Source organism: Hyperolius riggenbachi, chromosome 6 (genome assembly GCF_040937935.1).
Source record: "Hyperolius riggenbachi isolate aHypRig1 chromosome 6, aHypRig1.pri, whole genome shotgun sequence".
Lineage (NCBI taxonomy): Eukaryota > Metazoa > Chordata > Amphibia > Anura > Hyperoliidae > Hyperolius > Hyperolius riggenbachi.
In genome coordinates, this window is record NC_090651.1 from 164,514,331 (window position 1) to 164,647,028 (window position 132,698).

At 45.3% G+C, this 132,698-nt stretch overlaps 1 protein-coding gene across 2 annotated transcripts; it reads left to right on the plus strand.

Moving 5' to 3' along the window:
- Positions 1–35,952: 35,952 nt before the first annotated feature.
- Positions 35,953–120,922, plus strand: UCK2 (uridine-cytidine kinase 2). 2 transcript variants are annotated; one of them, XM_068242665.1, is made up of 7 exons: positions 35,953–36,121; positions 64,595–64,754; positions 71,523–71,619; positions 89,807–89,949; positions 112,196–112,293; positions 114,232–114,280; positions 119,954–120,921. In XM_068242665.1, the coding sequence occupies exons 1-7, from the start codon at positions 36,026–36,028 to the stop codon at positions 120,094–120,096; spliced, it is 786 nt and encodes a 261-aa protein (XP_068098766.1). In that variant the 5' UTR covers positions 35,953–36,025; the 3' UTR covers positions 120,097–120,921. The 2 variants fall into 2 exon arrangements, with proteins under 2 accessions (XP_068098766.1, XP_068098767.1); XM_068242666.1 differs by lacking the exon at positions 35,953–36,121 and adding an exon at positions 38,043–38,145 and having other exon boundaries at positions 119,954–120,922.
- The last annotated feature ends 11,776 nt before the right edge of the window (positions 120,923–132,698 follow it).

Genomic DNA, 132,698 nt, shown 5'->3' on the forward strand with positions numbered 1-132,698 from the left:
GTTTTGCAGCTTGCTGCTGAGGAATTTACATACGTTTGTCATGCAGATTGCCTAGCCACATCCTTTGTAGGCTTGCTCTATATATACCATGTGATATCACAGACCTTTGCTGGTCATAAGGGTTAGTCCTGTGTAACACTCCTGGAGTGTCAGCCTTGCTCATTGTTTGAAGATTAGCCTAGAGTAATTCCTGGGACTGCACTAGGCAGGTTCCCTAGTGCAGTTAGGATTGCATATCTGTTTTGTTTGTCTGTTGCGATTGTCCTGTCCCTGCGGTGGTCGACAGGAGATTCATTCTGATCTTTGTTCTTGGAGTATAGCTGGAGCAGCGATTGCTACCAGCTATCTCATCTGCCTGTCTAGCTTGGATCGCACTCGCCTTGCGCTAGTGCAGTGGATCCTTCTGTTCTGTCTTCCTGGATCGCACTAGCCTCTTGTGCTAGTGCTGTGGATCCTATCTCTCTCTTATTCCTGTTTTCGTGTATCTGTCTTGTCTGCTACGAACGCTTGCTGGAGGCTCGGTGAGGTAACCGTTAAGCAAGCGCTCGCGTCCTCTGTTTCATGTTTGTCTGTCGGTGGTTAGCTAGGCGTGCTTGTCTCTGTTGTGCTTATCACGCGGAGACTGCACATAAACGCGTGCACTGCTGCGAATGAGTGCGGTGTTCGCGTTTAGTTAGCGTTTGTTATTTTCCTTACCTTCTCATTGTATGATTTGCTGTGCCTTTGCTACTCTCATGCTCTGCCTTGCTGTAGCCTTGTGTCACCTCTGGCAATCGCCTCTCTCACGATTGCGTTCCTACTTCATATCTGCGGTTGTGTATGCACCGTCGCGGGTTGGCGACTAGTTTGGTGCACACACATACAATCTGTCCCTTTGCTCAATCTCATTCGCAATCGCTTCTCAGGCGATTGCGTTCTCACTCAGTTTCCTTTGTTGTGTGTCCGCCGTCGCAGGTTGGCGGCTAGATTGGTGGACATACATACATTCCTCATCTGTGCTTATTCGGTCTTGTGTCGCTGTTAGCAACCGCCATCTCCGGCGATTGCCTTCTCACTTTATCTTCCTGGTTGTGTGTTCATCGTCGCAGGGTGGCGACTAGTTTGGTGAGCACACATACCCTCTGTCGCTTTGATCTCTCTCTTTCAGGGCTATCTTGCCCTGCATTTCTTCCCTTCGTGCAATTCCTGTCTGGCGTGTGTGGCAGGGCAGAGGAGCTGTTCCTCTGCACTCCACAGCTCCACCTGCCGACAGGAATTTGCACCTTTTGCTGGGTTCCCTCAAATTATACGCTTGTGGAGGATTTCCGCAGTGTCAGCGCACGTCTTGTGCGCTGATCACGGAGAGAATTCCACATTCGTTAATGTAGTGGCCCTGCCCGTGCTTGGCAGACCAGGCATCCGTGGTCAGGTGGACCCTTGACCCAACGCTGTGTGCCAGAGATGACACCACTTGCCTCTCAACTGCACGGTACAGTTTGGGTATGGCCTTTTGTGAAAAATAATTGCGGCCTGGTATCTTCCACTGCGGTGTACCAATGGCCACAAACTTACAGAAAGCCTCCGACTCCACCAGCTTGTATGGGAATAGCTGGCGAGCTAATAGTTCCGCCACGCCAGCTGTCAGACGCCGGGCAAGAGGGTGACTGGCAGACATTTGCTTCTTCCCCTCAAATACTTCCTTCACGGACAGCTGGGTACTGCTGTGGGCAGAGGAGAAGGAACCGCTGAAGGGAAGAGGCGGTGTGGAGGAGGGTGGCTGTGAAGGTGCAAGGGAGAAAGTGGATGAAGACGATGCACCTGAAGGAGGAAGAGGAGAAGGAGGGTGGCTTGTCTTTTGAGGGGTGCTGCTTTTCCTCAGGTGTTCTTGCCATAGCTGTTTGTGCCTTCTCTCCAGGTGCCTTCGTAAGGCACTTGTCCCTACGTGAGAGTTGGCCTTTCCACGGCTCAATTTTTGCTGGCAGAGACAACAGATGGCTTTGCTCCGATCTGAGACACACGTGAAAAAATTTCCAAACCGCTGAGCCCCCTTGGGGTGATGGCGCTACGGTGGCATCTTCAGCTGACGTTGAAGGGCATGTTGGCTGGCTGGCCATAGCTGGCGATACATGGCGCCGGACACTGCCCCCAGCTGTTTCTGAGGACGAGCTCCCTCTGCTTCTATCATGGAGTCGTCTCCTCCTACTCCTCTCTGACTCCTCCTCTGAACTGTCCCTCTGGTCATCTCCTCTACCGGGAATATATGTGGTATACGTATAATCGTCATCATAATCCTCCTGTCCAGCTGCGCTTTCCTCAGACACCTCCTCAACTGCACCAACTTCAGGTGGTTCATCATCCCCCCCCCTCCATACTATCGCCACCTAATTTAGACGTATGAGGTGGTGTACCTGCGCCTTCTTGTTGTTGTTGCAGTAGTGGCTGGGAATCAGTGATTTCACCACCACCACCAAATAGCTCCTGCGAAGTGTCAAATGCAGCGGATGTGGTGCTTGTTGTAGCGCTGATGGCTGTGGGAGATGAGGTGTTCTGTGTTAAATACTCTAGCACCTCCTCACGATTTTGGGAAGTGATGGCACGTGCCTTCTTCTGAGCACTGTATTTTGGGCCAGGTCCGCACGGAATCACAGCAACAGCACCTTGCACAGACCTGCCGGTTCCTGGTGGCCTTCCTCTGGGTCTGCCTCTACCTCTTCCTCTACCTGGTTTGTCCATTTTGTCCATCTCGGGGGGATGCTAGGTATATGCAGTGAGGTGGGTTCACTCAACACAACAGGTAGTTAGATGCAGTGAGGTGGCCAGGTGGGTTCACTCAACACAACAGGTAGTTATATGCAGTGAGCTGGGTTCACTCAACACAAAGCTAGGTATATGCAGTGATGAGGTGGGTTAAGTAAACACAACAGGTACTGGGTAGTTAGATGCAGTGAGCTGGGTTCACTGAACAGTAAAGGTACTTAAGATGCAGTGAGGTGGGTTCTCACTCAACACAACAGGTAGTTAGATGCAGTGAGGTGGCCAGGTGGGTTCACTCAACACAACAGGTAGTTAGATGCAGTGAGCTGGGTTCATTGAACAGTAAAGGTACTTAAGATGCAGTGAGGTGGGTTCTCACTCAACACAACAGGTAGTTAGATGCAGTGAGCTGGGTTCACTCAACACAAAGCTAGGTATATGCAGTGATGAGGTGGGTTAGGTAAACACAACAGGTACTGGGTAGTTAGATGCAGTGAGCTGGGTTCACTGAACAGTAAAGGTACTTAAGATGCAGTGAGGTGGGTTCTCACTCAACACAACAGGTAGTTAGATGCAGTGAGCTGGGTTCACTGAACAGTAAAGGTACTTAAGATGCAGTGAGGTGGGTTCTCACTCAACACAACAGGTAGCAAGATGCAGTGAGCTGGGTTCACTAAACAGTAAAGGTACTTAAGATGCAGTGATGTGGGTTCTCACTCAACACAATAGGTACTTAGATGCAGTGAGGTGGCCAGGTGGGTTCACTCAACACAACAGGTAGTTAGATGCAGTGAGCTGGGTTCACTGAACAGTAAAGGTACTTAAGATGCAGTGAGGTGGGTTCTCACTCAACACAACAGGTAGTTAGATGCGGTGAGCTGGGTTCACTGAACAGTAAAGGTACTTAAGATGCAGTGAGGTGGGTTCTCACTCAACACAACAGGTAGTTAGATGCAGTGAGTTGGGTTCACTGAACAGTAAAGGTACTTAAGATGCAGTGAGGTGGGTTCTCACTCAACACAACAGGTAGTAAGATGCAGTGAGCTGGGTTCACTGAACAGTAAAGGTACTTAAGATGCAGTGAGGTGGGTTCTCACTCAACACAACAGGTACTTAGATGCAGTGAGGTGGCCAGGTGGGTTCACTCAACACAACAGGTAGTTAGATGCAGTGAGTTGGGTTCACTGAACAGTAAAGGTACTTAAGATGCAGTGAGGTGGGTTCTCACTCAACACAACAGGTAGTAAGATGCAGTTAGGTGGCCAGGTGGGTTCACTCAACACAACAGGTAGTTAGATGCAGTGAGCTGGGTTCACTGAACATTAAAGGTACTTAAGATGCAGTGAGGTGGGTTCTCACTCAACACAACAGGTAGTTAGATGCAGTGAGGTGGCCAGGTGGGTTCACTCAACACAACAGGTAGTTAGATGCAGTGAGCTGGGTTCACTGAACAGTAAAGGTACTTAAGATGCAGTGAGGTGGGTTCTCACTCAACACAACAGGTAGTTAGATGCAGTGAGGTTGCCAGGTGGGTTCACTCAACACAACAGGTAGTTAGATGCAGTGAGCTGGGTTCACTCAACACAAAGCTAGGTATATGCAGTGATGAGGTGGGTTAAGTAAACACAACAGGTACTGGGGTATATGCAGTACTGGGTAGTACAATGTGCAGCTCCCTGTCACACACACAGGTAGTCACTGAATGTGCTGGGCTTGCTGGCAGTGGCACACACACTATCAATTAGCATGGCTGTGCATGCAACAAAAGTGTCACTTTGACACACAGAAAAAAAAAATATGTACAGGATGAGCTCTGAAAAGAGCTGTTGCTGTTGATGGGTGCTTTTAAAGCAATAATAATCAGTCAGGAGCAAGCAAAGCAGCCTAGAACCTAACTAATCTGTCCCTAGGAGAAAAGTCTGCAGCAGCTGTCCCTTTCCTCTCTCTAGCAGGCACACGAGTGAGTGTAATAGCCGCCGGACCCTGCCTTATATAAGGGGTGTGGGGCTCCAGGGCTTAGTGTAGCCTGAATGGCTACAATGTGCCTGCTGACTGTGATGCAGAGGGTCAAAGTTGACCCTCATAGTGCATTATGGGGCGAATCGAACTTCCGCAAAAGTTTGCCTATTGCAGGCGAACGCGAACCCCCTAAGTTCGCCTGGAACCGTTTGCCGGCGAACCGTTCGCTACATCTCTACTGACTATAGCGTAGCTGCTATAGCGGCATCCAACTCAGGTGCCACGCGGCTCGCACGCGGCTCCAAATCCACCTGCTTTGCTTAATAGGGTAAGCTCCAAATCCATAATGAAACGTTTGAGAACAGTTTGAGGTCACCAGGATCTGTTACATGTTGGCCATCCATCCAACCCCTGTTATAGTTCAGCCATCTCTGCATACTCTGTAACATTTCAGGTGTCCCAGTCTCCTCATGTCAGCACTCACTCTCAGGCCTCATTCCCAGTGGTGCATTGCAGTGTAATGGCCACTTTGTATTGCAGCTTACCACACTGCAATGCATCACCTATGCAACATTTACAGTGCAGCGGTAGCGTTGCGGTACAATGGGTTGCAGTATGGTAAGGCACTGCATGTAGTTCAATACCACTAAAAGCATGCATTAACAGGTACAGTGGAGCATCCTTTTCCTGGACTGTATGCTTTACTGTATGCGAGAACATTTTCATATAATTTTCATTCCACTGCTGTCCTGTTATACAGGGAACATGATGCAACGTCCCATTGGGAATGTGGCCTTACATAACATGCCGGCTGTCACATGATGATTACATGATTGTTCACCATGAGGACTGACTGTCATCTGATATGTGTGTATGACCTTAGGTTTGCTGACCACGAGACTGTACATGATTAGGATTGACTGTCATCTAATACTTGTGTATGACCCCTGGCTACACTGCTACTGCCTATAGAGTATGTCCTAGTGTCTGCAGCTCTGGCGCTTTGAGTCTGCCAGGAGAAAAGCACAATATAAATGTTGTCTTGTCTTGACTACGGGATTGTATCCAATTGTGTTCTGACAGCTGCTACTTGCCTTTATCATAGCTTTGTGGGAACTGGTGGTACCATTGCCTTAAAGGGCTTCAGTTTCAATATTTTGTGCATTAAAGGGACTCCGAGCTCAGAAAAAAAAGGAAAGTTGTACTCACCAGGGGCTTTTTCCAGCCCAGTGCTGGTCGGGAGGTCCCACGCCGGCGTCCTGGCTCCTCTCCTTCTCCCCGCTCCGGAATGGCTGGCAGGCCGCAGCCCGGGCGACACTCTCCCGAGTGTCGGGCTGCTTCTTCCGCATATGACGCGGATTACGTCACACGCCGGCCGCCTCGCGTCATCACGGCGGCCGGCGTGAAAGTACTGCGCATGCACACTTTGTTCGCGCATGCGCAGTACTTTCACGCCGGCCGCCGTGATGACGCGAGGCGGCCGGCGTGTGACCTAATCCGCGTCATATGCGGAAGAAGCAGCCCGACACTCGGGAGAGTGTCGCCCGGGCTGCGGCCTGCCAGCCATTCCGGAGCGGGGAGAAGGAGAGGAGCCAGGACGCCGGCGTGGGACCTCCCGACCAGCACTGGGCTGGAAAAAGCCCCTGGTGAGTACAACTTTCCTTTTTTTTCTGAGCTCGGAGTCCCTTTAAGGTTTGAGTGTAGCCGTAGTCAGGTTGACCATACTTGTCCCCCGTTCAAATGGTGATGCGCCACACAAGGTGAAGATTGCAGAGGGGAAGGTCAAATCCTGTCTAGTAAAGAAGTCCTTTATAGATCATTAAGATCCAGAGGCTTCTCCCTCCCGAGGCAATTCCTTACAGATTATCTTTAACCACTTCCCCACCGAGGGGATTTACCCCTGAAACATCAGAGCAATTTTCACCTTTCAGCGCTCCTTCCATTCATTCAACTATAACTTTATTATTACTTATCACAATGAAATGAACTATATCTTGTTTTTTTCACCACCAATTAGGCTTTCTTTAGGTGGGACATTATGCCAAGAATTATTTTATTCTAAATGTGTTTTAATGGGAAAATAGGAAAAAATGTGGGAAAAAAATCATAATTTTTTAGTTTTCGGTCATTATATTTTTTAAATAATGCATGCTACTGTAATTAAAACGCAATAAATGTATTTGCCCATTTGTTCTGGTTATAAAACTGTTTAAATTATGTCCCTATCACAATGTTTGGCGCCAATATTTTATTTGGAAATAAAGGTGCATTTTTTACAGTTTTGCATCCATCCCTAATTACAAGCCCATAGTTTATAAAGTAACAGTGTTATACCCTCTTGACATAAATATTTAAAAAGTTCAGTCCCTAAGGTAACTATTTATGTTTTTTTTTTATTGTATTTTTTTTTTTTATTACAAAAAAAATTGGGGAGTGTGGGAGGTAATTAGTTAATTTTATTGTGTAAAACTAATGTATTTGTATATGTAAAGTGCTTTAGGGTGTAGTTTTACTATTTGGCCACAAGATGGCCACAGTGAGTCTTTGTTCATGCGACCTGTAAGCGTTCGGAAGGATGCTTACAGGAAGCACTATGAGGCTGGGAAAATCACAATGATCGCGCTGTTTCTCATAGAAGCAGCAGGGGCTTAGATCAACGAACGGGAATGGATTTTCCCGTTCATTGATCTCCGGGCAAGCGGGCAGCGGCGTGCACGAGCGGGGGGAGCGCACGCACGAGCGGCGGGAGCGCGGACAGCGGCGGTAGCGCGGGAGATACAGATTTCTCCGTCCCTTGGTTTTATAAGGATGGAAAAAGGGACGGAGAAATCCGTACCGCGGGGGGTAAAGTGGTTAAAGTGGGAGCTATTCATGTAGAATGTCAGAAATAATTTTGTTGAAAATGTCTTCTACTGCATTAATTCTAGGATTACCATGGTTGAGACGCTATAATCCTTGATTCACTGGGAGTCTGGCCAGCTGGTCACATTATTGCCATAAATATTGATTGAAAACTGTAACGATCCGCTCAGCTGCCTGCGCAGGCAGGCAGCCTTTTGATCATTATTTAGGTCTGCATGCTGCAGGACTCTGGAAAGAAGACCTTCTGTCAGTTTTGCAGCTTGTGCTTGCTGAGGAATTTGCATACGTTGTCATGCAAATTGCCTCGCCACATTTATTGGAGGCGTGTACTATAAGTACTATGTGTGTCCCACAATGCTTCGCTGCTCATAGAGGTTTGTTCCTGCTGGACTCACCTGGAGTGTCAGCCACTGCTATCTTAGTATAGTTAATTCTTGGGGAGTGCTCCTTGCATTCCTAGTTAGTGCAGTCAGTTTGTGTATAATTTGTACTGCCTATTCTGTCCTGTCTTGTCTGTCGCGATTGCGCTGTCGCCAGCGGCGGTTGATAGCGAATCGCTCTGTCTTGTTTGGATCGCACTAGCCTCTAGCGGTAGCGGCTGTGGATCCTTCTGATCTAGTTCCTGGAGTGTAAGCTGGAGCAGCGGTTGCTACCAGCTACCTTATCTGATCTGTCTTGTTTAGATCGCACTAGCCGCTAGCGTTAGCGGCTGTGGATCTTTCTGATCTGTGTCCCTGCTTGGATCACACTTGCTCTGGCGGAAGAGCGGTGGATCCTTTCTGCCTAGTTCCTGTTTCTCGTTTGTCTGTCTTGTCTGATACGGGCGCTTGCTGTAGGCTCGATGAGGTAACCGTTAAGCAAGCGTTCACGTTCTTTGTTTCGTGTTTGTCTGTTGATGGTTAGTTAGGCGTGCTTGTCTCTATTGTGCTTATCACGTGGTGACCGCGCATAACCGCGTGCACTGTTGCGAATGAGTGCGGTGTTCACGGTTAGCTAGCGTTTATTATTTTCCTTATCTTCTCATTGTATGATTTGCTGTGCCTTTGCTATCCTCGTATTCTGTTCTGATCTGCCTTGTGTCACTTCTGGCAATCGCCGTTCTTGGCGGTTGCGTTTCTGTTTCGCACCTGCTGTTGTGTGTGCGCGGTCGCGGGGTGGCGACTAGATTGGTGCACACACATACAACCTGTCCCTTTGCTCGTTCTCATTCGCAATCGCTTCTCTTGCGATTGCGTTCTGCGCTTCGTACAATTCCTGTCTGGCATTTGTGGAGGTACAGCGGATTGGTTCCTCTGCACTCCCCAGCGCCATCTGCCGACAGGAATTTCCCTCTACTGGTGCTTACACCAAAAGCTGGGTTCTAGTATCTTGACACGCTTGTGGAGGACCTCCGCAGTGTCAGCGCACATCTTTGTGCGCTGAACACGGAGATATTCCACAATCGTTACATTATGAGCAGCCCAACTCAAAACCCCAGTGTAGACGGAAATTCCGATTTGTACGATTTTGTCGAGTTTGGGTCCTGTGTCTTTAAGAGCTTTAAAAGGCTTAATTAAGAGACCAAGGCGGAATTTCTTTCTGAATGTGTGAGGTTTTGTCTGAATTCTACTTTTTCAAATTACTGATCCGTCCACGTCTGCTCTCCAATTAGCTTATGTGCTTTTGAAAGATGATCTGTTTGTATGGGCTCATGAAATCTTGCAAGACAATTCTTGGAATGATAATCTATATCAGTTTCTTACATTTACATTCTCCTACTGGTTTGAGTTGCCTTGCTTGCCACCTGCCCTGTATGAGTGTGTAGTTGCTAATGAGTCAGCTGCTCTACCTACTTCATGCAAAACCATTCAGTTTGAAAATGAATGCAGTAACTATTCCCCTGTGTCTAAACAGCAGCCACTTAAAGCAGCAAGGACTAAAAGCAGGAAAAAAAGGAAGACTTCTCAGCTGAAAAATCCGTTGCCCATAGCAACTACAAATAAAAAAATTGTTTCTGTAAAGTCTGAAATTTCTCAGTCTCAGGTTTCATTACCCCAAGAAAGGGCATTTGTGGATCCTTTGATAGGCAGAATTATTTTCTATATTAAAGGAGTAAGAAAGTCATTGCATGTTCCTGACCCCAACCCTTATGAGGGTTTCTTGGAAACCGAGTTGTTTGAACCCCCATTTGCTCCATGGGATATTGGAGCATTCATTGAGGAGTTCGAGATTGATTGGAAGGCGTTTTGCGATTTTTACATCGCAAAAAGCGCAGAGATTCTTTATGCTTGTCTTGATTCGGTGTACGCTTTGATTGACTCTGATGAGTGTGACGAATGTTTTGTGAATCCGGTGACTTATGTGTGGCAGACGATTTTGGATGAATTGCACACACACCAATCAATTGACTTCAATAAAGAGACATCGTTATCGGATTATTGTTCCTGCCTTTCTGGGGTAAAGCATGTGAGTCTAGATATTGTGCGACCTGACATGAATGTGTGCACTACTGTGGTTGATTCTTGTGCGAATCTTGAAAGATTCTCTCCTGATTGCATGAAGTTTGAATCTATGCGATGTAATGCCTGTTTCTCAGATGTTCCTGCAGATTGTGATCAACATGAATGTGCCAGTTTTCTCAAAGATATGTGGGATCCCTTGTCATCTAAGAACAGATCTTTAAGATCTTCCATCTATGATCCTGCTATGGGAAAAATTCCTAAACTATGCAGCATCAAAAGTGAAATTAATATGCCTAATAAAGTTTATTCTGTTGATGTCGCTATTTCTTCTGCAGATGAGTCTCTGTCTCACCCTGTTCACACCTGTAAGGGCCCGTTGCCTGGGGACAATTGCTCCAGTGTTTCGACCCTAGATGCCTTGCAGTCTGCTCCACAGATCGCGGAGATTTGCGCTATGGAAGCGTCAGTTTCACAACCTAAAGTGATCTTGGATTCGCAGGTTTTGCGTTCTGGCTCCTCGGATTTGACATTGTTAGCCGAATCTAAGAGTGAGACAGCGCTTCGGTTTTGCGAATCTGACTCTGAAACATCTTTGCTGGGTCCAGAGAAAGTTTCTCTGAGCCTGCCCTGTACCATGAATAACAATATGATGTCCAATCACACTGACGTTTGTGAGTCCCTTTCTTGTTCTGAGGAAAGTGCTGATTCTGCACCCTGTACTGTGGATGAGTTAAGATGGCCTTGTTTAGAGTCTCCTGCAGTGTCCCTAGAGGCTCGTCTAGGTATTGCCACTATACTCACCTGTTTTTCTGCAGTTTTGGAGTTACAAGCTAGTTTGACTGCCACACAGAATTCTGGGTACAGTGAGAATGAAGTTAGGGAGTCAGTGTGTGTTCCAGTAAATATACCTGTACATTCCCCTCATGATGATGAGATCCAGTCTCAGGTTATGGTGGAACCATTCCTGGGACATCTGCCCTGTCCACAAAATAAAGTTCCAGTTTGGCCCTGTAACATGGATAGTTCAGAATCCTTCCGAGAAAACTTGAAAAATGATGTTCCTGAGGTCTTGTTTGATGTTCTGGAGGTCTCCGAGTTCCTCCCAAAGGGTGCAGAACTTGTAGGAGAAGTCTCCTGCCCCCCAAGTCCTTCTGAGGTGTTACCCTCTTCCGTAGGCATTGCTGCCTTGCTGGCTACCTTTTCAGCTCTGATGGAGCTTCACTCATATGTAGTCAATGATGATATTATTGTCACAGAAATTTCTGAATTTGTATCCGAGTCTTCTTGTGAAAGTCCAGTGCCTGTGACCTCCACTCATGATGATTCTCTGTCCGGTACTGGTTTTGGTCTTGTCGTGCCGGACTCTGAGGTTGGCAGTTCCCCGACATGTACTGAGGTTTCTCCTGTGCTGGTGTACCCCAGTGTGCTCTGTGACCCAGAAAGCCCAAGTGTGCCTCGGTTACCAGCGTACTCAGATGCTTCCTCGGTGGAGACATGCTCTGATTTAGCCTGCCTGCTTGCATGCCCAGAAGTGGTCCCTGAAAGTCTTGATCTTGATGGGTGTCCTCGTAATTCTGAATCCGGAATTGTCATTGGTTCCATGGGGGTTCTTGGTAATTCTCCATGTGAGCCTGGTGATTGTTCTGCCCTCTTGGGATCTCTGTGGAGCTTCAAAAGGTTCTGGGAGATTCCGGGAGAGATTTTGCTTGGTCCCCTGGATAAGATCAACGGTGGCTTTTGTGTTGTAAGGGACACTTCGAACAGGTATTGTGGCAGGTTTGGTATTTTCGGACGCTCCTTGGAAGGTGGTGGGTATTGTCTGGAGGGTGTCGATGGCTTTTTCTCTGGTATCCACAGTCCTGATGGGTGTTACGCTAAGACTGGTAGTACTGATGGGCATGTTTCGGTGGCTTCTGTTTCCAATGAGGTCGGTTTCGGGTGGACTGACTCTGGAATTGGACCTTGTCGGGCTGCCCCGACCTTCATGAGTCTTCAGTTAGAGTTTTTTGGTAACACCAGTTTTGAAAGACGTCTGGAATTCGTCCCTAGAGGGGGGGGGGGGGGGTACTGTAACGATCCGCTCAGCTGCCTGCGGAGGCTGCGCAGGCAGCCTTTTGATCATTATTCAGGTCTGCATGCTGCAGGACTCTGGAAAGAAGACCTTCTGTCAGTTTTGCAGCTTGTGCTTGCTGAGGAATTTGCATACGTTGTCATGCAAATTGCCTCGCCACATTCATTGGAGGCGTGTACTATAAGTACTATGTGTGTCCCACAATGCTTCGCTGCTCATAGAGGTTTGTTCCTGCTGGACTCACCTGGAGTGTCAGCCACTGCTATCTTAGTATAGTTAATTCTTGGGGAGTGCTCCTTGCATTCCTAGTTAGTGCAGTCAATTTGTGTATAATTTGTACTGCCTATTCTGTCCTGTCTTGTCTGTCGCAATTGCGCTGTCGCCAGCGGCGGTTGATAGCGAATCGCTCTGTCTTGTTTGGATCGCACTAGCCTCTAGCAGTAGCGGCTGTGGATCCTTCTGATCTAGTTCCTGGAGTGTAAGCTGGAGCAGCGGTTGCTACCAGCTACCTCATCTGATCTGTCTTGTTTAGATCGCACTAGCCGCTAGCGTTAGCGGCTGTGGATCTTTCTGATCTGTGTCCCTGCTTGGATCACACTTGCTCTGGCGGAAGAGCGGTGGATCCTTTCTGCCTAGTTCCTGTTTCTCGTTTGTCTGTCTTGTCTGATACGGGCGCTTGCTGTAGGCTCGATGAGGTAACCGTTAAGCAAGCGTTCACGTTCTTTGTTTCGTGTTTGTCTGTTGATGGTTAGTTAGGCGTGCTTGTCTCTATTGTGCTTATCACGTGGAGACCGCGCATAACCGCGTGCACTGTTGCGAATGAGTGCGGTGTTCGCGGTTAGCTAGCGTTTATTATTTTCCTTATCTTCTCATTGTATGATTTGCTGTGCCTTTGCTATCCTCGTATTCTGTTCTGATCTGCCTTGTTTCACTTCTGGCAATCGCCGTTCTTGGCGGTTGCGTTTTTGTTTCGCACCTGCTGTTGTGTTTGCGCGGTCGCGGGGTGGCGACTAGATTGGCGCACACACATACAACCTGTCCCTTTGCTCGTTCTCATTCGCAATCGCTTCTCTTGCGATTGCGTTCTGCGCTTCGTACAATTCCTGTCTGGCATTTGTGGAGGTACAGCGGATTGGTTCCTCTGCACTCCCCAGCGCCATCTGCCGACAGGAATTTCCCTCTACTGGTGCTTACACCAAAAGCTGGGTTCTAGTATCTTGACACGCTTGTGGAGGACCTCCGCAGTGTCAGCGCACATCTTTGTGCGCTGAACACGGAGATATTCCACAATCGTTACAAAAACTTTACCTGTGCACAGTGTTGATATGCATATCAAACAATTACCTTCTAATTATCACACATTTAGTAATGCATTCTCTCCTTGGGCTGCTGATGTTCTTCCTCCACATAGATTGTTTGATTGTCCTATAGATCTACTTCCTGAAACCCTGCTCCCCAGAGATCATCTTTACAATCTCTCCATTACAGAAAAGATGGCTATGAGGAATTACATAAGTGAGAATTTAGCTAAAGGTTTCATACCACCCGCTACATCTCCTGCTGGGGCTGTTTTCTTTTTTGTGGAAGAAAAGATGGGAGTCAAAGACCCAGTATTGATTATAGAGGCTTTGTTGTGCTATGATATTTATTGATTTTTCTTGTGTTTATTGTGCCAATGTGAAATGGAATCTGGACCATGTGCAGCTCATGTGTTGCTTCAACAATAGCAAGATGGCTGCTGCTGGGCTAGGAGTAGGTGTGGCTAAGGTTACAATAGACTGCAACAGGTTAGCTGCGGGAGGAGTTAGCTAGGAGATAAGCCAACTCACACACAGGAGAGAGGGGCTTTTTCTGTTCCACACATGGAGGGTGAAAGACATGCTTCTTTGGAGCTCCTGTGCAAGGAGGGAGCATGTGTGAGCTTGGAAAGGAAAAGTCTCTTCCTCTGTGGGTCCATGGTCTGAGCAACATTTTTATGGCCATTGTTGAAAGATAAGTAATTAATTTGTGTTTACTTATTATTGTAAAGATTGTTGATGTGACTCAATACAGTGGCCACCTATCCAGCACCCATGCTCCAAGCTCTAATAAGCACCTGGCCGGTGCATAGGAGGAGCTGACAGGTGAATGTGTCACATTCAGCCTCCTGTGTGGCAAGGGGTGCCTTCAAAAACTGGCATACAAAAGTAAAAAATTGTGTGCGATAAAGTGATCAAAAACGCTATTGAACAGCGGCAAAAAAAAAACAAAAAAAGCCAGTGATATCAAGGACAAGTGTACTCCCTGCTTTATATTCATCTTGTCTATTTTCCTCTGTTGACACTTGCTTTTTATGTTTTCAATAGTATCACAGAAACAGATGGAAGCAGTCAGCAACAGAAACCCTGACACTTCAATAGAAGAACATTGCAATTGAGTCAGTCAAACTTAGGCTTGGTTCAAACAGAGGTCTGAACCAGCTGCCTGCAGTAGCCCCGTGTCTTGTTGTAAATGCTTTTCTGCTAACTTGCAGTTTTTCATCCCAGCAGGGGTACACGGAAGTGTGGCAGTAAGAGACCGGCTAAGAGCCAGAGGACAGCAAAAATCGGGATTAAAATGCAGTGTTTGTACAAGCTACAGCACGTTGGTAAGCAATCGTACCGACGACTGTCCATTTATCTGAATGGACAGCATTTTAATGACGAGCACCACGACCGTGAATGCTAAATCCTAAGGGCTCTTTCAGACATTAAAAGTGCTATTTAGCCACCGATAGCTGGGGTCAAGCCCCCTTTGGTTGCAAAACAATGCAACCGAATTGGAGCATTCATACCACCTCCATGTGACACGCCGTATGGTTACCGCCCAGTAAAAAAAAAAATACATGTAGTGACCAGGGTTGGCTGCACAGAAACAGTCAGCCATTTGTGTAAAACAACAATATCATAATTGAGGCAAATTTGACCAACACGATCCAATTCTGTGTACATTGGCAATCGATGTGCAGTTAAACTTAAAGTGTAATTGAATCAATACAATAATTAAAAGGATTTATACTTTCCTGGGACTTCCTCCAGCCCCCTGTGGTCCATTAGCTCCCTCGCCATCCTCCCAGTCGCCTCGATGTTGTCGCCGCCAGCCTCATAGACTCAGCTGAGTCATGGGCCACTGCACATGCACAGTCTAGGCTCCACACACCCTCCATTTACACTCCTAATAACCAGGAGTGTTCTGCACATAGACAGTTCACAAAGACTGTAACTAAGCTCGAGCAGAACACTCCCAACCACATGAATGCGATTGTGGGTTGCACGTAGCCAGGACTGGGGGTCGCCCTGGGCATTCCTATTTCTGCTGCTGGGGTTACAGGAGTGGATGGGGGGGAGGTCGCCCTGGGCACTCCTATTTCTGCTGCTGGCGCTAGAGGAGTGGGTGGGGGGGATTGCCGCAGGGCATTCCTATTACTGCTGCCAGGGTTTTTTAAACGAGATTTTTTATTGAAAAAATGTCATAAGAACATACATGACATTAACTAAAAAACCCAAGACAATAACTGTACAATCCGGATACACTTATTGCTGAAATATCGACATTTTTGTTAACCCAGTCACAAAAAGAACATCCACTATACCAACATAATCTTGCTTGCTGACATATTTATTCTAAAACAGTGAGAATTAATGAAGCAGAAGAAATGAGAGAAGTTATAACTTCCCCCAAGCATTATACCTGGTGTAGGTCCTGTATAGCAACGGTTATGTCAAGATGAGGAATTGTGGTTTCCAAGGCGTCTACCCACTTATACCATACTTTATCAAACTTCTTGGGCTGGTTGCGTGCTTGGTAAGTTAACTTGTATAATGGTAATGCCATATTGACCAGTTTTATCCAGCCTAACAGGGATGGAAAAGAAGGTAACTTCCATTTTAGCATTAATGCTTTTTTGGCGTAATGTAATAAAATTATTAACAGCAGTAATTGATGTTTAGAGATCGGAATGTCTCCCACCATTCCCAGCACGCACATCCTAAATTCCAGCGTAACTGGAGGTTGTAGAGTGTCTCTGAGAAAGTGGATTACGGATTTCCAGTACTTATTCACTAAAGGACATTCCCAGACACAATGGGCTCAATTCTGGTAGCTCTGTGAGGTAAATATGGTAGGTAAAATACCTCATGAGGTATTTTCCTCATCTTTTATCAATTCTGAAAGATTTTTCTCCATTTCAGAACATGAGGTAAAACATGTGGTAAAACATGAGTTAAATGCATAGAGTGAGGTAAAACATGAGGTATTTCAGTGGTAAGCCTGCAGCAAATAAGTAATAGGCCTCGATTCATAAAAGTGCTGTCGGGAAGGTAACGTCGAGCGGGGAAACACCGCTGTCGGTATTTCCGCCTTCAGGGTGGTAATTCATAAAAATTTTGCTAGTTGTGACAGGCGTGCGGAGATATTCCGCTGTAGGCAGGCGTTAGGCTGTCGGGAGACATGCGGAAACAGGAGAAGCAGGCGGAATCCCTCCGTGCGGTGTTCTCTCTGCAGCTGCTTGGGAGGTCTGTCCCATTCACTGCAATGTATTCCGCACACTTCTCGCCACATCAGAGGTAGCGGTAATACCCGTCCGCATACCACTACCTCTAATCTTTATGAATTGACTACTTGTTACTTTTGCTATGATAATCACCACGCAAGGCGGTGAATGATCACTCTGCTCGCGAATGTCGGCTTTTCATGCGGAAAAAGCCTTTATGAATACAGATTTTGCTGTGTGGTCGGTAAAGTGAGCAGTTTTCAGCATTTCCGAATGCGGGAATGCTTTATGAATCGAGGCCATAGTCTTTAATTGTCTTCCATAAGTTAGGATAGTCTTTGGAAGATGTATTTTTTTTTTTTTGAGAAGGGAAGGTGTATTTGATTATGTAGCAACCTATGAAAAGTAAATTTATAGGCATCCATTACAAAAAAACAAAACAAAAAAAAACCCAGCTCATTTACCTTTAGAGGCTGGGGGGAGGGGGTGGTAGGAGCAGTTTTAGAGGCTGGGGGGAGGGGGGGGGTCGGAGCAGTTTTAGAGTCTGGAAGAGGGGTCAGCACTTTTAGAGACTGGGGATGTGAGTACTTTTACAGGCTGGGGGTCTGGAGGGGGGTTACAGCACTTTTACTTTTAGAGGCTGCTGGGGGGGGGGGGGGCCTCGGAGCACTTTTAACCAGAGGAGGGGGGGGGGGGGAGAATCGGTGTTTGCCGCAGTTTTACTTAATTTTTTTAAAAAAAAATAGAGGCTGTGGGTTGGAGCATTTTTACTTTTTTTTTTCCAATTGGGGAATGGCAATGTTGGGGGGGGGGGGGGGGGGGGGCAGCAGATGAAGGATTGTACAGGGTTTGGAGCACTTTTCTCTTTTTTTAAACAAAATGGAAGCTGGGGGGTATTGTTGGTCAGATCACTTTTACTTATTTCAGCAAAATATGGGGGCCCTGAACACAGAACAAGCTGAAAAGGCTCCATGTTATGTGACAGATATCACAATTCTGTCACAGCACTGCATTTATCATGTGGTAGAGGTAGGTCTAATTATGTGAGGTAAAAGACATGCAAACACGCACCTTATTTTACTTCAGAATTCAAGTGTGAGGTATTTCACTACTAAATACCACACATTTTTAGTAGAAAATTACCGCATGAATTACCTCATGAAATTACATGAGGTAAAACTTTACTTAAAGAGACACTGAAGCGAAAAAAAATATATGATATAATGAATTGGTTGTGTACTATGAATAATTACTAGAGGATTAGCAGCAAAGAAAATATTCTCATATTTTTATTTTCAGGTATATGGTGTTTTTTCTAACATTTCATCATTCTATAATATGTGCAGATTACACAACACTCAGCATTCTAAATGATTCTTTCAGAGCAGTCTGTGAACTAATGACCTCTCCTCTGGCAGAGAAAAATAAAACAGTTGAGATAATAAAAGTCAGAAGACAGCCCTCTCCACGACTTTTGAAAGTCGTAGAGCTTAATGGCTTTTTTGCATAGAGATAACAACTGGAGTTTCTTAACTCTTCCTGTACTGGAAACAATTAGACTGATGTATCTGATCTTAATGTTTTATTTCTTAGCTGTACTACACATACAAATCATATCATCATTTTTTTCCCGCTTCAGTGTCTCTTTAAACTACCAGAATTCAAAAGTTGATTTCCCTCATGAGGTAAACCCAATTCCATGAGGTAATTATTTACTAAACACTACCAGAATTGAGCCCAATGAATAAAATTGGCATTGGGAGCTTTACATTTGAAGCAACAGCCATCATGCAGAGGGGTCATTTTAGCCAGTCTTTGGGGTGAGATATACGCTTGATGAAACCATTTAACATGAATGAGTCTATCATTGGATGCAATTACTACTTTAGGGAAAAATTCTTCAAGTTCAGACCAATCCTTTTGTGATATATCAGGGTCAATTGTTAACCATTTATCTCTAGTTTTTTTGAATTTTGGAAGCGTTAGTGCATTTCATAAGGAAATTATATAGAGTGGATACCTGCTTGGTTCTTTCTTTGTTTAGTAACATTGATTCAAGATTTGAGGGAGCCAGGGAGATTCCGGAGAGACCTAGTTGTGTCTTAATTGCATGTCGAAGCTGGAAGTATCCAAAAAGAGCTTGTCGTGGGAGGTCATATTCACTTTTCAACACATTAAAATCTTTAAAAGTTCCTTCTACAAATAACTGTGAGACATAAGTGATATTGTGTTTGTACCAGAAAGCTAGATCCGGTACAGAGTGTAATTCAGGGAGATTAGGGTTACCTTGTAATGGAGAACTTTGAGATGCATATTGAATGAGTTCACCAAGTAATTTATGAGATCTTTTATATACCTTAATAGAGTTCTGAAGGATGGCTGTTCCCTCGTTCCCGCTGGACACCCCATATCTATAAATTGCCCCACATAGTGATTCATAGGACCCTGCTATGTCTGCTTCTGTTGCTAAACTGGAGTCCGACCAATCTCCACTTAGCCAACTCTGAATAGGGACCAGCTGTGCAGCCAAGTGATATTTAAAAAAGTTAGGGACTGCTAAGCCTCCTTGGGAGGTCGATGACTGTAATGTTGAGAGAGCTATTTGAGGTGATGATCCTGACCAGATAAAGGATACTATTGTAGCATTTGAAAATTGTTTGTGGCATCCATATTGGCGCTATCTGTAGAACATAACAATTTTGGAGTGACTATCATTTTTATGATACATATCCGGCCATATACATTAAGAGGGAGGGAGGCCCATTTTTTAACCACTTCAGCCTTCAGTCGTTTTCACTTTATGCATCCGAGCAATTTTCACCTCCCATTCATTAGCCTATAGCTTTATCACTACTTATTACAATGAACTGATCTATATCTTGTTTTTTCCACCACCAATTAGGCTTTCTTTGGGGGGTACATTTTGCTAAGAGCCACTTTACTGTAAATGCATTTTAACAGGAAGAATAAGAAAAAAACGGAAAAAAATAAATATTTCTTAGTTTTCAGCCATTATAGTTTTAAAATAATACATGCCTCCATAATTAAAACTCATGTATTGTATTTGCCCATATGTCCTGGTTATTACACCGTTAAAATTATGTCCCTATCACAATGTATGGCGACAATATTTTATTTGGAAATAAAGGTGCATTTTTTCCGTTTGCATCTATCACTATTTACAAGTTTAAAATAAAAAAATTTTAGACATATTTCATCTTTACATTGATATTTAAAAAGTTTAGACCCTTAGGTAAATATTCATGTTGGTTTTTTTTTATTGTAATTTTTTTTTGTATTAAACATTTTATTTGGGTATTTTTGGGAGGGTGGGATGTAAGCCATAGTTTTATAATGTAAATGTGTCTTGAGTTTTATTTTTTTTCACTTGTAGTTGTAGGTTTACTTTTTGGCCACAAGATGGCGGCCATGAGTTTGTTTACATGACGTCACTCTAAGTGTAACATACACTTAGAGCGACGTATGAGGGACGTTACAGCCAGAAAAAGCACAGCTTCCGAGAGAAGCTGTCGCTTTTTCAGCGGGGGAGAGCAATCAGTGATCGGGCACCATAGCCCGATTCACTGATTGCCAGGCTAACGAACCGCGGCCGGGAGCGCGCAGACGCGCACATGGCCTCCTGGGCGTAGCTACTACGTCCAGGAGGCCAAAGTAGTTAAAGAGAACCCGAGGTGGGTTTGAAGAATATTATCTGCATACAGAGGCTGGATCTGCCTATACAGCACAGCCTCTGTTGCTATCCCAAACCCCCCTAAGGTCCCCCTGCACTCTGCAATCCCTCATAAATCACAGCCACGCTGCTGACAAACAGCTTGTCAGAGCTGGCTGTGTTTATCTCTATAGTGTCAGTCTGCTGCTCTCCCCGCCTCCTGCAGAACTCCAGTCCCCGCCTGCATCCCTTCCCTCCCTGCTGATTGGAGGGAAGGGACGGGGGCAGGGACCGGAGCTATGCAGGAGGCGGGGGAGCATCTGAGACTGACACTACAGATGTAAACACAGCCTCACAGCACGGCTGTGATTTATGAGGGATTGCAGAGTGCAGGGGGACCTTAGTGGGGTTTGGGATAGCAACAGAGGCTGGGCTGTATAGGCAGATACAGCCTCTGTATGCAGATAACATTCTTGAAACACACCTCGGGTTCTCTTTAAGTTTAGTTTCCACCTGTTCCAGAGCTGGGAGAAGGTTAGTAGTTATAAAGGGCACTGTGGGGCGGGTGATCCAAATTCCCAAATATTTAAATCTTTCCGTCACTTGTAATTGTCATTTTATTGTGATTATTTGTAGGTCAAACACATCTAATGGGAAAAGAACTGATTTGGACCAGTTTATAGAAAGGCCTGAAATTTTGTGAAAATTATCATATGTCACAAGCACAGCTTCAAATGAAGGACCCGGATCTGCCAAGTATATTAGCATATCGTCTGCATAGAGGGATATATGTTCTTCTAGTTTATTAATTTTTAAACCCTGTATATTTGGATTAATACGTATAGCTTGTGCCAAGGGCTTGACTGCCAGTGCAAAGAGAAGTGGCGATAGGGGGCAACCCTGTCGGGTCCCTCTAAAGATGGAGAAAATAGGGGAAATTAAGGAGTTGACTCTTATTTTTGCTGTGGGTTTGTCATAAAGTATCTGAAGCCAACGTTGGAAAGACTGCTGCTAGGGTTAGTGGAGCAGTTGAGGGTTCGCTGTGGGTGGAAGGGGGGGTCACAGTGAGAATTCCTATTCCTGCTGCTCGGGCTGAAAGAGTGGGAGGGGTCGCCGCAGGCATTCCTTTTCCTGCTGCTAGGGTTAGTGGAGCGATTGGGGGGTCGCCGTGGATGGAAGGGGTACACAGTGGGCATTCCTATTCTTGCTGCTGATGTTAGACAAGTGGGGGGGGGGGGTAGCTGTTGACATTGTTGTAACTGCTTCTGCCGGGGCTAGAGGAGGGAAGCACCGCAGGCATTGCTGTAACTGTTGAGGAGACTGGGGGGGGTATTACGCAGGCGGGTGCCGGACAAAATGTACTGTACCGACCATAAGATGCAGGGACTTTTTCTCCCCACTTATTCTCTGAAAAATACGGTAAATAGTTCTATAGTAGTTAAAACCCAGACATTGTATTTGCCTATTTGTCCCGGTTGTCACGACATTGAGATCATGTTCCTTTTGTTTTCGTTGTACCCTATCAATAAATACAAGCATCTATTTGCAAAACTAACAGTAATATACCCTCTCATGGCATACATATTTCAAAAGCTGAGTCTCTAAGGTAACAATTTACGGTATGTATTCTCTTTTAAATTCTGTCACTTTTGGTTCATTTTTTTACAAGCTCTTTAATTTGGTATGGAGTATATGGCAATGACTATATCATTGCTTTTGATTCAGTTTGTCACTAAAAAGAATTCACATGACATAGGCCTCAACCCTACCTATTTTGTGACATGGGTCCAAGCTGGAAGACACACCAAAATTTATTTTACAACTCATTTTGATTTAAACAAGGTCCACAGCAATCCATTACTCTTAAAGAGACACTGAAGCGAACTAATTTTGCCTATTTTACCTTATAATTCGCTTTATGCTCAATGTATTATGCACTTTATCATGTTTTCTCTGATGCCAAGTAATCCGCCATGTCCCTGCCGCTAAACGAGCACTGCAGAGCCCCCAAATCCCTCCGCAAATATCCACGACCAACTTGGTCGTGGATTTTGCTGCGCTGAGGGGCAGAGCTCCCAGCTGTAGCTCTGCCCCTCCTGACGTCAATCACCGCACGGATCGCCGCCTCTCCCCGCCCCTCTCTGTGAAGGAAGAGTGAGAGGGGCGGGGAGAGGCGGCGATCCGCCGCGATTGACGTCAGGAGGGGCAGAGCTGAGCTGAAAGCTCTGCCCCTTCCAGGAAATGCCAGACAGATTGCCCCCCGGGGATCTGGAGGCTCTGCAGCGCTCGTTTAGCGGCGGGGACACGGTGGATTACTTGGCATTAGGGCCCGTTTCCACTATCGCGAATCCGCATGCGTTGCCCGCATGCAGATTCGCACAGCCAATACAAATGGATGGGCCTGTTTCCTCTTGTCAGTTTTTCTGTGCAGGATTTTTCTGCATGGCACAGCCCTCAGAATTCGCCTGCGTGTGGAATGCAGGTGAATCGCACGCAATGTATTTAATAGGGAAATCGCATGCGTTTTCCCCATGCGTTTTTTGCCGCGAATTCACATGCGATTTCGCATAGGTACCCATGTTAATTCACACAGGCAGTGACATGGTTAAAATCGCATCACCCTAACCTATGCGAAATCGCATGAGAAATCGCGGCAAAAAAACGCATGCGGAATTGCACCCGCATGAGATTTGCCTGCGGTGATTCGCCGGCGATTCCGCAACGCAATAGTGGAAACGGGCCCTTAGAGCACTAAAGCGAATTATAAGGTAAAATAGGCAAAATTAGTTCGCTTCAGTGTCTCTTTAAGATGTGCCCATGGCTTTTTTGCAGGTCATTTTTTCACCAATTCTTACAGTTGCCTTTTTAATTTGCATAGCTTTAGAATAAACTGGACATAAAAAAAAGAGCCACAAGTGTCACCATTATAAAAATAGATAGTTAAAGGACAACTGAAGTGAGAGAATATGGAGGCTGCCATATTTATTTCTTTTTAAACAAGTCGAGTTGCTTGGCAGTCCTGCTGATCTATTTGGCTTCAGTAGTGTCTGAATCACACCAGAAAAAGCATGCAGCTAATATTGTAAGATCTGACAATAATGTCAGAAACACCTGATCTGCTGAATGCTTGTTCATGGTCTATGGTAGTGATCTGCAAACCTGACTCTCCGGCTGTTAAGGACCTATAAGCCCCTCAATGCATTTGCCTTTATGAATAATGACTGTGGCTGTCAGACTCCTGCAATGCATTGTGGGACTTGTAGTTCCTCAACAGCTGGAGAGCCAAGTTTGCAGATCACTGGTCTATGTCTAAAAGTATTAGAGGCAGAGGATCAGCAGGACAGCCAGGCACCTGGTATTACTTATAAGGAACTAAATATAGCAGCCTCTATAACTCTCTCACTTCAGTTGTCCTTTAAATAAGGGTAATTCGTAAGGTTCTGACTCTTGTAGTTTTCCTGAAATTTTCCCAAGTTTGACCATAATTTTTAAAATGACTTTTTTTTAAACAATGGATTGAGTCTGTCCCTACCTATTTTTTATGTGACATGGGTCCAAGCCTTGTGAATATATTCGACAAGACCTTGTCGAATATGTTCCAGTGGCCGTACTCACCATCCAGTTACGAGCACAGCTGTGGTGTTTAAGTGTAAGCAGTGGCATACTAACGGGCTGGAGGCAGGAGTGACACCAGAGATCTCCTGCAGCCACCCAAATGCAGAGTTTTGCAAACAGAAGAAAGCCGCGGCGTGCCATTAACTCACCTTCTACACCGTCGGAGTCCAGCGATGTTCAGCCTTCTCTCAGCCCTCAGCTCTCCTCCTAGTGCTGACATGTCTTCCTGCATGCATGTAATCACGTGATGCAGGAAGACAGGGGGAAAGCTGAACGGTGACAGGAGGATGCATCATGGACTCCGGCAGGGGAACAAGTGAGTTAATGGCATGCCGCGGCTTCCTTCCGCTCGCAATATTCTGCAGTTAGTTCGTGTTATTAGGTGGAGGTGGGTTGCAGACAGAGTCTAAAGGTGGCCACACACCATACCATTTTTTTAAATATCTGTTCAATTTAAGAATTGCAATCAATTTTTCTGACTGATTGTAACATTTCAAAAATCTGACCAATGTTCAATTTTTCCCCAATTATGATAAAAATGATTGGAAACTGAGAAAATTGCTTGGGTGTGTATATTAATAAATTGACAATCTAACACACACCATACAATCTTTTGAGAAATTGAAGAAAAATATCTGGCATTCCGGATAGATAAAAATCGAAAAAAACAGGAAATCCGATCAGATTTTTCAGTCGAATGAAAAAAAAGCTTTCGATTTTTTCGGGAGATCCGATTGTTTTTATCGAATTGCTGTAAAATCGGATCATTTTATTGTATCGTGTGTGGCCACCTTAAAGGGATACTGTAGGGGGGTCGGGGGAAAATGAGCTGAACTTACCCGGGGCTTCTAATGGTCCCTGCAGACATCCTGTGTTGGCGCAGCCACTCCCCAATGCTCCGGCCCCGCCTCCGGTTCACTTCTGGAATTTCTGACTTTAAAGTCAGAAAACCACTGCGCCTGCGTTGCCGTGTCCTCGCTCCCGCTGATGTCACCAGGAGTGTACTGTGCAGACACAGACCATACTGGGCCTGCGCTGTGCGCTCTTGATGACATCAGCGGGATCGAGGACACGGCAACGCAGGCGCAGTGGTTTTCTGACTTTAAAGTCAGAAATTCCAGAAGTGAACCGGAGGCGGGGCCGGAGCATCGATGAGCGGCTGCGCGGGCACAGGATGTCTGCGGGGGACCATTAGAAGCCCCTGGTAAGTTCAACTCATTTTCCCCCGACCCCCCTACAGTATCCCTTTAAGGCATAGGTAGGGTGGGGGCGAACACTGTGATTCCAGCGCTGAAGACTTGGGCGCAGCCGGCGCCATCATAGGCCGTAATAACAATAACAATAATATTTATATTATGTATATATATATATATATATATGTAATAGGAATTACAGATATAGCAGCACACAGGGAGCAAACTTCGGCGCCGTCAGAAGACGGAGCTGAAGTTACTTTTAAAACACAATAATTCGGTTTCCAGCAAATTGCCCCCACCTATGCCTTAGACTCTGCTCACCTTCACCTAACGCTATCTGGGGCCCCCACATATGCTGGTCTAACAGTAAATAAGGGCCTATTTCCACTACACGCAGATTGGATGCAGAAAAACTGACTCCAATGAAAGCCTATGGGCCTGTTTCCACTAAACGCGATTTTTCTGATGCCGATTTTCCCATAGGCATTCATTGGAGTCAGTTGTTCTGCATCCAATCGGTGTGTAGTGGAAATAGGCCCTTACCCTATACCTGCACATAACACCTCAACCCATACCTACACCCAGCACCAACCCCCACCACCTATGCCTAATGCTAACCTCCACCACATACACCTAACACTAACCTCCCTGTTACCTATGCCAATCACTATTCCCCCCTTACCTACACCTAACACTAACAACCCCCATACCTATGTGTCACAGGAGCCCTCAGTGGCTGACCGCACTTAGCCTTCTAAACGATGCCAGCGCACAGATCGTGCAAACTCTGGTCGCAGTCAATGCGCAGGAACCGTTAAGAATTAGCCGCAGACAGCTCAGAAGGGAGCCTGTGAGACACGGGTGATTACAACGTCACCCACTGGTTCAGAGTAAACTGCCACCACCGCGGTTACTATGGGACCGTGGGGCCCACTAACTGACTGACTAATCCTGCGAATAAAACGGTTAAACACACGATATTCTGTCTAGCCAACAACAAACAAACAGTAGCGTATCTTCAGAGACCCGGGATCAGTTCTGTGTGTGCTGATAAGCAGGGTAGCGGAAAGTGAATGACTTGGAGAAAGTCGTTTATTCACGCAATATAAATAATTAATATATACAGACAATTATGAAAATCAACAATTATGAAAACAGTAATAGCCAGTATGAAAAATAAAAGAAGGGAGAAAAATACTTAGTTCCTGGAAAGATGTCCTTATTGTGGGAAGAATCATAAAGTCCTTGGTTTCAAAGTCCAGAGTTCAGACCAGGTGGATGCCAGCATATCCTCAAGCTGGCATCTGATGAGTGCAAGATGGTTCAGAGTGGAGGACAAAAGCCCGCCTGCTGGCTCTGTGCTTTTGATGAAGCTGGTTTGGGGGTGTGGCAATGCCGGCCCCCTCTGAACTACCAGCAAATGACAGTTCATTCCCTCTCAGAGATTTTAGAGCTAAACTTATGAATTGCTGTAACTCCTGAACCATACACGTTACATTTAGGGGGGTAACAGCTTCATACTTGGAGGAAAATACAGATTAATATGATACCTGACATGGCTAGTGCATCAGATCAGGGTCCTGAGTAGATTCATACCTGGGTAGTAGGGGCCCCGGGCCCCTCTCGACTGGTATCAAGAGATCCAGCATGACCCTACGGATCCAATGATACCGCTCTCATAACCACCCTATTTATTGTATTCTGTAAATGGGCAAAAGATTATATTGTACATTCATTTCTTCCTGCTAAGGCCGGAGTCAGCCTGACTGGAGTCCAGCTGTGTCTGCTTCTTGTCTATGAAAGGCCCTGTTGGCTCCTTCAATTAACATCTGAATGTGAAATCTGCTTAGACAACTTTGAGTTTACACCTCTGGCTTGATCAGCAGTCACAGGGCCAGTCTTCCTGCCAGCTGCTTGTCACCTTATACCTGATGGATGGGCCATCAGCACAGCTTGAAGCCAGGGACTCTCCAGTGCAGATTAGGCTCAGGCTCATTAGCATATCAAAAGAGCCAACCAGCATTTGGAATGGTGCTCTCTTTGCTAAGAAAAGGACTTTAGCTGTCCCTACACACTCAACCCAGATTGTACCGTTTTGAAGCGCAATCGATGCAGGAATCGAGTGCGATCGTTCTTTTCTTCACGGGCGGTTCCAGGACGCGCCTGCGTCCCCGCAATCGTCCGTGACAGCCCTCCCCCTTGTCCGTGGCTTAGCCACTCATCCGCAAGATGTGTGGCGGCGCCGCTAACCTGGCTGACGGGCCTCGAGTTGCCGGTACGGCGGGAAAACCTATTGGAGCCTGTGGCTCGGTTCCCCTGGACCGGTCGCGGTCTGCTACCCTCAGGGTTGACCCAACATGGACCGTTCTGGACAGGGCGTTTGCGCCACTGCAGTCGGACGTGGTGTCTGCCGGGACTGTGGACAACGGGCAGTGGGTTGGTTAGGTCAACAGCCAGCCCACGCAGGGTTCCCCTGCTGAGTGGCTGTGGACCTAAGGGAACCCCGCGGGAATCCCTGGACCTTCCCAGCTCCTGACAGACGGCACATGCCCTGCAGTAGTTGGCTACATCCCTGTTCATCCGGGGCCAATAAAACTGTTTCCGAATACCGGCGAGTGTCTTGCGGACACCCGAGTGCCCGGTCAGAGGATTACCATGTGCGGATTTCAGCACATGTCCCCTGAACGCACTCGGGATCACAAGCCATTTGGTATTCGCGTGGGATCTACCTGTAGGGGGCTGTACAGACTCACTGTACAGTCTCCCACCTTCCCAGTACACCTTGAAAGCGGCCCCGTCTGCGAGGGGCTCAGCGGCTTGCTGCCTGAGCACCTCCAGGCTTGGGTCACTTTGTAGTGCGGCTGAGAATATGGCGCTGTCAGTTTCAGCCAACTGGCTCATGTCACACGAGGCCAGCGGCTGAAAGGTCTCATCCCTGTGGTCAGAGGAGGGGGAGGAGGCCGGAACCCCCTCCACCTGTCCTGAGCTCGGGTTCTGAGCAGTGCAGCTGCGCGGTACTGCTAGCACCGGTACACTGTCAGAATGGCACAGACGGACATTACTCAGATCATCATTGCATGCAGTAATGATATTGACAGGTATAGACATTTTTTCATTACAGACAGGTTGTACAGTAAACTCAGGTACAGTTACAGCATCATCACAACAGACAGTCTGTACATCAAACTCAGGTGCCTTTGAAGCAGGCACTATTGAACCTGGTACCCTTGAACTGGGCACATTCAACCCACCTCCCCCTGGTGCTCCCCCAAGTGTATAAAGTACCTGGTGGTGGGTGGAGAGTCCGTCTCCTTCCGTGAGCGACAAGGCGGTCGTGGCAGGTTCATAGTAGGACACAAGCTTGCCCAAATCAGTCCCTAGCAACACAGGGACTGGGAGATCCTTCATAACCCCAACAACCCTTTCGTGGACCCCTCCCACTCCCCAATCCAGCTTCACTCTGGCGTGGGCTATGTGGAAAAGGGTGCCCTCTACTCCAGTAAGGGCAAGGGATCGGCTGGAGCTGATGCTCTCCTTTGGCACAAGATGTGAGTGAACTAACGTGATGTCAGCTCCGGTGTCTCGAAATCCGGTGACAACTTTGCCGTTCACTCTAACAAGTTGCTGCTGGTCGGTTCGGTCGCGGATTTCCTTTCCGCGGGCAAACAGGACAAAATCTGATGATCCAGGCTGTGGTTCGCTGGCGGGCTGCCTCTGCTGTGGGTGAGGTACAGGTGATGCAGATGATCCAGGTGCTGGTGGTGTCTGTCTCCGCTCCGGACAGTCGAATTTCATGTGTCCGGGCTGGCGGCAGTAGTGACAGGTGACCTCTCCAGGCGCTGCAGGCCTGGGTGCAGCAGCTGCGCTAGGTGGCCTCTGTGGAGGACGGCTCACAGGGGCAGGAGGGTCTGCCGAGGTATTGGGCTGACCTCCTCTCCAGCTGGATGGGACAGTTCTGCGGGTATCAGCCACCCGGGTAGTTGCAAAAGTCTCAGCAAGGTCTGCAGCGACAGTGGCTGAAGCCGGCCTGCGTTCTAACACAAACTGTCGTACATCAGCAGGGCAAATGTTCAGAAATTGTTCCAGGACTATCAAGTCCTCCAGGACGCCATAAGACCCTTTGGTGAGGCCTAGTGTCCACTGGCGGAGTGTGGTGAGCAAGCTGCTGACCACATCTCGGTACGAATCAGAAGGCTTTTTCTGCCAGGCCCTGAATTTTTTCCGATAGGCTTCTGGCGTCAGCTGGTACTTAGTAATGATAGCGTCTTTTATAGCAGCATAATCATTATCCTTCTCCGCAGGCAATTCTGCGAAGGCATCAAGCGCTTTGTAGTGCGGCAAAGGTGTCAGATGTCTGGCCCACTGGTCTGGGGACAGACGATACTGACGGCATGCTTTTTCAAAAGACCGCAAAAACAAGTCAATGTCTGTGTCTTTTTCAATATTAGCAAATTTAAATTTTGCACTTACGGGTGCTGCAGCTCCTTCAGCAGGGAGGCTGGGCGGTGAACTCCGGCTGGCCTGTTGAACCTTTGCCATGTTGAGCTCATGCTGTCGTCTCTCCCGCACCTCGGCAGATTGGCGCTCCTCTCGTGCTTCCATGTACTGCATGTACTTGTCCAGGTCAGTCTCCATCAGCTTTTGTAATGCCTGCTGCATTACCGGGTCAGCACCCATGGACAGTCCAGTACTGGCCAGTTCCGGGCGAGTAATGTCAGAAACTCTGGGATTGGGGTCCATACTGACAGTCTCTGGCGTAACTGTTGCAACAGGGCCCGCAGGATGCTCAACCTCTGTACGCCTAAGATCTTCAGCCTCTGGTTCCCCTTGATTGTCAGATGGGCTGGTATCCACCTCAGCGGACACTCCCGGCTCCCGCAGTTGCTGGGCATCCCATCTGGACAAGTCTGCTATCAGGTCCCGTTTTGTCTTGCGGAGGATGCCAATGCCCCTCTCTTCGCAAAGATTTTCCAGGTCTGCTAGGCACATGTTCTGGTAGTTCCCGGACATTTCCATGCCAAATAAAATAAAACTTTTGGGGAGGGGTACTGGCTACACAGTCTCTCTGTATATATAAAAAATATATTGCCTTCCAGCTACACCAACGAATTAGTTCGTTTCTCGATAGCGCTAGCGCTATCGCAGATACTTTCAGCACAACACAGATCCAACCGCTGCCTAACACTGTCACAGTAAGCCCTCAGTGGCTGACCGCACTTAGCCTTCTAAACGATGCCAGCGCACAGATCGTGCGAACTCTGGTCGCAGTCAATGCGCAGGAACCGTTAAGAATTAGCCGCAGACAGCTCAGAAGGGAGCCTGTGAGACACGGGTGATTACAACGTCACCCACTGGTTCAGAGTAAACTGCCACCACCGCGGTTACTATGGGACCGTGGGGCCCACTAACTGACTGACTAATCCTGCGAATAAAACGGTTAAACACACGATATTCTGTCTAGCCAACAACAAACAAACAGTAGCGTATCTTCAGAGACCCGGGATCAGTTCTGTGTGTGCTGATAAGCAGGGTAGCGGAAAGTGAATGACTTGGAGAAAGTCGTTTATTCACGCAATATAAATAATTAATATATACAGACAATTATGAAAATCAACAATTATGAAAACAGTAATAGCCAGTATGAAAAATAAAAGAAGGGAGAAAAATACTTAGTTCCTGGAAAGATGTCCTTATTGTGGGAAGAATCATAAAGTCCTTGGTTTCAAAGTCCAGAGTTCAGACCAGGTGGATGCCAGCATATCCTCAAGCTGGCATCTGATGAGTGCAAGATGGTTCAGAGTGGAGGACAAAAGCCCGCCTGCTGGCTCTGTGCTTTTGATGAAGCTGGTTTGGGGGTGTGGCAATGCCGGCCCCCTCTGAACTACCAGCAAATGACAGTTCATTCCCTCTCAGAGATTTTAGAGCTAAACTTATGAATTGCTGTAACTCCTGAACCATACACGTTACATTTAGGGGGGTAACAGCTTCATACTTGGAGGAAAATACAGATTAATATGATACCTGACATGGCTAGTGCATCAGATCAGGGTCCTGAGTAGATTCATACCTGGGTAGTAGGGGCCCCGGGCCCCTCTCGACTGGTATCAAGAGATCCAGCATGACCCTACGGATCCAATGATACCGCTCTCATAACCACCCTATTTATTGTATTCTGTAAATGGGCAAAAGATTATATTGTACATTCATTTCTTCCTGCTAAGGCCGGAGTCAGCCTGACTGGAGTCCAGCTGTGTCTGCTTCTTGTCTATGAAAGGCCCTGTTGGCTCCTTCAATTAACATCTGAATGTGAAATCTGCTTAGACAACTTTGAGTTTACACCTCTGGCTTGATCAGCAGTCACAGGGCCAGTCTTCCTGCCAGCTGCTTGTCACCTTATACCTGATGGATGGGCCATCAGCACAGCTTGAAGCCAGGGACTCTCCAGTGCAGATTAGGCTCAGGCTCATTAGCATATCAAAAGAGCCAACCAGCATTTGGAATGGTGCTCTCTTTGCTAAGAAAAGGACTTTAGCTGTCCCTACACACTCAACCCAGATTGTACCGTTTTGAAGCGCAATCGATGCAGGAATCGAGTGCGATCGTTCTTTTCTTCACGGGCGGTTCCAGGACGCGCCTGCGTCCCCGCAATCGTCCGTGACACTATGCCTAACACTACCCTCCCTCACCTATACCTACTAATGGGACCCTCCCACCCCACCACACCTACCAACGCCTAACCAGAGCAGTGTCGTGTTGCGCTAAGCCCGCCGTACTCAGTGGGGGGGGGGGGGGGGGGGGGGGAGGGTGACACTAGGTGTCAAATGGCCTAGGTACTCCACTGAGCGCAAGTATAGCCTGTGCCCAAAAGCAGTGTTCTGCAGCTGCGGTCCATGCATGCACAGTACAACTGCAGTCATACATGCATGGGAGCGCAGCTGCAAAGAAGAGGGTCTTGGAGAGCAGTGGTGGGTGAAGGAAGATCTGAGAAGCCTCTGGATCATCCAGACACTCACATTTGTTCTAAATATTGTAAATTTTCTGCTGTGATTTCTGTGCGTTTAAAAAGTAGTGCCTGCATAACATTACAAAGCACCTGTGATTACCACCAGTCTATGGTGGTTGAAGCACGCATGAAATCATGGTTTACATGTGCAAAATTGCCTGCGTGAAACTGGGGCCATTTTCAACAATGTAAGTGTGGTCCTAGCCTAAGAATGATCACTGTTGTAAGAACCATCTAAGAGACCATCTGTAAAAACCAGCTGTAAGAACCATAATTCACAAAGAGCAGGCACAAATTGTCTCACATGTTCCCTTGCACCAATCATTGCTGCCTTGGAACTCATCGGGAGCGTACATATATGTGCTTGCATGAGAGTGCATGCACACACCTCAGTGCACAAGCATGAGAGTGTGTGCAAATGCACGAGAACCCGCTGGAGTTTGTGCATGTGAAGGATCACATGTACAGATGCATGATCATAGACAGGGGCGATGACACTACAAGGACTATGACACTATTCACGTCCTTGTGAAAGTGGAGATAGGAAAAGGGGATGGGAGTCTCACATTTAATTGGAGAAAAGGCAGGAGCACACTTGCTTAATTCTTAGTTAGCAAGTTAACTGCTGCACTAGCCATTATAGTCAATGGTCCACTCGGTTTTGCTGCAATTTTCAATCTGGCAGCTTTCCGCTTTTCTCCATGTGATGAGCACATCTGCAATTAGAGTGTCCAAAAAATTGCGTAACGAACGTAAAGAAAGCGATGGAAAATCAGAAATTGTGGGGACAAAGTGTGGCAAGTGTATTCCCTGCCTACGTGGAGAATAAACATTGTTACTGGCTGTCAGGAAAAATACAAAGCATCAGAAACATGGAAACAGTAAATTCGGGCGCCTGAGGCTAGTGGACAAATCGGGCGCCGCCATTCACTTCTATAATAAATATCGTTTAATGGGCGCCCGGTAGGAAAAAAGGGCGCCGGAGAAAACTAACGTTTTAAAAGCGGCGCCCGGAGACTTAATGTTTTATTACTGTTTCTCATGATTACACATTATTTAATGATTTATACATGTTTAAATATTATTTTTAAACGAAAACCAGTACAATATTTTTCCCAAACATTATTTTTAAACGAAAAACATTACTTTTTTTTTTTTTTTTTTTTTTTACATTATTTTTAAACGAAAACAATTACAGGGGGGTCTTAGGTTTAGGCACCAACAGGGGGGTCTTAGGTTTAGGCACCAACAGGGGGTCTTAGGTTTAGGCACCAACAGGGGGGTCTTAGGTTTAGGCACTAACAGGGGGGTCTTAGGTTTAGGCACCAACAGGGGGTCTTAGGTTTAGGCACCAACAGGGGGGTCTTAGGTTTAGGCACCAACAGGGGGGTCTTAGGTTTAGGCACTAACAGGGGGGTCTTAGGTTTAGGCACCAACAGGGGGGTCTTAGGTTTAGGCACTAACAGGGGGGTCTAGGGGTTAGGGGTAGGTACAGGGAGGGTTACTTAGGCACCAACAGGGGGGGTCTTAGGTTTAGGCATCAACAGGGGGGTCTAGGGGTTAGGGGTAGGTACAGGGAGGGTTACTTAGTAATTTTTTTTTTAAACGTTATTATGCGTTTCATTATTTAAACGAAAGATTAACATTTTTACAATTGCCGATTTAATACACATTATTTAATGATTTATAACGTTTAAAAACATTACTTTTAAACGAAATACATTTTTAAACGTAATCCATGTTTATCGTTAAAAACCCGGCGCCCTTTTTTCCCATCGCCCCTTTTTAACGTACGCCAGAAACATACAAAGACGTAATACTCATGTTTGTGCGGATGTACTGACGTACTGACAGCTGCTCAGGATGTGAGTATCACGTCCAGGTGGCTGAACCGGGTGCATTTTAACAGGGGATGGTCTGAAGTACATCCATTTATATTTTTATTTTTACTTTTTTTTAGCATACACAAAAAAAATTAAAATATAACAGGCACCAATTGGCTCAGGGAACACATGTTCCCTTGCACCAATCGTGCTGGCTTTAGAGCCGCCAGGGAACATGCACAGATGCGTGTGCAAGAGGACCCACAGAAGTGCATGCACATGCAGCATCAGCAAATGTACAAGGACGTGATACTCATGTCCGTGCAGCTGTACTGACAGCTGTTCAGGGTGTGAGTATCATGTCCAGGCGGCAGAAGCAGTTAAACATATGTGTAATGTATGCGTAATTAGTCCTAGAGCTGACAACTGTTCCACATGTTTACACTTAAATTAAGATATTATGGCAGAAATACAATGAAAAGACTTGGTAATGTACTAAACTCCAAATAAAAATGATGTATTAAACCAGGTTGCATAATAGCTCAGCTGGACTTCACACTAGTGAAATGACTACATATTCAACTTTATTTTTACTGCAGGGAAGTACTTTATTATGATTATTATCTGTGGAATAGAACATTTTATATTGCATATCAATGAGGCATCGCTGTCTTTGACTCAGTTGCTGGATCACAAGTTTTGTCCTTGTTTACTACAATCATTGCAACTTGTCGAGTATTCACCAATGCATAACAGAAACGCCCCACATGAACAGCAATTTTAGATATGCACTGTCCCAGCCAGCCATCTATCTACCACAATTTGGCCCTAGTCAAAGTTGCTCAGACTTGCGTATGAGTACATCCTCAGGGCTCTACGCCTCTGCTTTGACCAGGTGGCCAGACCTTAACCAAGCAAAGAGAAAGAAACCCAGGAACAAGCACCACTCATAATGTTCAAAATATATACACTGATCTCTTTATTAAACAATGATCAATCACAAATTATTGTGCAACCAAAGGTGGACGACCCTGCTGTCTCTCCACCACCCATGCCGAGCAAGAGCCTGGAAGATGCACAGTATATTATGTGAAAAAAGTCTCAATAAGTAACTGTTCTTATGTTAACTTAGCTGTTATAACTGTTATGCTGCCCAATCTATCCCTGCCCTTTCCAGGTGCCACTGCAACAATATAATCAATTAATCAATCAATCAATCAATCAATCAATCAATCAGTATTTTAATGTTGTTGCTTATTGCAGGGGTCCCCAACCACCGGTCCGTGGCCCCCTGCCGGCCTGTGGGACGCTTTCTCCCCACTCCACGTGGGGCCGCTTCCTTTTACATATTTCCCTGTCCATCCCTTCTCCATGCCTGTCTTTTTCTCTCACAGCTACGCGCCCTGCGTCTGCTGTGAAGAGGCAGGGAGCAGGAGAGCAGCTTCCTGTTCCTGTAGCGGCGACGTATATCGCCATTACCATGGGAACCGCTTTCCTGCTTCTTCACAGCAGCTGCAGGACGCGCTGCTGTGAGAGAAAAAGACCAGCGGACAGGGAACTAAACTCGCTATACTGGGGCAACTATGCTACCTATACTGGGGCAACTAAACTCGCTATACTGGGGTAACTAAACTCCCTGTACTGGGGTAACTATACTACCTATACTGGGGCAACTAAACTCCTCATACTGGGGTAACTATACTAGTTATACTGGGGTAACGATACCTAACCTACACCTGTACCTGGCAACCTACGCCGCACCTGCTCAACCGAAGACCCCCCCCCCCCCCCCCCATGGTCCCAGGGAAAAGTTTGGTCTGGATAGCGGTCCACTGGCTTATTGTATACACTAGTGACATTCTTGCATATACTGTACTTTTTATTTATTTTTTAAATCTCAGGACAAGCATACTAAAAATCAGACAATTCCCACCCCAATATCCTTGGCAAGAGACTTGGAACGGTGCCTACTCTTACTAATCAGAGCATCAGACGCAGGAATAAGGTCCTAATCCAGCCTCCACCATCTCCTCAAATAAGAGATCAGGGCATCATCATGAAGAGGTGGAGCAGCTATACAAGAGCACAGAGACGCTAGTCAGGCACAGACTGGAGGGAGGGAGCAAACAGACATAGGAAAGCATGGCAGGGGATAGCGAGCAGGCACTGCCCAACCACACAGCGCAGAACGGGCAACCTTTCCTGATCGGGGTCAGCGGAGGCACTGCCAGTGGCAAGGTGAGCCCTCCTGAGATGCTTTGTGTGTGATGTCTGCATGGCGCGGGGCTGGCCTGAGAATCATGGAGCAGACGGCATGGCTCGGCCGAGCATGGCTTCTGTACTGTGAATGGACAGCAGCTGTATACTTGGGAGATAGTGTGACATATACCGCGCGCTCGGAGTTTCCGGGTCACACTCCTCATCAGTGCTGGTCGTTTCCGTTGCGTGTCTCTCCTCGGCGAGGGTGACCGCGTGGCTTCCTCCATCCAGCGCGCGTGGGATAAGCTGTGTTCGTTGCGTGCTGAACCAGGCTGAGTCACCGTGTTGTGTGCCAGCCGGTCACACCGGTATTCCGTGACGGGGGAGGGGGAACCGGGGACATTCCGGGCAGCAATGGCCGGGGATTTCCGAACAATATGCGGCGACTTGCTAACAAAGAGCTCGCCTCGGCATTATTTATATGATTGTGTGGTATTCATCAATAATGTGGAATATATATATATCACATGTAAAGGACGTGAAATCTCAGAACGTGTAAAGAAAGGGTCACGTGACTGTGAAGTTGAGCAAGCGAATACATTTACGTGCTGCTGTCATTAGGATGCTTGGAGGAAGCTCGGCACCCCTGTGTACTGCTACATGCTGCATCCGGTGTACGGGAAGTGCTGTAACCCCTTAGGGCCCATCTCCTACCACAGGGCTGTCACAGTTAGCTGGAGGATCGCCATGGCCTTACTTTATTTTCCCTATCAACCACGTTGTCAAAATGACTAATTACACGCCGCGTGTCACCCGCATGTGTGTCAGTGTGTGGTTACGATAGACATATACAGGCTTTTTTGGTTGTAGAAATGGTGTTTCTTTACATCTATCCTGAGCTGAGCCACGTGACGGTGCTGTTGATGAGGATGTGTTTCTTGCTTGAGTGGCATACAGCACCAACGTCACCTGAGAACACTTTGCGCCTTGATGTCATGTTAGCACTCATAATAAGAGGAAATGGAGGTCTTCTAGCAGATGCCTCCTTTTTGTTGTTTGTTTGAATACCAGACAACAATTCGCTTCAGTGTTTGTGTGTGTGTGTGTGTATAACTGTGTTTTTTGTTTTTTGTTTTTTTAGTTTATAACCAAATTTGGAAAACACGATCAAAACAAGCTAAAGATGTAATGCATAAAAAGTTACATGTAAGGCATACCTGATCTAAAAATAAACTTATGAGATAAGCAATTTTATTTATTCCCCTCCTTCTAAATACGACTTCCACAGGTGTGATGTGTTGTGTGTTTTACTTGTGTGTTTTTTTTTGTTTGTTTTTTTTTATACAACTGTATTTTAAAAATACAAAGTTACTCGCCTAATTGCCCATACTCACGGGCTACAATTGTCGCCAGTGAGTATGTGGTGTTGCACGCGCGCGCACCCCGAACTGTCGCCCGTCGCTGATGTCGCCAGGCGATTGAAAGTTTCAATCGCATGGCGACAGTCGATGCCGCAACTCCCGCTAGTCCGCGTGAGTACGCGGACTAGCGACAGCAACCTCCCATGAAGTATATGGAGTTTCCGGCGGGGGGGGGAGGAGGAACGTCGGCGAAAGCTTCCGTCGCACTGCTGGTCCCTGTTCCGTGTGTGTACGCGGAGGGACCTGGCGACGAGCTGTCGCTGGCCTGTCGCGCACACGTGTGCTGGCGACAGGACACTTTTGCAGCCCGTGAGTATGGGCCACAAGGTGGAAGGCTATGAATCCCTTAGGCCTGGAACCCACTAGAAGTCTCTGCAGAGCTGTGTACAGCAATTCCTAGTGCGATTGCGCTCGCGATTCCCCAATGTTTGGAAGCACTGTATGCTTCCGATTAGTGATTTGTGCATTTTTTTTTTTTTTAATAAAACTTTATTATCCTTACCAGGTTTCCGACTTCTGTATGTAGCCCCACCCCCTAAAGAAAGCGGTCATAGGGGCTTCTCTAAGACCAATCAGAGACATGCCTGTGACCCCTTTTTTTTAGAATTCTTTATGGATGAAAGCAGGAAATCCAGACACCTGGTGAGTATAGTTTATTTTAATCGTAATTGTTTGTGTTGCAAAATACATGTCCTGCAATAGCAATTAGGGATGAGCTCCGGATAAAATCAGAAATGAGTTTTTTTTTTATTCGGATTTCATCCTCTAATTTACCGCACCTGAGCAGGTGTGTGCAGTGGGGGGTGGTTAAACTTACCCAGCAGCCTTTAACCCATGCTGTGTTCCTCCTTCAACCCGGAAAGAAGGAAGTGTTTGTAGTCACGTGACCATGGCTTGGAACGCAGCGTGGGACTGGTTAAATAAGGCTGCTGGGTATGTGTGGTGATGTCTTTTCAAGCCCAAGCCTGCCCCCTTGTGGCTTTGATTTCCTGCTATGTATCCTCTTAGCAGGAAAGCAGAGCCAGGAGGGGTGGGCTTGGGCTTTAAAAGACATCATAGAAGACTGACTCTGGTATAGTCATTCCGGGGCAAAGCTAGACTGAATGCTCAGTCGCCGATTTTTATCAGTTGATAACAAAAAGACTGAGCAGTGAAAGATGAAGCAAAGAGCAGAGTAGGTGTTTACAGTCATGTTCCCATATATATATATTGTAAAATACATGCGGGTGCTTTGTCTCTGGTTCTCTGTAACCATTTCAGCCCACAGGTTTTTTTCACCTTATGGACCAGAGGAATTTTCACATTTTAGCGCTCCTCCGTTTCAATCCCCAATAACTTTAACAGTACTTGCCACAACAAAATGATCTATACCTTTGTTTTTCCCCCCACCAATTAGGCTTTCTTTGGGTGGTACATAAGAATTTGCATTATAATGGGAATAAGTGGGAAAAAAATCATTTCTCAGTTTTCAGCCATTATAGTCTTAAAATAATTCATGCTACCATAATTAAAATCCACACACTTTATTTGGCCATTTTTCCTGGTTATTGCAACGTTAAAATGATATCCTTAGTATAATATATGGTGACAATATTTTATTTGGAAATAAAGGTAACTTTTTTTTTTTCAGTTTTACATCCATCACTAATTTTTAGCCCATTATTTAATAATATGCCATCTTGACATAGATTTCATTGGAAGCTTGTGGGGACATTAATGAATGGGAACTTTGTTCCCATTCATACATTTAACGATCGGCAGCGGAGATCACGGCGGGACAAAAACAGTGTTTATTCTCAGTGGACATGTATGGATTGGCACAGGGGACTTGTGTCCCTTGCAGCCAATCCCCCCATCTCCCCCGTCGCCTTTGACAGCGCGATCGTAGGCTTCTGCCCACACGATCACCCGCACAGCGCCCCCCCCCCCCCCCCCCCAAGCTGCAGGGACGTGACTATCTCGTCCTTGCAGCTGTGGATGTGAAGCTCATGTCCGTGCAGCATAAATGGTTAAAACAACTTTTTTAAGCATTTTTCAATTCTAAAAGTTGGTGAGTACTCTCAAATTTTATTTTGAGTATTTTCTTGCTTGGTGATGGTTTTTAAAATGCAATTCATGACAAGATGTAAAAATATCACCTAGGAGAAAAAGTGAATTGCAAATGGACAAAGGTTTGTATGTTTCCTCTAGGGGGCTCTGCACGCCTTTGTTGGTAGTCATTCAGATGCTGCCTGGTCATAGAATGCACTACCATTTCTCCCCTGTAGACTTATAGAAATGCAGTTTCCCTTTCTCTGAATCACAGCCTTTAGCCTGTCTGGCGTTGCATGGGGGTAGTTTTACTTTGTGTCACTGAGCGGTCAGTCCTGCTGTGGGATTGCTGTTTATTTTCAGAGCAGTTCCTCTTTAGACACAGAACATTTTTATATCACGCTTTTCTCCTGGCGGACTCAAAAGTACCAGAGCTACAGTCACTGGGATGCGCATTATAGGCAGTAGCAGAGTTAGAAAGTTTTCCCAAGGTCTCCTACTGAAAATTAGAGATATAGTGAACGGTTCCCGAACCGTTCGCCGGCGAACATCTCTGAATACATGGGGCTTTTACTACTTCCGGGTCGCTCTGACCCGGAGTAGTACGCCTGCGCTGCCCCGCGAAGCGCGTCCTAGATCGCGCTCCTGTTGCCGGGCACTCTCTGCGCATGTGCGTGGCGTCATGAACGATGTCACGCACATGCGCAGAGAGTGCCCGGCAACAGGAGCGCGATCTAGGACGCGCTCAGCTGGGCAGCGCAGGCGTACTACTCCGGGTCAGACCGACCCGGAAGTAGTAAAAGCCCCAGAGATGTTCACCGAGCGAACAGTTCGCAACATCTCTACTGAAAATAGGTGCTGGCTTACTGAACAGGAAGAGCCGAGATTCAAACCCTTAGCCAGTACACTATCCAGCCACTGCTTTAAATGATTGCTTTAAAATACTGCTTACCGTATTATTTTTTTTACAGTATTTATAAATGTAGTCACTGTGTGCCCATTGTAAAATATTTCCCTCACCTTGATTTATATTCTAGTTTCCACAAATTTTACTGGAAAAAAAAAATTGCCCCACGCAGGTGGTCATAAATGTTATGCCTAGTACACACCATGCAATTTTCCCATCAGATGGGTCGATGGATAATTTCCGAGAGATCCAATCGGATTTAGGATGGTTTTTCTGATTGATTTACATAGAAGTGATCAGAAAAATCGATCCGAAAAACTATCGGAAATTAGATCGGATCTGTTGGAAATTATTTATCTGACGGAAAATTGCATGGTGTATACCAGGCTTTAGATAAGGTATCTAATGGTTTATGCAGAAACCTTCATTAACCACCCTGGCGTTCTGATTAAATCGCCAGGGTGGCTGCGGGAGGGTTTTTTTTAAATAAAAAAAAAAACTTTCATGCAGCCAACTGAAAGTTGGCTGCATGAAAGCCCACTAGAGGGCGCTCCGGAGGCGATCTTCCGATCGCCTCCGGCGTCCAGAATAAACAAGGAAGGCCGCAATGAGCGGCCTTCCTTGTTTTGCTTATATCGTCGCCATAGCGACGAGCGGAGTGACGTCATCGACGTCAGCCGACGTCCTGACGTCAGCCGCCTCCGATCCAGCCCTTAGCGCTGGCCGGAACTTTTTGTTCCGGCTACGCTGGGCTCAGGCGGCTGGGGGGACCCTCTTTCGCCGCTGCTCGCGGCGGATCGCCGCAGAGCGGCGGCGATCAGGCAGCACACGTGGCTGGCAAAGTGCCGGCTGCGTGTGCTGCTTTTTATTTGATGAAAATCGGCCCAGCAGGGCCTGAGCTGCGACCTCCGGCGGTGTTGGACGAGCTGAGCTCGTCCAGACCGCTCAGGTGGTTAAGGTGCTAACATTTATTACAGGTGGCAACATCATTACTGCTGGCATGTCTCACTGGGTCATTTTTGTTTACAGGCCTAGTGCACACCAGAGCGGTTCTGCTGCGGTTTGCGATCCGCTTGCGGGTTCGGATCCGCTTCGGTAATGTATTCCAATGGGCTGGTGCACACCAGAGCGGGAGGCGTTTTGCAGAAACGCATACTCCCGGGCTGCTGCAGATTTTGGATTGCGGATGCGTTTCTGCCTCAATGTTAAGTATAGGAAAAACGCAAACCGCTCTGAAAAACGGCACTTCAGAGCGGTTTGCCAGGTGTTTTTGTTACAGTAGCTGTTCAGTAACAGCTTTACTGTAACAATACATGAAATCTACTACACCAAAAACTCTTCCCAAAACCGCAAAATGCTAGCTGAAACGCTACAGAAAAAGAAGAAAAAGCGGTTCAAAATCTGCTAGCATTTTGCGGATCTGCTAGCGGTTTTTGGTGTGCACCAGGCCACAGAGTTCCAAAGCCAGTACAAATACCTGGTTTAGTATAGCTATGCAGAATTCTCATCCCAGAGCAAACGGCCTAGGCAAGGGGTGTCCATACTTTTTAAACCAAGGCCCATATTGCCGTTCTTGATTGCTAGGGGACCAAACTAGTGAAAATCACGGTGTTTGCCAATTTGCCCCAGGTACACTATACCTATTACACATGTAGTTCCCAGCTAACGAACGAGGGGAACTATATTTTTGTACTGAAAGCAGACCTCCAGAATAAATGGCAAAATCCTGCAGCTTCCTAAGGTCTCATTCACAGTGGGACGTTATGGTCGCATGTTGTAAAGTCTTATAACGCAGCTCACCACACTGCTAATCCTATCTGCCGTTCATAGTGCGACGTTAAGTCGCGTTAGAAAAATGTTGTGTAGTGGTAACTCACTGCTTGCAGTGCGTTACATCATCGCAGACATGTTGCGACTTCAACATCTCATTAAACAGCAACAACCCCACTGTGAATGTAACAATAAGTTAACTAGTAAGCAGCCTTGTCATACATATTTTAAAAGTGGAGTCCCCTAATGCAGTGTTTCTCAAACTTTTCCTTGTGACTCTCCCAACGGTGCATGTTTTGCAGGCAACCTCACTTATGCACAAGTGGGGTAATTAGCATCTCAGCTACATGGAATCCAACTAGCTGAGACACTAATTGCCCCACCTGTGCATAGGTGAGGTTGCCTGCAAAACATGCACCTTTGGGGAGCCACGCGTACAGGTTTGAGAAACGCTGCCCTAAGGTAAGAATTTGTGTTCTATTTTAAATTCTGTCAGTTTTCTTTTTACAAGATTTTTCTTTTGGTACAGAATATACAGGTCCCCTTCACTCCTCCCCATGTCTCAGCACCACCATGTCAAAACTCAACCCCCCTGGCTGTGAGACAGATGTGGCATGCCACATCTATCTAAACTAAATGCCAGAAAAGCCTCAGGCCCGGATGGGGTGTTGCCGGCCTGCCTGAAAGCTTGCGCACAGCAACTTGCTTCCATCCTTTCCTCCATTCTCAACAAGTCTCTTCAGAGTGGCAAAGTACCAACATGCTTCAAGAGGTCCACCATCATTCCTGTCCCCAAAAAACAGGGTGCCTCAGACCTTCACAACTTCAGGCCTGTCGCACTCACATCGGTCATAATGAAAACTTTTGAGAAAGCAGTCCTGCCCCTCCTTAAACACAAAACTGAAGCCCAGCTAGACCCATATCAATTTGCTTATAGGGCAAATAGGTCAACCGACGATGCCATTAACATCTGTCTGGAACTTGTCAACAATCACCTTGACAAATCAAATTCATATGCCATGGTCCTCCTCCTCGACTTCAGCTCGGCGTTTAACACCATTAGCCCCCATATAATACAAGAGAATCTGGCTGAGCTCGGGGTCCACCCCACTCTTCAACTGTGGATCAAAGACTTTTTTACAAACAGATCTCAGGTTGTTAAGCTGGGCTCCACCTCCTCGCAACCAAAGATCACCAACACAGGGGCCCCACAAGACTGCGTCTTGTCACCATACCTGTTCTCCCTGTACACGAACAATTGCAGATCCTCGGCAAATTCTGTCAAGGTAATAAAATTTGCTGATTACACCACCATAGTCGGCCTGATCTCCAACAATGACTAGCAGGAATACCGCCGGCAGGTGTTCAGGATTTGCCACTGGTGCAGGGAGAACAAGCTGGTCCTCCACAATGCAAAAACCGTTGGTTATCATTGACTTTAGGAAGCACGCCTCCACTGCACACTGGAGGGATGGTGGTGGAAAGAGTGCCCTGTGTACGCCTTCTGGGCACCACCATCTCCAATAACCTGAAGTGGAAGGCAAACACGGTGTCCGCCCAGAGAAAAGCCCAGCAGAGGCTCTACTTCCTCCGCCAACTGAGGAAGTTCGGCATGTCCCAAAAACTCCTGAGGAACTTCTATACCGCAACCATTGAATCTGTCCTCTGCTCCTCCATCCTTGTCTGATATGCTGGCTCCACCGATAGCGACAGATGCAAACTACAGAGGGTCATCAGGTCAGCGGAAAGGATCATCGGGAACCAACTTCCTGCCCTGGACTCCCTCTAGAAGGCCAGACTACGCTCCAGAGCACTGAAGATTGCAAACGATCCCTCCCACCCTGGCCACCAGTTTTACAGTCAGCTCCCCGTGGGGCGGAGGTATCGGTCCATCGCTACAAAGACCACGAGACACAAAAACAGCTTCTTCCCCCTGAGCGATAAATTTGCTGAACGCGATAAACTCTACTCATGCTCCCCCCCCCCCCCCCTCCATAGGCTGCCCCTGCTCCTCCATGCTGACTTTAGGCATGTAACTCACCCGGTTATGGAAAACAGCGGTTTATGGTTATGTTTAGGTGATGAAGTGAGGGAAATTCGGCGAGGTCCCGTGGCGTCCTCCTGGCTCCTCTCTTTCAGCCTCCGCCGGCCCCTCTGTTATCTGCGACACCCGGGCCTGGTGTCGGCCGGCTCTTCTTGGTAACGATGCAATGCGTCATCACGATGGCTGGCGTGACAGGTCTGCGCATGCGCGAGTTTTCCACGCATGCGCAGACCTGTCACGCCTGCCGGCGTGATGTTGCGTCATTAACAAGGAAGAGCCAGCCGACGCCAGGCACAGGTGATGCCAATAACGGGGGGCCGGTGGAGGCTGAAGGAGAGGAGCCAGGAGGATGCCTACGGTGAGCTGGAAGAAGCCCCAGGTAAGTATATTCTTTTAAATTCGGGCACTCCTCGGAGTCCCTTAAACACCCTAAAATCTTTTCTACAACTTATCACAGTTAAAATATTACAACATAAATCTCAGATGATGGCTAGTGGGGCATCTAGCAAGCACTTAACTCCAAAGTGTGGAAGTGGCTTTGTACAGGCCAATATTTTCCACAAAGTATTGTAGCGCCATACTTTGTACAACCCCAGAAGAGTATGAACAGCAGAAAAAAGCCACAAATGTCTTATGGGAAGCTAGCAACCAGGGCTATTCAAAGGTTGGTGTTTTGTAAGCTACCGACTCGTTTAGTTTTGCTGAAACTTTCCCAGGCTTGAGCATAACTTTAAAAATGACTCTGTTATCTGTTATTGAGGGACTGGGAGAACACTGATTGGTTAAGAGCTCGCATGATCCCTTGCGCCAAAGGGGTCAAGGGATCACATGATCCCTTTGACAAATCACTGCTGCAGTGTGGGGTTGTCATGTACTTACTGTATGCTTTATAAAAATGATCATGATGATTCTTACTAAACAGGCACGGATTGGCTCAGAACACTTATGTCCTCTTTCACCAATTTCTTCTGTCTCTGGTGCCATCAGGATCACATGCGCACACGTCACCTGACAGTGCACGGACGTGACTCTTACATCTGTGCAACTCTAGCAACCACGATTGTGACTCTCACATCCATGTGGGTGAAGCTTAAACAAGTGCATTTGAGTGTTAACTAAGGCCCAGTGCACACCGGTGTGCACCAGCCCATAGAGATACATTAGCCATGTGGATGCAGCTGGTGAACACCCGGCGGATCGCATCAAGATCCGCCCGGTGTGCACTGGGACTAATTTCTGTCATCCGCACCCAAAACCGCTAGCGTTTTGTGGATCTGCTAGCGGTTTTGGTGTGCACTAGGTCTAACTTCACGTATGTAACTATTTTCAGCTCCTGTACCAATTCTACATGATTTTCAAACTCGTTTTGCTCATGAAATCCATTTATTTGATGTTATTAAATTTGGGGTTGGTGACTACAAATTAAGATATACAGTAGTACTATACTACATTTACACTCCCTGCAGAGCTGTTGTGAATCCACTAAGAATGTTGACCATCACCTTCAGTTCAGATCATGCATGAAGAACGTGTAATAGAGGAAGAATCCTAATTTTTTTTCTTGCCTGCAGAGTACCTGCACATCACTCTAAAAGTGCCCATCAACGGTACAATTGATACCACTTTTTTTTTTTTTTTTTTTTTCTTTCATCAGATGTGATCTTTCAATGCAATTTATTATTATTTTTTTATGGTTGAAAGTGATCAGATGGTAGTTGGTTGATCCTATAATCCGGTCGATTATAGTAATTTTTTTTTTTTTTCTTTTCCAATTTGATAGTAAAATCCAACATTTCGGATTGATTACATTTTGCTCCACCTGACCATAGAATAGTTTTACATCGAAATGTATTTATTTTCCACGACGTCTCAGGACAGCAACCCTCAGAGTTGTCTCCCTCCATTACCAATTGGACAGGACGCTAGTTAAAACAATTAGGATAATTGGATAAGGCAGGAATAGGTAGCATATATAAGGCAGCATTCCCTTACCCTCCTCAGTTGTTAACCTGTCCAGCAGGATGCTGGTTTGCTGGAGGGGCTGGCTATCCATGAGGGAGCTTCAGGAGCCGTGGCTGCCATGTGTCCCTGAGCTGCGCTGGTAAGTTTGAGCCAAGCGCGGGTGCTGGCTGTCCGTATCTGCCTCTCCCCGCATAGTTTGCTGAATGCTGGAGGACTACCGCCGGAAGGACGTACGTGGGTCACGTGACTGATGCATCATGTGACCGGAGGGGCGGGAAGCAGGAAATCTGCTTTCTGGCCTAAATCTTTATCAAAGAGATATCCTTATAGCCCTGAGGATCAAACATTCTGGGGACATTCTCCAAAATTGGATCCAGCTCTATCCAGGGTCTCCAGAAGGTCTGAGCATCAGTTTGAAGATTTTGGCAACCTGAAGGACCCCATAGATAAAAAGATGGACAATATATTAAGACGGGGATGGGAAGCTATCACGTTAAATTTCAAACCTTCTATAGCTATTACTGCCGTCTCTAGATCACTGTCTGGTTGTCTGATTTACAAAAACAGATTGCAGCAGGAATCCCTAGAGAAGAGATCCTTCATTATTTTCAAAGATTTTACATGCTACCAACTATTTGACTGATGCTGTGGACGATTCAGTTCGCCTTACCGCCAGAGCCTCTGCATTAGTAAATTCGGCCAGAAGGGGCATTTGGGTTAAGACCTGGCAAGGGGATACCTCATCGAAATCAAAACTATGCGGGGTACCCTGTGAAGGTAATCTTCTTTTTGGCTCAAAACTAGACGATACTAGAAAGATCCTCCAGACAGGAAGAACTTTCCCGTCAAAAGACGAAAATTTTTGTGCAAACCATTCCTTTCGTGACCCAGGTAAAACAGAAACTGAAAATAAAACAGCCCCTAAAAGATGGCCCTATAATAGAACACAGCGTTCAAAACCCAGTCTTCCCTATGACCCTTCCAATCAGCAGTCTAAGCAATGACACCAGGATTCCTGTCGGGGGGCAGAGTGTCTCACTTCTTCGAACAATGGCAGGAACAGTTCCACAACAAATGGCTACTAAACCTCCTTCTCCAAGGTTACAAGCCAATTCTTTGAAACTCCCACGACCAAGCTCAGGCGTTACAAAACGAAATTGCATCACTCGTAACCAAAAAAGTTATTCAACAGGTTCCAAAGTGTCAGTGTAACGATCGCTGTCAGCACACACAGAGAATCTGATTATTGGTGATCTGCAGTATCACCAAGAATACAGATACCCGATTATTGAAGATCTGCAGAATCACCAATAATACAAGTATAACTAACCTCTGGACACCTATATAGTGTGAGTGTTTGGTGCAACAGTAATGACTTTGAGAGGGACCACCCGAGGAGCAGGTGGTCCTTGGCAGTATGAGAAATACCTCCCTCTGGGAAGTGCGAAGACCTTCCAACAGCCTGAGACTTCCAAAGGGGTGGAGCCCCAGGCTGAATAGCAGGAAGGCCCTGTGGCTAAGTGACACCTAGAAGGTGGGCGTCACAAGCAGGACTGGAGACTAATCTCTCAATGGAGAGGGATAGCTCGCAAGGTTGGGCAGGCTAGGTCGGCAACACACGGGTAGATAAGGTACAGAGACAAAAGGCTGATTCGGTAACCAGGGACAGGCAGGGTCGGCAACAGGTAATCAGATATGCGTAGGTACCGAATCAGAAAGCAGAAGGATAGTCAGGCATGCAATAGGTCATAACAGATATCAAACAATGCCTAGTCTTGGGTGTGAGGTCCGTGGTCTCAACACCCTGGAACTAGTCTGAAGTATAACACAATAGTAATCTGGCTCAGTGTGAATTCCCAGGTCCTCCTGGTTCTAACACACTGGGATCTGACTATGGTCTGAGTGCTTTTACGTAAGTGTTCGCAACGGCAGACAACTTGAGACTGACCAGCAATAACTTGATATAGAGCGGCGCTCCCCGGTGCCACCCATCGCTGATCAACCAATAGCCACTCGCTCTGAGATCAGCTGACCAACCTGGTCAGCTGATCCCTCCTCGTTTGTCATAAAGGTTCTGCCTCTCAGTGCGCGCGCATTCCTCAATCTGTGTGCACTAACAGGCCCAGCCACATCAGACGCACGGTGCCGCGTGCAAACCACCTCGCTGGACGCGGAACCAGCCGCCTCGCTGCCAGTCCACGCGGCGGCTTTTCCGCGATCTATTACAGTCAGGAAAGACAGAGATTCTACTCTCCGGTATTTCTAGTGAAAAAACCTCAAGGAAACTACAGATTCATCCTCAACTTAAAACGTCTAAACAAAGCTGTTCGGTACAGAAAATATTGGATGGACAACATCCGCTCAGTCCTGAATCTTCTCCAAGGAAATTGCTTTCCAGCGTCTGGATCTAAAAGACGCTTATCTCTATCTGCCCATACATCTAAGCTACCAGTGTTACCTGAGGTTTGCTGTGGTGTTACAAGGAGAGGTAAGACATTTTCAGTTTCAATGCTCTCCCTTTTGGTATATCCTCTGCCCCATGGCTTTTTACCAAAGTTATGGCAGACGTTTTGTCAGTTCTTATGCTGGGCATACACGGCATTTTCAGTCCTTATCAATTGAGCTGCTGACGGTGTCCGATGACCTGCCGGATAGATTCCCCGCTGGCGGACAATAGCGGGGAATCGAGCGGGTGATGAGCAGCGCCGGCGGGGATCAATACGAGCGAGGATGCGCCGGCATCGAGCCAGCGGCTCGATCCGGCGCTTAATTTGCTAGGTGTATGCCTAGCATTAGACTTAGATCTGTGCAAGTGATTTCTTATTTGGATGATTTATTTATCTGGGGGCCATCTTTAAGTCAGTAAATCTTCAAGTGGAGTTGACTCTTGAGTTCCTGCAGAATTTGGGGTGGTTGATTAATTGGGAAAAGTCATCCCTGTCCCCCAAACAGTACATGGAGTTTTCGGGTTTTGAAATATGTTCTGTCAATAAGACTTTCTTTCATCACGTAAATTTTCGTTGATTTTGAATTCTGTTCTTTCTTTTCAGAGCTCAATCACCATTTCTCTGAGGAAAGCTATGGCTCTATTGGGTACCATGACAGCATCCTTTCCTGCAATACAGTGGGGTCAGTTCCACTCCAGAACTTTGCAAAATTGGATCCTATCAAAATGGGACAAAGCTCCTTGGAGAAGAGTACTAATTCCCTGGAGTGTCAAACAGTCTCTAGACTGGTGGTTAGATCACGATCATCGGTGTGCAGGGAATCTCTGGGAATTTCCTCAACAAACACAAACCACGACAGATGCAAGCTCTTGGGGATGGGGAGCTAACCTGGGACAGTTACCAGCTCAGGGTCAATGGTCAAAACAGACTCAAGAAAGATCCTCAAATTGGAGAACTGCGAGCTGTTGGATAAGTAGACTGAAGGATTGAAAGGCTTACCAATCAACATCCTGTTGTAATCAGGACAGACAACAGCACAGTGGTGGTCTATCTGAATCGTCAGGGAGGTACAAGAAGCAGAGCATTATGGGTTCTAACTTCAAAGATACTGTTTTGGGCGTAAAAGAATCTAAAGTCCTTAACCTCCCTGGCGGTAGCCCGTACTGAGCACGGGCTATGCCGCCGGGAGGCACCGCTCAGGCCCCGCTGGGCCGATTTGCATAATTTTTTTTGCTGCACGCAGCTAGCACTTTGCTAGCTGCGTGCAGTGCCCGATCGCCGCCGATCCGCCGCTATACGCGTCGCCGCAGCCGCCAATCAGTGCCAGGCAGCGCTGTGGGGTGGATCGGAGTCCCCTTTGACGTCACGACATCGGTGACGTCATCCCGCCCCGTCGCCATGGCGACGGGAAACCCTCCAGGAGATCCCGTTCTTTGAATGGGATCTCTTGATCGCCGGCGGCTATCATGTAGCGAGACCTCGTCTCGCTACATAAAGAGAATTTTTTTTTTTTTTTTTTTTTTTAAACGTATTTGCTGCCCCCTAGCGGATTTTGACAAACCGCCAGGAGGGGTAAGAGCTATTCACCTGAAAGGGACTCTGAATTGCATAGCGGACTATCTAAGCAGAACGAATGTCTATCAGGGCGAATGGTCCCTAAACGACCAGGTCTTCAATAGATCACTCACCTCCGTGGAATCCCAGAAGTAGACCTGTTTGCAAGGAAGAACAATGCCAAATGTCCGCTGTTCGGCTCCCTGTGTCCTTAGGACAATCCTTGGGTTCTGGGCGCCTTCTCGATCAGCTGGAACAGTCATCGTCTATACCTATTTCCTCCTCAAGACCAGGCCCAAGCAATCTTGGTTGTTCCATTTTGGCCCAAGAGACCCTGGTTTGCTCTACTGCAAAGTTTAGCCTCCGATCATCTGATTCTACCAGATCGGCCAGATTTGCTGAGCCAGGGTCCGATTCTCCATCACAATCCAGGTATTCATCTTTCTGCTTGGAGCCTGAATGGCAATTATTAAAGAAGGGTTTTTCAAATAGATTATCTGAAACACTTATCCAAAGCAGAAAGAAAGTGACAAGGCAAATTTATGCTAAAGCCTGGAATATCTACAACTGGTGTACGCTTAGATCTAAGGATCCAAATTTCTCTTCCTCAGTGCTTGAAGTTTTGCAGGAGGGGTTCCAAAAAGGTCTCAGCGCGAGTACTTTGAAAGCTCAGACCTCAGCACTTAATGTATTTCTAGAAAGAAGATTGGCGGAAGAAGAATGTGCTGTTCGTTTCTTCAGAGCACTAGAGACGAAGACCTAAAGTGCTCATAAAGGTACCAACATGAGACTTAAACAGTCTTGCAAGCTCTGTGAGCCACTTTTCGAGCCGATCTCTGATATCTCAGAAAAACCTTTAACCCTAAAAACTGCCTTTCTGCTGGCAGTAACTTCAGCCCGAAGGGTGGGAGAATTACAAGCACTATCAATCCATGAGCCATACTGTGTCATTTCTGAGGATCGAATCACTCTTCGTTTAGACCTCTCTTTCCTACCCAAGATTGTTTCCAAATTTCATAGATCTCAGGAGATTTTCTTACCTACTTTTTGCAGTAATCCATCAAATCAAAAAGTGGAAAGAATGCACTGTTTAGATGTGAGAAGGTGTTACAATATATATTCGGCGATCCAAATCTTGGAGGAAGTCCCAACGCTTTGTTGTTTCTCTTTGCTGGAAAGTGTCGTGGAAAGCAGGCCTCTAAAGCATCCATAGCAAGATGGATCAGACAAGCCATTGCTTTATCTTATCTGCACCAGTTCACGCAATTATCTTTAACCTCTCTGACTTGTGTTTTGGTGAAAGATGCGGAGAAGACGCCGGGACCAGGCGGAGAAGACAGCGGTGGACCAGGGGACTCGCGCCGGTGGAGCAGGTAATGTATTACCGCTGTATTGTGACGGGTCGACGGGCATTCGAACGCCGCTATCGACACACTCCCGACCGGCCAGCGACCGAGAAAAATCTTCCGCACGGATGGATCGACGGGAGTTGACGGATTTCGGACGGAAATCCATCATTCTGTCAGCGGTGTGCGCGGCGATTTCACGGCAGTTTCAATCACTGATCGTAACGGCCGTATTTCGGCGGGAAAATCGTTAGATGTATGGGCCCCTTAATCCCTCCCTAATTATATCTGATCTTCTCAAGGTTGCTGTCCTGAGACGTCCTGGAAAGACAAACTTACTTGTGGTAACATCTTTTGCAGGAGTCTGGACAGCACCCTAGCTACCCACCCAAATGTTTTGTAACTTATTAAAACATTTTTTTGAAGCATCACTCTGTGTGGAGTTTTTTTTTTTTTTTTTTTTTTTTTTTTTTTTTTTATTACTAAAGGATGGATGGTAAGGGAATGCTGCCTTATATATGCTACCTGTGCCTGCCTAATCCGATTATGCTAATTGTTTTAACTAGCGTCCTGTCCAATTGGTAATGGAGGGAGACAAGTCTCAGGGCTGCTGTCCTTCCGACTCCTGGAAAAGACGCTACCACAAGTTTCTTTTTCACTGCAGATTTCTAAAAATTCAAGCATAAAAATTGCGTCACAAGATTGCATCTGATGAAAAAAATTGTACAGTTAATGGGCATCTTCAGATGTAACCACAGTTAGCCTAGGGCCTGATCAATGTTTTTTGTTACTGTCTGCACCCTATACATGTACTCTAACCAAGTGTTAGTATATCCTATATAGAAAAGGCAGACTTTTTTTTTTTTTTTCCTGCAAGGGGACAGGGCTACAAACTGGATCCCTGCTGATATGGGTCTTCGGTATGGATGAACAATGTGCAAATGTGTGTAACTTTTTATGCAAATATATGCAGCTTGAAAATGGACAAATCAGTTTAAACTTATGCTGCATACACACTTGAGATAAAAGTCTTTGGAAAAGGCAAGATCACAGACCAATTATACCCCATTCCATGTAGTATGAGAGCCATACTCTACACAGTCTATTCTATGGAGCTGCACTCCCCATCAGATAAAATCTTTGCAAGATGCTGCACACAAAGATGCCCGTACACACTCAAAAGATCATTATCTGCAAAAGATCTGTTCCTGCAAAAGATCCATTCCATGCAAAATGCATTATAGTCTATGAGATCTGCAGATCATCATACACACTTGGTTTAACAGACTTCATCTGCATATCTGGCAATCATCTGCAGATCTGAAAATCCACCCTGTTGAATCTGATCTGCAGATGATCTGCAGATGATTGTCTGTTAAACCAAGTGTGTATGATGATCTGCAGATCTCATAGACTATAATGCATTTTGCATGGAATGGATATTTTGCAGGAACAGATCTTTTGCAGATAATGATCTTTTGAGTGTGTTTGCATCCTGCAAAGATTTTATTTGTTGGGTAGTGCAGCTCCATAGAATAGACTGTGTAGAGTATGGCTCTCATACTACATGAAGGGTGGTAAGATTGGTCTGTGATCTTGCCTTTTCCAAAGACTTTTATCTCAAGTGTGTATGAAGCATTAGGTTCAATCTGCATGTATTTGCAGAAAAATGTACATAATTTGGCATAAACTCAGAAATATTTGCATCTCATTGATTGTCCCTAGTTTCCAGTGAATCTTATTATACGGATGACATTCCAGGGCATTCACGCTGGAAATGACAGGCCGCAGTGGCAAACAGGGTAAAATGTCAGTTCCCGGCCAGGAGCTTTGTTTGGGTCACAAAGTCAGATGTGTGCCTATGACTCAGCCACCGGGAGATTTGGGTGCAGGTTAACCTATTTTGGTTCCTGGACGTAGAAACTACGTCCAGGAACCATGCGCACTCCCGGCCGCGGATTTGGTAGCCAGGCAATCAGTGTATCGGGCTATGGTGCCCGATCACTGATTCCTCTCCCCCGCTGAAAAAGCGACAGCTTCTCTCAGAAGCTGTGCTTTTTCTGGCTGTTCCCTCCCCGATGCGTCACTCTAAGCGTGTGTTACGCTTAGAGTGACGTCATGTAAACGAACTCATGGCCGCCATCTTGTGGCCAAAAAGTAATACAACTGAAAATAAAAAAAAAAATTAAAATTAACACACATTTTACATTATAAATCTATTGTTTACCTCCCACCCTCCCAAAACTACCCAAATAAAATGTTTACTATTAAAAAAAAAAAAAAAAAAAATATATAATACAAAAAAAACATGTAAATATTTACCTAAGGGTCTAAACTTTTTAAATATCAATGTGAAGATGAAATATTTCTATATTTTTTTTATTTTAAACTTGTAAATAGTGATAGATGCAAAATGGAAAAAATGCACCTTTATTTCCAAATAAAATATTGTCGCCATACATTGTGATAGGGACATAATTTTAACGGTGTAATAACCGGGACATATGGTCAAATGCAATACGTGAGTTTTAATTATGGAGGCATGTATTATTTTAAAACTATAATGGCTGAAAACTGAGAAATGAATTTTTCCGTTTTTTTTTTCTTCCTGTTAAAATGCATTTACAGTAAAGTGGCTCTTAGCAAAATGTACCCCCCAAAGAAAGCCTAATTGGTGGCGGAAAAAACAAGATATAGATCAGTTCATAGTGATAGTTATAGGCTAATGCCGGGAATACACGATGCGTTTTTGCGTTCGTTTTTGCCGTCGTTTTCGCTTTCGATAGATTCTACTCTCGATTCACTGCTCGATTCCCCTCTCGATTCCTTATCTTTTCTTATCAATTACATTCACTTGAATGAGGAGAATCGAAACGAAAGTAGAATCGACCAGATCCGACAGGTTGGAATTTATCTATCGAACCCATCTATCTAAAGTAAAAACTTAACGTGTATTCCCAGCATTATGAATGGGAGGTGAACATTTCTCACGTGAAAACGACGGAACGTGAATGGGTTAACGCTGTTAAACTGCTTATCCTGCTCATTCACAAGTCCTGGCGGATAATTACTATTTCCCCCTCCAGGCCGCCATGGATAGTGGTGGTAAGATGTAATTCGGTTCCAAGCTATTGCTGGTGGCTGAATTACACTTTTTGTAGTGATATGTGCTCCGTCTATTGACGGCATCCAAATACAGCCGTAATTCCTATTACGGCCTATGGTGGCGCTGTCTGCGCCCAAATCTCATGCTGTTTTCAGGGTTTGAATCAGATCCCATCTTAATATTGCTTTAAAATTGGTAGTGATTAAATGCCTTTTATATTGCATACTTTCAATCAACAAGATTGTTATATTGTAGAGGAGTAGTCTGAGTTGTCTGTATCCAAAACTGAGGGTGAATTGTGTACTGACTCCAGTGTCCATAAACTTCACAAACAAGTGTGTCTAAATGCCCCTGCTGAATTGGAGACATCGCCAAAGGCTATCTGATGGTTTTTTGGGTTTTTGGTTTTTTTTTTTCCCACTGTCCATGTAAACAAGATCTAATGGTTTGTTAATGGCAAATCTCTCACTTTATCCAACTAATCCTTTTACTGAGTCCTCTTGAAACAGTTGACCTCAAACTTCCTTATTATCTAGAGTGTATTTCTGCCCCCCCCCCCCCCATTGGGTTGAAATAAAGGGGAAATGAAAACTTGGGATGCTACGTAGCATAATACTGCCCCGCATCTGGAATATGGAATGCAGTTCTAGGCACCGCATTACATGAGACCTTGTAGTATTGAAGCAGGTTCAGAGACTAACAACAAACTGATCAGAAGCATGGTCTCGTTTACCAGGAAAAGTTGGATAAACTGGGCTTATTTAGACTGGAGAAAAGATGCCTTAAAGGAGTCATCAGGCAAGTTAATAGAAAATAAGTAGTACTTACCGGGGGCTTCCTCCAGCCCCAAACTCCCAGGACGTTCCTCGCCGCAACTCTGCCCGCAGCCGTTCACCGCAGGTCCGTCCTGCTCCCCGGAGATGACGGCAGAGCAACCTCCAGGTCGCTCTTTACTGCGCCTGCGCGAGTGGCGCTGTCAACATCCACGTGGGTCGGAGCGGACTGCGCAGGCGCAGAACTACTGCGCCTGCACAGTCCGCTCCGGCCCACGTGGCGGTGATTGACGGTGTCGCTCGTGCAGGCGCAGCATCCATATCCCTCTGTTTATGTTCCCTTTAAAGGAGATCTATTTAAAGTGTACCTGAGACAGAATTAATGGATTTATTTATACTTACCTGGGTGTTCCTCCAGCCCCATGAGGTGCTGGGCTTCCTTTGCCGTCCTCTCCAGCTGCTCCGTTCACTTGATATCCCCTCCGGTAATCTGGCTAGTTGCGGCCAGTCGTGCACTTCTGCACATGCGTGGCCCTACCGCATTCCCGTGAACGGGAAGGGCCTGCACAGTACTAGGCTGCACATGTGCAGAAAAGCAAAGGTGGCACATCAAGTGAATGGAGGGGATGGCAAGGGAGCCCACACACCTCATGGGGCTGGAGGAAGCCCCAAGTAAGTATAAATATAACGCTTAATCTTGTGGAACTTTTAGTCTTAGGCAAGTTCACAGTAGGATGTTTTTTAAATCTATGTAAACACATACAAATAAGTATGTTTCTTCCAGAGTAAAATTAGTCAAAAATTGCTTTTTCTCCCGTGTTGCTGTCACTAAAAGCAGATAGTAAAAATCTGACAGAACCAATAGGTTTTGGAGTAGTCCTTCGCTTCATGAGGGATTCTCAGCAAGGCTTTTAGGCTGCATTTCCACTTGTGCAGTGCAAATCGCCACGGTAAAAATTTGCATGCGGATGCGAATTTCGCATGCGGGTCTATGCGAATTCGCATGAAAATTCGCATACCCAATCCTCATGCGAATTTCCTATTAAATACATTGTATGCGATTCGCATAGCGGTATGCGAATTCTGATGGCTCTGCCATGTGAATTTTTTTCTGCACAGCAAAACGCAAAGGAATCCTGACAAGTGGAAACAATCCCATTCACTTGTATTGCTATGCAAATTTGCATGCGAAAAACGCATGCGAATTCGCGATAGTGGAAATGAGCCCTTATTCTATATAAAGACACTCTGCAAAGGATTTATACAATGATGCTGACAAGTTTTCCTGCTCGCTACACACTTTTTTTGGCAGTTGGACAGAGCAACTGCCATTCACGAAGTGCTATTGAAAATAAACAAAATCCTGAGGATCCCCCATGAGGAGATGGGCTAGTCCAAAACCTGTTGGTTCTGTCAGATTTCTACTACCTACTGTAAGTGACAGCAACATAGAAGAAAAGTAATGTATGGCTCATTTTACTCTGGAAGAAACCTACTTATCTATATGTGTTTACATGTAGTTTACTTTTTTTCTGCGCTAGTGGTCCTTTAGCATTACCACTCTTTTGTTGTGTTGGGTTGTAATCTTGCGATGCAACTTTACAACGCTATGTCCTTCTGTGAACTTAGGCTTGTGAAGTACCAGTGGACATGATCTGTGCATGAAGGTAAAGTTTTTGCCATCTACTGTATTTAGGAAAGGGTCCATAACCCATTCGCGTTCCGTCGTTTTCACTTGAGCAATGTTCACCTCCCATTCATTAGCCTATAACTTTATCACTACTTATCACAATGAACTGATCTATATCTTTTTTCCGTCACCAATTAGGCTTTCTTTCGGGGGGTACATTTTGCTAAGAGCCACTTTACTATAAATGCATTTTAACAGGAAGAATAAGGAACAAATTTCAGTTTTCAGCCATTATAGTTTTAAAATGCATGCCTCCATAATTAAAACTCACGTATTGTATTTGCCCATATGTCCCCGGTTATTACACCGTTAAAATGATGTCCCTATCACAATGTATGGCGACAATATTTTATTTGGAAATGTGCATTTTTTTCCGTTTTGCATCTATTACTATTTACAAGTTTAAAATTAAAAAAAAAAAAAATAGAAATATTTCATCTTTACATTGATATTTAAAAAGTTTAGACCCTTAGGTAAATATTTACTTTTTTTTATTTTTTTTATTTTTTTTATATTAAACATTTTATTTGGGTATTTTTGGGACGGTGGGATGTAAACCATTGTTTTATAATGTAAATGTGTGTTTAGTTTTATTTTTTTTTAGTTGTAGTTTAACTTTTTGGCCACAAGATGGCGACCATGAGTTTGTTTACCTGGCGTCACTCTAAGCGTAACATACGCTTAGAGAGATGCATGGGGGACGTTGCAGCCAGAAAAAGCGAAGCTTCTGAGAGAAGCTGTCGCTTTTTCAGCGGGGGCGAGGAATCCGTGATCGGGCACCATAGCCCAATTAACTGATTGCCTGGCTAACGAACCACGGGCCGGGAGCGCGCGCGATCGGCCGCGGGAGCGCGCATGGTTCCTGGACATAGTTTCTACGTCCAGGAACTAAAATAGGTTAGTGTACCAGAGACGGTTGTAAGTAAAGATTTTATACTCACCCGGGGGCTTCCTCCAGCTCCATAAGCACGTGTGAATCCTCCACCGTTCTCCCATGGTCTGCCATTCAGCCGCAATCACCCCAGTAACTGGTTCAGTCGCATCACTCTGGGTCTTCTGCGCATGCATGGGAGGTCCGTACATGCACAGAAGACCCCATCTGACGTGACTGGACCAGTTACTGGTGCTCATTGCAGGAGAAAAGTGAGGGACTCGCACGTGCTTATGAAGGTGGAGGGAGCTCCAGGTAAGTATAAAATCTTTACTTACAGCCATCTCTGGTTCCCTTTTTAAGCTCTTTTATTACAACAAGTAAATAGCAGCAGTGACAGACTACTGTTTTGGGCAGACAGGCCCTTTATTCACACTGCAGTAGCCATATAACATTGTGCATTTTTTTTAATCGTTACTGCATGCTGTTTTTTTTTTTTTTTTTTTTTTTTTTCTCCTCCGTTTTTTCTGTTGCTTGCATTCAGGGAAAATCGGAATTGCAGATTGGAATCTGAATCCCAAAACTGATTTGCAGTGTGCACACCCATATGCCACCCAATGAGCATACGATGTATGAAATGGCTACAATGGACACAGTCTAACAAAAATAAACCTCAGACAGATCAGTTTTTGGGTTAAAAACACATTTAATCGATACTAAAATGCAGAATACTGTATTTTGGTATATAAAACGCACCTAGGTTTAGGGCAAAAACCAAGGAAAAACTAAACCTAGTCATCCATGGTCCAGAAGCATCATGTATATTTTCCCCAAATTATTATGGACTTCTTATACCTAGTTTGCTCCTTCGCTTGTGTCGTCCTACGTGCCCTAGTTGGACCCCTGTGTCCTTGTCTGCCCTCCTGTCTCTTCCTCAGTTCCCCTTTTGCCCTCTTTGTCCCCTTCTGTGTCAATTGTCCTCCTCTCTTCTGCTTTGTACCCTCTCGCTGCCCGTGTATAGACCACACAAAGGGAAGGGTGGGAGAGCTAGACTCCCTTGATCATTGAAGAGTTGTTTTGGAAGCAGACAGTGATGATCACTTTACAAGTCCATGGCAGAATGCTTCTGTTGTGAGATCACTCAGTAAGTTTCTGGTGCAAATTGTCTCTCAAAACTGCACGCTGCAATCTTGTCTTTAGTTCTTGCCTCGCAGCTAGAAATTTTGTATGCCGTGTGTATTTACCCTTAAAGGGATACTGTAGGGGGGTCGGGGGAAAATGAGTTGAACTTACCCGGGGCTTCTAATGGTCCCCCGCAGATATCCTGTGTTGGCGCAGCCACTCACCGATGCTCCGGCCCCGCCTCCAGTTCACTTCTGGAATTTCTGACTTTAAAGTCTGAAAACCACTGCGCCTGCATTGCCGTGTCCTCGATCCTGCTGATGTCACCAAGAGCGCACAGCGCAGGCCCAGTATGGTCTGTGTCTGCACAGTACACTCCTGGTGACATCAGCGGGAGTGAGGACATGGCAATGCAGGCGCAGTGGTTTTCTGACTTTAAAGTAAGAAATTCCAGAAGTGAACTGGAGGCGGGGCCGGAGCATCGGTGAGTGGCTGCGCCAACACAGGATGTCTGCGGGGGACCATTAGAAGCCCCGGGTAAGTTCAACTCCTTTTCCCCTAAGCCCCATGCACGCTCAACGGCGGTCTTTTATGCAGCACAATTGTTGAACAACTTTTGTTGTGAAACAAGTTGAAACAGCTAAAGTATTTTGCTATTGTTCATAAAGCTGATTAGACTGATCAGAAATAAATCCAACTGTTGGATTGACTTCTAATCAGTCTTATCTGCTTTTTTTTGAACAACAAAAGTTGTTCAATTGTGCTGCATAAAAGACCGCTGTTGAGAGTGTGTATGGGGCTTTAGGGAAACCTTCAGTAACAATACGCCAATGTTTGTGACTGTGTTTGCAGTGTTGTGTATCTCTATCACGAGGTTCCTTATTCGCCTGCCATAGTGGAGCTGCCTGCACTTTTATCTACTTAAGCTGGCAACCAAATTTAAGACAGTGGTGTCAGGTTGAGTGCAAACTGGGCAGTGCGTGAAAGGTCGCGTTTTTTGTCATGTGCGTTTTTGCATTTTTATTGCGTTTAACATGCATTTTTCTGTGCATTTGTGTTTTTCTTCCCGCACATACTTTTTTTTTTTTTTTTTTTGTTTGTTTTTTGCATCTAGAAACGCAATACATTGACTTTCATTATGTGTGGGGTGTTAAATATGTAACAAAACCAGTGTTTTAAAAACTCATATTAAAAAACCGCATACACAAGTATTTTCATGCGTCCTATTGACTTAACATTATACGCGTGAACGCTGCGTTTTTTTAATGTAACGAGCGTTTCTGCCTAGTGTGTTCCCTGCTTTGTTTGTGTCTTAGCCATGTGTGCTAAACATTTTTTTTTTTTTTTTTTTGTTCTCCATTCATAGTAGATTGGCTGAAGGGAAGGTCAATAAGATGCTCATAATTCTGAGTTGATGTTTTTATGCAGCATTGAAATGGACCAGTCATGGTGCATACAATTTTCATTAACTTTTTATAAGGATCTAATTGGTCATGCCTAGGCTTTATTCATCGATGGTTTAGAAAAAGTACTGGAATCGTGTGTGTGTGTGTGTGTGTGTGTGTGTGTGTGTGTGTTATATATAATATATAATTTTTATTTTATTTTTTTCATTTTGGGGATGGGAGGTTTTTGTTTTTCCCATTGCAGGTGAATTTCTCACGCCTGTCATGACAGTTATTGAATTTGGGAAGTTTTATAGTGGAGAAAGCCATATGTAAAGTTTGAAGGGCGTGTGTGGTGAAATCTAACCGGGCTCATTCACACTACAGAGCGCGTGGACTAATGCGATTTCGTGCATGCGCTGCCAACGCACAGTGATCGCACGGAATGCATGTTGTGGTGCACTAAAGCGTAGACTTCAACAGCTGTACTCATCAGGGAAACGTATGTGTCATGCGTTAAATTGTTCCTAGATGCATGGGAACGCACACCTGTAGTGTGAATGGTACCATGGAAGTCTATGGACTTTCATGTTGCCATATGAATCTTACGCTGTGCGTTGCGTCAAAACTGACAGCGCAGCACAGTGTGAGAATGAGCCCTTAGTATTATGTATACAAGTGCTCTGATGTCTGCCAAACCCAGATTTGTCAGACTGCCAGATGGTAAAATGTGAATCACGTCTAACAAGTCTAACAGCAGCTTCACACCAGTCCAGACAAAGCTACCTCTGGCGCACGTACTCATGCTATCGAGAAAAAAATTTAACCTTTTCACTCTATTTTTTGCAAGTCAAATTCTAGTGGATGTTTAAAAAGAAGAAAAAATCATGAACTTTGGGTATTTTAGCGTACAATATTTTTATTTTTCTATTAGGCTAATACATCTCATTTTTAGCATGTACACTTTATAGTTCAGAAAAGTAAAATATCAGCGGTGGGTTTAGGGTTCTAGGCCACTGGCTGTGCCCCACCCCCTGTAACGTGCACATAGACACGACCCACGCACGCACAGGACCAATGCATATGCTCCTTCCATGCCAGTCTACGACTACTGGACGAAATCCGCCTGTGTGCTGCGCATACACGCCAGGTACAATAGTCGCACAGAGCGACACAGGATGAATCTATATAATTTTCACATTTTTGTATCTTTTATTGCATATTTTCATGAGACAACATTGAGGGCATGACACTTTGGTACAATGCAAAGTACTTGGTGTACAGTGTAGTCCTATGTCCATTGAAGGGAGAAGAGCTAAATGACGGCAATAAATCAGGATGACTAAATAGGGATGGTAGAATCCCTAAGCAAGTTAAACTGGGGACCTTGCTGTCCCTTAAAGGGAACCTAAAGTGAACATAAGAAAAGAAGAAGAAAAATTCTCCTGGGGCTTCTACCAGCCCCCTGCAGCTGCCCTGTGCCCCCGCCTTCATGGAACAATCCTCCAGGCCCCCGCAGATCCAGTCACTTGCATCCTCGATCGCGCTCCTATCGCTGGGAGCGTCCTGCACTGAAATCAAAAAACACGCTCTCACTGTGTGTGTGTGTGTGTGTGTGTGTATAGCACTGACAGATTGCTAGGGCTTAGGGCTAGTTTAGACGGACGACAGGGGGCGTTCAGGCGGCTGGGAAGCCGCGGCGTCATGTGACGTCTAGTTCGGGGGCGGCGGTACGGCGATTGTCAGCTTCGTGTCGCGATCAGCGTCTATCGTCCCTGCAGACATGAAGCTGTGGCGGCTAGCCGGCCCTGGACGCTGCATGCTGCTTCTAGGGCCGGCCGAAACGTTGCGTGGGATCGGAACAACGCGTTTGTGCAATCGACGGCGATGCTAATCGCTCCCATAGCTAACGAGTCCCGAACGCTTGCCGGTAAACGCTGCCAAGTGTCCGTGTGAACCAGCCCTAATAAGTGGGGGATCAAATGAATTTACCTATGATGCCAATGGTCACTTATGTAAGTGTCTCGCTGGGTAGCATAGTGGATAGTACTCTTGCCTTGCAGCGCTTGTTCTTCGGTTCAAATCCCATCCAGGGCACTATCTGCACAGAGTTTGTATGTTCTCCCCATGTCCATGTGGGTTTCCTCCGGGCACTCCGGTTTTCTCCCACATCAAAAGCATACAGATGCGTTCCTAGACTACTATACATATGTATGACTATGGTAGGGATTAGATTGTGAACTCCTCTGAGGGACCGTTAAATGACAAGACAAAATACTCTGTACAGTGCTGTGAAATATGTCAGAGCTATATTAAAAAACTAACTTGTGAACTTGTCATGTGCAGCAAACACTCTGATGCTGTACAAAAACCATTACCCTACTGGACTTAACTCATCTACTCACATTTTAAATGTATTACTGTAACCAATCATGCTTTATTGACAGATTTTCTGAATATTATTAGATGTTCATTGATCGGCTCTATTGGTGCCAGTAAATCACTTGCAGGTTTAGTCAGTGATACTCAGCTGAAAATATTGACTCATGTTAGGGCTGGTTCAGACTGCAACTGCTTTTAGTAAACGCGTGTGATTTTTTTAACCTCCCTGGCGGTCTATTAAAAACGTAAACATTTTTTTTAAATCATGTAGCTAGCCTAGCGCTAGTTCAGAGCGGGATTTCCTGTTTGGCTTCCCCGTCGCCATGGCGACGATCGGGATGACGTCATCCACATCATGGCATCTGGGGGAGTCCCGATCCACCCCTTAGCGCAGCCTGGTGGTGATTGGCCAGGCAGCGCAAGGGGTCTGTGGGGGGGCCTCTAACGCAGCAAATCGGCGCGGAGTGGCGACGATCGGCTTGTACACGCAGCTAGCGAAGTGCTAGCTGCGTTTAACAAAGCAAAAAGTGTGCAAATTGGCCCACCTGGGGCTGAGAAATCCTCCGGCTTACCGCTGAGGTTAAAAGCTCTCACTAATGTATTTGCTGTGTGTTCTTACTTGAGCCATGCGATTTTTATAAAAATCACCAATAGCATTGCATTAGCAAGAGCTTTTCAAATTGCTTATAGTGACCACAAGCCAAAGCTTTGGTACAAAATGAGATGCTTACCTGAAGGAAGCTTCAATCACATTGAGGCTTTGCTCGGTGCACCAATGTCCCCAGTGCTGAGTGCAGCTCCCCTCCAGTTTTGGGCCATGCTCCTCCTCTGTTAGTAGCATGGCCGCTCATGCACAGTAGCACGGAGCTGCTCGTACTTTAGCTGTAGACAGACTGAGTGCTCTGAGAGCTTTTGACATTCAAAGCTTCCATTGGCATGCATTAGAATCGCAGTAAAATTGCAGCATTCGTTTCTTGGGTTTTTTTCCCCAAAGAATCGTGATTGATGCAATTATAGTGCAAGTCAATGGGAGTGGTGTTTTTTTTTTTTTTTAAATATGCTCTGATGGTCAGCCTCTCAGCATTCATAATGTGTCTACAGTCTTATAGAGGGCTTCTGTACAACAAATGAATCACTGAACCTGCCAACCGCTACTAGCAGCAGCATTTGCTGTCACGAGCCGTAACTGAGGGATAATTCACTTTTTCTCCTAAGATATTCTCTCTCCCCCACCTGCCCCCCCCCACCCCCACTGCAAGGTGCGGAAAACTGGTTAAAGAGAAGATGAAAAATAATCTGTTAGGAGAAACCTCAGGAGAAAAAGTGAAATGAATAAGGGCCACGGGCCTATATACACTTAACTTTTTCTCCTGAGTTTCTAACTTGTCAAAATGCCCTTTAAATCTCCAACAAGCAAGAATAGAATGTTTTTGATAGTAGTGTACACACACACGCATGCTGAACCATCTGTCTGTTTTCACTGTCTGGACATTGGTGGTTGTGCATTTTGATATTGGAGAATGTTTGTTTGGTTTTTTTTCTGCATAAAAACTGCCATGTATCATTCTCCTATAGAAATATATATTTTCTTATGATTTGATGAAATTGACAAAGATGCTATGGGCCAAGAACTTCAATACCCACAAACCATTATCTAAACCATTATGAAAAATCGGATATTTTTTTTTTCTATTCCTCCAGTCATCAGTATGTTCAACGATCGTTCAGCTTCTTGGACAGAATGAAGTGGATCATCATCAAAAACAGGTCGTCATGTTGAGTCAGGACAGTTTTTACCGGATTCTGACTCCAGAGCAAAAGAGCAGAGCACTCAAGGGGCAATTTAACTTTGACCACCCAGGTAAGTCTACTTAAACAAATTTTCGCTTGTTAGCATGACTTGCCTTATTCACAAAATTCAGGGTGTGTGCCTATGCAGATATTAATTCAGACTTAAAGAGGAACTGTAACATGAAAAGATCCCCTGGGGGGTACTCACCTCGGGTGGGGGAAGCCTCCGGATCCTAATGAGGCTTCCCACGCCGTCCTCCATCCGTCAGGGGTCTCGCTGCAGCCCTCCGTGGAGTCCGGGCAGCAGTGACGTCAATATTTACCTTCCTGGCTCCTGCGCAGGCGCTCTGTCGGCTCCGAACTACACGGAAATACCCGATCGCCGTCGGATCTTCTCTACTGCGCAGGCGCAAGTTTCCTGCGCCTGCGCAGTAGAGCGGACCCGAATGAGATCGGGTATTTCCGTGTAGTTCGTAACGGAAAGCCGCCACAGCGCCCCCGCTGGAGCCAGCAAAGGTAAATATTGAACTGACAGTCGGCACAGTCGCCGGCTGTTCGGAGGGCTGCGGCGAGACCCCCGTGGGACAGAGGACGGCGTGGGAAGCCTCATTAGGATCCGGAGGCTTCCCCCACCCAAGGTGAGTACCCCCCAGGGGATCTTTTTAATGTTACAGAGTCTCTTTAAGCAGTATGGAATTGATAGTGCATTTGATTTGCCCATTTACAAGGTACATACAATCTGCATTAAATGCGCACCCAAGACCTAATTATCTCATTGAGTATCTGTAGCAGTGACCAACAGAAAGCATCTAGAAAAGCTGGTGTGTTGTCTGATTGGGCCTCCTTATCATTTCAGACTACGTGTTGTCCTGTTTTCTGTTTGAGAAGAATTGATATTACCTTCTGTATGTATTAAAGGCAGGTTGCTGAGGTATGTATCAGGGATAGAGGTAATAAAAAGCCCTGAATAGTTAGGGATTAAAATATCAAGTTCATTAAAGCTTTGTGTCTCTATCAGAAAAAAAAATCTATCTAGTAGATGGCATACAGAGTAATATTGCTATCTTTTCTGATGCAAATTATGAAGCCTAATCGGGATAATGCGAACACTTCCAATCCAGCGCTGGAGACTTGGGTGCAGTCGGCGCCACAATAGACCGTAATGGATATTACAGCTATAGCGGCGCGCAGTGAGTAACTTCAGTGCCGTCAGAAGACGGAACTGAAGTGCCTTATAAAACACTATAATTCGGCCGCCAGCAATTGCTGGAAGCCAAATTTCATTCCCCACTATCCACGTCAACCTAGTGGGGAAATAGTATTTAACGTCGCCGGGAACTTGTGCAGGAGCAGGATAAGCCATACCTGCTGTATCCTGAGTCTCCCGGCAACGATTCCTCTCGTATGCGGATAGTGGCCTTTTCCAACAGAATTTTGACAGCGTGGCCATATGTGCAGTCAGATGGAATTTATGTATTATTATTAATTTATAAAGCGCCAACATAATAATCTGTGGCGCTGTAAAAAGTAAGAAACGAACATGGGGTACATAATAATACAGACAATAGTGTACACCAATATACAAAATACATAATTGGTGACAAAATACAGAATCAATACAAAATGCAGAACTGGTAATGGTGGTGACAAAAGTAACATGAATAAAATGTATAATGAATTCCAAGACACAAATGAGGCAGAGAGCCCTGCTCTTAGAGCTTACAATCTAAAGCCCCATCTACACCATACAATTTTTTTTTTTTTTTTTTTGTGCGATTTGATTAATCGATTCAATTAAATCCAACATGTCCGATCGGGATTTGATCGGTAGTGTGATCGATTTGCCATGGTTTTGCAATGACATTCAACCACACAATCAAATCGAATCCCGATCGGACATGTCTGATTTACAGTGGGTTGCAAAAGTATTCGGTCCCCTTGAAGTTTTCCACATTTTGTCACATTACTGCCACAAACATGCATCAATTTTATTGGAATTCCACGTGAAAGACCAATACAAAGTGGTGTACATGTGAGAAGTGGATCGAAAATCATACATCATTCCAAACCTTTTTTACAAATAACTGCAAAGTAGAGTGTGCAATATTATTCGGCCCCCCTGAGTCAATACTTTGTAGAACCACCTTTTGCTGCAATTACAGCTGCCAGTCTTTTAGGGTATGTCTCTACCAGCTTTGCACATACCAGCTTTGCACATCTAGAGACTGAAATCCTTGCCCATTCTTCTTTGCAAAACAGCTCCAGCTCAGTCAGATTAGATGGACAGCGTTTGTGAACAGCAGTTTTTTAGATCTTGCCACAGATTCTCGATTGGCTTTAGATCTGGACATTGGGCCATTCTAACACATAGATATGTTTTGTTTTTAAACCATTCCATTGTTGCCCTGGCTTTGTTTAGGGTCCTTGTCCTGCTGGAAGGTGAACATCCGCCCCAGTCTCAAGTCTTTTGCAGTCTCCAAGAGGTTTTCTTCCAAGTTTGCCCTGTATTTGGCTCCATCCATCTTCCCATCAACTCTGACCAGCTTCCCTGTTACTGCTGAAGAGCATGATGCCCTGCGGGGGGAGCATGATGCTGCCACCACCATGTTTGACAGTGGGGATGGTGTGTTCAGAGTGATGTGCAGTGTTAGTTTTCTGCCACACATAGCGTTTTGCATTTTGGCCAAAACATTCCATTTTGGTCTCATCTGACCAGAGCACCTTCTTCCACATGGTTGCTGTGTCCCCCACATGGCTTGTGGCAAACTGCAAACGGGACTTCTTATGCTTTCTGTTAACAATGCCTTTCCTGCCATTCTTCCATAAAGGCCAACTTTGTACAGTGCATGACTAATAGTTGTCCTATGGACAGAGTCTCCCACCTGAGCTGTAGATCTCTGCAGCTCGTCCAGAGTCACCATGGGCCTCTTGACTGCATTTCTGATCAGCGCTCTCCTTGTTCGGCCTGTGAGTTTAGGTAGATGGCCTTGTCTTGGTAGGTTTACAGTTGTGCCATACTCCTTCCATTTCTGAATGATTGCTTGAACAGTGCTCCGTGAGATGTTCAAGCCTTTGGAAATCTTTTTGTAGCCTAAGCCTGCTTTAAATTTCTCAATAACTTGATCCCTGACCTGTCTTGTGTGTTCTTTGGACTTCACGGTGTTGTTGCTCCCAATATTCTTAGACAACCTCTGAGGCCCTCACAGAGCAGCTGTATTTGTACTGACATTAGATTACACACAGGTGCACTCTGTTTAGTCATTAGCACTCATCAGGCAATGTCTATAGGCAACTGACTGCACTCAGATCAAAGGGGGCCGAATAATTATGCACACACCACTTTGCAGTTATTTGTAAAAAAATGTTTGGAATCATGTGTACACCACTTTGTGTTGGTCTTTCATGTGGAATTCCAATAAAATTGATTCATGTTTGTGGCAGTAATATGACAAAATGTGGGAAACTTCAAGGGGGCCGAATACTTTTGCAACCCACTGTAATTGAATCGATTAATCGAATCGCACAAAAAAATTGTATGGTGTAGATGGGGCTTAAAGGAATATGGGAGGAAACGAGAGGCAGGGAAGTATACAATAAACATACCCAGAGGTAGTGTGTTTTAGGATATCTAGTAGAAGTGCAGATCTGAGATTGCGATTGGGTTGGTATCTGGAGACTAGTGAGATGTACAGTGGAGAGAGATTGTGGAGAGCTTTGTAGGTTAGGGTTAAGGCCCCGTTGACATTACAAACGCGGATGGCCATGCGTGCGGAACGCAACGCATGCGAATGCACGCCATCCGTGTTTGTATGCGTTGCGTGGCTGATCCCATCATTGACAAGTGAATGGGACAGCCACGCGTTTTTGCAAAAAAATGCGTGCAGCATGCGTTCCCGGACCGCATGCAGTGTGAACATCAGACAGTGCACTGTCTGATGTCGTGCGTGTCGGCCCCCCGCACGCGTTTCCAAAACGCGGCTGGAAATGCGTGCAGTGTGAACAGGGCCTTAGTTTGAACTAGATCCTCTGGTTAATTGGTAGCCAATGAAAAAAGCTTGATAGAGGGGCTGCAGAGGAGTGAGGAGAAAGAGGAGACAAGCAGTCGAGTTCAGTACAGATTGGAGCCTTGCCAAAAAGTAGTATGTTACAATAGTTCAGAGGAGATATTATAAGAGCATGTATTAACATTTGTGTTGAGTTGTGGCCTGACTGAGAAAAGATCGGATGCGAGAGTTGTTTTTGAGTTAGAGCTGACAGGAGCAGGTTAGGGAGTGAATGTGAGGAATAAAGGGGAGAAAGGAGACAAATATTGCCCCTAAGCACTGTGCTTTGGTAACGGAAGTTATGGGAGTGTTAACATTGTTTCATGCAGAGTGGTGGACGGACTGTGGTAAAAATTAGTTTACATTTATCTTAAAATTTAATGAGTAAAACCAAAGTCATGCACCTTGGACGTGGCAATGGTGTAGAGCATCCATAAAGGGCATAAAGCTGGGAACATCCAGACTAGGAGAAGGCTTAGGGAAGACTGATAACTGATATTCATAACAAAAGTTAAAGGTACCTAAACCAAAAATAACTTTCTAACCTAAACACATGAGCAAGTAGCCTACCTTCCGTTATGCCTATTGATCATGTTTTTGCCACTCCTTAGTGGCTGTAATGCAGACTTGTCATTTTGTATGCGTCATCAAAGATGGCGCCTGGACCGCTGAGTGGCTGTCAGAGCGAAAATCTTCTTCTACGAGGAGCTCGTGCACAGTTCCACTTCAGTGCACGAGCGTCTTTCTGTCGGGCTCATGGCTGTGCGGTGGGACTGTGGGCGCATGCGCATTGCTTAGAAAGGGCCGGCTGTGTTTCTCGTGGAACGCTGCAGGCATTCCATGTAATCTGTCGGGCAATCACAGAAGAATGCGTGCGGTAATGGCCACGCACAGTCACTGGTAGATGCTCACGTGAGTGCACACGTGACATGAGATGTGAAGCATGCGCACTAAAACAAGCTGCGCGTGTACCTCATTAGAGGAAAACGCGATCGGCGCTAAAACCCAGAGAGGTCTTGGCAAAATTGAGTGGCTGACTCCTCGACTGGCCAGTTGATGGGGAGCCACAGAGGCAATTGGAGAGGATGGTGGGCAAAACTAAAAGTGCAGACACTGAGGTAAGTGCCTGCTTTACTTAAAAAAAAAAGAAAGAAAAAAAAATGTATTGACATATTTTTGCATAAAACCATTGGCTTAGGTTTCCTTTTAAGCAACTGTATTCCATACCAAGCAGCAACACTAAAGCAAATACAATTCTGGGATACATAAAACTGGAAATAAAATCATGAGAAGCTAGTATTACTACTACCTCTGTATAAATCATGAGGCCACATCAGGAGTATGGGATACACTTTTGGGCACCACACTATAGGAAGACATAGACTTATGCTACGTACACACATGCGACAACGATCGTTCGTTGTCAACGACGAACGATCTTTTAATTGACGAAAGAACGAGCGAAGTAAAGTTAGTTGTAAAAAGTGTGTAACGATCACATTAGAACGAACGTTACACCACGTAAAAGCACTTAATGCGCCTGCGCATAAAATTGTAAAGTTCCTTGGAGAAAAAGTGAAATGCGCATGTCCAGCCTGGTACGAACGATCGTTTCCAACGATGTACCACTTTTGCTAACGATCGTCGGTGGTAAAAATCTGCCAAGACAGAACTTTGTTTTGTAGCGATTTGCCTCGTTCGTCGTTTGCCTTAATAGTCGTTGGTTCGTTTTTTGTAACGATCGTCGTTGGTAAAGATCAGGGAACGATCGTTACAAACGACTATAGTCGCATGTGTGTACGCACCTTCACTAACAAACAGACACAGAACATTTATATTGCGCTTTTCTCCTGGCGGACTCAAAGCGCCAGAGCTGCAGCTACTAGGACGCGCTCTATAGGCAGTAGCAGTGTTAGGGAGACTTGCCAAAGGCCTCCTACTGAATAGGTGCTGGCTTACTGAACAGGCAGAGCCGAGATTCGAACCCAGGTCTCCTGTGTCAGAGGCAGAGCTCTTAACCATTACACCATGTAGTCACTACTAGAACAGGTACAGAGACAAGTAACAAATTAATTGGGGATGGAAGGTCTTGCTTGCTAAGAGGATGGATAAAATAGGCTTATTTAGTGTGTGTGTGTGTGTTGGCTCTGGCTCTGTCGCCGGAGACTGCACGGCCCTGGCCATGTGTGTCCTCGTTCATGCTTCCATGGTCGGGAGCATCCAGTACAAGAATCTCCACTGCGCCTGCGCAGGATGCGATGAGGCGTGAGGACAGGGCCGTGCCGGAACCAGTCTATGAAAATGAAAGTTGCGGCGAGGGACCCAAGGCCAGTAGTGCCCCCCCCCCCCCCCCCTTTAAAAAGTTTCCCTTTAAAAAAAATTTTGCTCGAGGTTTGTGCACATCTTACTTAGCTTGAAGGGTTTCACCTGAAACAGCAGTGCTGTCACTGCTTCTGGGATAGCCATATTGAGTGCCAGTTTCACTTTTTGTGTGTACAGCAGTGTGTTCTGACCACACTGGTGCATCCATTTCTGTGCACAACACAGTACTGTCATAGTCAAAATAATTGAATGGTCAGTGTTGCAAAGCCTGTGGTGTTTCTGTAAAACTCATAGCTCCCTACAATGTGTGGCAATGAAAGGGTGTACCTGGGCCCTAAGAGGTGCTTGTTTTGGCAATGCTCTTTGGATTCATGTCTTTGTAAATCTCTATATTAAAACAAAAAACCTGGAGCTGTGTCTCCGTATTTGACATGGTCTATGATCAGCTTACCTTGTCTGTCTTGCTATTTCAGATGCCTTTGACAATGAACTCATTTTAAAGACTCTTCGAGAAATTATGGAAGGGAAGACTGTACAGATTCCTGTATATGATTTTGTTTCACACTCCAGGTAATTTAAAGGATTGCATAAATAAGCCCTGTGCAAGTTAAACCCAAAATTAAAGACAAAAACCAGGCTGACTAGTTAAAGGAAACAACCGTTAAAAGCAGATCTACTTACCTGGGGCTTCTTCCAGCTCCTGGCAGCTTTGTGTCCTTCACCACAGCTCTGCTCCCAGCTGGGGACCCGGGGGCACCTCCATTGCAGCAGCCAACCTGGCGTGGCCGTGTTGCTTGCAATTGCGCTCACGTAGCCGTAGATCTATTTTTATGAACCCTGGATGTTTCCTTTAAGCACTGTTCACTCCATCCTTCTGCTATTTTTCATAGGTAACCGTGTGGGTGTTCTTCTTCCCTTCCAGGAGCCCTTCAGTCTTTGGCTAATAGTGCAGGTTGCAGGGAAGGAAGCTGCACGCCCCACTGCCTATGAAAAATTGCAGGTATGATGGGAGATGGTCAGTGAGATGCTAATAATTCTGGCTTGCATGCAAATTGTATGCAGAATGGATTTGGGCCAATCATTCAATTTGCAGAAAGCTGGAATTGGCACCCTGTTGACCATCTCTAGTATCAATGAGCAATGCTGGGCACTAGCCCTGCAGTGTGAGTTTGCTTGTTTTTATTTGGGTCCAGATGGACTTTAACGTACTCGCCATAGCCAGTATCGGCATGTTTGCATTTTAAAATAAAATCAGTAATGAAATGTATATTTTATTATTCCAAACCTCACATTTAAATGGCCGCTTTCAAACTACGGTTAGTTCTCCTCTCCTTCAGTATGTTTGCTCAACTAGTTTAAGTATTAAAACAAGACTTGTGGATTTAACTAAATGGCCAGTAAGATTGCCTATCCTATTATGCTGTCAGATTTGTAGCTCTGTGATAGAAACTTCTAGAAGGCAACATTATGCATTGGATGATCTGTATTTATCAGGCCCATATGTTTCTACTTTTCTAAACAGTTGTAGTACGTGATAAAATCCGCGTTCATTATAGGTGCAGAAAACCCCCAGGTCTATTATGACTGCATTTTGAATTGGACAAGTTGCAGCTTGATTCCTGCTGCTTAGGCAGCATTTTAGGAAAGATACTGTTCTCTGCGCGCTTTGGTTGGCGGAGAGAAAGCGGTAAGATGTCTAGAAAGCAGCATTACATAGAAAACAGGTATCCCCACCCCCTCTTCTTAAAGTGAATGGGAATGGATATGTAAAAAAAATAAGCCAGATACTTAAAGAGAACCCCAGGTGTGTTTAAAGAATGTTATCTGCATACAGAGGCTGGATCTGCCTATACAGCCCAGCTTCTGTTGCTATCCCAAACCCCACTAAGGTGCCCCTGCACTCTGCAATCCCTCATAAATCACAGCTGTGCTGTGAGGCTGTGTTTACATCTGTAGTGTCAGTCTCAGCTGCTCCCCCGCCTCCTGCATAGCTCCGGTCCCTGCCCCCGTCCCTTCCCTTCCCTCCAATCAGCAGGGAGGGAATGGATGCAGGCGGGGACTGGAGTTCTGCAGGAGGCAGGGAGAGCAGCAGACTGACACTATAGAGATAAACACAGCCAGCTCTGACAAGCTGTCAGCAGCGTGGCTGTGATTTATGAGGGATTGCAGAGTGCAGGGGGACCTTAGGGGGGTTTGGGATAGCAACAGAGGCTGGGCTGTATAGGCATATCCAGCCTCTGTATGCAGATAATAATCTTCAAACCCACCTCGGGTTCTCTTTAACCTCCTGAGCGGCCGAAGGCTGCCGCTCAGGCCCTGCTGGGCCGATTTTCCTCAAATAAAAAGCAGCACACGCAGCCGGCACTTTGCCAGCCGCGTGTGCTGCCTGATCGCCGCCGCTCTGCGGCGATCCGCCGCGAGCAGCGGCGAAAAAGGGTCCCCCCAGCCGCCCGAGCCCTACGCAGCCGGACCAATCAGTTCCGGCCAGCGCTAAGGGCTGGATCGGAGTCGGCTGACGTCCATGACGTCACTCCGCTCGTCGCCATGGCGACGAGGAAAGCCAAACAAGGAAGGCTGCTCATTGCAGCCTTCCTTGTTACTTATGCTTGCCGGAGGCGATCAGAAGAACGCCTCCGGAGCGCCCTCTAGTGGGCTTTCATGCAGCCAACTTTCAGTTGGCTGCATGAAATAGATTTTTTTTTATTAAAAAAAAAACCCTCCCGCAGCCTCCCTGGCGATCTCAATAGAACGCCGGGGAGGTTAAGGATAGGGAAGGCTCTGAGTCCTATAGAGCCTTCCCCACTCCTCTCTGTCACCGTTCCAGCGCTGGCTCCCTTGTAACAGTATTCAACCAATTTGGTCAAATACTGCTCTCTGCTGCCAAAGGGAGGCTTCAGAAGTCTTCAGGAGCCCAAGTGCTCCCGCAGACTGGTCCGCTCCATGCTGCGCACGCGTGAGTGCCCTCTTGTGCACTATGGAGCTGCTTGTCTTCAGGAGTACTCGGCTACCGAAGACTTCTGAAGTCTCCCGCAGTGGGGAATTCAAACGGAAGAGCTGCCGCTGCAACAAGGGGAGATGGAAGGCTCTATACTTACCCAGGTAAGTATCTGGTTTTTATTTTTTTACACATCGATTCAATTTTTTTCTGTTGCTCAAGGACCCTTTAAGTTACAACTCACCAAAATGTCAGAATAAAGGTCTTGTAGACAACCCGCGCATAATAAAACTAGAACACAAAATTGTTGAAGTAATTAAATTTATGAATAAACTTAGTAAATAGTAACTGTACAAATAAGGCACCAGACTATACAGTATGTACATATATACCAAATACACCTCCCGCGTGAGGTATATTTTGAAACTGGGATTGGCACAGAGGATGACCTCACAATCTGGGCAGTAGAACCAGGATTCCTTTCATACATTTTTCCCTTTGCTATCAGTCTTAGGCGGCAGGCAGAGAGTAGTCAAAAGCCAGGCAAAAATCTATAACAGTGAAGCTATGTACTCACGTCACAATTTTGCAGACAACCTATGATTTTTGAGTACCAAACCGTCGTTTCTGCGTTGTGGATACAGGCACACGACCACGTGAACGTTGTGCTGCAATAATGACCGTGACGGATCAAATTGCTAAGATCCCCGTTGACTTCCACGTAAAGTACCTTGATCGCTCGAAATCTCGTTCGCTCCCAACGAATGATGTCTCGTATACCCACCGGAAGGAAGAAGTGTCCCTGATGACCGTTGTCAAGGGGACTTCACAGGACCCGCCGGGTGGGGAGTATGGAGAGTAAGGCAGATCAGCAGAAACACTTCAGAAGCAGACGGGAACCAAATGGCTATATTGTTAAAGGGAACCTTAACTGGCGGGTAAAAAAAAACTCACTTACCTGGGGGCTTTCCCAAGCCTCCCGCAGCCGTCCTGTGCCCGCGCCGGTCCTTCGGTGCCCTCCGGTCTCCCTCCGCGGCTAAGTTTCGTTTTCAGCGTCCTCTTCTTCCGCATTCCCCGTCGTAAAGAGCCGTAAAGCGCGTCCGCATGACGCAAACGCGTCATGCGGACGCGCTTTACAGCTCTTTACGACGGGGAATACGGAAGAGGACGCTTTGCCCGAGGACGAAAACGAAACTTAGCCGCGGAGGGAGACCGGAGGGCACCGAAGGACCGGCGCGGGCACAGGACGGCTGCGGGAGGCTTGGGAAAGCCCCCAGGTAAGTGAATTATTTTTTTTTACCCGCCAGTTAAGGTTCCCTTTAAGCTCATTTGAAAGCACAGGATGTTATAAGCCATGGCTGTCATGTGACACAGGGGAGAGATCAAATTACAATTTGTGATTAGAGACAAATGAGGAATTAAGACAGGCTAAACTCTCTATATACATACTGGCTGCATTTCTCTGTTTTCCTTTTGTCTAGTGAAGGGGTCCAGATGGGGGATTAGACAGGCTAAACTGCCTATATGTGTGCAGGCTTAGGCTGCACTTCTCGTTTTCCTTCTTTCCTGTGCTTGAGTTCGGGTCCACTTTCATTACGGCGCCGCCCCGATGACATCATGCCGCTTCATACTGCCGCTGATTGGTCACCGGGATCCACAGGAAGAGGGGAGATGGGTATGCCGGTGGCCTGCAAGAGAGCCCTAGAGTCCTGCTAATTTAGCTAGCCTGAGCGTTGCTTACGCTCGGGCTTACCTCTTCCAGCATCTAAACTTTAGCCTGAGCTACGCTCTGGAATACCGCCAGGGGGTTAAAGAGAACCAAAGCTGGATCTAAAAGCAAAAAAAAGCTTATCCGATCTGGGGGGTTTGTCGGATCAGGTACGTCCATTACCTCCTATCTCCGCCGCTCCTGTAATCCATTAGTTCCGCTTTTGTAACCTTTGGGGTCACAATGGTACAGAAGCAGATTCTGTGCTCTCCTGCGAGAGCACAGCACTGATTGACGCGAAGGAGGCGGGGAACAAGCAGCGGCAAGCCAGATAGAATGCTCTGATAGGTGGGAAGGGACATTACGCAGGAGTTTATATTCTGCAGAGGGACTCCCCTTCCCTGTTTGCCAACATCTCAATGTCAGTAAATAATTGGGGGGGGGGGGGCTAGCAGGGTGCAGAGGACACGGAGAGCGGCAAGCAGGACACAGGTATGTCCTTCAGATGGTAACATGCCTGTGCGTCCCTCCTCCTTCCCAGTGATGGATAGATATAGATAGTGTTGCACGCACGCACGCACGCACAGACACACGTACGTTTGGTCACACCTTCTAATTCAAAGAGTTTTTTTTCTTTATTTTCAGGACTATGAACATTGTAGATTCACACTGAAGGCATCCAAACTATGAATTAACACATGTGGAAGTATAGTACATAACCAAAAAGTGTGCAACAACTGAAAATGTCATATTCTAGGTTCTTCAAAGTAGCCACCTTTTGCTTTGATTACTGCTTTGCACACTTTTGGTATTCTCTTGATGAGCTTCAAGAGGTAGTCACCTGAAATGGTTTTCACTTCACAGGAGTGCCCTGTCGGGTTTATTAAAGTGAACCTCTGGACTAAAAATCGACTCCGCAGCACTGAAAAGGCTTTGTGTTTCTTTAACAGTTTCACAGCATCAGAACTTTATTTCTCTTATACAAGCCTAATTTTTAGCTGCACAGAAGAAAACTGCCCGGGCATTTTTCCCCTGATGCTGTGCAAAGCATGATAGGATTTTTGATGTTGTTGCTCTTGTTCTGCTGTTTTGGTGCAATTTTTTTTTTTGTACATTTTGAATTTGACATTTGAAGCCTAGCATGTGCAGCTGGGAGGGGTTATCAGGACACAGGACAGTTGGAACTGTCTCCTGCTCCTTGTCACATCCTTTCAACCAAAAAGATGGCTGGCCCCATGACAAAGATGGCAGCCCCCATAAATCACAAACATTTGCCTTTTCTTTTAAAACAGGGTGGGTAAGAGATTATATTACCTATCTATTCTAATTAACATAACGAATGTAACTTAATGAGTGTTTGTTTAGGCTGAAGTTCCCCTTTAAGTGGGATTTCTTGCCTTATAAATGGGGTTGGGACAATCGGTTGCGTTGTGGAGAAGTCAGGTGGATACACAGCTGATAGTCCTACTGAATAGACTGTTAGAATTTGTATTATGGCAAGAAAAAAGCAGCTAAGTAAAGAAAAATGAGTGGCCATCATTACTTTAAGAAATGAAGGTCAGTCAGTCCGAAAAATTGGGAAAACTTTGATGGTATTTGAGACTGCACTTGTGGACACTTTCAAACGCTAAAAAGAAACTGGCTCACATGCGGACCACCCCAGGAAAGGAAGACCAAGAGTCACCTCTGCTAGAGGATAAGTTCATCCGAGTCACCAGCCTCAGAAATCGCAGGTTAATAGCAGCTCCGATTAGAGACCAGGTCAATGCCACACAGAGCTCTAGCAGCAGACACATCTCTAAAATAACTGTTAAGAGGAGACTGTGTGAATCAGGCCTTCATGGTAGAATATCTGCTAGGAAACCACTAAGGACAGGCAACAAGCAGAAGAGACTTGTTTGGGCTAAAGAACACAAGGAATGGACATTAGACCAGTGGAAATCTGTTCTTTGGTCTGAGTCCAAACTTGAGCTTTTTGGTTCCAACCACCGTGTCTTTGTGCGATGCAAAAAAAGGTGAACGGATGGTCTCTACATGCCTGGTTCCCACTGTGAAGCATGGAGGAGGTGTGATGGTGTAGGGGTGCTTTGCTGGTGACACTGTTGGGGATTTATTAAAAATTGAAGGCATACTGAACCAGCGTGGCTACCACAGCATCTTGCAGCGGCATGCTATACCATCTGGTTTGCGTTTAGTTGGTCCATTTATTTTTTCAACAGGACAATGACCCCAAACACACCTCCAGGCTGTGTAAGGGCTGTTTGACCTGGAATTAGAGTGATGGGGTGATGCGCCAGATGACCTGGCCTCCACAGTCACCAGACCTGAACCCAATCGAGATGGTTTGGGGTGAGCTGGACTGCACAGAGAAGGCAAAAGGGCCAACAAGCGCTAAGCATCTCTGGGAACTCCTTCAAGACTGTTGGAAGACAGTTTCAGGTGACTACCTCTTGAAGTTCATCAAGAGAATGCCAAGAGTGTGCAAAGCAGTAATGAAAGCAAAAGGTGGCTACTTTGAAGAACCTAGAATGTGACATTTTCAGTAGTTTCACACTTTTTTGCTTATGTGCTATACTTCCACATGTGTTCATTCATAGTTTGGATGCCTTCAGTGCGAAAGTAAAATGTTCATAGTCATGAAAAAAATAAAGAAAACTCGTTGAATAAGGTGTGTCCAAACTTTTGGTGTGTGTGTATATTGTATTTTCCATCTAATACTCCAGATGTTAACCTCTTATGATTTTTACATGGGGATTTACAGGGAATTGTCTTCTCTTAAAGGGACCCTGAGCAGGTGATAAAAATTTTTTTACACTTACCTAGGGTTTCCTCCAACCCACCGTAGGCCACGAGGTCCCCTGGCGCCCTCCTGGGTCCTTCCCTTGTCCCGGCTCTGGTTACAGGACAACTTCAGCCTGAAGTTGTCAAGTCTACTTGCCGCTTTCATGGATTGCGGCATTACGCCTGCCGGCTATGCTTCATTACGCCGGCGTGATGACTCATAGCGGGTGTAATGCCGCAATCCACGGAAGCAGACCTGACTACTTAGCCGAAGTAGTCCTATAACCAGAACCGGGACCAGGGAAGAAGCCAGGATGACGCCGGAAGACCTCGTGGCCTACGGTGGGCTGGAGGAAGCCCCAGGTAAGTGTACATTCTGTTTTATCACCTGCTCAGAGTCCTTTTTTTTTAAGCCAAATTTTACATGTGAGTTTGTTTGATAAATAGCATTCAAGTACAATTTCTTGCCTATCGGTAAAGAGCATTTCAGACATTGGCATTTTAACCACTTGCCGACCGCCTTAAGCCGATGGGCGGCGGCAAGGGCTGGGCCCAAACGACCGCAATACGCCCATCGGTGGTGGCGGCGGGCGTGGTTATGCGGCGATCGCGTCATTCGTGACACGATCAGCCGCCGGTGACTGGCTCCGCCCCCTCGCGCTGCAACCCGCCGGCCGTTCGGAAGCGCCGGCGGGTTACTAGCACCCGCATCGCCGCGCACAATGCGTATAATAGGCTTTGTAATGTATACAAAGCCTATTATACAGGCTGCCTCCTGCCCTGGTGGTCCCAGTGTCCGAGGGACCACCAGGGCAGGCTGCAGCCACCCTAGTCTGCACCTAAGCACACTGATCTCCCCCCCCCCCCCCCCCCCCCTTCCCTCTGATTGCCCACCTCCCAGACCACTGTTTGCACCCAATCACCCCCCTAATCACCCATCAATCACTCCCTGTTACTATCTGCTGTCAACGCTATTTTTTTTTTTTACCCTAAACTGCCCCCTGCTCCCTCCTGATCACCCCCCACCCTTCAGATTCTCCCCAGACCCCCCCCCCCCCCTGTGTACTGTGTGCCTCTATCTCCCCTGTAATAACCCACTGATCACCTGTCAATTACCTGTCAATCACCCCCTGTCACTGCCACCCATCAATCAGCCCCTAACCTGCCCCTTGCGGGCAATCACCCACCCACACCAATAGATCGCCCGCAGATCCGACATCAGATCACCTCCCAAGTGCAGTGTTTAAATCTACCCTAAACACCCACTAATTACCCATCAATCACCACCTGTCACTGTTACCTATCAGATTAGACCCTAATCTGCCCCTAGGGCACCCAATCATCCGCCCACACCCTCAGACCTGATCACCTCGCCAGTGCATTGCTTGCATCTATTTCCCCCCTCTAATCACACCTTGAGACACCCATCAATCACCTCCTGTCACCCCCTAGCACACCTACCCATCAGATTAGGCCCTAATTTGCCCCGTGTGGGCTCCTGATCACTCGGCCAAACCCTCAGATCCCCCTCAGACCCTCTTCCGATCACCTCCCCAGTGCATTGATTGCATCTATTTTCCCCTCTAACCACCCCCTGAGACACCCATCAATTACCTCCTGTCACCCCCCCTAGGACTCCTATCCATCAGATCAGGCCCAATACAACCTGTCATCTAAAAGGCCACCCTGCTTATGACCGGTTCCACAAAATTTGCCCCCTCATAGACCACCTGTCATCAAAATTTGCAGATGCTTATACCCCTGAACAGTCATTTTGAGAAATTTGGTTTCCAGACTACTCACGGTTTTGGGCCCGTAAAATGCCAGGGCAGTATAGGAACCCCACAAGTGACCCCATTTTAGAAAGACACCCCAAGGTATTATGATAGGTGTATGACGAGTTCATAGAAGATTTTATTTTTTGTCAAAAGTTGGTGAAAAACACAAAAATCAATTTCCGCTAAGTGTCATTTTTCACTAACTTGTGACAAAAAAAATAAAATCTTCTATGAACTCACCATACACCTAACAGAATACCTTGGGGTGTCTTCTTTCCATAATGGGGTCACTTGTGGGGTTCCTATACTGCCCTGGCATTTAAGGGCCCTAAACCGTGAGGAGTAGTCTAGAAAACAAATGCCTCAAAATGACCTGTGAATAGGACGTTGGGCCCCTTAGCGCACCTAGGCTGCAAAAAAGTGTCACATGTGGTATCGCCGTACTCAGGAGAAGTAGTATGTGTGTTGTGGTGTAATTTTACACATGCCCATGCTGGGTGGGAGAAATCTCTCTGTAAATGGACAATTGTGTGTAAAAAAAAAAAAAAAAAAAAAAAAAAAAAAAATCAAAGATGTGTCATTTACAGAGATATTTCTCCCACCCAGCATGGTTATATGTAAAAATACACCACAAAACACATTATACTACTTCTCCTGAGTACGACGATACATGTGTGACACTTTTTTGCAGCCTAACTGCTAAGGGGCCCAAAGTCCAATGAGTGCCTTTTAGGATTTCACAGGTCATTTTGCGACGTTTGGTTTCAAGACTACTCCTCATGGTTTAGGGCCCCTAAAATGCCAGGGCAGCATAGGAACCCCACAAGTGACCCCCGTTTTAGAAAGAAGACACCCCAAGGTATTCTGTTAGGTGTATGATGAGTTAATAGAAGATTTTATTTTTTGTCATAAGTTAGCGGAAATTGATTTGTATTGGGTTTTTTTTTCAGTGTCATTTTCCGCTAACTTGTGACAAAAAAATAAAATCTTCCATGAACTCACCATACACCTAACATAATACCTTTGGGTGTCTTCTTTCTAAAATAGGGTCACTTGTGGGGTTCCTATACTGCCCTGGCATTTTAGGGGCCCTAAACCGTGATGAGTAGTCTAGAATCCAAATGCCTCAAAATGACCTGTGAATAGGACGTTAGGCCCCCTTAGCGCACCTAGGTTGCAAAAAAGTGTCACATGTGGTATCGCCGTACTCAGGAGAAGTAGTATGTGTTTTTGGGGTGTATTTTTATACATACCCATGCTGGGTGGGAGAAATCTCTCTGTAAATGGACAATTGTGTGTAGTAAAAAAAACAAAAACAAATTGTCATTTACAGAAAGATTTCTTCCACCCAGCATCTGTATGTGTAAAAATACACCACAAAACACATTATACTACTTCTCCTGAGTACGGCGGTACCACATATGTGGCACTTTTTTGTGCGCTAAGGGGCCCAAAGTCCAATGAGTACCTTTAGGATTTCACAGGTCATTTTGCGACATTTGGTTTCAAGACTACTTCTCACGGTTTAGGGCCCGTAAATTGCCAGGGCAGTATAGGAGCCCCACAAACGACCCCATTTTAGAAAGAAGACTCCCAAAGGTATTCCGTTAGGAGTATGGTGAGTTCATAGAAGATTTTTATTTTTTTTTTGTCACAAGTTAGTGGAAAATGACACTTTGTGAAAAAAAACAATTAAAATCAATTTCCGCTAACTTGTGACAAAAAAAATCTTCTATGAACTCACCATACTCCTAACGGAATACCTTGGGGTGTCTTCTTTCTAAAATGGGGTCATTTGTGGGGTAGGTATCGCTGTACTCAGGAGAAGTAGTATAATGTGTTTTGGGGTGTATTTTTTACATATACCCATGCTGAGTGGGAGAAATATCTTTGTAAATAGACAATTGTGTGTAAAAAAATAAACAAAATTGTCATTTACGGAGATATTTCTCCCACCCAGCATGGGTATGTGTAAAAATACACCCCAAAACACATTATACTACTTCTCCTGAGTACTACAGTACCACGTGTGGCACTTTTTTTGCAGCCTAACTGCGCTAAGGGGCCCAAAGTCCAATGAGCATCTTTAGGCTTTACAGGGGTGCTTACAATTAGGCACCCCCAAAATGCCAGGACAGTGAACACACCCCACAAATGACCCCATTTTGGAAAGTAGACACTTCAAGGTATTCAGAGAGGAGCATAGTCAGTCCGTGGCAGATTTCATTTTTTTATTTGACGCAAGTTAGAACAAATGGACATTTTTTTTGGGGGGGGGGGGGATTTATATTATCCTGGAATTTTAGCACCTCATGAAACCTGACAGGTGTTCAGAAAAGTCAGAGGTGCTTCAAAATGGTAAAATTCACTTTTGGCACCATAGTTTGTAAACGCTATAACTTTTACCCAATCCAATAAATATACACTAATTGGTTTTTTTTTTTTTTTTTTTTTTTATCAAAGACACGTAGCGGATTAACTTTCGCGCTCAAATGTATAGGAAATTTTACTTTATTTGAAAAATGTCAGCACAGAAAGTTGTCATTTTTTGGACAAAATTCATGTCTTTTTTGATGAATATAATAAAAACTAAAACTCGCAGCAGCAATCAAATAGCACCAAAAGAAAGCTGTATTAGTGACAAGAAAAGGAGGTAAAATTAATTTAGGTGGTAGGTTGTATGAGCGAGCAATAAACCGTGAAAGCTGCATTGGTCCGAATGGGAAAAAAAGGCTCTGGTCCTTAAGGGGCGAAAAGACTGTGGTCCTCAAGTGGTTAACAGGCCGCCTTATGCTTCCGTCATGAATGACTCCCAGCATACAAAGTGGGTCCCTGGACACTGCAAAGCCCATTGACTAATTTATGCTCGAAGGTTCTCCAATTACATTTTTAAGTTTGGGACTGGTGGATAACTTGAGAACTCCTCCATTTAGATAGTACTATGCATCCAATATCCCATGCACTGCTCCTCTGACACACGCATTCACACTCCATGGACAAGCTCTCCAGTAGACAAGAATGTTGCATGCCTCTCAGCCATTAGTTTGATTTTAAAAAAATAAATAAATCAGGGTAGCTCGACCCCTTAACCTCACCTTCCAATAGGGAAAGCTTTGATACTTACCCAGTGCTTACTCTTATACACTATAAACACATCTAAGTCCCATGTCGTCCTCCCGCGGTCTGCCAATCTTGCCTCCCCTTCATGGATTCTGCAGGGGAATGCATGTATGTGTGCTCCCCAGAAGTGGAGTAATGGGGTGCACACTTGCATGCATTCACTTGCAGAATCCATGGAGAGGGTAAGATTGGACATTGAGCAGACCAGTATCTGCAGTGATGGGTGTCTGGCGAGGTTCCCAAAGAGCCTTTCAGAAATGAAAACGCAAAACACAGGAGCCTCTGATGGTGCAGTATATTAAAACCAGGGCTCATGAACAATTCATGTTACCACCTGTTCCTCAGGCTCAAAAGTATGTTTAGGATGTGGGGAGAAAAGTGTTCAAACATGGGGGGGGGGGGAAACACTCCCACTCCATGCACACAGTGTTCTTGCTCCAAGGAGAGCATGCTCATCACTGTGCTGTCCAGAATTCAGTGACCTCAGAATGCAACAAAGGCTAGACACAATCAGTGGAGATCTGCATGAGGGCAGCAGGCGTCGTTGATGATGCTTATGACAATAGGACAAGAGGCTACTGTATTCGTGACAGTGAAGAAGGTGAAGTGGGCAGGCAACCAATAAGGCAGAAGAGGCAGCAGGGCTAGTGAAAGTGAAGTACTGGATAGCAGGCAGCAGAATCAGTCATGGCTGAATGGGAGGGGTTAGGGGTCAACAGTGATAGGAGGGTAGGCTAGGACAGGGAACAGCAGCAATCAGTCATTAGCAGTGGAGATTGTATGAAAGTTTAGATTGTATGGAGGTGAAATGGCAGTAGATCAGGGCCGTGCAGAGGGTCCTTAAGTGGGGGGTGCTCAAATTTAAAAAAAAGGGGCCTGGCAATGCCTTCCCCCGCATGCCCCCCCCTCCTTGTTTCTGGCTAGGAGGGTATTGATTGTCATGCTACTGAATGCAGATGATGGGTGCTATGTGGGTTCTGGGTGTAAGTACTGAGTGTCATGTGGGTTCTGGCTATGGTTGGGTATCGAGTGTCATGTGGGTGTTGATTGCAAATACTTAGTGCCATGTAAGATCTGGGTGCATGTACTCTGTCATGTGGGTGCTGGGTACAGGTACTGGATGTGACATGGGTGCGAATATTTGGCGCCATGCCTGTACTGGGTGCTGGCTACGGGTGGGCTTTGGGCATCACATGGGTTTTGAATACGGGTACTTTGGGTACGGGTTAAGTGGGTGCTTGGTGCAGATAGTGGGGGGCCATGTGGAGGCTGTGTGCAGGTGTGAGTACTGGGTGCAATTATAAGCCTGGGTGCAGATACTGTACTTGGTGTCATGTGAGTGTGAGTAATGGGTGCCAGCTATGAGGGGAAGGGGTGGATGCTGGGAAAAGTAGAGGTCAGTGTGGGTGCTCAAGGGTGTGGTGCTCAAAATTTGAAATCGATAAATCGTGCTAAATTTTGTATGTAATACCCCCTCTCCAGAAAGCATAAGGCAGTCTTAACACCACACACACTCACTCACTCACTCACTCACTCACTCACTCTTTGGAGACAGTGGAGGCACAGACTCACCTTTCATTACTGTGACCTCTGTCCCTCTTGATCAGCACCAAAGCCTCTTTTCAGGCAAATAAGTGGTTACCAATATGCAGTGGTTGCTCAGCATTATTAGATGCAAAACTGCAGTAAGTGCCAAGGTGCAGTGGGTGCCCAGATGCAGTGGATGGTAAGATGCAAAGGTCCACTTTGTGCTAAGTTGCAGTGGGTGCTGAGATGCCAAAGTAAAGTCTATGTCAAGCTGCTTTGGGTACCAAGGTCCAGTGTTTGGGTGTTTATTTCCAGTGGCTGCTATGCAGTATTGGGTGCTGAATGAGTTGAGCAGATGGTGATAAACAAAACTGGGTGCCATGTGAGTGCTAATTGGTACAGGGAGCCATGTGAGTGTTGGACATGAGTGAGTAGGGAGTGTCATGTGTGGTCTGGATGTGTGCCATGGGAGAGTACTGAGTCTCATATGGGTTCGGACCAAGTATGGGTACTGGGTGCTATTTGGGTGCTGGCCATGGACGGGTACTAGGTGCATATAATGGCTTTGGAACTTGGTGACGTGTGAGTACTGTGCCATGTGGGGGTTAATTATTGGGGTATGTGGGTCTTAGGTGCAAATACTGAGTGCCAAGTGGGTACTGGGAGTGAGTCATTCCTTTTTTTGTACATGGTGACATATGGGTGATGGGTGCTGGCTAGTGGGGTATTTGTTGTCATGTGGGTGCTAAAGGCAGATGTTGGGTGAAATGTGGGTTCTGGGTGCTGGCACAGGGTGTCATGTTGATTCTGGCTGTATGGGTGTGTATCAACCATCATGTAGGTGTTGATTGCATGTACTCAGTCCCTTGTGAGTTCTGGGTGCAAGTACTGGATGTCATATGTGAATGCTTGGTGTGGGTGCTGGGCACCAAGTGGAGGCTTAGTGCAACTGTAACTACTGCAGATGAAACATGTGGGTGTTGGGTGCAGGTACTGGGTATCACATAGGTGCAAATACTTGGTGCCATGCCTGCACTGGGTGCTAGCTATGGGTGGGCATTGTGTATTATGTGGGCTCTGAGTGCAGGTACTTTGGGTGCTAGTACTAGTTATGTGAGTGCAGATAATGGGTGCCATCTGAAGGTGGTGTGCAGGTGTGAGTAGTGAGTGCCATGTTGGGGCTGGGTGCAAGTACTGTGCCATGTATGTGTGAGTACTGGGTGCCAGCTATAGGGTGAATGGGTGCAGGTATTGGGTGTCATGTGGCTGTTTGGTGAAAGTACTAAGTGCCATATTGAGGCTGGATGTGAGTATTGGGTGCAGGGTGCTTAGTGCAAGTACTGGGTGCTTGCTATAGTGGGGGTAACTGGTTGAGTGTAATTTGGGTGCTGAATATTGGTGGGATTGCTGTGGGTGCAGGGGGTGGGAGATCACTGTGGGTACTGCTATGAATGGCATAGTTGCTGCTAGGGGAGGTAGAGGTCAGTGTGGTTGATGGGGAAAGGGTAAGTCACTGTGGGTGCTAGGGCGAGAAGTAACTGTGGGTGCTGTGGAAGGTAGAGTAGTCAGTATGGGTGCTGGAGGAAAGGGAGGTCGCTGTGGGTCCTTTGGGGGAGATCACTGTGGGTCTCGGGAGGTAGGGGTCATTGTGGGTGCAGGGGGTGGGAGGTCACTATGGGTGCCGCTATGAATGGCATAGTTGCTGCTAAGGGAGGTAGGGGTCAGTGTGGGTGCTGGGGTAAGGGTAGGCCACTGTGCTGTGGAAGGAAGAGATCAGTATGGGTGCTGGAGGAAGGGGAGGTCACTGTGGGTGCTGGGAGAAGTCAGTGTGGTTACTGGAGGAGGGAGTGGATGTTGGGAGAGGCCACTGTGGGCGCTGGCAAGGGGAGAGGTCACTGTAGGTGCTGCTTTTGGGATGGGAGGTCCCTGTGAGTGCTGCAGGAGACAGGAGGGTAGCCACTGGGGAGGGAAAAAAATCACTGTGGGTGCTGGGGGAGGGATAGGTCAGTGTGGGTGCTGGGGTAGGCAGGATCACTGCTAAAGCTGGGGAGGGAGAGGTCACTGTGGGTGCTAGGTGGAGGGAGAGGTCACTGTGGGTGCTGGGGGAGGGAGAAGTCACTATGGGTTCTAGATGGAGGGAAAGGTCACTGTGGGTGCTGGGTAAGAGACAGGTCACTGTGGGTGCTAGGTGGAGGAAGAGGTCACTGTAAGTGCTAGGTGACGGGAGATGTCACTGTGGGTACTGGGTAGGGAGAGGTCAGTATGGGTCCTAGGTGGAGGGAGAGGTCACTGTGAGTGCTAGGGGAGGGAGTGGTCACTGGGTACTAGGTGGAGGGAGAGGTCACTATGGGTGTTGGGGGAGGGAGAGGTCAGTATGCCACACTAGGATTCCTGTCTGGACCTCTTCACTTGAAAGTGTCCCAGGCAGGGGTGGAGCTTCCCGCGGGTGGGTGGGGCTTGTTGTGGTCGGGGCGGAGCTTATTTTCCATGGCGAGAGGGGCCTTTTTTTGAAGATTTTAAAAAGGGGGGTGCACCCAGAGCACCCCCCTGTGCACGTGTCTGCAGTAGATTGACAGAAAAGGTGGGACGAGCTGCATACAATTATGGATTACAGCAGAAAAGTAAAGAACATGGTTGTATCTCAGAGTAAAAGAGCCAGTTAGGTGAGATGTGGCATAAGTATAGAGAAGGACCACAAGGTACAAATTAGAAACCGATGTGTGCTTGGGAAAACTGTGAAAGAAGAATTGACTCTTTAGCACCCAACCCCTTATCTCGTGGGTTTTTTAACGCTATGCTTGTAACAGGTTTATATGGGTTCTGAGCTGGAGGGGAAAGTGAAAAGGGGGGGGGGTGTATGCATATTGTTTTTTACTTTGTGGCTTATATCATTTTGTGCCATCTGTAGCCTATTTTTTTTTTTTTTCTTTCTTTACACCTGCACTTTGTTTTCATCTAGAAAGTTAAGGGGCTATTTATAAAATGTACAAAATATAGATTGACTTGTTAGTTGTTTTTTTTTTTTTTTTTTTTTTTTCTTTCAAGTTTCAGTCTGTAGTAACGAAGTGCAATGTGTCTGTATAAATTTTTTTTTGTGGCGGGCATTGTGGAAGAGTGGAAGAAAGACTAACTGAAAACTAATGCTTCATACACACTTGAGATAAGTCTTTGGAAAATGAAAGATCACAGACCAATTTTACCCCATTCCATGTAGTATGAGAGCCATACTCTACACAGTCTATTCTATGGAGCTGCACTCCCCATCAGATAAAATCTTTGCAAGAAGCTGCACACAAAGATGCCCGTACACACTCAAAAGATCATTATCTGCAAAAGATCTGTTCCTGCAAAAGATCCATTCCATGCAAAATGCATTATAGTCTATGAGATCATCTGCATATCTGGCAATCATCTGCAGATCTGAAAATCCACCCTGTTGAATCTGATCTGCAGATGATTGTCTGTTAAACCAAGTGTGTATGATGATCTGCAGATCTCATAGACTATAATGCATTTTGCATAGAATGGATATTTTGCAGGAACAGATCTTTTGCAGATAATGATCTTTTGAGTGTGTACGGGCATCTGTGTGTGCAGCATCCTGCAAAGATTTTATTTGTTGGGGAGTGCAGCTCCATAGAATAGACTGTGTAGAGTATGGCTCTCATACTACATGAAGGGTGGTAAGATTGGTCTGTGATCTTGCCTTTTCCAAAGACTTTTATCTCAAGTGTGTATGAAGCATTAGAATATATTCGAAACCATAAGTAAAGCTGCTTCACTGGCTGCCCTGCATCATATATGCATAATGTCAGGCTTAAAATTGCCAAACCTGTTTTATGAATGCTGTAGTTATTTTTACATGCAAAATGGATTACTTTCAGTGTAATGAAACATACAAAAACAATTGGGAATTTTCCCGGAGAACGTAATAACCTGTCACTTTACAAAAAGGGCCAAAACGGATTTCACTTTTTTTTTTTTTTTTTCCTCCTACAGTAAAGGTGGGTACACACGTCAGATAAAAGTCTTTGGAAAATGAAAGATCTTAGACCAATTTTACCCCCTTTCATGTAGTATGAGAGCCATACACTACACAGTCTATTCTATTGAGCTGAACTCCCCATCAGATAAAAATCTTTGCAAGATGCTGCACACAAAGATGCTGTACACCTGCAACAGATCAGTATCTGCAAAAGATCTGTTCCTGCAAAAGATCCACTCCTGCAAAATGCATTCATAGTCTATATCTGCAGATCTCATACACACCTTGTTTAACGGACAATTATCTGTAGATCAGATCCACCAGGTTGGATCTTCAGATCGGCAGATAATTGTCTGATCTGCAGATGAATGTCCATTAAACAAGGTGTGTACGGGATCTGCAGATGTCATAGACTATGAATGCATTTTGCAGGAGTGGATCTTTTGCAGGAATTGATCTTTTGCAGATACTGATCTGTTGCATGTGTACAGCATCTTTGTGTGCAGCATCTTGCAAAGATTTTTATCTGATGGGGAGTTCAGCTCCATAGACTAGACTGTGTAGAGCAGAGGTGCCCACACTTTTTCGGCTTGTGAGCTACTTTTAAAAATTAGCAAGTCAAAGTGATCTACCTATGTACAATTTTAGGAGCACATTTGTATATACATAATGGAAAATGTAGTGGGGTCGGGATCTACCATGAAGGCCTTCGCGATCTACCTAATGGGCACCCCTGGTGTAGAGTATGGCTCTCATACTACATGAAAGGGGGTAAAATTGGTCTGTGATCTTTCATTTTCCAAAGACATTTATCTGACGTGTGTACCCACCTTAATTATCTGTACTTTGTGTCTTGTGTGTTTAAAAGGCTCTATAGCTTGCGATTTGTTAATGTGGTTGGCTTTTTTTTTCCCTTATGTAAGGAAAGAGGAGACTGTGACGGTATATCCAGCTGACGTAGTGCTGTTTGAAGGCATTTTGGCATTTTATGTTCAGGAAATCAGGGACATGTTCCAGATGAAGTTATTTGTAGACACAGATGCAGATACACGGCTCTCAAGAAGAGGTGAGTCTGATTAAATAAAACTATTTTTTGTTTTGTTTTTTGTGTGGTATGGTCAGGGCCAGATTTACCATAAGGCACTGTAGGCATGTGCCTACAGGCGCCCGATGATGGAAAGGCGGCTCACTCCTCTCTGCTAGTACCTCCCCTCCCTCCTTCCCTATGCAGAGTTCCAAGCAGAGCATAAATTAGAGGTTATTACTCACTGAGCTCTCAGCATTCCATTAATGAGTTCTCCCTTCAGTTGGGAGCACCACTAGCTACTTAATACTGAGGGTACCTCTGGTTATCTAATACTAAAGCCCCACACACACGCTCAACAGCGGTCTTTTATGCAGCACAAAGTTGAACAAATCTGATAAGACTTAAATCCAACAAGTGAATGGACGTCTTATCAGTTGTATGAACAATGGCAAGCAACTTTTTTTTTTTTTCATTTTTTGGTTGTTTCACAACAAGTTGTTTGATAATTGTGCTGCATAAAAGAACGATGTTGAGTGTGTGTATGGGGCTTAAGATGCATCTGTAGCTACCTATGGTGGGTAAGGGAGAAGTGACAGCGGGGGGGGGGCAGCCTGCACATTTGCAGTGCGGTATGGTGGGGGTTTGTAGGTTTATGGGAGTCTAGGATTCCACAACATCTGTGCCTATAGGCACCTGTGAAGTTAATCCGGCCCTGGGTATGTTTGAGGATGCTAAAATTAGTCAACAATCAGTATTTTCTGAACGCAACTCTATATATAGACGCACACACGTACACCTTGTACCTTTTTTTTTTTACTGGTTATAACTCAATTTATCAACTTGGTGAGTATCCCACAAAGGACCGGCACCACAGAGAGTACTTATAGCTCTTTAAGGTTTTATTGATGCAGACATGGTTACAACAGACTGCTGTTTCGGCCTCTTCCGGCCTTTGTCAAGTTGCTTAGTGATCATGTAAAACGCGCTATGTCAAACGCATACATTTATAGTACAAAACCCACCCCTAAGGTGAACCCTTGACCAATCACAAGAAGTGTACAAAGGAGGACCTGATGGGAGACTGAAACATCCAGAACGGACCAATAGACACTGCACAATTCAAAATGACACTCACCAATCAGGTGAACAGGAGGGTTCCCCCCTGTAGGCAGCCATAGTGAAAACGAACGGGCGCATCATAGCTCCGTAACCGCCGCCTCTATCCACGGAGGCGAGCGGTATGGCGTCAGTCATGTGACCAAGTCACATGTCTCAGTCAGCTGGTCGGCATTAGCCAATCCTGTGCGTCCAGACCGTCACACAGCGACAACACAGCCCGTGCATCATAGCGGTAGGCGGTGCTATTGCGGGCGACAACGTTACCATAGCAACATGGACGCATCACATACACAGACCGCAGCACTCACCATACCGCTGCGAGGTTAAAGGGGAACACCTCTTGCACTCCAACCACTTCTTGTGAAGGTCTAAAAGATATAAAAATAAACCTATTAAAACATCGAAGTGCCACCAGTACAAAATATATAACAGAGATGCACACTCGGGTTACCCATAAATCAAAAACCAATGAGAAATGCTGTTCTGGCGCAGGGTCTCTCCTGTAGCCTATACCCCTTTTACGACTACATTGACCATGTACCTCCTTATTGTGGGTAACTTCAATTCATGTATATTTTGTTCTGTATGAATGCGTTCTTAACATTTCTAGATGCTTTTAACTATAGATGCATTACTTTTTTTTTTTTTTTTTAACACTATTCTTTATCATTCTTCTGTCAAAAAGTACTATAGTAGTTTGACTATGACAAGGTAAAATGCACCCCAAGCCCAAATAAAGTACTCCCTGGCTGGTACATGCTATGTCTCTGACGTTAGTGTATCAATAGCACTATCCTAGCTGTCACAATTGTTGAATTTCCTCCTTATGGTTTCTTAACCTAGCAGTGTAAAGGATTTTATAAATGACTTAGAACTATGCTTTCTGATAGTAATTTAGCATACTGAAGACTTGCACTGGAATGGTTTGTGGCAGTGGACCTTTGTACAAAACATCCTATTATTCTTTCCCTTAACATAAATGAGATTTGTTTCGTCTGGGATACAGCCACAGGTCTGTTTACTGAAAGGAAGTGGTTTTTATACATATCCCAGAAGAGGGAGTAGATTGTCCAAGGCTACAGCTGCACATGGGCGTTTACAACCGTTCTGTTAAAATGGGTATGACTGTAGACCAGATATAAAAAACCTTTGTTTTATCTATCTTCAATAAGTCCTAAATGTATCTTATTATTACAAGCAAAACTAAAAACTTCAACCAAAATTACCATAACAAAAATTACTATCCCCACACCTTGAGTGACTGCAACAACCACAACCTACCATGCCCTGACCACCTATTACACTGATGCACATAAAGGCACTCTAATGAGGTTTATGAATTGATGGGGGTACAGTTAATATTCTTAATGAGGCCATATACTAGTCGATTATCGCGTTGATCTACAGTAAACTTGATCAGTGATCTTTCTCCTGTGAAATTGGAAACGCAAAAGTTACCTGATTAATTGCAGCACCATACACACCGGACCTCCTAGTGTTTGAACTTTAGCTTGTGTCACATGACACAGTACAGAAGAGGACACAGGGAAGAGGAGATCCGTGGAGTTAAACTACTGGACCGGTAAGGACATGCACCAGCCGGATAGGCGAGAGTACTACTTCCAGCCGGAGGGGACTCCTTGAGCGGCAAAGTAGGCGACCTTGGCTCCACAGATTTTTAATTTATTTCACGGTGAAATCTACTCAAAATCTGTGTGTAGTGTGTGGGCAGCCAATAGACCCCCTCTCTGATCATATTTGATCAGAGAGAGATTTGATGGTCGATCTGGTGGCAATTTAAGTGTATGGCCACCTTAACACATTTGGAGTTAAAGAGAACCCGAGGCGGGGTTCTTCCATCGCAATCCATATACAGAGGCTGGGTCTGTCTATAGAGCCCAGCCTCTGTTGCTAGTTCCCTCCAAAGCCCCCCTGCACGCTGTCAGACCCCATAAAACACAGCCGCGCTACGCGGCTGTGTTTACCTCACTACTGTCAGTCTCGGCTGCTCCCCCGCCTGCAGAATCGCTCCGGTCCCCGCCCGCGTCCCTTCCCTCCAATCAGTAGCGAGGGAAGGGACGTGGCCGGGGACCGGAGCGATTCAGGAGGCGGGGGAGCGACGAGACTGACAGTAGTGAGCTAAACACAGCCGGCTGCGACACGCTGCGTGTCGCCAGTGCGGCTGTTTTTTATGGGGTCTGACAGCGCGCAGGGGGGGCTTTGGAGGGAACTAGCAACAGAGGCTGGGCTCTATAGACAGACCCAGCCTCTGTATATGGATTGCGATGGAAGAATCCCACCTCGGGTTCTCTTTAAAACTTGTGACCACATTATCAAGTAGGTAAAGCGGACCTGAACTCAAAACTTCCTTTCGGCTCTGAAAGATATGCAACAGCAAAATAGCCTTTAAAGTCAAATCTTACAATAAATCTGCAGAGTTTCTACTTCCTGCTTTCATGGAAGCCGACATGTTAACATCCTGTGCTTTCAAATGAGCTTATCTGCCATGGCAGTCAGGTGACAGAGGAGAGATCAAATTACAACTTGTGATTATACACAGATGAGGGAAAAATAGACAGGCTACCCTCTAAATACATACAGGGTGCATTTCTCTGTTTTCCTTTTCACGTGCAAGAGTTCCGGTCCACTGTAAGATCTTGTTTAAGTTGACCTTCAAATAGCAGATCTACTGTAGTAGGTTTTTTTTTATTCTGAAATCTTCTTTATCATTTTTTTTAAAAGCACAAGAAGTAGGGCCTTATGAACTGGATTCTTTCTTTCTTTCTTTCTTTCTTTCTTTCTTTCTTTCTTTCTTTCTTTCTTTCTTTCTTTCTTTCTTTCTTTCTTTCTTTCTTTCTTTCTTTCTTTCTTTCTTTCTTTCTTTCTTTCTTTCTTTCTTTCTTTCTTTCTTTCTTTCTTTCTTTCTTTCTTTCTTTCTTTCTTTCTTTCTTTCTTTCTTTCTTTCTTTCTTTCTTTCTTTCTTTCTTTCTTTACAATTTTTATGACCAGAACATTAAAGGGAGGGTTCAGGCACAGTGAAAAAAAATAAAAATCCGCATCCACTTACCTGGGGCTTCCTCCAGCCCGTGGCAGGCAGGAGGTGCCCTCGGCGCCGCTCCGCAGGCTGCCGGTGGCACGCTCGACCTGGCCAGGCTGGCTGCCAGGTCGGGCTTCTTCTGCGCTCCAATCTGTGTCTCACTGGTGCGCGCTGACGTCCTCCGGGCTGTACTGCGCAGGCTAAGAACTACTGAGCTTGTGCAGTACAGCCCGGAGGACGTCCGATGACGTCAGCGCGCACCAGTGAGACGCAGATTGGAGCGCAGAAGAAGCCCGAGCTGGCCTGGCCAGGTCGGGCGCGCCACCGGAGACCACCGGGAGCCTGCGGAGCGGCGCCGAGGGCACCTCCTGCCTGCCACGGGTTGGAGGAAGCCCCATGTAAGTGGATTTTTTGTTTTTGTTTTTTTGTTTGTTTTTTTTTTTGTCACGGTGCCCGAACATTCCCTTTAAGGCCTATTGGTATAGCAACCACAAGAAGAAGCACTCATTAAGTTAATTTAAATATTTGACAGATGTTAAAGCAGTCTGTTATATCTAGTACTTAGAACCAGTTTAGAAGCAGGACATGGAGTAAGGGCCAGCTGCCATTTGTGCTTAGGGTTGCCACCTCATCTCTTTAAACACTGGTACATCTAAGTTATACAGGTTCTGGGGCTTCTCACACATAATTGGTGCCTAAACGGCATCTAACTAGGCACAAGGCATGTGTAATTATGTGCTGGTATTTAAAGGGATGAGGTGGCAACCCTGTTTGTGCTGGCATGCATCTCCATGATGGAGGTTGGCACTTATGTTAATGTGGGGAGGCGTCCAAATCCCTCTAGCTGTGCCATGCACACAGAAAAGAAATAAACTAATTGTCAGTAGTTTGTTGGCCCTATTCCCTGATAAGTTTAAGAAAACTTGCATCTAATTTTTTTTTTTTTGTATGTAAAAAGTACGTTACCAAAAAATGTAAGATAAAGGTAAAATTAGTATTGCGCTTAGGAGAAAATTAAACTAAGGCTACATGGAGCGCAGACCTGTGGCACAACTGTAGATATGCACAAAGTTAAAAATTGAACAAAAGAGACGCGCTCAGGTTTAAAAGTACATCAGGACAGTTGCAATCCACCTTCAGCTCTTGAGACACACACACACACACACACACACACACACACACACACACACACACACACACACACACACACACACACACACACACCACACCCACACCCACACCCACACCCACACCCACACCCACACCCACACCCACACCCACACCTACACCTACACCTACACCTACACCTACACCTACACCTACACCTACACCTACACACCTACACCTACACCTACACCTACACCTACACCTACACCTACACACCTACACCTACACCTACACCTACACCTACACCTACACCTACACCTACACACCTACACCTACACCTACACACCTACACACCTACACACCTACACCTACACACCTACACCTACACCTACACCTACACCTACACCTACACCTACACCTACACCTACACCTACACCTACACCTACACCTACACCTACACCTACACCTACACCTACACCTACACCTACACCTACACCTACACCTACACCTACACCTACACACACCTACACCTACACGCACACACCTACACCTACACGCACACACCTACACGCACACACCTACACGCACACACCTACACACGCACACACCTACACACACACCTACACACACCTGCACACACCTACCTACACCTACACCTACACACACACCTACACACACACCTACACACACACCTACACACCTACACACACACCTACACACCTACACACACACCTACACACACACCCCTAAATAAAATGAGAATGGTTGGTGATATTAAATTCCTAAAATCAAAGTATCAGCGCAGCCAAAAAATCATAACTTATATGGAACAATATATGTGTAGCAGCCAAAGTCCAACACTTCAGTATAGCGTTTAAATCAATGTAGAATATATTACTTCAGCGCAGGGTCATATATGTCCACCACCGAAAACACCATAAAAACCGATGCGCTTACCAGATCCTTACAGACCTTAACTACAGGGTCTGTAATATAGCTTTATGAGGTCAGCAGCAGGTGTCTTCACAGCCGGCCTCCTCTCCAGATAAACAGAATGATTCAAATCCTTATATGCAGTATTTCACCATATTGGGGCATGCAAAGAAACAATACACATCTAAGCGGATCTATAGCGATTTTAATGTAGCTCCATAAAAACAGCATAAAAAGTTTTTAAAAAGCCACTCACATCAGGGCCCTTGTTACAGGGACCCACAATGAAAACAGCACATCAATCATAGGACGCCGTCCAGCCACACGTCCGCCTCACCCGACCGGTTTCACTGTCAAAGTTTCATCAGGGGCTAAAGGACAAAGTGGCTGGATGTACCCTTATATAATCTCTTTACCTTAATTAGGCAGAATTATCCAGAGGAGGCCGCGCGGGAGAACGCCGCAAACACTTCCGGGAAGATGGTGGTGCGCTCCAAGCAGCATCACTTCCGTTTCCGCCCAATTGCGGAATCAGTCTATGCAAACTTCCGGATATCATTACGTATCCGTATGCGAAAGTATATACGTCATGTAAGCGTCTCCCTTATACCGCTAAGTCTCTCCGGAGAAATTTTTAAAACCTAATTCTTTTATAATTAAAATCTTGATTCCCAATGTATCCTACAAGGGATAAAAATCTGTGCATACTATATCAAGCAGAAAATTACCTGCGGGCAGACGTTTGGGATCATCCCCATCCCAAAGAAACCAGGTGCCACTGACCTAAACAACTTCAGACCTGTCGCACTAACATCAAATATCATGAAGGTCTTCGAGAGGCTGGTTCTTTCCCACCTGAAAAAGACCACAAGGGATTTGATGGACCCATACCAGTTTGCCTACAGGGCCAACAGGTCTGTGGAGGATGCCATCAACATCAGCCTGGAGCACATTCTGAGCCATCTAGACAGACCAAACACCTATGTCAGGATCCTCCTCTTGGACTTTAGCTCTGCCTTCAATACCATTAGCCCCGACATCCTCTGTGACAGGCTAGCCCTCCTCAATGTGCATCCCAGCCTCTGTGGCTGGCTGAAGGACTTTCTAAAAAACAGGACTCAGGCAGTCAAACTTGGCACCTTCTCCTCGCAGATACGAGTCACCAATACAGGTGCCCCCCAGGGTTGTGTCTTGTCCCCTATGCTATTCTCGCTGTACACTAACTTCTGCACCTCAACAAACAACTCGGTCCAGGTCATCAAGTTTGCGGACGATCCCACCATCCTTGGCCTTATAGACGGGAGTGACGAACGAGCCTATCGCCAACAGATTGAGAATATCTGCAACTGGTGCAAGGCAAACAAGCTGGTTCTGAACACAGCTAAAACCGCAGAACTGATTATCGACTTCAGAAAAGGCCACCTCGCACTCCCTCCAGTCCTCATCGAAGGCATAGAGGTTGCCAGGGTCCCGCACGCACGTTTTCTAGGCACCACCATATCCAGTGACCTAAGGTGGGAGGAAAATGCCACAATTATCCAGAAGGCCCAACAAAGACTGTTTTTCCTACGTCAGCAGAAAAAGTTTGGAATGTCGCAAGATCTTATGAGCTGCTTCTACTCTGCTACCATTGAGTCAATACTTTGCTCTTCCATCATCGTATGGTATGCAGAGGCCTCTGCGAACGTCAGGTACAGATTACAAAGGGTTATTAAGTCTGCGGAAAGGATCATCGGTACTCCCCTCCCACCACTCAACCTCCTCTACTGCTCTAGACTGCGCTCAAGGGCCGCTAGGATAGCAAGAGACCCCACTCACCCTGGCAATTGCTACTTCAATCTTCTCCCCTTAGGTCGCCGCTACAGGTCCTTACCCACCAGGACAACAAGACACAGGAACACTTCCTTCCCCCCCCCCAAGCCATTGATCTCCGTCCCTCCCAACCACACTCCCTTGCTCCAGCGCTCACACCTGGGTAGTCACTCGCCGACGTTACATCTCCTTACGTGGTCTTGACCTACTAAGTACACTATTGCCTATCTGTTAGCCTACATTACTGTATATCTTGTCTTGTGTACTACTTGAGCTTGTATGTGCTAAAAATAATTCCAGGTACAAACCCCTGTACTTGGCCATTAAACTTGATTCTGATTCTGAACGGCGTCCCATTTACAAAAGTTTTCCAGCATGTAATGAAATTTTATCACCAGTAGATGGTAGTGTGAGACAAGAAATGGATTGACTAAGTATATGCGGTGTTTTTTTAGCATGTAATGAAATTTTGTCGCCAGTAGATGGTAGTGTTGGATAAGAAATGAATTGACTTTTGTAAATGGGACGCCATTCATCCCCACGTCTGCCCGCAGGTAATTTTCTGCTTGATATAGTATGCACAGATTTTTATCCCTTGTAGGATACATTGGGAATCAAGATTTTAATTATAAAGAATTAGGTTTTAACAATTCCTCCGGAGAGACTTAGCGGTATAAGGGAGACGCTTACATGACATATATACTTTTGCATACGGATACGTAATGATATCCGGAAGTTTGCATAGACTGATTCCGCATTTGGGCGGAAACGGAAGTGATGCTGCTTGGAGCGCACCACCATCTTCCCGGAAGTGTTTGCGGCGTTCTCCCGCGCGGCCTCCTCTGGATAATTCTGCCTAATTAAGGTAAAGAGATTATATAAGGGTACATCCAGCCACTTTGTCCTTTAGCCCCTGATGAAACTTTGACAGTGAAACCGGTCGGGTGAGGCGGACGTGTGGCTGGACGGCGTCCTATGATTGATGTGCTGTTTTCATTGTGGGTCCCTGTAACAAGGGCCCTGATGTGAGTGACTTTTTAAAAACTTTTTATGCTGTTTTTATGGAGCTACATTAAAATCGCTATAGATCCGCTTAGATGTGTATTGTTTCTTTGCATGCCCCAATATGGTGAAATACTGCATATAAGGATTTGAATCATTTTGTTTATCTGGAGAGGAGGCTGGCTGTGAAGACACCTGCTGCTGACCTCATAAAGCTATATTACAGACCCTGTAGTTAAGGTCTGTAAGGATCTGGTAAGCGCATCTGTTTTTATGGTGTTTTCGGTGGTGGATATTAAATTCCTGTTTGTGGCACATTAGTGTATTTGAGAGGGGGAAACTCAAGATAGGTGGTGACCATGGCGGCCATTTTGAATCCAACTTTTGTTTTTTCAATAGGATCATGTGACACATCACTTATTGGGAATTTCACAAAAAAAAACAATGGTGTGCTTGGGTTTTAACGTAACTTTATTCTTTCATGAGTTATTTACAAGTTTCTGACCACCTATAAAATGTGTTCAATGTGCTGCCCATTGTGTTGTATTGTCAATGCAACTCTCTTCTCCCACTCTTCACACACTGGTAGCAATACCGCAGGAGAAATGCTAGCATAGGCTTCCAGTATTCGTAGTTTCAGGTGCTGCACATCTCGTGTCTTCACAGCATAGACAATTGCCTTCAGATGACTCCAAAGATAAGTCTAAGGGGGTCAGATCGGGAGACCTTGGGGGCCATTCAACTGGCCCACGACGACCAATCCACTTTCCAGGAAACTGTTCATCTAGGAATGCTTGGACCTGACACTCATAATGTGGTGGTGCACCATCTTGCTGGAAAAACTCAGGGAACGTGCCAGCTTCAATGCATAAAGAGGGCAACACTTAATCATGTAGCAATTTTGCATATCCAGTGGCCTTGAGGTTTCCATTGATGAAGAATGGCCCCACTATCTTTGTACCCTATATACCACACCACACCATACCATCAATTGTTTTTGTTCCAACAGTCTTGGAAGGATCTTCTGAACAAAATCTTCTGTGTAAACTGAGGGTCCTGTTCCAATTTTTGTTTTGCCCATTCTGCAAATTCAGTGCGCCGATCTGGGTCATCCTCATTGAGATGCTGCAGTAGCTGGAGTTTGTAAGGGTGCCATTTGGGAGTAGCTAATATCCGCTGAAGGGATGTTCGACTAATGCCACTCTCCAGTGACATGCGGCGAATTCAACGCTGTGCGCTCTTGCTGAATAAAGCTAGGACAGCCACTGATGTTTCTTCGTTAGTGACAGATTTCATGTGTCCACATTTTGGCAAATAGAACACTGAACCAGTTTCACGAAACTTAGCAGTTTGCTAACTGTAGCAAGGGAGATGGGTGGTCTTGTAGGGTGTCTTGCATTGAAATCTGCTGAAATTATCCGGTTACTGCGTTCACCGGACATCAACACAATTTCTATCCGCTCCTCGCGTGTTAATCTCGGCGACATGTCAATGGCTGTAAACAAAGAAACTTGTAAATAACTCATGAAAGAATAAAGTTACGTTAAAACCAAGCACACCAATGTTTTTCTTGTGAAATTCCCAATAAGTTTGATGTCACATGACCCTCTTCCTATTGAAAAAACAAAAGTTGGATTCAAAATGGCCGCCATGGCCACCACCCATCTTGAAAAGTTTCCCCCCTCACATAAACTGTGTCACAAACAGGAAGTTAATATCACCAACCATTCCCATTTTATTAAGGTGTATCCATATAAATGGCCCACCCTGTATTTTATGAGAGAAGGTGACAATGGTGTAAAAAACATTGATGGATATGGCCCTCCACCTCAACCCTTGGAACGGCTGCCACTAAGTGCCTTCACCGTGCTCAAAGAGAAATAACACTTCACCAGCTGTGATGGGTAACTCCCTCCAATGTGCCCACACTCACTCTGACGTTCTACCTCCTGAACACCGCTAGGATTAAAGGGAACCTAAACTGTGTGTGTGTATGTATACGTTTCACTTACCTGGGGCCATCCTGTGCCCTCTGTGTCACTCCCGGATCCTCTGGTCCCCCGCCGCCAGCTAGTTTCGTTTTTGCCGGCGGGGCGCAACGCTTATCATTGCACGCGTTACCGTGGTTACAGGATGCTATAGCGAGTGTCCACACATCTTTTGTACGCGTTGCACCTGCAACTAGGGACAACTCCAAATAGTTTAAAACCGTAGAGGATCTAGCAAATGGTACAGTTGGTCCCTGGGAAACTGCCCATACAATCGCTGCTCCAAACTCCCCGTGGCTCGTTTCAGGTAACTGCATTTCGGTCACGTGTGATGTAGCTCCGCCTCAGGCTATGACTCATCAGGGGCCCCTGGTGGAGCGGTTTTACACTAAAATACGTCTTTACACTATTTGGAGCTGTCCTTAGTTTATGGGAGTCTATGCAATTCAGAGAGCAGACAATTCAATGCTGAAGCATTGAAAAGAAAAAAAATTACTCCCAATTATTTACTGAATTAAGATGCCATACTATGGTATACTTTATGCACTTTAATATGACAATTTCTGATGTAGTAAACCTCTGATATAGTAAAATACATTGCTCTGCCCCTTGGCATTTACTAAAAAGGGATTCTACTGTTTTTATTTTATTTTTACATTCTGACATTTATCACATGGTGACATCTTTACTGCTGGCAGGTTATGTCACTGGAAGGAGATTCTGCTTTTTTTGGCAGTTAGAAACTGCTGTTATTTCCCACAATGCAACAGGGCTCCCACAGTGTGATGCCAGCACCCTGGTTTCAGCCATACACAGCCCCCTGATGATTCATTTGAGAAAACGAAAAGATTTCTCATGGAAAAGAGGGTGGTATCGGCTACTGGTTGGGATGAAGGTCAGTCCTTTGTAACAGTAATGTAGAATGTACGTCCTGCAATAAAATCCGCCGTGTGTACATGCACAGTCTTGTTAATGATTGTTGCTAGCTTAATAGCAACAATCCTTCATCAAGTTTAAGAAAAAAAAAATAAAGTTGTAAAAGCTGAAAAAAAATAAAGTGACATGGCCCAATTAAATGGTTTTTTTTTTTTTTTTTCCCCCCCCTAGCTTATTAACCCCTGCAATACCTATATCCATTTATAAACGTTTAATGACTGTCGCCAGTAGCGATCTGAAGCGATCGCTAGGGTTAGTTTCAGGCCCCGATGCTCTACAGATGTAATGCTCTGCTGTTGCCTTGCGATGCATCTGTACAGATCTATGGTCCCTGAACTGTGGCCCTAGCGAACGCATTCGATTGTGTAGGCTGGGGATAATGGTCTGCCACATATTCACCTAAAAGTAAAATATGGGATATTGTTTTAATCGGTAAGGGCCAAATTTATTTCTGTTTTTATAACTGTGGGATGTGCCTTGTGAAAAATGGAAAAAATGGGTATTCATTTATGCCTAATTTTTCCCCATAAAATGACTATAAAATAAAATAGACTTTGGAAAAATTACCTAAAAGCCTAGATTGTGCTGAGAAAAACAAGATGTATATCACTAAGGTGGCATAGGTAATTAAAAAGTTAAAGCTGTATCAATACTGCACAGCTAATGTGCCAAAAATGCCCCGAACCTGGTAAAACCGGTAATGCAATGTTAAATCTGTAAATGCATCTTTTTTACATACAAAGGAGCTGTCAGGTAACCAAAATAGCTGAAATGTGAGTAACCACAACATTTCTTAAAGAAAACCCGAGGTGGGTTTGTGACTTTTCATTGTGTCCAGTTGCCCCCCCCCCCCCCGGGCTTTTCTGTCCCCCATTAACCACTTGAGGACTGCAGTGTTATTTCCCCCCCCCCCCCCCCCCCCAAAGACCAGGGTAATTTTCACTAAATTGGCCACTGCAGCTTTAAGGCCAAGCTGCAGGGCCATACAACTCAGCACACCAGTGATTTCCCTCCCCCCACTCCATTTTCTCCCCACCAACAGAGCTTTGTTTTTGTTTTTTTCATATATTTTTGTTTTTCTTTTTAAATAAAATGTCCAATTTATGTATTTCTTATCCCCTGCTCCCTCCCTCCCCCCATGACACTTACCCCAAGCAGGAGATGTGCGCGCAGCCTGCGTGCGATCTCCTGCAAACTGCAGCCCCAGGACTTTACACCAATTGGTGTTAGGCGGTCCTGGGGCTGCCGCCACGGGCATGCCCATTGGCGTGGAGCGGTCTTTAGGTAGTTAAAAAAAGCACCAGGCTAGCGACATGCAGATTGCCGCCCCATGTAGGGCTGGATGCACAATGAAAGAACACAGAGGCTGGTCATTGTATGCAGAACATGCCTCTGTGTCTTAAAATGATTTTTTTACGAACCCACCTTCGGTTCTCTTTAAATTTCTGTTTGTACAGTACATAACGTTCCAGAGCTGTTTACATCTGGGCCATGTAATATATATCACCAGTGGACTGTCCCTTATGGGATATTCTGGTGCCAGTAGAGCCAAGTGACTATATCCAATATGGACTGCAAGACCGACAGACTAGGTAAAAACAATACACAAAAAAAGCTGCGCTCAAATGTCCTAGGACACAGTCCTTTCAGACAGCAATATACAGCAGAAAAAAAAACGGTCAGTATCCTCTTCTAGCACGAAGGCAGGCTAGTCCACTTCAGTGAGAAAACCACCACCCCACCCCAAGCAGTGGCCACTCACCGTTCTAATATGACCCTCTGTCAGATAGGTCTTCAGCGCTCATGGGGTCATCAGCCGCCCCCTGCCACATAAGTACCCTCTGCCTCCAAGCCGCTGTTGCTAGTTCACATCACCTCAAATGAGACATACCAGAGATTCCATTTGTAAAATACGTTTAATCATAAAAGAAATGCACACTTACAAACCAGCCTTGGATGATCGCACAGAGTTTTAATGGCTCTACCCCAAACGTTGGTTGGCTGTGTTGCACTGTCTCCTATGCCTCCCTCAAAGTGTCCTCGTCCTTCCCCACGGTGGCTGACCTCAGGCTGCGTGTGCTTGACTAGTTTTGTCGTATAAAACGACTCTTCAGAAGCATGCTCGGCCCTTCAATAGTTAAAATTTATACCTGTAGCGGTAAAAATCCCTGCCCGCAAGTCCCCTCCCTAACCCGTAAGTCGTCAGAACGGTGACCCCTTCGCTCATTGGCTGCCGCTTGCTAGCCGGAAAAACTGCTTGGGCTCACAATGGCAACCCGACTGGCTGCTCCACAGTCCGCCCATACCAAAGCAGTTCCTTCCCCTCACTCGGAGTCTGCAGGTCTGCCTGCGCCCTGACGTCATCTGTGCAGGCCTCCCGCACAAAGTGCCGTCTGAGCTTCCTGGTTACCTAGCAACCAGTCCACTCTCTCCTCTTACAAATACACTATGGGTGCCTGCGAGGTTAGAAAATACCCCAATGCAGCGCTATAAAACTGCGAACATAGGGGACCCCCTTTATTGCACTAATCTTTACTGTTTCTCCGGGTGCCAACCTGGGTATAGCTCTCACATTACTTACACTTTTGAATTACCGTATATACTCGCAAGCAAGCCGACCCGCATGTAAGCCGACCCCCCCACTTTTACCCCAAAAAACAGGAAAAAATGATTGACCCTCATGTAAGCCGGGGGTAGGAAACGCTGGCCGCGTGATCCCCCCAGTATGTCCCAGTATAGCTAGTATAGTGCTCAGTATAGCTAGTATAGTGCTCATTATAGCTAGTGAAGTGCCCCAGTTTAGCTAGTATAGTGCTCAGTATAGGTAGGTAGTACTCAGTATAGCTAGTAAAATGCCCCAGTATAGCTAGTATAGTGCTCAGTATAGCTAGTATAGTGCTCAGTATAGCTAGTGAAGTGCCCCAGTTTAGCTAGTATAGTGCTCAGTATAGTTAGTATAGTGCCCCCAGTATAGCTAGTATAGTGCCCCCAGTATAGCTAGTATAGTGCCCCCAGTATAGCTAGTATAGTGCCCCCAGTATAGCTAGTATAGTGCCCCCAGTATAGCTAGTATAGTGCCCCCAGTATAGCTAGTATAGTGCCCCCAGTATAGCTAGTATAGTGCCCCATATAGCTAGCATAATGCCCCAGTATGGGTGGGTAGGTGCTGTCCCTCCCCGCTCCCCCTGCGGCCGCCGCTGCTGCTATTACCTCAGGCGGCGCCGCTTCCTCTATCCCCGTCCTCCTCCGGTAGTAACTCATTCACAGCAGCGCGCCTCTCGCTGCTGTGATGACGAGGAAACCATAGAGAGCGGCTTCCTGTAGCGTGATGCCGTTACTATGGGAACCGCTCTCTATGGTTTCCTGCGTCATCACAGCAGCGGGGGGCGCGCTGCTGTGAATGAGTTACCGGAGGAGGACGGGGATAGAGGCAGCGGCGCCGCCTAAGGTAATAGCAGCGGTGGCCGCGGGGGGAGCGGGGAGGGACAGCACCTATCCACCCACCCACCCACACATGACTCGCAAGCAAGCCGACCCCCCAACTTTTGGCCCACTTTTGGGGGGTCAAAAATTCGGCTTGCTTGCGAGTATATACGGTATACAGCTATGATAGTTACATTTGCTTAGTGGGTGTCCTAGGTGGTTAGTTACTGTTATTACATTCTATTGGTTCCTACTATACTCTATACATCCTGCTGGAAAAACACAAACCTTGCTCTCCAAACGCGCACAGCCAGGGACACAGCACAAATGTACAGTTGTCCCCAGGTGTGCTCATTCAGAGCTACACAGTAAGCCAAACTGTACATCCTGTATCTAACTACATTTGTTCTAATTGCATCTCTCAATGGAAACATCTTAATGTCTAAAAATATTTGGGATGGGTGACTTGGTCTCCAACGTCCTTCCTCTTCTTGAAGCCCTAAAATGGGCTAGGTGTTAAACGTGTACATCCACAGCCTGCAATATAAGGTGTGTGGCTGCATATTTTGCTCTCCTAGCCCACTACAGTCGGCATAGTTTTCAACTGTAATGAGAGGCTTCATATCTGTTGTGCCTAATACACACGGTGCGATTTTCCGTGCGATAGATGGATCTGATTGATAAAATCTGTCATGTCCGATATTGTTCCGATCGTTTCCGCGCTCGATTTCTCATAGCGGTGAATTGAAAAAGATGAGAAAAACGAAGAGTGTAAGAGAATTGAGTGCAGAATCGTGTGGGATAAATGATCGGGTCGCAAAATCGCATGGAAAATCTTGCGTGTGTACCCAGCATTGGACTGCAAGCCCATCTACTGTGCAGTGTCGAGTCTGGCTACATCTTGGGGAAATTCCACTTGAAGACCTGAACAGGTCTGTCTACCATGTATCACAACCACAACACTACTGTCGCTGGAACTGAATGAACAAATGTAGTATTCTTGTATTATTCGTGTGTGTGCGTGTGTTCGTGCATCACTACACAGCATCTCATTATCCACACATCATCACTGGCAAACTCAGGGCAAAAGGATGGAGAGGGAGAGCAGCTCATTGCAACAGTCTGTGCTGACAGCTGCCTCCCTCAATGCCTGCCGAATGTGTGTGTGTGTGTGTGTGTGTGTGTGTGTGTGTGTGTGGGGGGGGGGGGGGGTTCAGGCTTCTACAGTAAAAGCTCATGATGGGGGACGATGGGCAGGAGGTAAGCTCGTACTGTACAAGTTTCAGTAGTTAGGGAGAGCAGGGATAAACCATCTGTTTTGTTTTTTTTCAAAACCTGGCAAGGCTCCCCCTGCAATGACTTTTCAGTTACAAAAGTCCATCAGCGTTAGGCCAGGGACTGACTGACACAGATTACAGTGAGATGTGGAAAATTAAAGGGCCATGACAAAAACAAAAAAAAGCAAAGCTTCTATATACTTGCTATATCTACAGTGAAGTAATTAACAATTAAATGATTCACGATAGTGGTCCTTTAAGCCGTGTGAAGTGTTTATGCATCTGCCACCTGAATAGCCATATAACGTGTTTCCACACTTATGAAAAGCGGCTTCTGATAGCAGAAGGGAAATCCTGTTCACTAAAATGCAGAACTAGGGCTTTGGGCTACTGTATATGATCTGAAAGTAGGGCTGATCAATGAGATGCACATTTTTATTGTAATCACATGCAGATTTATGCAGCTTCAAAATTGATTAATCGAATGCTGCTTCAGCATTTGATTGGTCAGTTTCCAAGCTACATACATATCCATAAAATTAGCATATTTGCACCATCACAGAATTATTTGCATCTCATTGACCATGGGTATATGAAAGTAGCAAATAAAGCATTCTCTATATTCCGAGTTTTCAACACCTGGTAACCGTACCACTGGGGGTATGTTGAAAAACCAAATCATACAGACCTAAACCTGAACAACTATTTCTAGGTAAGTAAAAGCATAAAGCATTGCTTAAGCATTTATACAAAAGGAATACAGTGGGATGCGAAAGTTTGGGCAACCTTGGTAATCGGCATAATTTTCCTGTATAAATTGTTGATTGTTACGATAAACAATGTCCGTTAAATATATCATATAGGAGACACACACAGTGATATTGGAGAAGTGAAATAAAGTTTATTGAATTTAGAGAGTGCGCAGTAATTGTTTAAATGAAATTAGGCAGGTGCATACATTTGTCATTTAATTGATTCCAAAACCTTAAGAACTAATTACTGGAACTCAAATTGGCTTGGTAAGCTCAGTGACTCCTGACCTACATACACGGGTGAATCCAATTATGAGAGTATTTAAGGAGGTCAATTGTAAGTTTCCCTCCTCTTTCATTTTCTCTGAAGAGTAGCAACATTGGGTTCTCAAAAAACTTAAATGACCTGAAGATAAAGATTGTTCACGATCATGGTTTAGAGCAGGGGTCTCAAACTCGCAGGCCATTTGTGGCTCTCGATAAAATATTTTGTGGCCCTCGCCGGCAAAAGCTTCTTTATAGTTTGCTTCAGTGCTCCCAAGTAATCCGCCACATCCCCGCCGCTTAACGAGGGCTGCAGAGCCCCCAAATCGCCCGGGGGGCAATCCGCCGGCATTTCCTGGAAGGGGCAGAGCTTTCAGCTTCAGCTCTGCCCCCCCCCCCCCCCCTGACGTCAATCGCCGCCTCTCCCCGCCCCTCTCTGTGAAGGAAGAGTGAGAGGGGCGGGCAGAGGCGGCAAAGCACCGCGATTGTGAAATTCCTTATGCGGCCCAGCCTCATCCTGACTTTGCCTCCTGCGGCCCCCCAGGTAAATTGAGTTTGAGACCCCTGGTTTAGAGGAAGGATACAGAAAGCTGTCTCAGATTTCAGCTGTTTGTTTCCACAGTTAAGAACATATTGAAGAAATGGAAGATCACACGCTCAGTTCACGTTAAGGTTTGAAGTGGCAGACCAAGAAAAATCTTTGATAAACAGAAGCGACAAATGGTGAGATCAGTCAGTCAACCCACAGACCAACACCAAAGACCCACAACATCATCTTGCTACAGATAGTCCCTATGCATCGTTCAACCATTCGGCGCACTTTACACAAGGAGATGCTGTATGCACTAAACTCACAGGAAAGAACCGGCTCAAATGAATAATACAAGAATAAATTTGTTCATTCAGTTCCAGCGACAGTAGTGCTGTGGTTGTGATACATGGTAGACAGACCTCTTGAAGTGGAATTTCCCCAAGATGTAGCCTGACTCGACACTGCACAGTGGATGGGTTTGCAGTCCAATGCTGGGTACACACGCAAGATTTTCTATGCGATTTTGCATGTAGCAAAAAACACAGCATTTCAAGAAAAACACCTGCTACCTACAGTAAAAAGTAAAAGTGGTTTTATCATGCTGTGTGGCCAGTGCAGGGACTGGGAATCTTGTCAAAGTTGCAGGACGCATGGATTCCACTCAGTATCCGCAGATTCTGGAGACCAATGTCCAGGAATCTGTGACAAAGCTGAAGCTGCACTGGGGCTGAATATTTTAAGAAAACGACCCTAAACACTGCTGAAAATCCACTAAGGCATTCATGCAGAGGAACAAGTACAATGTTCTGGAATTGCCATCTCAGTCCTCAGACCTGAATATACAGTGATGGGAAAAACTATTTGCCCCCTTCCTGATTTCTTATTCTTTTTCATGTTTGACACACTTTTAAATGTTTCTGCTCATCAAAAACCGTTAACTATTAGTCAAAGATAACATAATTGAACACAAAGTGCAGTTTTAAATGATGGTTTTTATTATTTAGTGAGAAAAAAAACTCCAAATCTACATGGCCCTGTGTGAAAAAGTGATTGCCCCTTGTTAAAAAAAATAACTTAACTGTGGTTTATCACACCTGAGTTTAATTTCTGTAGTCACCCCCAGGCTTGATTACTGCCACACCTGTTTAAATCAAGAAATCACTTAAATAGACAGAGAAGTAGACCAAAAGCACCTCAAAAGCTAGACATGCCAAGATCCAAAGAAATTCAGGAACAAATGAGAACAAAAGTAATTTGAGATCTATCCGTCTGGTAAAGGTTATAAAGCCATTTCTAAAGCTTTGGGACTCCAGTGAACCACAGCGAGAGCCATTGTCCACAAATGGCAAAAACCTGGAACAGTGATGAACCTTCCCAGGAGTGGCCGGCCGACCAAAATTACCCCAAGAGCGCAGAGAAAACTCATCCGAGAGGCCACAAAAGACCCCAGGACAACATCTAAAGAACTGCAGGCCTCACTTGCCTCAATTAAGGTCAGTGTTCACGCCTCCACCATAAGAAAGAGACTGGGCAAAAACGGTCTGCATGGAAGATATCCAAGGCGCAAACCACTTTTAAGCAAAAAGAACATTAAGGCTCGTCTCAATTTTGCTAAAAAACACCTCAATGATTGCCAAGACTTTTGGAAAAATACCTTGTGGACCGACGAGACAAAAGTTGAACTTTTTGGAAGGTGTGTGTCCCGTTACATCTGGCATAGAAGTAACACAGCATTTCAGCAAAAGAACATCATACCAACAGTAAAATATGGTGGTGGTAGTGTGATGGTCTGGGGTTGTTCTACTGTCTACCAAAAAATCCTGAAGGAGACTGTCCGGCCATCTGTTCGTCAACTCAAGCTGAAGCGATCTTGGGTGTTGCAGCAGGACAATGACCCAAAACACACCAGCAAATCCACCTCTGAATGGCTGAAGAAAAACAAAATGAACACTTTGGAGTGGCCTAGTCAAAGTCCTGACCTGAATCCTATTGAGATGTTGTGGCATGACCTTAAAAAGGCGGTTCATGCTAGAAAACCCTCGAATAAAGCTGAATTACAACAATTCTGCAAAGATGAGTTGGCCAAAATTCCTCCAGAGCACTGTAAAAGACTCGTTGCAAGTTATCGCAAACGCTTGATTGCAGTTATTGCTGCTAAGGGTGGCCCAACCAGTTATTAGGTTCAGGGGGCAATTTCTTTTTCACACAGGGCCATGTAGGTTTTGAGTGTTTTTTTTTTTTCTCACTAAATAATAAAAACCATCATTTAAAACTGCATTTTGTGTGCATTTTGTGTTAAATTATGTTATCTTTGACTAATAGTTAAGTTTTTGATGAGCAGAAACAAAAGTGTGACAAACATGCAAAAGAATAAGAAATCAGGAAGGGGGCAAATAGTTTTTCACATCACTGTAATTAAAAATATGTTGTGTGAGCTAAAGAGCTGTCCATGCTCGGAAGCCATCAAACCTGAATGAACTAGATGTTTTTTAACCCCCTTGGCGGTAATCCCGAGCTGAGCTCGGGGTATGCCGCCGGAGGTCGCCGCTCAGGCCCTGCTGGGCCGATTTTCAATCTGAAAAAAGCAGCACACGCAGCCGGCACTTTGCCAGCCGCATGTGCTGCCCGATCGCCGCCGCTCCGCGGCGATCCGCCGCGTGCAGCGGCGAAAGAGGGTCCCCCCAGCCGCCCGAGCCCAGTGCAGCCGGAACAAACAGTTCCGGCCGGCGCTAGGGGCTGGATCGGGCGGCTCTGACGTCAGGACGTCGACTGACGTCCATGACGTCACTCCGCTCGTCGCCATGGCGACGAGGAAAGCGAAACAAGATAGGCCGCTCATTGCGGCCTATCTTGTTACTTTCGATTGCCGGAGGCGATCGAAAGTACGCTTCCGGAGCGCCCTCTAGTGGGCTTTCATGCAGCCAACTTTCAGTTGGCTGCATGAAATAGTTTTTTTTTAATTTAAAAAAAACCCTCCCGCAGCCTCCCTGGCGATTTTAATAGAACGCCAGGGAGGTTAACCTCCTGAGCGGTATGGACGAGCTCAGCTCGTCCATCACCACCGGAGGCTGCCGCTCAGGCCCTGCTGGGCCGATTTTCTTCAAATAAAAAGCAGCACACGCAGCCGGCACTTTGCCAGCCGCGTGTGCTGCCTGATCGCCGCCGCTCTGCGGCGATCCGCCGCGAGCAGCGGCGAAAGAGGGTCCCCCCAGCCGCCTGAGCCCAGCGTAGCCGGAACAAAAAGTTCCGGCCAGCGCTAAGGGCTGGATCGGAGGCGGCTGACGTCAGGACGTCAGGACGTCGGCTGACGTCCATGACGTCACTCCGCTCGTCGCTATGGCGACGATCTAAGCAAAACAAGGAAGGCCGCTCATTGCGGCCTTCCTTGTTTATTCTGGGCGCGGGAGGCGATCGGAAGAACGCCTCCGGAGCGCCCTCTAGTGGGCTTTCATGCAGCCAACTTTCAGTTGGCTGCATGAAATAGTTTTTTTTTTTAATTAAAAAAAAAAACCCTCCCGCAGCCTCCCTGGCGATCTCAATAGAACGCCGGGGAGGTTAAAGAGGAATGATCCAAAATACCTTCAACCAGAATCCGGACTTTCATTGGAACCTACAGGAATCGTTTAGAGGCTGTAATTTCTGCAAAAGGATATACTAAATATTCATTTTAATTTTTTTTTGTGGTGCCCACATTTATGCACCTGCCTAATTGTGTTTTTAAACAATTATTACACACTTTCTGTAAATCCAATAAACTTCATTTCACTTCTCAAATATCACATATATGATATATGTAACTGACATAATTTTTTTTTTTTATCGTAACAATCAACGATTTATACAGGAAAATCATGACAATTAACAAGGTTGCCCAAACTTTCGCATCCCACTGCATATTCCTTAAAAAATATATGCGTCAAGGGGTTCTTGAGTTCGTTACCCAAAGCTAGGTGTACCTGGCCAGGACAGTCGTTGATACTGGGGTACATGCTATAAATGTTGAGATTGACACACTGGATATATTTTTCTGAGAGGCACCAGCTTCATTGCTAGTTGAAAAGATTATGCTGCGTGTATGAATAACTTCTCTGGTTTATTCTCAGTACTTCGAGACATCAATGAACGGGGTCGTGACCTGGAGCAGGTTCTTACTCAATATATCACTTTTGTGAAGCCTGCCTTTGAAGAATTCTGTTTGCCTGTAGGTATTTTTTTGCCAGCTGCAATGAAAAATAAATTTTATAAAATGTTGATTCTGTAGGGTGAAAACAAATATTCCTGTATATAATGTAAAGAATAGATGTGCTTGAGTTTGTATTCCAGCATTGAACTCGCCTCTGCTAATCCTTCCAAAAACCACAGTGGCTTATAGCTAGCGGCTCCAAGAGCACAGACATCTGGCCAGTGGTCCATCTGGGAGAGGAAATCAAGAGCAGCAGTACCAATGAGGGTGGAAAAATCCTACTCTCTGTGTGCTCTTGTAATATGCTCCTGAAGGAACTGCCAGAATGCACAAAAGCCTAGCTTTCCCATGCATGCATGCTGCCCTGTTTTTTTTTAGATGCATTGTACTGGCATCGTATTTTATTTATATGTTGTTGTTCATAAACCTGTGAGACTAGGGTTGGAGGGGGTGCAGTGAGTTTTCTGGACAAAACAGGACTCCTAATGCTGCATACGTCAACCATAATGACAGGAAGGGTTGATTCTCTTAATGAAAAAGTCCACATAAAATATTTTTATGAAACATATTTTTCTTTAATATATAACTGTAGCCAAACAAAGCTGAAATATTACCATCCTTTGTTTACTAATTGGCTACTCTGATGTGGCAGAGGAGATTGCTGAGCTGACACAGCTAGAGATCAAATTACAGTGGTGATCAGTCACAGATGAAGGGGAATTAGACAGGCTAAATCTCTATAAATACATACAGGGTGCAGATCTCTTTTCTGGGATACATTGGTCGTTGTGGTTCATTTTCACTCCTTTTATCCACCAAATTATGATTTATTTATTTTTATTTTATTTATTTTTTTACAGCATTTTACTGCTTTCAGCAGCATGTAACAGCTAAAAACCATGTTGCCTGTAATTGTTTCTGTGTTCAGGGCAGCTTTTACATAAGTTCAATGCTAGCATCAATTTGTAGTTGCATGTATTGTAGATGGGGCCATATCCCTGTTTGCTTGATGTTTTTGTGTGTGAAAAATGACATGCTACACTTAAAGCAAACCTGTGAGGAGGAAAGAGAAAAATCTGAATACTTGCCTCCAGTGGTGGGAAGCCTGTGAATGGTCCAGAGGCTTCCCAGATCCTCTTCTATTTCCTCAGTTGCTGCCTAGGGCCCTTTTTTACTTTTTGCTGGGCTTCTGTGTATGAGCTTATGAGCGGCTTGGTGCTACTGGGTATATGCAAGCTTACTCACGCATGCCCAGTACCAATAAGCTCATACACAACTAGAGCATGGCCACAAGAATTTATATTAGACAAGCGTTTGTTGAATCTGTTTAGAGAAACCCAGCGCTGGAATGATGGGTTGGAAGAGGATTGTCAGTTGTGATTTTCCAAGTTTCAATGAACACTTGGCTGTGTGTGTTGCAGTGTTTTTGTCCAGCAAAAGCACTATATTGTACTACTGTACAAAGTCTATGTATTTCTCCCTCCCCATTTCCCAACAGGAAACTGTATAATTGTTTTAGACAAAATGTTATATTTGCATATGGAACTGTCAATACTATTGCAGTATTGCACTGAGGTCTATGCCACACAGGTTAGCTTGCAGTGCAGAGAAGGTCACAGTTGGTGGCATGATGCCCAGCAAATATACCAGCAGTTATGAGGGTATGAGATTAGCGTGGACTTCTGGAACCCATATAAAAGCACTTGGCCTTTCTTTTGCTTTTATGATCTTGGAACTCTGTTTATTTCTATTCCCTGTATATGCTTTGGAGAGAACCTGCTTGATCTCATAATAAAATTGTGTAGTACTTCTAAACCAGAACTATCCAAATTAAGTTTTCAGTATTAGAAAATAAATGTGGGGTTTACGTTAGTCAGAGTATAACCATGAAAACTAAATAAAATCCAGCTTCAAATTTTCTGCCAGTTCATAAGTTGTTTTGCTGTTGTGTTGCAGACCAAAAAATATGCTGATGTGATCATTCCCAGAGGTGCTGATAACTTGGGTGAGTAAACCACACAACACCATTGTGGGCATTAGTCTAGAATGGAGTAATAACATGTTCTTCCCTGTGCAGATTTGATTGATTTTCTGCAATGTACGGTAAGCTGTAGTTTTAATTGTAAGGACAGTTTTAGATAAGCTGGGGCCCCATACATTTTCATAGTGTACTGACTGCAGGCTTGTGATCTCTACAGTTCCTTACTTGTGGGGCCCCTTAGGAGCTTTTGCCCAGTTTAACCCCACGGAAGCAGTGGCCCTGACCGATTTTATGAGTAAATGTGCACCCCTCCTGTGAATCTAGCAGTCTGCATTTCCAGCAAAGCTTTCACAAAAGCAGTAAGATGTAAAAAGTCTAAAAGGCAGCTGTTAATGTTTTGAAGTGTCACCAAAGTGAGCATCTTGACATGCAAGTGTATACACACTTGTGTTTTTCTGTCATGTGTAGTTTGTGAGTTTGTCTGAGGAGGAGAGTACAACAGAAAAGTACAGGGCAAGTACTGCACTTCGGGGAACACTGAAACATTTGGAACAAACCGCCACAGCTCAGAGGGCAGAGTCACTAGTGCCGATACAATGCAGTTTATAGTATAAGTGGGTGACCAGCCACGTAAAAAGCAGGAAGAATCGGGGAATTTAACGTCTCTTTGTGAGTTAGGACTTCCTCTCTGCTCTAAAAGAAAAGCGGCAGCATAACCACCTTTACAGAAAAACATTCCTTTGTTACAGCCCACAGAACTCCTACTGAGATTCTGCAGAGTGGTTATTTCCTGGTTTCATGAAAGCATATTACTTCCAGATAAGGGCAAATTAGACAGGCTGTTGTCTCTAAAAACACACAGGCTGGTTTTGCTCTGTGGCTTCCTTCTCTCCTGTGCAAGGGTTTGGGTCCTCTTTAAAGGATACCCAAGGTGACCCGATAAGAGAGACATGGGTATGTACAGTGCCTAGCACACAAATAACTATGCTGTTCCTTTTTTTTTTTTTTTTTTTTTTTTTCTTTCTCTGCCTGAAAGAGTTAAATATCAGGTATGTAAATGGCTGACTCTGACAGGAAGTGACCACAGTGTGACCCTTACTGATAAGAAATGCCAACGATAAAACACTTTCCTAGCAGAAAATTGCTTCTGAGAGCAGGAGAAAGATATAAAAAGGGTCAATAGTTCAGATTTTTAGCTCTGGCATAGTGTAATGGTTAAGGGCTCTGCCTCTGACATGGAAGACCAGGGTTCGAATCTCTGCTCTGCCTGTTAAGTAAGCCAGCACCTATTCAGCAGGAGACCTTAGGCAAGTCTCCCTAACACTGCTACTGCCTATAGAGCGTGTCCTAGTGGCTGCAGCTCTCGCGCTTTGAGTCCACCAGGAGAAAAGCGATATATAAGTGTTTAATTGTTTTTGCTCAATGACACATTCATAGACAAAAACATGAACAGTTAAAACTTAAAAAGTAGATTTAAACATAAAATTGTGGAATATAAGTAATTTTTAGGAGAAGGAAGATGGATACAATCATTTATTTCATTAGTTTATTTTCGCCTTTAACCACTTGCCGACCAGGGCTTTCTGCACTGATCGGTGCTGCGTGTGCTCTCCAGCCCGCAGCACCGATCAGGAGTGAGCCAGGGCGATCAGACTACCCCCCTTTTTTCCCCCACTAGGGGATGTCCTGTTGGGGGGGGTCTGATCGCCGCCGGCTGCAGTTGCTTAGCGGGGGGGGGGGGGGCTCTTCAAAGCCCCCCTCCGCAGTGTTCTCCGCCGTCTCTCCAGCTCCCTCCCTCCCCCTGTGAGCTGCGCAGGACAGATTTCCGTCCTGCGCATTAAAGGATAGGCTTCAGCCTATCATATGCCGGCGATCCCCGGCCAATCAGAGGCCGGGGATCGCCGATCTGCCTTACGGCGCTGCTGCGCAGCAGCGCCGTATGATGTAAACAGCGGGGATTTCTTCCCCGTCTGTTTACATTTTGCCGGCGAGCCGCGATCGACGGCTCTCCGGCTGTTCACGGAGACACCCTCCGTGAACTGACATGATTTCCATGGTAACCCACAGACGACCAGTTTACGCCAATCGGTGTTAGCTGGTCGTCAAGAGGTTAAGACCTTGGCCCATATGCAATTTCTCTGATACCCTTTTTTTTTTTTTTTTTAGGGGTTCTCCGGTGTATTTTAAAAAGCTAAAACTGGGGCTTACCTGGGGCTTCTATCGGCCCCCCACAGCTGTAATGTCCCGCGCCATCCTCCGATGCTCCATTTCCCGCCGCTGGTAACCTGCTAATTATTTGTCTAACTAGATGAATAGAACTGCGGCTGTGAGGCCATGGCTGCGTGTGTCATCGGGAGCTTACTGCGCAGTACAATACCGCGCCTGCACAGTAAGCTCCCGATGACACGCGTGGGAGCAAGCATGTGCGCGGCCACACAGCCGCAGTTGTATTTGTCTAATTAGACCATTAATTAGCAGGCTACTGGCGGCGGGAAACTGAGCATCAGAGGAGGACGGTGTGGGACATTACAGCTGCAGGGGGCCAATGGAAGCTCCAGGTAAGTGTCAGTTTTAGCTTTTTAAAATATACCGGAGAACCTCTTTAAGCGCTTTGCCATTGAAAAAGTATCAAAGTAGTTGAAAATGTACTATGAGAATTATTTTGAGAGTTTTCTTGCTGGTTCTGGTGGTTTAACAAGTTCCCCAATACAGGTTATTTCCCCCTAAAAACCAGAACAATTTAAACATAGAACACTCCTTCCAATCATTCCTGATAACGTTATCGCTACTTATCAAACCAAATGTAACTATATATTGTTGTGGGGGTTTTTTTGCCACAAATTAGGCTTTCTTTGGGTTGTACTTTTTGCTAAATATGTATATATGTGCATTTTAAAAGGAAGAAGGTTGAGGGAAAAAGAATAATTTCCCAGTTTTCACCCATTCTAATTCTAAAACAAAATGGGCTGTCATAGATAAAACCCACATTTTATTTGCCCATTTGTAGCGGTTATTACAACATTTAAAGGAGTCTGCCAGGAGAAAAGCCGGAAAGATGGATTTTTCCGTTTTTTTTTTTTCTCTTTATACTATATCAATAATTACAAGCCCTAATTTGCAAAAAAATAATAGTGATAAACCCTAACGACATACTGTAAATATGTAAGGAAAAAAGCTGATTCCCTAAGCTAACCTTTTTAACAAATGTTTGATTTTAATAATTATAGGGAAGCAGGAAATAAGGGGTTAAAACTAATGGTGATTTGGTTATTTTGGCCACTAGATGGCTCCACACTATCCTGTGTCTTGAACAGTGCACAGGAAGTAGTGTACAGTGTGTCTACTTTCACTCTGTAAATTACCACAGGCATCTCATTGATGCCAGTACTCATCATGGGCACTTAGATCCGCTTCCAATTCACTGATCAGTACCCTCTGTCGGGGGAGGGGGGGGCATTGCACCACTGCAAACAGACCAAATACATGAATCTACGTCCCAAGTGCTATAGGGAAGTCTACAGGGACCTATATACATAATACAGTGGTGCTGTGTATCGCTTAAAAGCATGCAACAAGGTCTGAAAATCTAGGAGGAAACTCCAATCTGGGCTGGTACCTATCAGATGTCACTGCTACTGAGGGAATACAGTGATTGGCCCCAATGACGGAGCTGTGGTCCCGCCCGTGAGACCACCGGCTCCAATGAAGGAAGGGAGCAATTGGCTGTGATTGGTGGGTCTGGGGCAGAGCCCACCACCTAATTGGCAGAAGGCTTTCTGAAGCCGTGCTTCTACTTCCTGTTGATCGGAGCGGCGTGCACTGGCTGCACGTATGTACAGAGGGGGGTGGAGGACACAAGGGACATAATTGGGGACAAAAGGTACATGTGCATAATATATATGTAGGCTTTATATATCCTTTCACTGTGTTAAATTGGTTTTTGTCCTCTAAACCTAGGTGCATCTTAGTCTGAAAAATATGGTACATGTGGCCATTCCCAGATTAGTCCTATTCACTTAAGGACAATTGTAACAAAAGGGATATGGAGGCTGCCATATGTATTTCCCTTTTAAACAATATCCGCTGCCTAACAGTCCAACTGATCCTTTGCCTCTAGTACTTTAAGCTGTAGACCCTGAACAAGCATGCAGCATATCGTGTTTCTGACATTAGTCAGATCTGACAAGATTACCTGCATGCTTGTTTCTGGTGTGATTCAGGCACTACTGCAGCCGAATAGACTAGCAGGGCTCTCGGACAACTGTTATTGTTTAAAAGGAAATAAATATGGCAGCCTTCATATCCCTCTCACTACTTTTGTCATTTAAGGGACCACTATCGCAAAAAAAAAAATACCGTAAATTACATGTATGCATATGTATAAAATGTAAATTTTGTTCCAGTGTAAAACGCACCATTAATTTTTTTTTTTCTACGAGACTGTCACTTGTAGTAGTTAGTAAAACAATGACATATCTGAGCGGTTTTGAACTAGTCCGTCTCTTCATTAGGGCTTCGCAGGGGCTTTTTTCTTTTCAAAAGCATTTGTTGAATAGCCGTTGCTCACTCCACCTGTCAAAATGAGAATTGTGGCAAAATGACACTGGCAATTTTGCTGCGATTCTCATTGAATTTAATGAGAATGCGGTTTCAAAATGCAGTGCAAAACATAGCCAGCGTGGACCAGCCCTTTTGGAGGCCAGCCAGCATCATATTTGTTTTTTACACAAGTACTCCCTAGAAAGAATCTATACAAGGGAAATGCTAAGAATCCCCCAAAAGGAGATGAACTAATCCAAAAACTTAAAGTGGGCAGTAAAAGTCTGACAGACTGCATAGGAGAGAAGTCATTTATAGACCATGTTACTCTGGGCGAAATGTACATTTTATATGTATTTTTGTCATTGTGGTCCAAGCTTTAAGTACAGTATACTATACACTTTTCTCTTTTTCATAAAGTTTAACCATGCCCCCGGTCTAATCTCTGTATGCCATTAAACACAACGGCTATCATTCATAAAGCATTTCCGCATGCGGAAATGCTGAAAACAGCCGACTTTACCAAACACATAGCAAGATCTTCATTCATAAAGGCTCTTTCCGCATGAAAAGCTGACATTACCGAGCAGAGCGGTAAATCACTGCCTTGTGCGGTGACTATCATAATAAATGTAACAAAATATTAGTTCATAAAGATTTATGCAAGCGGTATGAGGACGGGAAATGCCGCTCCATTGGATGTGGCGATAACAATGTTAAGTTAATGGAGACACAGACCTCCCAGGCAGCTGCAGCAGTGCGGAACACGGAGAAATGTATCAACTCTGCAGCTTCCTGTTTCCACAAGCCTACCGCCTGCCTACCGACAGCCTAGTTCGGGGGAATCTCCGCACTATCGCAACTGCACTTTTTTATGAATGACCACACAGAAGTGTAAAATACCGGCAGCTGTGTTTTCCCGCACTGATTTGCATTACCGACCACTCTTTTATGAATGATAGCCAATGAGGGAAACTATTTTCCATAATACATTTTACAGGATCTGACCTCCATCAGAAATCTAGATGAAATATAAATAAAATGTAGATGTGCCATTTGGTTTTTGTAAAGCTGTATTCATCCATTGTAGATTACTAATTTAAAATGTTTATATTGCTTTTTAACTTTTTTTTTTTTTTTTTATTTCCCCCTCCATAGTTGCCATCAATTTGATTGTTCAGCACATCCAAGATATCTTAAATGGTGGATTAACAAAGCGTCAGACTAATGGCTATACGAATGGGTACACAAACCATCGGAGTAGACACCCCTCAGAGTCGAGCAGCAGTCGGCCGCATTAGAGAGCTCTATGAATATGGAATTTGTATATACTTTATGCCAATAAAAAGTATTCCGTGCCGATGTACCCTGGAAAGACAGATAAGCTTTTACTGGTGTAAAATGATTTCCTTTGTGCTATGTGGGCGCTGCCATTAATCTGCAAGGAAAGTGTTAACCGACTACTGCATCAATAACCTACCACGCTGGAATTTTATGGTCTCTTAATTCAAACTGAAAACTGTGGCCTAAGAAGTCTTTTCGTTTTTGTTTTTTTCTTTTTTTGCTTACTATTACATTAAAAGGGGCAAAGAGAAGATTGGATTTAACTATGAAAACTTGAACCTTCATACTGACTACTGAGAATGAAATTCAAACATTACCCTGAGATCCCATTAAAACAATTTTGTCATAATGAACTTTTGCGCTATTCTTAAAGAATTTTTTTTTTTCTTCCTCAAAAAAAATAATTGTTGCTTCTTTGAGTGTTAATTGTAGGGTGATTGGATATGTGAAAAATAAATGTACTGTAATTAATGCAAATGTCAGCCACCCTAATGTTGTGTTAGAAACAAAATACCTTTCATAGGTTAATTTTGAACATCACCACTTAATAGACCAAAACACTTGCATTTTCCCAGTGCCAAAAGAATGATCGTGGTTTTATAATGTTACTTATGACCGATATTCTTATCTGCTTTGTTTAAAGTTGGCAAAGTATTTATTTTTATTTACATTCTACCCTGTGATAATCCTTCTTTTCTATATTCAGACATGTTTCCTTTCTGAAGAACAAACTGTAACATGATCTGGTGACTAGGAAATAACAGAAAATAAAAATACACTTGTAGATGGTGCTTCCACTGCTGTCTCATGTCTGAGCAACTGTATATACTTATTGACTAGCCTAAGATAACAGAACTCGGCTATCCAGCAGGTAACATTCTTTCTCGGGAATGGCGCTTTGGGGGGGGGGGGGGTTCTCACTCACATACTCGCTTACATACTCACTCTAACTAGCACACGCCTATACATTTATATTTATAAGGTAAAGGTAGTACTGTGCCACCTAGGCTCTGAGTGTTTTTCCTAAAGATGGTCTCTCCATTTACCCATAGAAATGTTATCATTGTGAGATCTGGCTGACAACAACCAGAAGAAATGGAAGGGAGCCTAATCTCATTTTACTACAAAAGCTGAAACGTGTGTGTGTGTGTGGCCTGGTGCAAACCAAAAACCGCTAGCAGATCCGCAAAATGCTAGCAGATTTTGAAACTTTCTGTAGCGTTTCAGCTAGCATTTTGCGGTTTTGTGAAGCGTTTTTGTTGTACTAGATTTCATATATTGTTACAGTAAAGCTGTTACTAAACAGCTTCTGTAACAAAAGCGCCTGCAAAACCGCTCTGAACTGCCGTTTTTCAGAGCGGTTTGCGGTTTTCCTATACTTTACATTGGAGGCAGAAACTCCTCCGCAATCCAAAATCTGCAGCAGCCCGGGAGTATGGGTTTCTGCAAAACGCCTCCCGCTCTGGTGTGCACCAGCCCATTGAAATGCATTAACCAGGCGTATCCGCAGCTGCAATTGGATCGCAAATAGCTGCCGAACCGTGTGTGTGTGCATATATATGTAATATATACGCACGCACGCACATACACACCTGAGCTACATACGTCATGGGGGGGGGGGGGAAGAGGCAGGCAGGGGAGCCAGAGCAAAAGGCACATTTTGCTCTGATCCGAGTTACTCTGGCACTATATTCGGCCTGAGAAAATGGACCGAGACCCATGAAACCTGTTGCGAAGTGCATATTAAAGTTCCTTGTTAATATTTTAATTTGTCTTCATTGAGGAGAGCTACCTTACCTGTTTTTATTTTAGCTGTTTTTAACGCAGTTTTATCCTATTTTGGACACCACTTTTTCTACCTTTGTGTTACATACCCTCCCTCGTCGGGAGGGGTAGTCTATTTGGCGAGGGATGTTTGACACCACACTTACAACCATCTAGAACTTCTTTTGCACCAAGAAAACGATGGAGTCCAGTTATCTGGGCACCCAAGAGGAGTTGAGTTTGTGCATCTCCACCTGCCTACAGTGGTTGGCCTGCAAACTCCCTTTGTGATTACCATCATTCACCCTATCCTTTTCATTTATCACCTTAACGTACTACACCATCCGTTGTCTGTGTTTTTTGTTTGCCTCCAGGGTGTCTCTCCCATTACCTAACTATCCTTATTAATATAGATGCTGTGTGAGCAGGAATAGTCCATGGTAATCAAATATAGTGTAGGTGGAGGACAGGGTTTGCTTAAGAGCTAGTCTCCTCTGGCAGTGATGATAGCCTTATTTGTCCTAATTTAATAAGCAATGTGTGCTGTATGCTGGTAAACTGGAAATCTTGCTGTGATCTCTTGGATTTTAATTTACAATACTGTTGGTACACATTCTGTAAAGGTCATACATTAGATTAGAGCGGAAGACAACTCTTGAGGAGCAGTTGAAAAGGTGGCAGCCAAAAATGGGCGCAATTGTTTATCGTAATATAGAAAGCCGTTACGCTACTTAGCGGGTGGCTTCAATTAAATAGAAATTTATCGTATTATTGTTAGGGGGGGTTGTGGGTGTTTAAGGTTGGGCACCACCAGGGGGGGATCTTGGGGTTAGGCACCACCAGGGTAAGGTTCTGTGTGAGAGTAGGGAGAGGGTAGGTTCAACATTATCTGTAAATTTACAGATAATGTATACCGCCATTAAATTTACCTTTTTTACCGTTTTTGTTTTTTAACGGTGTGCTTAAAGCGGACCTTAACTCAGAATGTCCTCTTTCTAAATGATACACAACAGCATAACCTTTAAACAAATAACATTTCTTTGTTACAGCTGATACAAATCCTAAGAAAAATCTTCACTGTTTCTACTTCTCTATTCATGGAAGCAGATATATTGTTAACCTCCTGTGCTTTCAAATGGCCTTATCTGCCGTAGGCAGTCATGTGACATAGGGGAGAGATCAGATTACAAATAGTGATTAGACACAAATGAGGGGGAATTAGGCAGGCTAAACTCTAAATACATACATGGTGCATTTCTCTATGTGTTTCCATCCTGTGCAAGGTCCACTTTTAATTATTTACCGATATTGCTAGTAATATCGTTATTTAACATTGCTCCTAAATTAACTTGTGACTTTTTTTAAATATATGTAACTCTGAGGGCTCATTCACACTTGCTAAATGCAAAACGCTAGCGCTTTTGCTAGCGTATAGCTATGGGGTTTTTTTTTGCGTTGAACATGGAAAAATCGCCATTCCCACTTCGTGATTTATTTTTTTGAGCAATTGTGTTTAACGCTTCTATAGCACGGAAACGCGATTGCCGGGAAATTGCCTGAAAATGGTGCAGGCTACATGTTTGCGTTTGGCAATTTGCGTTAATTGCTGGCAATTAATGAAAATTGCCCAAGTGAGAACGTGCTCATAGGGTTTTATTGCACTAGCGCTTTAAAAAGCACTTGAGCGTTTTGCCGAAATCGCTGGCAAAACGTTCTAGTGTGAATGGGTCCTAACACTTCACAGCGTAGGGGCTGTGTGCTTCTACCACTCATATGGTCACCTGCAAAGCGTGAATGTACCTGGGATCTAATAAATGTGGAAGGTGAACAACCAAATGTCTCCACAGTGAAACTATCAACACAGAATACAGACAGAAATTCCTAACTAAGTAGAATCAAAACAACTACCAAACTACTGTAAATGCTAAATTCAACATTTATTAAAGGCAAAGATTGCCTAACAAAATATTAAACATTAGTGCTCTAATCATAAAACCTGTATCTCTAAATGGTGATAAACCTAAAGTGCAGGAACAGATGATACACATGTATACCTCAAATATGAGAAGGGTATACTAACACCAATGTGGTATAATGCTGCTAGAGGGAAGAAATTGTCCTGCACTGCTTAGCAGAGTGCACTAACTCAATGATGAAGCTTATCATGACTCTGCCCATCTGATATTAATAAAGATGGCAGGAACGGCACCGTCGTCTATAATGCTTTTATTCAAGAATCATACACATACAGTGTAATGGTGAAGTTTAGGAGTGTCTAGCTCCTTTCTCAAGCTCAGCTGCGTGCTGGAAAAGGAAAGGAGCTGGATGCTCCGAAGCATCGCCAGTACGCTTTGTGTGTAATTGTTGAATAAAAGAGCATTATAAAGATAATGGTGTCTATCTTGTTCTTCAGACTGCTGGTGATGATGATCTAGGGTGCTGCCGGATCGATCGAGGTACGTTGCAACTGCAAGCTAGTTAAGTCCTTTCATCGCGTCTACACACACTGTAGAATCAAGTTATGGTAAATTCGGTCCCCAGGTCCTGACCATGTGACTTTACAAATATATCCATGACTAATTCTGATAAAGTAAACTTGGCCAGGTCCCTTGATGTTTACTATAACAAGATTCTACTGTATATACAGTGGGTTGCAAAAGTATTCAGCCCCCTTGAAGTTTTCCACATTTTGTCATATTACTGCCACAAACATGAATCAATTTTATTGGAATTCCACATGAAAGACCAACACAAAGTGGTGTACACATGAGAAGTGGAATGAAAATCGTACATGATTCCAAACATTTTTTTTACAAATAACTGCAAAGTAGTGTGTGCATAATTATTCGGCCCCCTTTGATCTGAGTGCAGTCAGTTGCTTATAGACATTGCCTGATGAGTGCTAATGACTAAATAGAGTGCACCTGTGTGTTATCTAATGTCAGTACAAATACAGCTGCTATGTGAGGGCCTCAGAGGTTGTCTAAGAGAATATTGGGAGCAACAACACCGTGAAGTCCAAATAACACACAAGACAGGTCAGGGATCAAGTTATTGAGAAATTTAAAGCAAGCTTAGGCTACTAAAAGATTTCCAAAGCCTTGGAACATCCCAAGGAGCACTGTTCAAGCGATCATTCAGAAATGGAAGGAGTATGGCACAACTGTAAACCTACCAAGACCAGGCCATCCACCTAAACTCACAGGCCGAACAAGGAGAGCACTGATCAGAAATGCAGTCAAGAGGCCCATGGTGACTCTGGACGAGCTGCAGAGATCTACAGCTCAGGTGGGAGACTCTGTCCATAGGACAACTATTAGTCATGCACTGTACAAAGTTGGCCTTTATGGAAGAGTGGCAAGAAGAAAGGCATTGTTAACAGGAAGCATAAGAAGTCCTGTTTGCAGTTTGCCACAAGCCATGTGGGGGACACAGCAACCATGTGGAAGAAGGTGCTCTGGTCAGATGAGACCAAAATAGAACTTTTTGGCCAAAATGCAAAACGCTATGTGTGACAGAAAACTAACACTGCACATCACTCTGAACACACCATCCCCACTGTCAAATATGGTGGTGGCAGCATCATGCTCTGGGGGTGCTTCTCTTCAGTAGGGACAGGGAAGCTGGTCAGAGTTGATGGGAAGATGGATGGAGCTAAATACAGGGCAAACTTGGAAGAAAACCTCTTGGAGTCCGCAAAAGACTTGAGACTGGGGCGGAGGTTCACCTTCCAGCAGGACAATGACCCTAAACATAAAGCCAGTGCAACAATGGAATGGTTTAAAACCAACCTATCTATGTGTTAGAATGGCCCAAATCTAAATCCAATCGAGAATCTGTGGCAAGATCTGAAAACTGCTGTTCACAAACGCTGTCCATCTAATCTGACTGAGCTGGAGCTGTTTTGCATAGAAGAATGGGCAAGGATTTCAGTCTCTAGATGTGCAAAGCTGGTAGAGACATACCCTAAAAGACTGGCAGCTGTAATTGCAGCAAAAGGTGGTTCTACAAAGCATTAACTCAGGGGACCGAATAATTATGCACACCCCACTTTGCAGTTATATATTGATGTATGATTTTCGATCTACTTCTCACATGTACACCACTTTGTATTGGTCTTTCATGTGGAATTCCAATAAAATTGATGCATGTTTGTGGCAGTAATGTGACAAAATGTGGAAAACTTCAAGGGGGCCGAATACTTTTGCAACCCACTGTACATGAATCTACAATAATTACAGCACAAAATCAAGATCACAAACCAAGAATCAGAAAAGATGACAGTTTCCTTTGACTTCTATTGCTGCGGTGTATCTTTTGCAAACTTATGTTTTAGAGAAAAAGATTTAAAAAAACCCAAATCGCAGCTTATATTAGTTATAAAGTTACCAACAAAACCTTATTTGTGTAAGAAATACAATATCCAGATGCAACCAAACTGAAAAGATGCCCTTCTGCCCATAAATAAACAGTTCATCAATACTTTCAGCAGAAATTCCTGGCTGTATACAGTGGTAGGACACCAGCATGCATCAGTCTATGCTCACTACCTCATAATATAGGCTTACTAGAATGAGTTAGACTCTGTTTATAAGGTATAAAGTGTCTCATTGCATACGCCATACACCATGTCAGCTCTTACCAATACCCTTATCTTTCATCATGTAAGTTATGTTAAAAGTGTATGTGTAATATCCGAGGCAGCTGCGGCGAACAGCACCGCCGCCGCAGCTGCCTCCATGCGGCCATCCGTCCGTTCGGCGTGCAGGACGCTGAGGATGGAACGTTCTCCCGTGCAGGGGCTGCCATAGCGCGCGGGCGCACGCATAGACGGGAGCTTTATGCGGGGAGGAAGCCCGTCAGCTGACCTGCTGGTCGGCTGACGTCAGGGGAGACCCACGGCGCCCAGGATTGGCTGATGAGAGGGGGGCGTGCCAGTGAGGTCTCCTCTGCTTCATAAGCCTCCGGGCTGCATTGCTACTTTGTCTGTTGTCGTGAATACTTGCGTGAGCGCGCAGACCTTAGGTAGTTCCCTGGTGTTGATGCTACGGATTTCACACCAAGCTTAGGAATTTTGCAGTCTTGTTATTGTTATTTTGTTAGACTAGTTCCGGGGTGTTGTTGCCAAGGATTTCACACCCAGGCTAGGATATTATTATTGTATTGATCTCCTGTGTACGACTCTGGCTAGCACTCTGACTTTGAATCTGTTTTCTGATCCTGTACTTCTGCCCATCTGTCTACCTGTTGCTGAACCTCTGCCTGATTACCGATTACTCTCTTGCCTCACGATTCTATACCGATACGTACCTTCCTGTTGCTGAACCTCTGCCTGATTACTGATTACTCTCGTCTCACGATTTTGTATTTACTTACCTCTCTGTTGCCGAACCTTGCCTGCCTGACCATTCTACTCACCAGTGGGCCCTCGCCACTGGTGAGGTACTAGTTACACCAGCCCCTCTGGTGGAACCGTTCTGTTAAAACTGTAGTACAGCGCCAATTACCTACTCTTAGGGTATCTGTCATTGTACTATTATTGTATCTCCTAGGCTACTGTTCAGTCTGGGTCACCCGCCCCACGGTTGTTCTCGTGCCTGCAGTACTATCTGAATCACCCGCTCCCCGGGAGATTCAGCCTCTTCGTTATTGTACTCTCCAGCCTGATGGAACTTGTATGCTAGTGCACGCTCAGTGTACTGATAGTACCTCACCAGCCCCTCTGGTGAGGTCTGGTCAAACTATTAAAGTTACTGTTGCACCCAAACACTTACACTTTGCCAGGTGTCCAGAGGTTAGTCATACTTGTATTATTGGTGATTCTGCAGATCACTAATAATCAAGTATACGTCTGTATTGTTGGTGATACTGCAGATCATCAATAATCAGATACTCTCTGTGTGCTGACACCAACCGTTACAGTATGTATGTACGTGTGTGTGCAAGGCTGTGGAGTCAGTACAAAAAACACCAACTCCGCAGTTTTATTCCTCCAATAATTGCACATATCAATCTTGTTGATTGAAAGTATGTAACATAAAAAGCATTTCATCACTGCCAAAGCTTAGGAATTTTATAGCTTTATTAAGATGGCATTTGCGTTTGGGAACAAAAAACTCCTGGCCAGGAAGCTGACACTGTTAGCCATCCCAGCCTGTCATTGCCAATGGGTGTGCCTAGGCACGTTATCTGTATGTAAGATTCACCATATCAGCCAGGTTTCATGCTGGTGGGAATACACCATGAGATTTTATGGCAGATAGATGGTTCAATAGATCATTTCCAACATGTCCAATCTGATTTTCAGTCGTTTTTTTCTGATCGATTTCTCATAAAAGTGAATGGAAACTGATCAGAAAAACGATCGGACAGTAAATCTGCTGAAAAATCTCATTGTATATTCCCAGCATTAGCGTGTAGCCCCACCAACCTGCAGATAAAGGCCTCTATCTTTTCTATGGCTCAGTGCACACCGAGCGGTTTTAGGGGCGATTCGCCAACCACATCCACATCCACAAACTTGGTTTATGTAATTCACTGGGATGGTTGCACACCAGCGGTTTGAGGATTTTAGCAAACCGCAAACGTGTCTCCTGCTGCATGTTTGTGGTTTCTGCCTCAATGTAAAGTATAGGAAAAACGCAAACCGCTCTGGAAAACGCTACATCAGAGCAGTTTTCCAGGCATTTTTTTTACAGAAGCTGTTCAGTAACAGCTTTTACTGTAACAATATTTGTACTCTGCTGCACAAAAACGCTCCCAAAAATGCTAGGCATGCTTAGAAAACGTCTCTAAACATGCCTAGAATCGCTCTAAAATCTGCTCCAAAAACCGCTAGCGTTTTGAGGATCTGCTAGCGGTTTTGGTGTGCACTGGGCCTATGTCTGATATAGAAAAGGCCAGGGCCATTTTCTGCAAGGTGGCAGGTCTATGCACCAAAACCCAGCAGCTACGGAGTTTCAGTGAATCTCATTAAACAATGTCTTGTGATGATCTAACTTTTAAGCATTAAGTGTACATCTTTTTTTTTTTTTTATGTACACCTTATGGTGGCCATACACTGTACAATAAAAACGTTCGATTTTCCCGTTTATTCGATCTAAATGATCGAATTGAATGAAAGTTGAAATTTTTTTTATTTTTGATCAAGAAATTCGACCGATTATCCCGTTTTTTCGGGAAAAATGATCGGACATGCTGGAAAAATCTTTATATTCGATCTAACAGAATAATCGAACTAAATTATCTAATTGAAAAATTGTACCATGTATGGCCACCTTTAGATGCACTTTAAAGCAGGATAGTCAACCACAGAATCAAATTCTTTTTACCCAAATGTTCTGTGTTTATTATGCAGTCTACAGCCTGACCCTGCATTGCAAGCTTTCCAATATAATAATAAATGTGTCTGCTGTAATGAATCTTATCTCACTCAGCCTGGTTCCTTTTTGGTACATTGCTATTATCTCCCCTCCCACATTCCTGCTCCTCACTGATTGGCTGAAGGCAGTTCAGTGTGACAGGCTGAGAAGGAAAGTATACCTCCCCTCTGCAGAAGCTGCTGAAATACAATCTATGCTGCGCTCATGTGTTTATAAAGCAAGCTAGATATGACCGTGCATTTTCTAGGAGAAAAAACTGAAAATTGTATACTCACATAACGGTAATTTTCCTTTCCATGTGCATCCATGGCAGCATACATATGGGTTAAGCCCCACCCCTACCAATTAACAGGACCTTAGCTATAAAAGAAAGTGACCCCTAGCGAGCAGCATTCTCATTGACTAGCCGAACCGGAGAACAGCAAAAAGTCAACAAAAGGAAAGGGAGGGAAATCCCTATGCTGCCATGGATGCACATGGAAAGGAAAATTACCGTTAGGTGAGTATACAATTTTCCGTTTTCCATATGCCTCTATGACAGCATACATATGGGATCTAACTAGCAGAAAAAAAGGAAGGGTGGGACAAGACTTGCTGACCAAAAATAATTTCAATTAAGGCTTTAACAGATTCAGAAATAACTTTCTTTCCAAATTAAACTGAAGCGGAGGCTGCTGGATTGACTCTGAAATGGGCAATGAAAGTATGGACTGAGGACCAGTTGGCAGCCTGGTGAATCTTTGCCCGGATAGCGAAGGTGGCACAGGGGACAGCTGAGAAGAGTGCACTGTGATGCCACCCAGAGGGACAAGGTCAAAAAACCCTAATAGGCTAGTCTTCATAAAAAGCTTTGTTGATTCATTTGAGCCATGAAGAGATCTTTTGAGTTTGATAGCTGGCTTTTTCTCAGACCTGATGGAATTATGAAGAGCTGTTCTGATTTCCTGAAGCTCCCTTGTTACATTCCCATAGGCTCTAAGTGTTCTTGCACCATCTAGAACATGCAGATCAGAGGAATTTGTATCCATAAAAGATGGCACTGTCCGATCCTGATTAAAGGGAAGCCCGGAAGTGAAGTGCTGTAGTGGTCTCAAAACTACTGAGTAGAATGTCAAGAATGAGCCCCTAGATCCTGGAGCTCGGAAACTCTTCTGTCCGAAGAGATAGCGACTAGAGGCATAGTTCTTAAGGTTAAGTCTCATTTCCTGCAGTCTTCCACTGGGTCAAAAAGAGGTTTTGCTAGGTAACTGAGAACCTGCGCAGTTCCCACTTTGGAAAAAGGTTGCAATTAGGATGCTTGTTTTTGGTGGCAGCCTTTATAAATTGCACTATTAGAGGGTGAGAGATAGTGATGGCCGAACCTCCGATTTTAGGTTCGCGAACCGGGTTCGCGAACTTCCGCGGAAGGTTCGGTTCGCGGAAAAGTTCGCGAACCGCAATAGACTTCAATGGGGAGGCGAACTTTGAAAAATAGAAAAAATTATGCTGGCCCCAAAAGTGATGGAAAAGATGTTTTAAGGGGTCTAACACCTGGAGGGGGGCATGGCGGAGTGAGATACACGCCAAAAGTCCCGGGGAAAAATCTGGATGTGAAGCAAAACAGCATTTTAAGGGCAGAAATCACATTGAATGCTAAATTGCAGGCCTAACATGCTTTAAAACATCTTGCATGTGTATACATCAATCAGGTAGTGTAATTAGAGTACTGCTTCACACTGACGCACCAAACTAACTGTGTAACGCACCGCAAGTTACCAGCTGTTTGTGTAGTAACGGCCATGCTGGACTACTGCGCAACATGGTGAGATTGCTCTTCCTCACTCAGTGATGTCAGGTAATGTGTGACTGCCCTCTCAACTTTCCATGGCATTGTTAAAAAGCTTACGTTTTGTTTTTAAATTACATTTTCTACTTGCTGTGTACTTGTTCAGTACCGCTACAATGAGAATCCTATGGAGGCGGGCAAGTCTGGCATTGTGACCCCGGGTAATGGCCGGGGAATGAAGGTTGGATTCCGGCCCGAAGTGGGAGCCTGCTGAGACCCATGCTGTAGCTGCCCAGACCGTGCTTTGCAGACCAGGCATCTGTGATCAGATGGACCCTTGACCCAGCGGGAGACAAACCAAGTCGAAAGCATTTGCCAAGAATGTTTTACGGAGGGCAAGTTTTCTGCCTTTTTTTTCAATTGTTTGAAACTGTAGATGGTTGTATTTTTAAATTGTTTTCAAATGTAGATGGTTGTATTTTTAAATTGATTGAAACTGTAGATGGTTGTATTTTTCAATTGTTTAAAACTGTATCCATTCAAGTGCAAGTTATGCACTGACTGCCAGGTATAATGTGCAGTCACAGATGCAGTGAAAGGTATGCAGTGACTGCAAACAGCCGTTTGTGTAGTGACGGGCGTGCTGGACTGGTGCGCACCATGACGAGAGTGCAGGTGATGGTGGCTTTTCAGCCCATATGGTCGCCCGGCTGATGTAGCTGAATGACAGAACAGTGACTGTCCAGCTGATCATATTTGGTATGACCACAATGAAACAACGACCTTTTATCTTTGGTGTGCCACCCCCACCCGAGACACTCATATAGCCGGTGGTCATTGCTTCATTGTGATACGCAAGCCCCTTCACCGCGGCAAGGTAATGATCACGAAGGGGGATGGGCACATGTACATGCCTTTTGTTTTTTTGTTGCAGCCGCCTGCAGTTCAGCCAGAAAAATTAGGCAGGCATGTGCACGCCCCAGAAAAATTAGTATAGCGGCCGCTGCTAGCAGCGGCCTTAAAAATTCTGGAATCCGCCTAGAGTCCTGGACCGTGGTGGTGGTGGCGGAGAAGGCAGTCAAGCGGCCTGCAGGCAGAGATGCTGTGTGTGGGGACTGACTTAGTCTTCGGTCGTGCAATAGCCCTCAGGGATCCATGCCTCGTTCATTTTGATAAAGGTCAGGTACTGAACACTGTCATGACTTAGGCGACTTCTCTTCTCAGTGACAATGCCTCCAGCTGCACTGAAGGTCCTTTCTGACAGGACGCTTGCGGCAGGGCAAGAGAGAAGTTGTATGGCAAATTGGGACAGCTCTGGCCACAGGTCAAGCATGCGCAACCAGTAAAGCAAGGGTTCATCGTCGCTGCTCGCAGTTGCAGTGTGTACATCCACACTTAAGGCCAGGTAGTCGGCTACCTGCCGGTCCAGGCGTTGGTGGAGGGTGGATCCCGAAGGGCTACTGCGAGGCGTTTGACTAAAGAATGTCCGCATGTCCGACATCACCCCGAGATCGCTGGGGCGTCCTGTCCTTCCCTGCGTGGACTGGTGAGGAGGAGGAGGAATACTGCCAGTGGTACCTTTATTGCGTTGTACTGTCACATCACCCTTAAATGCATTGTAAAGCATCATTGACAGCTTGTTCTGCAA

Excerpts from the sequence above, each read along its gene's own strand:
- UCK2 (XM_068242665.1), top strand. The coding sequence starts at position 36,026 with ATGGCAGGGGATAGCGAGCAGGCACTGCCCAACCACACAGCGCAGAAC. Across the intron at positions 112,294-114,231 it reads TTGAAGAATTCTGTTTGCCT|ACCAAAAAATATGCTGATGT; the intron begins GTAGGTATTTTT and ends GTTGTGTTGCAG. Across the intron at positions 114,281-119,953 it reads CAGAGGTGCTGATAACTTGG|TTGCCATCAATTTGATTGTT; the intron begins GTGAGTAAACCA and ends CCCCCTCCATAG.